This window comes from Dysidea avara, chromosome 1 (assembly GCF_963678975.1).
Source record: "Dysidea avara chromosome 1, odDysAvar1.4, whole genome shotgun sequence".
NCBI classification, from domain to species: Eukaryota; Metazoa; Porifera; class Demospongiae; order Dictyoceratida; family Dysideidae; genus Dysidea; species Dysidea avara.
Genome location: NC_089272.1, coordinates 52,809,610 through 52,918,596, shown reverse-complemented (window position 1 = coordinate 52,918,596; position 108,987 = coordinate 52,809,610). Strand labels below are relative to the sequence as shown.

The window sequence follows — 108,987 nt, the reverse complement described above, 5'->3', positions numbered from 1 at the left end:
GATTCTAGTTTAGCCAGTGTGAATAGTAAGAATTAGACTAGTATCGTTTAGTAGTTAGGTTTTGTTTACTTAAACCGTCTATTTAGCTGCTTTTTTTTGCTCGAGAGAATCACTATGGCGATTAGTCTGGTGCTTAGTCTATATGGCACACTGGCATGCTGAGCACTACATGATGAGAGTGGAACAGCGAATGCAGGTTAGTGATATAACCCATAGCGTACTAGCTTTCAATATCTCAGGTGGCTGCAGTACTGCAGAGGGAACGTCATCGCAACGTCAGGCTTGGTTACCCACAATCGATGTTAGAAACCTGGCCTTTATAAGTGTTACAGCTGTCTTGTGAGACTCTCCCCACCTATTAGGTGAATGGTACATAACAGTTATACAACGTGCACTCGTGCTCTGCCTGTATAAACGCACTTGCCTTCGGGCCTGACGGCCCTCAGGCTCGTGCGTTTATATCAGGCAGAGCACTTGTGGCCGTTGTATAACTATATAATATACTACACTTGTGGTTGAGATTAAAAGCACTGCGCCATGATATATAATTGATATACCACGCTTTGTGGCTATGCTTACCATATATGGTGTAACTTCACACATTTCGCAAAATCCTTATCTAAATGGTAAACAAGTCTCTAATAACAAGCACCTAAAATCAGCCAACACTTATCCACATGAGCAATTTTTGATGAACTTTGTCTCCTTCACTATCTCTTGTCTCCTTCACTAACTCCTGTCTCCTTCAATAATCATGAGTAGATCAATAAGTGTGGCACTGCTATAGAGCCTAAAACATCTGATCCATCAAGGATTTCAAGTCTTTAATACTGACGAGCACCTAGAATCATTCACCTGAGCAAGGAGAATTTTCGATGAACTCTTGTCTCCTTCACTAATCGCGAGTAGATGGGCGTGGCACTGCTAAAGAATCTAAAATGTCTGATCCATCAAGGATGTCTACTCAACAATTGTTGTATAACTATGCCTTGCTATTATAACTATGCCTTACTCAATATCTCTTTGATGACAATTGCTGTATTCTATGCCCTGTTATATTCTACGCCCCAATCGTTTCATCTACTGGGGCGTAGAATATAACAGTTATAACATGATTACTCGGGATATGACAAAAATATACGCACTCCTACCTGCGGCGCTCATGCGCATATTTTTGTCATATCCCTTGTAAGCGTGTTATGACTATAATAATTTATATACTCTTGTGTGTATAGTATTCAAAAGTATTTGACATAAGCAATTAAGACAGTTAGGAGTCATACTTACCAACAGTTCAACTCCAAAATAATTACCTACCATACCAGGAAGTTCTCCTATGTATTTTATCACAGCCTTGACAGTTATTGTAAGGGCATTAGTGTCATTATCAACTACCACAGTGGCTTGGTCACCAACTGTCAATTCCAGAGCTTTATTTAAAATGGCTCTTTTATTCATAAACAGATCAAGTCGTACACTGGGATCAGATATTGCAACAAGAAATGAACTACTTCTGCTTGACATGATTGTAAGATCTCTTTGATGACATGACACATGAACAGAGGGATTTAAGGCCAGACACCATGAAGTGCTGCTGTTGGTGCATCTAACAATTTCTCCTCTAGGAACTGTGAGACCCCTCGATGATGAAAGTAAAACCTTTTGGAAGCAGTCTCTGACGAGCATGAACCAGTGCTACAAGAAACATGTGCACAGCACAATCACTACTTCCTGACTACAAAATTTGTGTGTAAGTAATTAACACATACTGTATGTACAGGTATATCACATTACCTCGAATAGTGGCAAGTATTGAATAAAAGCCTGCAGTTGATCTTGTTTAGTGGCATGAGTAAAAGTTGCCCACATGTTTATTTCACTGAAGTAACCTTTCATCCAGGCCACTAGGTTTGGGTGAAAGTACTCGGAAACAAAAGGCTTGGCCATCATTTGAGGCAATATGGGATATTTATGAAAATATACAAATTAGCCATTGGGTAATTTTTATGCATTGCCAGACACGTACGTCATAGGAGTACTTTTCTATACATATGACTGTATTACTTGGACAAGCTTAACTTACACTGTCAGCAAGTAGTTCCACTATATCATCACGATAACGTTGCACTGCAATATCCCATACTGTGAGCCCTTCCTGTAGTATAGCATACAATATAGAAGAACAAAAACTATTGAGAGGTTTATTGGCTCAGCATGTGGTCTTTAAAATGTGTAATATATAAAATGGCATTAATAAGTACAAAATCTTATACAAAAATGGGCTAGATGCATAGGCACTGGGTGCACGCATATATATCAAGACACACGATAGTGTGTCGTGCGGCCCAAGAAGCCGGCGCGCCACACCGTGAGTATATTGACAGGAAGAAAGAAAACGTCATTTTCACACTTTTGTATCTCGGTGATGGCTTATTCGATTGAAACCAAATTTGCTGCAGAGTTGCCCGCCAGCTAGGGGAGTCTACATTCCAAATTTGAAGGAAATCACTCAAGCCATTTCCGAGATATGAGCGGCCAAAGTTTCGTTTTTTTTCTTCGTTTTTTTTCTTCTTCTTCTTCGTCTTTTCGCACACTTGCAAAAATTGCTATAAAACGCAAGCGCGTACTCCGATCGCCTTGAAATTTGGCACACAGAAAGGGAGTCCAAAGGCGCATCCTAGCATCAAATTTGGTGCAACTCCGATGAATGGTTCAGGAGTTATGACCGATTATTCGCGTAAAACAAGATCGATTTGTTGTCACGCCTACAGGGTAAACCGCTTCATGGAATGAGCTGAAAATTGCTATGTAGATGGAGTAACCATAGTAGGAGTGCCTTTTGGTAGTTTGAAAGGAATCGAGATTAAGACCACGAAGATATGACACAAAACCCAACCTGTGTCACAATTACGCGATCGATTTTTAGTAATAAAAAAGTATTAGTTTTTACGCCTACTAGGCAAACCGCTAAGAGCAATGAGATGAAAATCGGTGTATAGCTGGAATAATCTTCATAGAAATTCCTTTCAGTAGTATAGAAGAATTGGATTACAAACCACTGAGTTATGATTCGAAAGCCAACTCCGTGTAGCAAATGCGAGATCGAGATACTCTAATAGAACAGTCACCCTAATAGAGCATTCAGCTAATTTATTTACTCCATTATAGAATTCTATTACATTACAAGTTATTCTGTAGGGACTTCAGCTGCAAACAGTTAATCTTATAGACAGTTAAGCAAGAAGCAAGTTACCCTGTGGAGAATTAAGCTACAATTATATCACTGTAGAGATTCAGAGCATTACAAGTCACACTAAAGAGAGTTCAGCTATAAACAAGTCATGCACCCTGTAGAGAGTTCACCTACAATTAAATCACTCTCTAGAGAATTCAGCTACACACAAATTACTGTGCAGAGAGTTCAGCTACAAACAAATGATCCTGTAGAGAGATCAGCTACAAACAAAACACTTTCCAGAGAGTTCAGCTACAAACAAATCAATCTTAGAGTGATCAGCAACAAACAAATTAACTTGTAGAGAGATCAGCTAGAAACAAATCAACCTGCAGAGAGATCAGCTACAAACAAATCAGCTTGTAGAGAGATCAGTTACACACAAATCAACCTGTAGAGAGATAAGCTAGAAAAAATCACCCTGTAGAGAGTTCAGCTAAAACAAATCAACCTGCAGAGAGATCAGCTACAAACATATCACCTTATAGACAGTTCAGCTACAAACAAATTACCCTGTAGAGAGATCGACTACAAACAAATCAACTTGCAGAGAGATCAGCTACACACAAATCAACTTGTAGAGAGATCAGCTAGAAACAAATCACCTTGTAGAGAGTTCAGCTACAAACAAATCAATGTGCAGAGAGATCAACTACAAACAAATCACCCTGTAGAGAGATCATCTAGGAATTAGACACAATGTAAGGAGTTCAGCTACAAGCAAATCACCCTTTAGAGAGTTCAGCTACAAACAAATCAACCTGCAGAGAGATCAAATCACCTTATAGAGAGTTTAGCTACAAACAAATTGCCCTGTAGAGAGATCAGTTACAAACAAATCAACCTGCAGAGAGATCAGCTACACACAAATAAACTTGTAGAGAGATCAGCTACAAACAAATCACACTATGGAGATCAGCTAGAAACTAGACACAATGTAAGAAGTTCAGCTACAAGCAAATCACCCTGTAGAGATTTCAGCTGCAAACAAATCACCCTGTAGAGAGATCAGGTAGAAACTAGACACCATGTAAAGAGTTCAGCTATAGAAGAGGTCACCTTATAGAGAGTTCAGCTACAAAGAAACCATCATGTAGAGAGTTCAGCTGCAAACAAATTACTCTGTATAGAGTTCAGCTAGAAAAAGTCACCTTGTAGAGAGTTCAGCTACAAAGAAACTGCCATGTAGACAGTTCAGCATCAAATAAATTACCGTGTAGAGAATTCAACAACAAGCAAATCGCCCTTTAGAGGGATCAGCTAGAAGAAGTTACCTTGTAGAGAGTTCAGTTACAAAGAAACCATCATGTAGAGAGTTCAACTACAAAGAAAGCACCATGTAGAGAGTTTAGCTGCGCACAAATCACCTGTCGAGAGTTCAGCTAGAAACAAATCATGCTGTAGAGAGATCAGCTAGAAGAGGTCACCTTGGAGAGAGTTCAGCTACAAAGAAATCACCACCTAAAGAGTGCAGCTACAAAGAAATCACCCTGTAGAGAGTTCAGCTAGAAGAAGTCACCTTGTAGAGAGTTCAGCTACATAGAAACCATCATGTAGAGAGTTCAGCTACAAAGAAAGCACCATGTAGAGAGTCTAGCAGCAAACAAATCACCTGTAGAGAGTTCAGCTAGAAGAAGTCACCTTGTAGAGAGTTCAGCTACAAAGAAACCATCATGTAGAGAGTTCAGTTACAAAGAAACCACCATGGATGTAGAGAGTTTAGTTGTAAACAAATAACCTGTAGACCGTTCAGTTAGAAACAAATCACCCTGTAGAGAAAACAGCTAGAAGAGGTCACCTTGTAGAGAGTTCAGCTACAAAGAAACCGTTATGTAGAGAGTTCAGCTACAAAGAAAGCACCATGTAGAAAGTTTAGCTACAAACAAATCACCTGTAGAGAGTTCAGCTAGAAGAAGTCACCTTGTAGAGAGTTCAGCTACAAAGAAACCGTCATGTAGAGAGTTCAGCTAGAAACAAATCACCCTGTAGAGAAATCAGCTAGAAGAGGTCACCTTGTAGAGAGTTCAGCTACAAAGAAACCGTTATGTAGAGAGTTCAGCTACAAAGAAAGCACCATGTAGAGAGTTTAGCTACAAACAAATCACCTGTAGAGAGTTCAGCTAGAAGAAGTCACCTTGTAGAGAGTTCAGCTACAAAGAAACCGTCATGTTGAGAGTTTAGCTAGCACCATGTAGAGAGTTTAGCTGCAAACAAATCACCTGTAGAGAGTTGAGCTAGAAACAAATCACCCTGTAGAGAGATCAGCTAGAAGAGGTCACCTTGTAGAGAGTTCAGCTACAAAGAAACCATCAGGTGGAGAGTTCAGCTACAAAGAAATCACCCTATAGAGAGTTCAGCTAGAAGAAGTCACCTTGTAGAGAGTTCAGCTACAAAGAAACCATCATGTAGAGAGTTCAGTCACAAAGAAACCACCATGGATGTAGAGAGTTTAGCTGCAAACAAATAACCTGTAGAGAGTTCAGCTAGAAACAAATCACCCTGTAGAGAAATCAGCTAGAAGAGGTCACCTGTAGAGAGTTCAGCTACAAACAAATCACCTGTAGAGAGTTCAGCTAGAAGAAGTCACCTTGTAGAGAGTTCAGCTACAAAGAAACCGTCATGTAGAGAGTTCAGCTACAAAGAAAGCACCATGTAGAGAGTTTAGCTGCAAACAAATCACCTGTAGAGAGTTCAGCTAGAAACAAATCACCCTGTAGAGAGTTCAGCTAGAAGAAGTCACCTTGTAGAGAGTTCAGCTACAAAGAAACCGTCATGTAGAGAGTTCAGTTACAAAGAAAGCACCATGTAGAGAGTTTAGCTGCAAACAAATTACCTGTAGAGAGTTCAGCTAGAAACAAATCACCCTGTAGAGAGTTCAGCTAGAAGAAGTCACCTTGTAGAGAGTTCAGCTACAAAGAAACCATCATGTAGAGAGTTCAGCTACAAAGAAACCACCATGGATGTAGAAAGTTTAGCTGCAAACAAATTACCTGTAGAGAGTTCAGCTAGAAAAAAATCACCCTGTAGAGAAATCAGCTAGAAGAATTTATCTTGTAGAGAGTTCAGCTACAAAGAAACCATCCTGTATATAGTTCAGCTATATTTTAAGTCACCCAGTAGAGATATCAGCTGCTAAAAAATATACTGTGGGGAATAATGGGCATGTAATAAATATATGTATATAATTTGTATAATTACTAATAAAATCAAAAATAATTGAAGTATTAAAAATCTTCTATAAGTTCTTTTCTTCTTCCTGTGGTAAATAAAAAAAACACATGGGTTAAAAAAGCCCCAAAGCCAGCCATAGGTTGGCTTTGCAGTATACAAATACAAAAAGAAGTGATATCTAATCAAAAACAGCCAAGCTGTAAAAAAGGTGCGGCCCCCAAAAAGGCCATGGTGAAAAAAGATGTGAAATCCAAGGTGGCATCAAATTCACCTCAATTGTCGTTATTAAAATTTTTACCATTAACCTACCATCACAGCCATTTCTTGGCCGCCACCTTGGATTTCACATCTTTTTTCACCATGGCCTTTTTGGGGGCCGCACCTTTTTTTACAGCTTGGCTGTTTTTGATTAGATATATATATATACATGCAGTATTGTACAAACAAAACAACTCTATCCACGTACATTATTTAGTGTGTCTACACATATCAAATTATCACGCAATATGATCTTGATAACTTCAGTTTTCTCCCGGTACACAGCCACGTGCATAATGTTGTTACCACTCTGTAAGAAACCATGACTCAATAAGACAAACCAGTCTAAGATACTACTACAGACTCAACACAGGTAGCAATGTATTTTCCAGAAATGCTTTGAATACTAGCACACACATACATACACACACACACGCACGCACACTACATGTTCACACACAATACAAAATACACATACCAAATTAGTCTGATCTGGTGAAATTGATGTGTTGTTCAATAGCCAAAGCATACATTCAACATTACCAAATTTAGCAGCAGCATGGATTGCTGTCTCTCTGTCCTGACATGAACAAACAAAGTATACAAATTACATCATTAAGTACTGTACGGTAGTACTATTTTAGTAATTAATAGCAGTGATCAAGAAGGTTTACATTTCCTATCAAAATATCAGTCAGCTTCGTGATGAGTAGACAGTAGCATTAGCCTGGTAAATAATCAAGCCAAAAATGCCTTCCAAGCAGACTAAAACATTAATTGTAAACATAACTGTATATGATGAACGCTTTCAGCTAAATATAATTCAACAATGGTTAGGTTTGATGAAAGACATTCCTTGTGTATCAGACATGCCTTTTCACATACCAATAGAGATATAATAATGTATGTTATGGATTAGGGACTCACATATCATCGTAGACCTTCATGTTTCATAGTTTTTCATTGCACCTGCTACAGTATAATCAAAGTTTAATCTTGTCACTAACCTTGCTTGGGACAATTGTATTCTGTGAGCCTCTGCCGCAATCCGTAGCCTCATTTTGTCTCCTGAGATCATCTGGCTCAACCACGATCTGTAGTTGATTGTGGTGAGTTGGTAGGTGTGCAAGGCCTCGACTGCTTTGGGTCAAGACATATTTTTTTTATCTTTTTGATTAAGGCCAACAGTAACATTACGAATTAGGTGACAAATACTTGGGCAGGCAAGAATGTTGGAGCAGGGCCAGCAAAATAACCATCCAATTCTTGCTGCAGAAGCCATCCTATGAATGTGCTTATCAAGCAGTCATCCTAAGTGAGACCTTGCACTATCACACTCCCTTCTACAGGGAATAGAGGTGCTGCATATGCAGCGAATGAAGAACTTTGGTAAGTGCGATGTATTGGTTTGTAAATAAAGCCTTTTGCTTAGGTATTAAGCAGACTTTGTCCTAAATTGGCACTTCTTAGTAGGCATGCCCAAAGTGGGCAGACCTATATTAACCCTAGCAATAGCGGTATGGGTCTTGGATAACCCAACAAATAGCAACCATCTGCATACATATGAGCCAATCTTTGCCTTAGTAGCAGTAACATTGGCTCAGTAACTAAGATTGTGCATGCAATAACAATGAACCAATATTTGCCTTATTGCAGCAGTATCAGCTTGGTTACCAACAGTGCATCTAACAGTAATGGACCAATATTTTCCTTAGTGGCAGCAGTATTGGCCCCGCAATAACAGTGCATACCTGTATAAGGATAAAACGAATGTTGCCTTAGAGGCAGCAGCATTGACAAAGATACCAAACAGTTTGCATGTGTCACATGCATGCTATAAATAGTGTTGTCACGTGAGAAACAATCATGTTGTTAATGAGTTGAATAGCTGGGCTACAAGTGAGAGTGTGTCAAACTGAAGTCACGTAAGCTAGACAAGACGCGGCCGTAACAAGTGGGGGCTTGTCCGGGGAGAAGAAATACCGAGACAGAGCGACGAGACTTCTAGTGAAAAACTTTAATACGGAAGATCGCTCGAAAACATTAGGCCCAATAGAGCCTAAATTAACCACAGGCGTTTCATTCCTTGGTACCGGGTGTTAATAGGCACCAGAAAAGGTTCAGAGATAATCGATTTGAAGTTTTTGTTGTGGTTCGCGTCTTTTTACAGGTGACCAGATTGACACCGTGATTGTTCAGGAAATTCTCTGCTTTATTGTGGGTCTGAAAAATGTCGCAATTTGATTTGGAAGCATTTGTTGCATCGCTGACTGTATCAGAACTTAACAGTCTTACTAAAGCAAACCTACAAACGGTTGCACTACATTATAAGTTAAATGCTGGTGACTTAACGACGAAATCGCAATTAAAGAAACTAGTGTTACAGTATTTACAAGAGGAGAAGATAATCCATGTGGATCGTGAACCATTGGAACCTTCCGCTATGACGGGAGAAGAGTTGCTTACACTGAAACGGCTCGAATTTCAGGAGAAAGAAAAGGAAAGAGAAGCACAGCTTAAGTTAAAGGAGATTGAACTTAAAGAGAAAGAGTTACAAATAAGATTAAAGGAACTGGAGGTGAGGAGTGCATCAAGTCACATAACGGTGGACAAGTCTGAGGGGTCAGTGTTTGACGTTAGTAAACATATCAAGTTTGTGCCAACGTTTAGTGAGTCAGAAGTTGACAAATACTTGCTACATTTTGAAAAAGTCGCCAGTAGTCTAAATGGCCTAAGGAGTCATGGACCCTCCTCTTGTAGATAGGGAAAGCCAGAGAAGTTTACTCTGCTCTCACAATCGAAGAGAGCTTACAGTACAACCTTGTGAAGGCGGCCATACTGAAAGCCTATTAATTAGTCCCCGAGGCATATAGGCAAAGATTTTGTAATGCCATCAAGAGGAATGATCAGACTTTTGTGGAATTTGCCAGGGACAAAGAAACACTATTGAATAGATGGTGTGCTTCTAAGGAGATAGACAATGACTTTAACAAGCTCCGACAACTGCTTTTAATTGAGAAATTTAAGAAATGTTTGCCGGGTGAAGTAAAAACTTACCTGCATGAGAAAAAAAGGCAGAGAGCCTCATTCAAGCTGCTACATTAGCTGATGATTACATACTGACACATAAGAAGGCTTACTCCCGCCTCGATGAACGAGCTGACTCCTTTCAGCCTAGTAGCCAAAAAACAGGATTGCACGGTCGGAGAGGTAATCTTACAAACCTACCCACCCAACTACATCCTCCACGTCTTCAAGGCCTTCCTAGCGGTCAAAAATGTTACCACTGCCACAAGAAGGGACATGTTATGGCAGACTGCTAGTACCTCAAGAGACTTCCCCAGGACTCAACCCCAAAGGGGTCATTAATGACTGTGCAAACTGGTAAAGGTTGCCAGTCAGATTTGAACACTACTCATGGTGCTAGTAACCAGTCCATACCCGCGGAGTACCACCCACTTATCTCTAGTGGACATGTATGCTTACCTGACTCGGACGTGGAAGTTCCAGTTACCATTCTGAGGGACACTGGTGCTAATCAAACACTGATTTTAGATGGTGTACTGCCGTTCTCCAAATACACATTTACAGGAGATAGTATTTTGATTCAAGGCGTTGAGGTGGCCCCGATTAGTGTGCCCCTTCACAGGGTTAAGTTGCTTTCTGATTTTGTGAGTGGAGTGGTGAGAGTTGACGTCAGACCATCCCTACCTGTGGTTGGTGTAACTCTTATACTCGGAAATGATTTGGCAGGGGGGTAAGGTTACTGTCAGTCCATGTGTCACCCACACACCAACAAGTCTGAGGTGGACAGGGAAGATAAGATTTATCCGGCATGTGCGGTTACGAGGGCTATGGCTAGGAAAAGGGCAGAAGATGAAACCAAGGAGTCGATAAGAAGTGAGGGGTCACTTCACACTGATAAACAGATGGATAGTAACAGAAAGGACAGTATAAGTGAAGTTGTTGAGGATCTCCCTTACCCTATGTCAGATACATTCTTGTCACATGATAACGACATTACCGCAGTGTACAATGACCAAAGTAGTGATTCTTCTCTGTCTGATTAAATCAGTGTCAGTGTAAGACAAGAAGACCATGGGACCAAGCTGGTTAGTCTTCAAAAGCAGGATCCCAATCTTGCCAGAATGTGGACAGAAGTGGCCGAAGGAGCAGAGGCCTCACCTTTGTGTTACTATACTCGAAATAATATTCTAATGAGAAAATGGCGACCATTGGATGCTAGACCTGATGAAGACTGGAGAGCAGTTGAACAAATAGTCCTCCCTAAAGAGTACCACAGAGAAATCCTCCACTTGGCACATGATCCACTTTTGGCCGGTAATCTCGGGATTAACAAGACATATCACAGGATACTACAACACTTTTTCTGGCCTGGTTTGAAGAGTGATGTCAAGTCGTTTTGTAAGTCCTGTCATACATGTCAGCTTGTTGGGAAGCCAAACCAGAATACTCCTGTAGCACCTTTGAAGCCGATCCCTGCTGTTGGTGAGCCATTTAGTCAGGTATTAATTGATTGTGTTGGCCCCTTGCCTAAAAGCAAGTCAGGAAACCAGTATTTGTTAACAATTATGTGTGCGTCTACAAGGTTTCCTGAAGCCATACCATTGAGAAACATCAAGGCTAAGACTATAATCAAGCCATTAATCAAGTTTTTTATATTGGTAGGACTCCCGAAAACAGTTCAATCTGACCAAGGGTCAAATTTTATGGCTGGTGTGTTCCAACAAGTGATGCAGCAACTTGGTATTAAGCGAACGTATCCGGTGCTTATCACCCAGAATCTCAGGGAGCACTTGAGAGGTTTCATCAAACTCTCAAAAACATGTTACGTACGTATTGTCTTGAGCAAGAGAAAGAATGGGATGAATGGGTACCAATGGTATTGTTTGCTATCCGAGAGGCGGTACAGGAGTCCCTAGGATATGGCAGGGAAGTTCGTGGCCCATTACATTTGACGAAGGAGTGATGGTTGACAGAGGAGGAGCCGAACAATCTTTTAGATCAAGTGTCTGATCTGCGACAGATTGACAGCGGCAAGAGAAATAGCCAGGAAGAACTTGGAAAAGGCCCAAGACAAGATGAAGGTCTGGTATGATAGAAGGGCAAGAGAGAGGTCATTTGAGACAGGAGATGAGGTCCTTGCTTTAATTCCAATCCCAGGCGATCCATTGCAAGCAAGATTTAGTGGTCCCTATGTAGTGCAGAAGAAATTGAATGATGTTGACTATATTATCAACACTCCTCAACGACGTAAGCAACAACGGTTGTGTCATGTGAACATGTTGAAGCTTTATCACAAAAGAACAGAAACCCCAAAGTCTTGTGCTACAACAACGAAGCTCACTGTAGAAGAAGAGAGTAGTATGGGTGAGGATGGGCTAAAGTTATCTAACTCAGCACTACTTGACAACCTGAAAGTTAAATTAGGCCATCTCTCTGTCGAGGAACAAGTAGAAATGGAACAGTTACTTCTCAGTTTCAGGAAAGTCTTTGGTGACATGCCTAGTCGTATGAATTGTTGCTGTCATGATGTTGAAGTGGGAGAGTCGACTCCTGTCAAACAGCACCCATATAGGATGAACTCTATTAAACTTGAACAGATGAGAAAGGAAAGTGATTACATGCTGCAAAACCACATCATAGAACCAAGCAGTAGTGAGTGGAAGCCCTAGTGTATTGGTGCCTAAACCAGACGGTACACTTCGTTTCTGTACAGACTTCCGCAAGCTAAATTCGCTGATGAAGACTGACTCGTTTCCACTACCAAGGATAGAAGATTGTATCAATAGAATAGGAAGTGTTCAATATGTATCCAAGTTTGATCTCTTGAAGGGGTATTGGCAGATCCCACTAACTAATAGAGCAAAACGACTGTCTGCTTTTGCCACCACAGATGGACTATATCAGTACTGTGTGATGCCCTTCGGTATGAAGAATGCACCTGCCACTTTCCAAAGGATGATCAACAAGCTACTAAGAGGTGTGAAAGGGTGTGAAGTGTACATGGATGATGTGGTAATTCATAGCCACGGTTGGGAGGAACACCTGGCTAGAGTAAGGCAAGTACTCACTAAGTTTGCTCAGGCTAATCTTACTGTTAATTTGACCAAGAGTAAGATTGGGCATGCCCAGGTCACCTTCCTAGGTCATGTAGTTGGAAGTGGAATGGTAAAGCTGTTGAATGCCAAAGTGCAGGCTGTTATTGACTACCCACCACCAATGGCTAAGAAGGAGCTTATGAGGTTTCTTGGCATGGCGGGATATTATCGCTGGTTCTGCTGTAATTTTTCAGTGATAGCAGCACCACTAACTAACTTGCTGAAGGAGGGTCAAGATTATGTTTGGTGTAATACTTGACAAGCTGCATTCACAATTCTGAAGTCTGTGTGGCTGTCCAACCCTGTGCTGCTAGCACCGGAGTTTATGAAGCAGTTCATTCTTATGATTGACGCAAGTGGCATTGGTGATGGAGCAGTTTTGATGCAGAATGATTCTCAGGAAGTGGAACATCCTGTTTGTTATTTTTCACATAAGTTTGGCTCGCATCAAAGGAATTATTCAACCATTGAACAAGAGACCCTTTCCCTAGTATTAAGTCTAAAGCACTTTGATGTATACCTGAATGCAACCTGATATCCAATCCTGGTATATACAGATCAAAACCCTCTTACCTTCATACACAAAATGAAGAATCACAATCAAAGACTGTTAAGATGGGGGCTGTTGTTGCAGGAGTATGATCTGATCATCAAGCATGTAAAAGGGAAAGAAAACGTTGTGGCCGACGCCCTATCTCGTTTACTAGACAATTAACTGTTACTAGTGAAAAGATAACTGACTGATTCATACAGTAAATAGTTATTTTGTTTTTGTACACACTTCATTTAGGCTGAGAGTTGTTTTTGTTTCACAACTCTCCATTGTAGAGAGGGAGTGTCACGTGCGTGCTATAAATAGTGTTGTCACGTGAGAAACAATCATGTTGTTAATGAGTTGAACAGCTGGTATACAAGTGAGAGTGTGTCAAAGTGAAGTCACGTAAGCTAGACAAGACACGGCCGTAACACATGAAAATAATGAACTAATATTTGTCTTAGTGACCATATGAAATATTCAACCAACATCTACCTTAAAGTTACCATATGACAGTAATGAACCAACAACTGTCTTAAAATTACCATGTGAGAATAATGATTCAATACTGAAGCAGCGTCTGCCTTAATCCAGTGGTATTTTGTCTGTGATGCAGAGTGTGGACATTGTGTCTGAAGCATGATTGGGAGGGGTGGGGGTGGGAAGAGCAATTGTCGATTCATTTGATTAGTTGCATGTGTTACTGTGCATGCGTTAGTATTCTAATTATAGCACTGATGCTCTTATTGATGCTCTTCTCTGTGAGCCATTGGATACTAGTGTTTTCTACCTGCGTCACGGTGAGTATTACATCTGTTAGTTTCCAACATTAACTCGTTTTAAATGCTTTAAACTTCATTGAATTGCCGACATTTGCAAGATGTGCATTTGGTTGCACAATTTATGTACCTGGCACCACATTATTCCCTTCAATGTGAGCATCAGGAATAATAAGCTAAGACTACCATATAGAGGGTATCCATTTATGTCAGTAACAGTTACTAGACACCATGTTTTTGAGGCAAAAGTCATTAGACTATGGTATGCATAGTATGCTTTGAAGTTTAGTTGTTAATGAGGTATTTAAAATCCAATAGATACCCGCGGGTAGACATCTAAACTGGTTAGATACCCGTGACAAAATTATTTGTCACTTGCAACATGTGTTTTGCTGGATTCCAGTCACAACAGCCATCAGAAATCATCACTAGAGTGGGAAGAAAACATTGCTGGATAATAGAGATGATTGTATTCATCTAGGAAGCCTACCAGTGAGTTATTTTAAGGTGGCGCTGACCGATTAAGGGCAGCCGCACAAAGTTAATTGTACAGCGTGTTTGTGGTAATGTTTGTGGTAATGCGCTAACAAACGCGGAAATTCATAGGCTACTTTCAGTTGACTAAATAGAACAAGCTCTGTCAGACGACCCAGCTACTTTTGTTGATACAACTAACGTTATTCATGCTTTAAAACTATTAGCTTGTCACAACTCTGGTTAATTCACTGGCGAAATGGCACCAGCTGCCATCGTGTGATTACTGTTATACAGACCGCGCTCTGATTAGCCACACTGTCTCCTTTCTCACTAAATAACTTCACAATTATGTACCATAGACCATCAAAATTTGGTACAGGCATTGGGTAAGCGATACTCTACAATAGTACGCTTCGAATTTTCGCGATTCAGGTTTGATGGAGTTGTTAGCCAATGTTGTAGCCCACGGGTGTGCATTTTCACTACTTTCCATGTTGTTATCAGTGAAAAGGAAAGCCTAGAATTGTTCAACAAGGTGAGAAATGGTTGGAACCGAAGTGGCTTAGCGCTAGGTTGTTCATTGGCCAAGTTATTTTAAAAATCGGGTTAAGACTTCAGAGTTTTATAGGCGAAAAATGAAGGTGTGTTATTTCATGAAACTTTGTATGCTAAACTAAAGCATCACAGGCTATCACAACAGCTTTTATGGGGTAGATTAAGTTGTACACTAGCGAAGTTTTGGGTCACCCTAAAATAGCTCATTAAGCGCGTGGGTTGAAACAAATTGTTTTGTGCAGCTGGACTTAATCGGTTCAGCGTCACCTTAACACTAATTCGATCAGGAAGCCACCATTATTGGCAGTGACCTGAGCTGTACGAGCCATAGTCTAAATTGGTTATCACCCAATCTACGGTATCTTCACTATTTTAGAGACCTTCGGAATGGCACATAATCACCTCGGGCTTCGCCCTCAGTGATTATTGTGCCATTCCAGGTCTCTAAAATAGAGAAGATACCTCGACTTGTGCAGTAACCTATACATAGCTCCCATGCGAGAAAATGTAACCTTTTTAACACTTCCTATAATTGAAGAAAGAATGAGAAAAATTACTTGCTGAGTGAGTTACAGTGGAATCTGTGTATAACGGCAACCTTGAGGCCTGGTCTTTATAATATAGGAGGCTGTTACAGAGAAAAACCATGCATAAGGTGATCTGCAGCATTTTCAGTGGCTATGGCCATTTAAAAGTGTAATTACTAAAAGAGGCTCATGTCAACCGTAATTTTTCATTTTGTAACAATAATTAAGGCTGAGATAAATATTGAATTTACCTTCAAACATTTGCTAATAACATTTGAAGCTTCAATGTTAGCTTTCAAGGTACAGGTTTTCTTGCATTTATGCACATCCTTCTTAAGTTTTATCTTTTCTAATCTCTAATCCTATTTACTAAGTTTGCAATCATTTGGAAAATGCATAGCAGTGGTACTGAATGACGCAATTGATCGATTGCAAATGACTAAAAGGACGTTTTCTGTGCATTATCTATATCTATTACTTTATAAGGTGTTTTAAGGGTACAACTATGGTAGCAAATGAGGTAACCTTTTTATTACCACCTTTTTAACAATTCTTTTTTCTTTACATAGGTTTTAGTGACCACCTTTTAAGCTTTTTGTCACATTTTAAAAACATTTATTGTAGTGTCCATGCTTAAAACCTTTTATGTTCAGAATATCAGTATCTGTACTTACATTAATATCCAATTCAAGAGCAGGTATAAAGAGGACTGGGTTATTTTATGTTACAAACCAATAAGTAGCTGGAGTTTAATGGCCTTGTTTCTTCCAGCTGCAGAGCGATATTACTAAGCAACGAATAACAAGCAACGTCACCAAAGCACTCCTGTGTAAAGCTAGATAGCACTCTGAAAAGTGACTTACATCCGAGTGGAAACACACACAAACACCCACCTTCAAACTCTACGGAGGACCGCAAAAACATTCGTCACAATTACTATTACATTGCAAACATAGTAAACACATGACTTACAACATCTTCAAAATCTGGTGGTATAGAAGAATGGGTCAGTAGCCATTCTACACAATTAGTGCTCCCAGTTCTGCAGACAAAGTGGACTGCAGTTTCTCCCAACTGTAACAAACCATACAATTTAGTAGTATACACACAATACCTTAATCATCAGAACAAGTACTTATATAACAGGATTAGAACTGTAAAATAGTGTGCACAACAACAGAAAGGTTGCAATCAGTGATGCACCAATAATCTTTGGAATCAGGCTGATATTGATCTCTAGTTGATTGATCGGTTAAAAGCTGATGTTAATCTTCAGTGCTGTGCCATGTAGCATAATGATGTGGGTGAGGTTAGACACAAGATCTTTGGCAATTCAATGAAGTTAAGTATTGATGGTTTACAGGTGACCACCAAAGTAAAAAGTGAGGTTTTAGGGTTCTGCGTAGTGTCACCCACTGGGTAGCAGTAGTTGTAAAATGTATTTAAACACTGGTAACACGAGTAAGTAGTATTATATTCAACTGTAAATTTTAGCATAGAATGAGATGCATATCAATGTTTATCACAAATACAGTACAAATTATTTAATAGTAATGATGAGTGTAATTATTACTAGTGTATATTGGATCAGTATCAGCTGATATCATCCACTACATAAATTGGTTATCAGAATAATGCCTAATTTGGATATTGGTGCAACGTTAGTTGCATACAGCAGATATGGTCTGTAATTATGTATTTGCCAACTATAGCTAAAAGGAAGCCGTGGATAAAATGTAGCAATTTGGAGAGTTGTGCAAACACTGAATTCTCCTTTTCTATAACATTGCATTCCATCTTCATACTGTATATACAAAACTTACAGGAGTAAAAACATTGATGTCAACTCCACAATCTTTCAATTTAATTAACTGGTCAAAATCACCAGCACATGCAGCATCTATCACTTTCCACTCTTTATCAAGCTATGAAATACATCACAATATCATCATTATAGTGGATTATGCATTCATCAACAAATTCCCAAAACATATACTGATTTTAAATTTACATACACCTACATGTAGAGAGTCCTATCTCAGCAAAAGCCCACCTTGTTTGCACACACAAGTGAAAAACGGAATTCTAAAAATCATGCATGCTACAAAGAAAAATTATGCTAGTTTGTAACAAGCCATTACTCACAGAAGTAAACTCAAATCAATTAAACCTATATATGTTCACTCCCAATGGTTTTGTACTGGAACAAGCATGTTTTCATGTTGTAAACTTTGCATGACTGACTTGTCCATACTAAATGTATGGGATATTTTAAAAGCCTCGTACCTCACTTGTTCTTGTCCCTATCAAAGCACTTTTTGACTATTAGTTCAAAAGGCTTCACAGTGCTACTAAATGTTTGGGCAGCTGGCCCATGTAACAAGAAACAAGGGCTCAGGTGACTACAAATAGCCTGCTTTTTACAAAATCAGTCACGATATTATATAGAGTTAATCACAGCACTATATTATACTAGATATTATGACTCATACAATAACAATTGGTTAATGGACATGGCTCTACATAAGCCTGCAGACAGATGTGGATACGTGCATACCTACAGACTGATAACTCAACATGGCTACCATATGCCTACAGGCAGTTATTTACATAAGTGAGCATGGCTCACAAAAGAAGTAGGGCTATGCCATGACATGATACTACACATCCACACCCTTACACTAATTAATTTAGCATGTGATCCAATCCAGGTCAGACCCGGATAATCTGTAAAGCGGGTTCTGGATGATCCAACTCGGTTTTAAAGCTGTTACTATATTTATTGACTTGCACATGGCTAGTTCGCCGTGAGTTGCTCTCACTGATCGATATCAACACTTCGTATACCACCAAGCCATGTGTGTTCAGATAGTTTGATGCAACGCTAAACACTAACCATGTGTAGTCAAATAGTTTGATACACCCGTAGATAGAAGCCCTACTGTAGTCTATTAACACTATCAGCAGTAGAACAGAGGACATCGAGAAAATAATCTACAGGCGCTTACATAAACCATCATAACTTACTGATATTAAGGCGCACGGAGTTGAATCTTTTCTCATTGTATTTCACCATGAATTTGTGAATCCACTAAGGTATACTTTTTGCCAAAGGTATTCTTCTGTGATCTAGAAGGAAGGTGAAAACATTGAAGAAAGATCGTTGTAAATTCTTTCATCACCACAACGTAAACAAACATTTGTAACTAAGAAACCACCTGTGTTTGAAGGATTTTTGAACTGGGGAACACGATAACGCCAAGGATTTATCCACCTGAGTGTCAATTCACCGACCAGCAAGGCGATAAAGACAAAAGCTTGCATAAATTATTTTCTGGAACTTGCACGTTTTTACCCATTGTTTTTAAATGTATTAAAGTACTGTTGTGCATTGATCGACGGTTTTCTAAAATTAAGTCACAATTCATGGTGAACATTGTAGACTAATGCAAATGGATGTTATGACTATGAATGTAATTGCTAGTAGTTTACCACCAAACAGTACGCTAATACCATCTAAATAAGGATCATCCTTAAAATGATGCATACCTTGTCAAAAGACAAATCTGTGAATGAAATGGTCACCCTTGTAAACAAAACTCAATGTTAGTCAACAATCTGGAAATACTTTGGTTTTGTACTAGCCAGTAATGGGAGGCCAGCAAACACAGATGGTCCAGTGTACAAGTCATGTGGAACAGTAGCGCACACGAAAACTGGAAACACGTCTAATTAACTTTATGTTCTCATATTCAACAAAAGCATCCAGGGCCTGGGGTCAAAGTACTGTATAAACCAGCAAAGAAAGAGGGAAAAAGATGAAGCAAACCACCACGGATAACATGAAGCCACTCACAGAACATTTTAAAGCCCGAACCAAGCTACCTGTGAGTAGCAGTTCTCACAAGCACAAAGAACTAACTAAAAGTGTTACACACGTCTTAGCAAAGGATATGGTTCCTCCGTACAGTGTCGCAAAAAAACGGGTTTAAGAAGATGACTGCCAAATTTAATCTTAAATCCAAAACTGCCAAGCTATAAAAAAAAGGTGCAGCCCCCAGAAAGGCCATGGTGAAAACAAGTTTAAGGAAAAATTAGGAATCTTAAGTTCAATTAGAGATCACAGAAAAAAAGTAGGGAAATAAGGGAGGTCGCCTACACCTGCAGATACACTAGCGAACATTTAATCCCTAATTCAGTCTTTACCAAGACCAAGACTAAATTAGGGATTAACCATTTATTACCGAATGGCCAAAAAATGCGTGCTACGGGTGCCCTTTATAAAAGGACCCATAACTCCTTCATCCTAAGGGCTACAAAGTTGAAATAACCACCAATTTGTTGAGTAGGCCCAGACGTTTCTAATAAAGTTTAACACGAAGTAATAAGAATGAGTATGGGAAACTATCAACACTTATTAACACACAAAAACGCATCAAAAACAATTGTATCTGTTTAAATTTCGATAACTTTCGCTCTGAGTATCATGGTGTGTTCTACTAAGAATAAAACTGTTTCTCACGTGATAAGGATTCTAAAAATATACAGTATGATGCAACCTGGGGTTATAACAAGATGGCAGTGCCCATCTTTCGCTACTATGGTGAAGAATAACAACGCGCCTTTCTTCACTTCCAAGCGTGTTAGTTATGTGTTTTCCTGTAATGTTTTTAGATGTTTGGGTAGAAGGGAAAGATGGCTTTCATATGGTATATAATGTTCCGTGTTAATTAATGGGTGGGGTCGTCACGTATCACGCAAAGATCACACAAGCCATAAAAGTTCATTTCATGAGGTTTTTCTGTGGTTTTACGAAATAACTTTAGTAAGAAAGGATTAAATGCTCACTAGTATATCTGCAGGTGTAGGTGACCTCCCTTGTCTCACTACTTTTGTTTTTCTATGATCCCTAATCGAACTTAAGATTCCTAATTTTTCCTTAACTTGTTTGTTTACTTTTTTGTAACCCACACATACCGCATCAAAAGAAAGGATGGTCCCAGAATTAATTTTTTTTCATTTGAATGTGTGCCCCAGCTATCAGGGAGGTCGCCTACACATGCATATATACTAGTGAACATTTAATCCCTAATTCAGTCTTTACCAAGACCAAGACTAAATAATTAGGGATTCACTAGCATATCTGCAGGTGTAAGCGACCTCCCTTGTTTCCCTACTTTTTTTTCTATGATCCCTAATTGAACTTAAAATTCCTAATTTTTCCTTAATAAAAATAAAACTTAGACAAAAAGGGTTCTCAAATGAAAAAAAACACAAAACCCTTAATTGGGAATCAAACCCAGGACCTCCAGTGCATTAGCCCATGGTCTCAGCCATTGTGCTATGTGGCTCCCAGCTACCCAAACGCAACTCCCTTAGTTTCTACCTTATATGTCTCAGAGTGGAGTAACTTCTATATACAGTACATTGAAGACAAAGGTGAAAAAGAAACCAAAGCTGAACCCTACTCTAACACTACTTTTGTCCCCTAAAGTTGAATGCTTGGGGCAACCTACTATATAGACGCGTGCCCTAAAGTTTAATGCTCGGGAGCAACCTACTAGACTCATGCCCTAAAGTCGAATACTCGGGGCAACCTACTAGATGCATGCCCTAAAGTTGAATACTTGGGGCATAGCATACAACTAGTGTGCTTGATAGTGTGGGAAATCTAGTAGACTGCCAGAACAATAGCCCTGACAAAATATTTCCAGTTGCTGGAAAAATAGCATCTTCGTAAAAAGAAACTGAAATTTGAGCCAATCACGTAGCATAAAGTAAGTACGTAACCAGTTAGAATGTGAATTTCAACAAGCATATTTCCCTATACATGAGTGTTAACAGACAGCATATCAACTGTATTTAACGTGACTTAAAGTATTTCTGGCTGCCCACCCGCTATAGTACGTTCGCGTTGAGCTGAATCCTCAAAAACAATTAATAACTTATGATAGCTACATCGCATGGACCTCCTGTATTGCTCGATATGTAGCGCTTCTCAATCCGCTAAAAATATATTAAAAGTGCTTCATTCGAATGTAAGACACTCCAGTTATGACACCGTAAAGTTTTGCCATACATTTTCAATGGGGAAGCCTCTAAAGTGCGGCCCTTTGATGTTCATGTTGACACATGTTTGTGGCGAAGCCAGACATCACACACCCGCCCTCAACACGCATGATTTCACCATCTTTTAAGTAAGAGGTTCACCCGCCCTCAACAAGCATGATTCACCATCGGTTATGTTAGAGGCTGCAATACACTTTTACAAGAAAAATAAAAGTTTTTGTGTGTGTAAAACAGAGTTGCATAAGTAGAAGAGCTGGGACTACTGTCGCACTGTATTTAGAAGATAAGTGGCCTGCTTATATTTAGGGAAAATACTTCAGCCTCAAAAGGGAAAAAACCAAATTATAACAGCTCAAAACCTCTATGCAGCACTGGTGTTCCTGCAAGTGAGCCAAACAACATGTATTTTACTTCACATTCACCACACAGCTGCCTATTGTCTTCTGTTCCAATTTAGTCAATTTGTCATTTTAATCCTTTTCTCATCACTTCGCCACACATATACACAGTTTTTCCAGCCAGCATTTTGTTTTTGAAGTTACATTCCTGTGATGGTGTGCTGTATTGTTAATAAGAAGCGCACGCCCCAGAGTGGGGTAGGGCATTAACTAGAACGCTGAGTGAAGTGAAATGTGCACCGGCCGTAACAAGTTGGGGGGTTGTCCGGGAGCGAGACGGCAGAGGTGAAACAGTCAAAGAAGCAAGCAGAAGAGTAGCAGCAATCATCCGAGCAGTTGTGAACGCGTGTGCGTACTGGAAGGCAGATCATCCGAAGGATTAAGCAAGCCGCCATTTTGTTTTTTAACCTCAGGCTCAAATTCCTTGGTACCGGGTTAAGGGTGCCTGAAAAGGCACGCGTAAGGTTGTGTTACTGTATTTCTAGCTTCGTTTGTTAGTAGGAATTGACTGTCATTGTCGTTTATCGCCGTACTCTGGCCAGCTGCACTGTTTTAGTTTTTCTGCCCTCGTGAAGAGAATCTGACAGTGGTTAATGCTTCATTATCGTTTTTGTTTAATATTCAAACAATGGAGCCTTTCAATATTGAAGCTTTTGTGGAGGAACCGACCCTGAGAGTTGTCAAGTCGTTAAAGAAGGCCGAGTTAGTATCGGTAGCCCAACATTACAAGCTGGAGGTTGGTAGTACAATGAAGAAGAGCCAAATCAAACAGTTAGTTATTGATTATTTAGTGGAAGAGGAGATAGTGTCAGAGGAGGAGGTCGAACCACCAACGGTGTCTGGCACTGATCAAAACAGTTTAGAATTGGGGAGACTTGAACTCCAGGATAAGGAAAGGGAAAGAGAGAGCCAGCTAAAGCTTAAAGAATTGGAAATTCGTTAGAAAGAACTATTTATCCAACTACGAATGAAAGAATTAGAAGCTCCTCCTGCTACCACCCCACGACCTACCAATCCTTCCCAGTTTCATATCAGTAAGCACATAATATTTGTCCCTCCATTCCAGGAAAAGGAGGTAGATAAATATTTCTTACATTATGAGAAGATTGCTACCAGCCTGGAATGGCCACGAGAGACATGGATACTTCTACTCCAGAGTGTTTTAACAGGGAAAGCCCATGAGGTTTATTCCGCAATGTCGGTTGAGCAGAGCTCCCGATATGACTCAGTCAAGAGTGCAATACTCAAGGCTTATGAACTAGTTCCAGAAGCTTACAGACAGCAGTTCCGAAACAGCCGCAAGGAGGACTCACAAACTTTTACAGAGTTTGCTAGGGAAAAGGAGGTGCAATTTGATTGGTGGTGTGCATCCAATCATGACTTCAACAAACTTCGTCAATTTATTTTACTTGAGGAATTCAAATCCTGTGTATCCGCCCACATAAAAACTTATCTTGATGAACGGAATGCAGAAAGGCTTCACCAAGCTGCTGTCTTGGCAGAGGAGTATTGACTGACTCATAAGGGTACCTTTTCAAAAGATGCCCAAAGTGGTGCTGGATCCAGGGGTAATCACAGTGGTGGAGCATCAAGCTCTGCCGTTGGTAAGTCTTCTAATGATACACGTCAGCTTGATGGATTGAGGTCCAGTAAGTACAATGTGCCAGTGTGCTTTTACTGCAAGAAGAAGGGCCACGTTATGGCTGAATGTTGGAAACGAGAGAAGAAGACTGCTCGGCCCAACTCGTTGGCTGTACCTCATCATGTACAACCAAAGTCTGACAGCAGACTTGTGCCATTGTCTCTACATGAGCAATTTAACCTCTTTGTGTCCAGGGGCTCTGTTTCACTGCCAAAGGAAGGAGTACAAGTGCCAATTACAATCTTAAGAGACACAGGGGCAACTCAGAGTCTCATTGTGGAAGGTACCTTGCCCTTATCCAAGGAAACAGCAACTGGAGCTGCCATGTTCATTCAAGGGGTGGGACTTGCTCCTGTTAGCGTGCCGCTCCACACTGTGTTTCTTTGTTGTGATTTGGTTACTGGACCAGTTGTAGTGGGGACAAGGCCTAGTCTTCCAGTCCAGGGGATCTCCCTACTTTTAGGAAATGATTTAGCAGGCAGTAGAGTGACACCTGATTTGTCAGTGACCAGCGACCCTGAGTTGACTACAGATGTGGACAGGTCAACACCCACTATTCCAGGGCTTTTCCCGGCATGTGCAGTTACTAGGGCTGCAGCAAGATGAGCAGCTCTGCAACCCAGTGACACAGCACAATCTGATGTTTCAGGCCGTGTGATGTCGAGTGATACTGGTGATGGTGAGAACACTGTGTGTGCTAATGATGACCTTGTAAGTGCTGAAACTACTATGTGTAGTAGGGAGCGGCTGATTGTAGCCCAGGAGGATGATGTTGAATTGCGTCCGTTAATAAATGATGCTGTTGGTGAGGAAGAAATGTATAAAAATGCCAATTGTTTTTATAGGAAGTCAGGGGTACTAATGCAGAAGTGGAGACCCCCAGACGTACCAGCTAATGAGGAGTGGCAGAGTTTACATCAGATCATCCTCCCTCAGAAGTTTCGAGGGGAGGTTCTGTCTCTGGCCCATGCATCTCCCATGGCTGAACACCTAGGTGTCAACAAGACATATCGCAAGATACTTGCTCATTTCTACTGGCCAAAGCTGAAACATGATGTGGCTCAGTTTTGCAGGACCTGTCATGTTTGTCAAGTGGTGGGCAAACCGAATCAACTAATTCCAGTGGTTCCATTGAGGCCAGTCCCTGCGTGTGGTGAGCCATTCAGTGATATCCTTATTGATTGTGTTGGGCCCCTCCCAAAGACAAAGTTGGGGAACAAATTTTTGTTTACAATAATGTGTTAGTCCACACGCTTTCCAGAAGCCATACCCCTCTGCAACATTAAGGCTCCCAAAATTATTGATGCTTTGGTGAGGTTCTTCACCTTTGTTGGCTTGCCGAAGTCAATTCAGTCAGACCAAAGCTCAAACTTTATGTCTGGCATTATGCAGCAAGTAATGTGTCAATTAAGTATTAAGCAATACAGGTCATCTGCCTACCACCCTGAGTCCCAAGGAGCGTTAGAACGCTTTCATCAAACCTTGAAAAATATGATCAGGGCATACTGTACGCAGTATCAGAGTGAGTGGGACCAAGGTATACACTTATTGCTATTTGCAGCCAGGGAAGCGGTACAAGAATCGTTAGGGTTTAGCCCATTTGAGCTTGTTTTTGGTCGCACAGTGCGAAGCCCACTGAAGTTGTTGAAAGAGATGTGGCTTGCTGATGATCCTCCTGATAGTTTGTTAGACCAAGTCTCCAGTCTTCGTTACTGACTGATAAGTGCAACTCACTTGGCACAACAGAATCTGAACCATTCCCAGTGCAAAATGAAGACATGGTACGACAAGAAAGCGAAGAGCAGAAGTTTCAAGGTGAGAGAGAAAGTCTTAGCCTTACTTCCGATTCCCAAGCACCCCTTACAGGCAAGGTACTGTGGCCCTTATGTAGTTACAAGGAACGTTAGCAATTTGGATTATGTCATTGACACACCTGATCGACGTAAGGCTCAGTGACTATGCCATATAAATATGTTAAAGAAATACCATGGCAAGGAGACAGAGAGTGTTGGTGCTGCAGCTTGTGTAGTGCAGGAAGTAAGTAAGACTGAGCAAGAGATGGTGTCTGATGAGTTGGTTGATGGTAGCCTAAGGTTTAGTAATTCAGAGACGATGTGTAACATGGATAATAACTTAAAGCATTTACCCACAGCACAGAGAGAGGAGATGGTGGCACTCATCACAGAATTTTCTGACCTTTTCTCAGATGTCCCAGGGAGAACAAACTGTGTTCACCATCATGTTGACATAGGGAATGCTGCCCCTATCAAGCAGAATCCATACCGAGTTAACCCTCGGAAGTTGAGTTTTCTCAAGAAAGAGTTGGACTACATGCTGAAGAATGACATCATCGAGCCAAGTCAGAGTAACTGGAGTTCGCCATGCCTGCTAGTGCCAAAGAGTGATAGGACATACTGCTTCTGCACTGATTATCGTAAAGTAAATGCTATTACAAAATCTGACTCTTATCCTATTCCGAGAGTGGAGGACTGCATCGACAGGATTGGCTCTGCCCATTAAGTGAGTAAGATTGATCTGAAAGGATACAGGCAGGTGCCACTGACTCCTATGGCCAAAGAGATATCTGCTTTTGTAACACTGGAGGGATTCTACCAGTATAAAGTGATGCCCTTTGGCATGAAAAATGCCCCCGCAACATTTCAGCGGATGATCAACCAGATAGTAGAGAATTTTGAGGGGTGTGAGGCATATATTGACGATGTCATAGTATTTGGCAGTACATGGGAGCAGCACCTCCAACGAGTGAGAGAGCTTTTTTGTCGAGTGAAGCTAGCCAATCTAACAGTGAATTTAGTGAAGAGCAAATTTGGACATGCTCATGTGACATACCTTGGACACGTTGTTGGAGAAGGTCAAGTGAAACCTGTAAATGCCAAAGTGGAAGCTATTCTAAAATATACTGTCCCGACCAGTAAGGAAGAGCTCATGAGGTTTTTAGGAATGGCTGGCTATTACAGAAAGTTTTGTAGAAATTTTGCCAGTGTTTGTGAGCCTTTGACTAACCTCCTCAGAAAGAATAGTGTTTTCGTGTGGAGTAAGAGTTGCCAGAGTGCCTTTGAGACCATCAAGAGCCTGCTTGTGTCAGCCCCTGTCTTGGCTACACCTGATTTTGACAAACTGTTTGTACTCACTGTTGATGCCAGTGATGTTGGTGCAGGAGCAGTGCTTTTACAAGAGGATTCCAAGGGAATAGATCATCCTATTAGCTATGTTTCACACAAGTTCAATGCAAGTCAAAGAAATTATTCGACAAGTGAGAAGGAGGCTTTGGCTCTCGTCTTTGCATTACAACACTTTGACTTTTATGTTAACCCTGCTCAATTCCCCATACAAGTTTACACAGACCACAACCCATTGGTGTTCGTTAACAAAGTGAGGAACAAAAACCAGCATCTGTGGCGATGGAGCTTAGCTTTGCAATCCTATGACCTGGACATTCATCACATTGCTGGCAGAGACAATGTTTTGGCTGATGCCCTGTTAAGGGAATGAACACCTGAACTTGTGGACTCTAATTAGGTTTGATTTCTGTTTTGTTGTACATATTTATCTGGGTTTTAGGCTATACCTGTAATGTTAACTTTGTTGTTTTTGTAGAGATTATGCTGTATGTGTGACAGCCTTTCTTTATGGGGGGGTGTGTGATGGTGTGCTGTATTGTTAATAAGAAGCGCACGCCCCAGAGTGGGGTAGGGCATTAACTAGAATGCTGAGTGAAGTGAAACGTGCACCGGCCGTAACATTCCCAAAAAACTCTAAAAGTTTCAACAAATGAAATAATACTGTTTGTATGAATTTGGGCTGTAGTGACTTCCAAACACTCCTGCACTGATTAAACAGACAAGGGATGGTATGTTCAACTTCTGCTAGCACAATAAAGCAATGATATTTTTTATTAAAGTGCACATACTTACACTTCATCTGTATTTTCATGTACTTCACAGAGTTTAATCCCAGCTACCTGATGACTCCTGGGGAACAAAATCAAGTTGTAACACCAATGCTGCAAATATCAAACAATCTAACATCAGATGAAGTAAGCCCAGAAGAAGACTTGGACCCATTGCTGCCAGTGGAAGATTCATTAATACCACCATTGCCATCTTCACTATCACTGCTGATTTGGATGAGGAATTGCTCTAGAAGCTTTTCATTACCTAAGTCTCATCCAAATACACAACCGGTCTTCCTTCAGTTCTGTTGCACCTCATTCGTCTTTAATATTTATGATGCTGATGGACTATGCAGGGCTGCTCATAGCATCCCTGCATATACATGTAGTGACATTAAAGTACAAACAGTTTCAATGTTAACCTCTTGTCATTGTACTTATCACTCAACACTCTTTAAAGCTATGTTCTACCCCCTGAGAAAACACTATCATTCTTAAGTTTGGCCTAAGACAGAGTACGTGACAAAGTTCCAGGATTCAAAATTTAACTTACCAAAATCTTTGAGAGCGATAGATTTCCTTCCTTCCGCAAAATGAATGGATCTTGTCTGATGGCATCTTGGTCAAAACTGTCTGCATCAACATGGACTCGTGAACATTTGTACCTGATGATTACAATTGAGCAGGCTTGCGCCAAGTGTTTTTGTACCTTTTTCTTGGCATAGATAAACTGCCTTTCTAGCGGTGCTCCATTCTAACTCTTACAATGGATGTCCTTGAAATCCCTGCGTGGCGTAATGTATGCCAAAACCCAGCAAAGAAGGCATTACGTACAATACCGGTGGCCTTCGAGATTCTCTCTGTGATGTTGATAGAAATTACATTTCTTCACTTCTTGCTTAAAGTACTCCCATAGTTTCATAAGTAGATACTTTGTTTGGCTGTTTAACTTCTTTCCAAGAGGATTTCGCTCCGCACTCGCTGACGGTGCACTGGACGCCATATTCTCAACAATTAAGTGCGTGCCCGTAACATGGGCTTACGAATAAATACGTCACGAACATTGTTTAAATACTTTGATCTTGTATGGCTTCTTAATCAACAACCCAGGATTCAGCTCAATGCGAACGTACTATAATAGAGAGTGGTTATCCTAGTTTACCATGCACAAGTAACTACAAATGAAGCTTTCGCTTCCCATCTCACTTAGCTGCTACTACTGTACACTTTCTTTTTATCGTTCAGCGGTGTATGTGGTAATGTACACCTAATTAATGAGGCTATAGAGGACTTGTACGCGTGAAACAACGGTTGCTAGGCAGACATGTTTCGGGACAACTTTCTATGGCACATATTGGGTCAGAACGGAGGTAACGAGATTTATTCACTAAGGCCATACCTATTGGATCTTATGTTGCGCGGGCCCGACCGACTGTCTTTTTTCATAACCTAAAATGATAATGATAATCATGTGATTTTTGATCACGTGTTCTAATATGGCTTCTAACTCGTGCGCGTGGTTAAGCGTGATTGTAAAAGAAGGGCTGAAGCTTGTACAGCGTTCAAAAATAATCAGTTGTAATTGGGAAAACTCTTTTGGTGATTTACTTTTGAAGTCGTACAGCACAGAAAGAAGAGTTGTAAAAGTGGAGATCTCCCAGACTGATCAATTTTTGTCTACCCACGAGGTTTGCTTATATAGCTATATAGCTAGGGCTATATTACTATTATTATTGAATTATGTATGTATGTGAATGTTATACAGTAGAATACAGTTATTAAAAGGTATTTAATATTTATAAAGCATATAGCTACTCACTGTGTTATGCCATGCGAACTTCATTTCCTGTGCCTTTCATAAAAGGTCAACATTGATGCCCCAGTGTTTCTCTGTAATCAGTTTCATTGCAAGTTTGTATGCTTTACATTGGAAGATAATAGAAGTGTGAGCACTTCTTTGTCCTGTGCACACAGTGGAGACAAACCTAACGCCTTCCAGGTTATGATGTCTGCAGCTCACAAGACAGTGTTACCCCGACCATATGATGAACAGCCATTGAGAGGTGATCATGCCATTTACAATAAATTACTTGAACTGTTGAACAGCAGAAACTTAGGATGGAGTCCAGATATTGTCGAAACCACAGGTATAAAGTTTTTGAAGGCCCTTACAGATTGCTTGTGGATGCTGGATCCACATCATGATCAATTTTCCTCACGAGCTTGCATAATCCCAGACGTTTTTTCTGGGTTTACAGGATTCAATAATTGGGCAAAGAAAAGACATAAAAAGCCACAGCTTTTGCAAGAAGTGTTTGAAAAGCACATTTCCTCACTCTCTGATTATTTAATGCATCCATGGCTTTCAACATCGAAATGGCAGAGTTTTCGGTCCTCCGTTGAAAAGCTTGTTGAATCCCTACACAAATATAAAACTTACCTTAAAAGCCACAGTGAGAATGTGAAGGAAACACATGAGAGGGTTACTCCCAAACCAGTGGAGGAGTCCTTTAGTGTTACGCCGATATCAGCTTCGCCTAATCCAACCAGAAAAGAGTATGTTAAGATTGAAGAAACTTTGAATGCTAAAGAAAAATATGACCCAGTCTTTTTAAATGATTTTGCCCCAGATGACAGATATACACGTCGTCATTGGATTGATGCACTATCATTGCGGTTTCCGGTGATGCTGTACAAATTTGCTCATGGATCACAGATAGGTACACTCTCTTTTGTTTGGAAAATTCAACAGGATGCTTATGATGCCAATAAAACAAGCCACCTTGTTGCCAGACTTACCCGCGACCAACCTAAGTATTCTTCCAGGGCCATCAGGAAAGATTTTCTGGATAAATATAATCGTTTGTCTAAAACACCAAAGTATGTGTTGCATAATATTTATAAATCCTTGGTAGGAGATGCTTCTTCCAGCAATTGTGTGGTTGAGAAGGAGATAGATGAGCGTGTTTCTAAAGCACTGATTGATCTTGATGATCCAAATATTGTCTTAGATTTACGAGAAATGAATGGAAATCCTAAATCCAATGCATTTGAAGCCTTCTGGAATGAGATGAGTGAATATTTGGAAGAAACCACAACAGCTGTTGATGAAAAATGACAAGGTGATGTTATGCACATGCCTCTTGCCATATCCATCCGCCATCTACGGGATATTATAACTGAGCATCTACAGAAGAAACATACAGATAATATGCCAGCAGTTCCTTCAATTGAATGGATAAGATTGCAATTCTGGCCATCTAATCCCTACAGTAGTGCAGCACTACGTTACACTGGGCAGTTTAAGGTAAAGCACGGCATACAGGTACGGCAGTTAAGAAAAGATCATCCTGATGCCAGATATGTGGGGAATATTTTAAAGTATGTGAAAGGCTTCTCAGTTCAACACAAATCCCTTGTTCGAATGATATCTGTGGATGATAAGGCTATCATACCTGTAGGAGAGCCAAGTTGCCCTGTGTCAACAGGTGTTAGGGGGCATAACAGGTCACTGATTCCTGTAGATGGACCACAGAATTGTGCCCTTGACCATGACTTTCATGTGCATGGTATTGTCCCATCAGTGTCCTTTATAGTTGACATACCCATATCTGCAAAAGATTCTTTCTTTCAGGGAAAGGCATGTGTCACTCTCAAGGACAAAGTTTCCCAACCCTCTAGTGCACTAAGGCACACATCTGAACTAAGGCATGTTTTAGAAAAGGAGGATTATAAGCCTATTTTAGTCACTGTTAGTGATGGTGGTCCTGATCATATAATCACTTTTCCATCTGTGAAGCTAAGTCTTATTGCCTTGTTTCGTGCACTTGATTTGGATATGCTAATCTCTGTACGTACTTGTCCCTATCAGAGCTGGACAAATCTTGCAGAAAGAGTAATGTCTATTCTTAATTTGGCTTTGCAGCATGTGGCATTAGCTAGAAGGTCTATGGAACCAGACCTAGAGGAAATAATAAAAGGTAAGAACACTCTTGGTGAAGTGAGCAAGATGTTAGTTGAGAATCCTGGCTTAGAAGATGCACTAAGAGATTGGATGCAAGGTCCAATTACGACTCTAGCTGACCGGTTCAAGGCAATGAAAATTAAGGAGCAGGGTGTTGGTGTTGCTTTTGCAGCAAGTGAAGATGAAATCAAACATGCATTAAATTTTATACAGTTTTTAGAACCATCCATAGATAGTGAAAAGAAAATGACCTCCAAAATAATGAAAGAGTCTGTGCCTCTTCAGGATTTCATTACAGGGCACTGCAACATGTCTAACTATGTTTTTCAAATTAAAAAATGTCAAAACAATAGTTGCCTCCACTGTGCCCATCACCCAGTGCACATGACAGCTGAAGAATTTGAAGCACTTAGTTACTTGCCTCTACCTCTGCTTGATTCTCATAAGGATTCGTATCTTCCATTTGACAAAGTTTATGGGCAGCTACCATCAGACAAAGATCAACCTTCAAAGGGATCTTACAGCTTCCAGGAAGCGAAAGAACTTGATGCCAAAAGAAAGTCCCTTTTTACTAACAGCAAACTTCGTAGAACTATTATATGCCGAGAATGCTTCAAGCCTAGGTGTATTTATGCTGCACGAAAGCTGACCAAAGAAGAATGTACACTTCTAGAAGAGATTGATTACTCAAAGCTGTATACCTGTGGTTCTGAATTATTTCCGCCAACTTCATGCCGCTATGACTTGATAGTTACACGTGTAGCTCTGATATGCAGTGATTCCATTGAAGTACAATATTACAGTGCAACGCTTGTATCGTTTCCTCTAATCTGTTACTTTTGTGGCTTACCAGATGGACTGGTCAATGATGATTCCATCAAAGAGTTACGCAAGCAATATGCTGTTGTACGGCCAATCTGTTTTTTTTTGTGTAGATCTAGTGGCAAAAGGCCTGCCACTAGACAACCTTATAATATGAAGAAGCAAAAGAAAAACTAAAACCATACGTATAGTTACATAGGTTCATTTTTGGTAACAAATGCTTTCGTATTTGTATTGATGTACCATGCTTTATGTAGTTTGAATTTTAAAGTTTAGTAGCCATGTACTGTGATACTTTTTATGTTTACATTAAATAATAGTATTGAAAAAACTATCATTATCATTATCAAATCGACCTACCTACCCATATTTTTCAAGGTTTCGCCCGTGCAACATAAGATCCAATAGGTATGGCCTAAGCGCTGGGTGTAATGGCACTGGGAAGCAGGGCTGGTTTCGAAATAGAAGACCTTATCATTAGCTTCGTGAAATAGGTGGCTAATTAAATTTCGATGCATTACTCAACAATTCTAACTTCGTCGCCTTTTTTAACGCGCTGGCTGGTATTTACAACACAACTCAACTCTGATTCGGTTCATTACAGCCTGTACTAAATACTGAGAAAGCGATTTTCAGCCAAAATACTGTCCCGAAACATGGCCGACAGCTACGGTTGCTTAGCAATTACGATGATTAACGTCACGCTGCAAGTCCTCTATGAACGGAGCACTGTCTGCCTGCCAAAAAAACAAAACAAAAAAAAAAGAACTGCCAGTAGTTTCGCGCAGCCAGGCGACTGCTTTGTCTTCTTTTGTATTAGGTCTCTTTTTCTTTCCGACCCAAAGTGGTCCTGGAGACTATACTGCCACATGACTTGGAACTGGCAGGCTTCAAATCAAAACTGAACCGTGTACGCTGAGTCACGACTAAAGATCGAGTGGCCTGGGAGAGGCCAGCAAGAGTTAGTTTTAGCGGTAGTAGCAACTAAGTGCTTGATATCTCATAATCTCAGTTAGCATACAGTGAACTAACTTTGGAAATTTGCTTCAATCCTCGCCTCTTTAGGCTCGGCTTTAGAGCAGACGCAGACTTCGCAGTCTCGGACTGAGAAGATAAACTTAAGTCATTGTTTACTGGATACACAACTACATCATCGGTGGTCTCCGCCATTTATACTACGTACCCGGGATTGGAAACGCCGGTTTTTATCCAAACTATCCGCGTTGGAGCGCACCCTTATGACAGCGAAGCGCCTAGCCAGGCGAGTAGTTGATTCTTTTCATTTTCTTGTGAGTTCATAGCTAGCTAATAGAAATATAAAGGCTACTTAACTCAACATTTCGTATTTCGTAGGTTTACTAAATGAAGGCATTATTTGGAGTTAGCTGACCACCAGGTGAACTCAACAGGGGAACGGGCGGTCAGCGGCGAGGTTACCGGTTCATTGAATTCGAGATTGAATTACTCAGACCATGCTCAGACACAATGGTACTTACGTTATTGTTACAGCACACGTGATATGGCTAGGGAAATTACAAAACAAATTAAATGTTATGCAATTACAAAATTAAAGTGCATTTCTAGATGGAAAGTAGCCCTTAGAGTAAAAATTTTACTAGTGTGAATAGGTAGATGAGTTTGGGAGAATGAAACAATGACATTGATGGTATAGCCTGGTGGATCTTTCCATTGTAATGAAATAGTTGAACCATCCAGTTGGTGTCTAAAGTTGTATCGGAATCTACCAATGATTGAAGTCTTCTGGTTATAGTTGTTTTATCATAATGTAATGTAATTTAAACACGCGGGGTCACTAATACTGCATGCTTGTGATGTAACCTCATGACATGTCAAGACATTTAGGAGATTTGAACAGACCATTTCTCTCCCTACCCGGCGACAAAGAGAAAAAAGTGGTCTGGCCTAACGGTATGGGTACCGCTCTTAAAACAACTGCAGCATGTTCCATTGACGAGTTAACAGTAACTGTAGCTATGGTTGCAAGGCCTATCTTATGTACCATAGCAGTGGCAAGAATAGTGGTGATAAACGTACATGGCATCTCTGCTTAGCACAGTGCAGTATATGATTACTGTGATTTCCATCTCTTTTGACTGTTTCATTGTGAATGCATAACATCAATGTGTTTGATGTACAGTGGAACCTGTCATAAGCCGGTCACCTTCAGGCCAACATTTCTTGACGTTTGCTTTATAAAATTTGGTTAGTGTATAGCTGCCTCACTAAAGGAATTAAAGTTGGCCAATTTCAAGAGGTTACCTTTCTGTACAGGACAGGTTCCACTGTACATTGTACAATGTTAGTGTTGCATTTGCTAATGTAGCTCAGCCTTTATATGTGACCGAATTTTGGAAAACCATCGATATACGCACAACAGTACTTTTGTAATAAAACGCATTTAAAAGCTATGGGGTAAAAAACGCAAGTTCCAGAAAAAAATTATGTAAGTTTTTATTGCCTTGCTGGTGGGCGAATTAAGCCACCATTGGATAAATCCTGGGCATCATTGTGTTCGCCTGTCCATAGGGAGTACAAAAATCTTTGTTTCATCTCCATACACGAAAAGATTCCAAAGTTACAGACGTTTGTTTACGTTGCGGTGACGAAAGAATTTACCGACGATCATTTTTCAGTGAATTTGCCTTCCTTCTCGAACAAAGAAGCATGCCTGGGGAAAAAGACTATACCTTGGTGAATGCACAAATTCATGGCGAACACAATGAGTCAAGATTCAATTCCGTATGTCGTTGTATCAGTAAGTTATGACAGTTTATGTAATCGCCTGTAGTTTCTTTTCTCTATAGCTTCTTTATATATCAAATTATTTGCTCGTCCGGCTGTCTAGTACTGTATTTCCAACACTGCTTAACTTAGGAAGCTGACACTTGGCTAGTCCATTCCTCTGTCCATGTAGAAAACAAAGAACAAATAAAATGCATTTTGAAAATTGTGTGGATATCAATGGTTTTCTAAAATTAGGTCACATATGTAGACTGTTTTTGTAGGTCAACAAAATTCTTCCTGTGCTGTGTCTTTCTACCACTTGTCAAGGGATACAGTGACAGTGTTTGTTGCTGTGAAAGATTCATCTCACATTGAAACTGATAGGATTTTTGTAGTGGACAAGTTGACTATAGAAAAATTATATAATTTCTATGCTGTACCAAGCTCAGGCTGTTCTTAGTAATAAATTAACAACATGACGGTATGGCACAACAGTGCATGTTGCAACATATTGCTAGAGGGATGGTTGTATGTATCCAGTAATGGAGTCAGGTATGACATGTCACTTATCTAGACTCTGTAGTTACTGTGAATACATGTAGCTAAAACAGTCACTGAAGTGAAATTGAGTATGGTGGTAGGATGTAACATATTCTATTACAACATTCATCATGTACACTCAATTGACTTTCTGTTCCAACGCAGAAACACTGTACACTTGTCTCAATCAGTTCTCCATGTGACTATCAAATGTTAAAACTGTGTAGGTATTAGTAGGTCTTCTTTGGATAAATATTTTGACTAGCTGAAGTACTATTCAAGTTTGAGAGCTGTACAGTACCACTCTATACAGAATTGACTATCATTTTAACTTCTGAAATTGTCCGGTTTACAAATGATTGAGACCAGAAGCACTTAAGAGTTTTACCATATTCTTGTAGAGGCTACAGTCCTGGGGTAGGAACAAAACAGCTAAGAAAGGGACATAATTACTTAGCTAGTACCACTTGGATAACTAAATGTTAACCTTGTATACATTTTTTGTGGGTTGGAAATGTTCCCACTACACTGCACACTCCTGATAACTTTTTTGAGTTCATCGGCTAAATGGTTTAGACGTGACAGAACAGCGAATTCGCTAGCACAGCAAGAACAGTGGCAGTTTCCAAAAGGTTTTAACTTTGTACACTTCATCTGTACAAATGCAGTTTACAAAGATTGAGGAACCCCGAGTGTCCTAAGTTGCAAATTCTGTGTACACAACCACAAATGACATTAAAGCTCACCAACTCATGTATTAGCAGTTTCCAAATGTGGAAACTCTGAGCAGTTAGCATGCTTCTTACCACAAACAATTTCCAAATGTGGAAACTCAGTCAGCTAACTTTTCAACCACAAAACCATGCAAATCCTTATGAATGCACAGTATGATGCAATCTTTAAATTACCAATTTTGTATACATCAAGTCACTCTACATAAATTAAATTTAATAGTGTTCACTATCCATGTGATTTTATATTGACAATGTTACAAAATCTATAAAATAGGTGCCATTACAGTGTCACAAAATACATGCAGGTTAAATGCCGCAGTATTATTATCATTATATATCATAGACAACTATTCAATCAGTTTTTCATTAGATATACAGCTCTCTAATTATAATGTGTATCACCTCCTGATGTAGTCATTCTAGATACAATGCTATTGTGTTAACTGTAGTACTTAACAATACAGCATAGTTTGCATTAGAGCTAGGATTAAGTTTACAATAAGTAAACAGTGTGTTAGCATATCAAGGAACATTGCATTCCAAGGAATGTTGTGTTCAATAAAGGCTAATATGTGACCGGATCTGTGAAAAGGAGTTTATAGCCTTTCGTACTGTACTTGGCAATCCACAACATGACTTGTGAATAAGGTACCAGCCTGAAATTTGGTAGCCCTATATCAATGACTTTATCTGACGGAGACGTTATCTGCAGGTGACATTACTCTTGTAGAGAGGACTATGTGCACAAAAAATATAATACTCTAAATATAATAAAGAGCACTTACAGCAGGAAGATGCAAGTTTGCAGACTGCAGTAGCCACTGTGAATGGCAAAATTGCTGGGTCTTCTGTCACAAAAATCCTACAATATCCTCTTTGGCCATTAACACAAGATCCCACACATTTACGCTGGTTTTATCCATGGTTACTTACATGAAATTGTTGCCAAGTAGTTGGCTTCTTTCACTTCACAAGTGACAGGAACTACATCTGTCCACATCATGAGTCTTGCCCCTTATGTTAGCACTGACATAACAGGCAACACTACAAACTATCATGCAAACAGCTGAGATAAACCATATGTATAAATTATTGTCAATAAAAGGCAATCCACAATTCTCTAGCACAACTCAAGCAACCATGCAAGTTTTTGGTAGCAGCAGTGTAGTAGTAGTAATAGTAACAGCAGTATTTTTATCTTTGAACATCGGATCCCACATCAGATGAAATCCACATAATTATTAGTTCAATTTTAGTAGCCGATGCTGGCACATTCATTCACAGATCTAAACATCAGGAACAGAGAGAGAGAGAGTCAGCAAGTATGTACAAACAATATGAATTCTTTTTACCTATGCGGTAGTGTCACTACACATTGCAGTTCCCAACCTCTTGTACAATGACCTATAAGAAAAGCATAAGGAACTACAGACCAAAAGCTATAAAAGTGTATACTGTACCTTTGACTTATGGTTCTGATGGGTATTGTAGTCTTCAATAAACTAGCTCTCTCCAATAGACAGTTAATATCAAACAATTCTATTATAAACATAGCATGCAGAACAATGAGAATACGTACAGATACAGCCACAAGCCACAAAAATCCCACACCACCTATTAACAAAAGATCCCACATATTTACACTGGTTTTATCACGGTTACTTACATGAAACTGTTGACAAGTAGTTAGTTTCTTTCACAAATATATTGACAAGTGGCACAAACTGCATCTGTCCACATCATGAGTTGAATTGTAATCACCTTTATCAATAACTTCCATCTGCCAGCAGTATTGCTGTCATGGAGACATAGCTACAGAGACTCAGATGTAGGAGTAATAGGACTCTGCGTATGCGTAAATGATTATTTATTATATCAATGAAACATACTTACAGGAGCACCCAGATGTAAAGGAGGCTGCGTTAACCCATAATAGCTCTATCTCTCCTGCATAAGTCCCCTTGGGGAGGTTAATCACTACCACATGATGGTGAGGTCTTAAAGATCCTTGATGTAACATGGCTATGACACAACAGGCTACACTGACGCTCATCACCAAATAGCGGCTGCGTAGTTTCACTCTCAATTGAGAGGCAAGCTAGTTTAGCTAGCTACCTACAAAACACTGCTCTCGCGGACTGTATAAGTTTTGTCAGAATAGTAGTTTTTCTGCGACAGCTTCGGCATGACCTGACCTATCTTTGCAAGCGCTAAGTTTTCCATAGTAGCAGCAGCCTCGGTAGCAGCTCTTCTCTTTAAACGTCAGATTTATCATCCCGAGCATCATCCCTAGTTCATTGCGGTTTAACGCGCTATGATGGTGCGCGTTCATTCTAGTTCATGATGCCAGAGATGATGATAATTATCGTTTGAATGGCGAGCTCCCTCAAGTAGATCTCTTAGTGAGCTAGAACAAGCCTGTATTTAAAGTAGATTACTTAACCTTGACGTGGGAGAACTGCAAACTTCCACTGGACCTGACCGGCCGGCAGAGACTGAGTAGTGCGAAGAGGTTAGTGTATGGTGCTGTTTGATAAACCTAAACTATAATTACGGCACTTCATAGCTATACACTCTGCACAACTGATCATGAGTCCGACTCAAGTTAACCGTAATACTAAGCATAGATATACTAGAGCAGCTATGATAAAAGCTATAGCTAGCTACTTTGCATGGTTAGTCAGGTTTGTATCAGGACTATTTGATGATATACAGAGCTATATGGCTATAAGGTCTATTACCATGTCTGACTTAGACATGCAATACAATTCAGTATAGCTCATGCTAACGTACATAGCTAGCTAATCATTTGACTTTTGTACAACGTTCAACATCCAATGTAGCTAATTGCAAAGGTCTATATAGAGGTAGTTTATAACTTGTTGAAACGATTACCTCTACCATAACATTCCATGCATTTACTCCAGCAACCAGCAATTTTACAAACATTTTGTCACTAAATGTGCACCAACCGGCTGTAATATAGTAGCTGATTCTTAATTGTTATGGTACTATCCAAAAAGTAGTACCATGTGTTATAGTACATTGTTCTTTAACAGACAGCAAAGCTTTGAACTATACATAAGATATGGACTCAACATTACTATATAACTCTTCGTCTATATGCTGACTTAAATTAAAGCAAGAGGCAAAGCGATTGACTTTTTTTATTAATTGTAAATATTATAATTATTGTGTGTATCTGTTATCAACATTATTACACTGTATATTATGTACATCATTATGTAAATGTGGCATACATGTTGGAGAATGATAAATAATATTCATTTTGGTGTTCTTCAAATGAAGCATTGTTGGCACCGCTGACCAACTTTCTTCCATATCTAATGTTACAATGACAGTCCCTGAATTGTGCGCATCTCACTGGTGAGAATCACAGCCAAATAATTTGACCAACTTCAGTAACACAAAATAACCTGTTAAAGTAACAAGTATCATGCTAAACTAGCACAAAGGCTGATGCTAAAGTAACATAGGTAGCTTAAATTAACCACCATTTAGTAATATTAGCACTCCCATAGTGACAATAGCATTGCAAGCAAGTTGTTAAATCAACTCAATGAGTGCTAAAATAACTACCCAGTGTTATGACACATCAAACTTTGAAATTTGTAAAGGCTATAAGACGCCTTTTGCAGATGAGATTACATGATATGGTGATAACATATAGTGGAAGGTGAACATACAGTAAAAGGTAGGTTTTGGTGCATGCACAAAATTGCTACTGGGTCAATGGGTCACAAACCTCAATGGCTGTGTTATCCATGTTCTGCCAGAGATATAGACCCATACAGTACATTGTGTGGTTTGACCAATACCACTGAAATTGAGCCAAAACATATACAATGTTTTACATTAGGCACATCCGCAATGGTATTGCTCAACCCATTCTATTAGTGAGTAAGAAGGGACAGACAGACAGACAGACAGACACATGCATGCACGCAAGCACTCACACAGGACACAGACACACACATGCACACAGATACACCTGTAAGGAACACTGTGCACACATTTCATAGCCACACATGTACATTATACTTAAACTTTCAAAGTAAGTCTTCAAGCAGATGATGAATAATGCATGCACATGAACTCATTAACAGCTATACTGAGAATGTGTGGCTATACACAATAATGCATTAGCAGGTTTTACAGTAAGTGTGGTTGGATTGAGATTCCAGTGCTGCCAGAATATTGCCTTTATGTAATGGTTTCCAAAACAATCTACTGAACACATAAAAATTTGAGGGATGTAAGTTTTGTATATTTTGCAGTTATTCGGAAATTTTCACTATGGATTATCAGGACTGGCTCTGTAACCTGTGTAACAAGTGAGTGGCACTCAAAATAAAACTAAATCCTAAAATTTGTTAATCCACTAAGTTACATGCCTTAAAATTCTTGTACGTACATAACAGTATCTTAAGCTGGAATGAACAATTACAGACAGAAACACGACCAAACACATACACTTATTCACTAACATACCACTCAATCATGTGCCAGCTTGGAGATTACATGTACAGCTGTGTGAAAATCAATTATACAATCAATTAATTGCAATAATAATTTGAATCAATCACAGAAGTAAACACACAATCAATACATAAACTATATTGTATGCATAATGATGACACTTATAGAAGGTACACACTTAGCCAGGGGATATTGGATAACCCAATTAAACACTTCAAATATGAGCTGAAGAGTGGATGTGCCATAGACAATGACAACTGCAGAATCCTATAACACAGTTAAAAATGAACAGTGGATTTTTCTCTAGATAATTAGCATTTCAGTCAACCAGATGATTAAAGGTGACTGGAAAGGTGCCGAGCCCAGTAACATGACTGCAGTCTTAGGCACATGGTAAATAAAGGCCTCAAGATCCAAAACTTTCTCTACATTTAGCCTAGCATTGTTGCTGTGCAGAATACAGTGTAACTGTGGCCTACACAAGTGAAACAGGTAGTGTGTATGATATGTGTATGCATGTATACATGTATATACAAGTGTAGTTAGTATGTATTTGTAGTGTATCTGTGCATATGTGCTCAAGTGTGTGTGTGTGTAGAGTAGAGACTATAATGAACATGTATGCATTGAACTGAACCCCTAAATACATTTAATAACTCATGGGAGTAATTACGCACGGTCCTGACATTTTGCTTATTTATAGCACTGTTTGACCCATATTTGTACATATATTTGTTCAAATGCCTGACACGTTTACGATCAACCTAAATTTTACTGTGCATTTTTTCTGCAAGCCATAAAACTGCCTTGTCCTTTCCTCTTCTGAACTTGTAAACTACACACCTAGTCTCCTTTACCTACAAATACTCTGACACCCTGAATTTAATCTTCTGGCAAACCACAGCTGGTTGCTGGTGATATTTCCCTGGCAGCTAGCAAGATCAGTTGACTGACTGTATGTATTTTCATTTAATTATATTGCTTTCTTTAACTTTCTCACAGTCCCTATTATAGTGAGCAACGTGCACACATACAGTACAAAGCAAAACACCATACACAATGACTACAAACACGTCACGTGATGCACTTTACTCTGTATGTTGACAATATACTTCCCTGTGGTAGTTGCCTCAGTCATTACCCATCTAATCTCATCACTACTGATGCTCCATCGTGCGTGCGTGCTAGTCTCGCGTGCCAGACGGTTTGTGTGGGGGCGGTAAATAAACCGTCTGGTCACTGTTGCACACATTCCGGGACCACTGCCGGAATGTTGGCAGAACCAATCAGATCGCTTCGCGCACTCTGTGACGAAACAACCACTAATAATTCAAATTCTTAGTGTAATAAAGAACTAAATCTCGGCTACAGATCACTTTTTCGAAAGTTTAACAACGCCATGGGCTTAGGATCTTTGTTTCCCTAGTACAGGGCTCTTAAAAGCGTTCGTATAAGAACGATCGTGGTTCGCTACGGATTTGTGAAACGACAGAATTGTCGAGGAAGACGTTCAGCAATGTTTCGAATACGTCACCAGGACATTACCAGTACAATTATTGTCTTAGTCTGCTCAAAGAGGTGATTAGAACGATTATTGCATCATCCTTGGCGCAAAACAATGTCGTGATGTAATCTAATTGCATTCCAGTGAGTTCACGGAAAGTGTGCAACAGTGACCAGACTGTTTATTTGCCGCCCCCACACAAACCGTCTGGCACGCGAGACTACGTGCGTGCGTGCGTGCCTCGGATGCCTCACCTAACGATTCTCACGTGAAGAAAGTAGTGTCCGTGCACGTGATCAAGACTGGCGGTAATCAGCTCGTCTTCATTTCTCTGTGTAATGGCAGTACGTATAGCGGCTGTTTGGAAACAGAAGATTGATGGCGCAATCAAAGGCGCAACGTTAGCGCCTTAAAGTAAACCAATCTTACAGGCCGCTGCTTGCGTCTAAAACAACCGGTCGAAGGAAGAAACTGAGACGGAGAGACTAAATTCTTATATCCGCCACGGAAAATGCTGATTCCAATGGTCTTTTTTGCTATGTACATAGCCTATGAGTTAGTTTAATGGTTTGATGAACATTTAATCTCTATCGTGTTTGTTGGAGTGCCAGTTTCGAGGCAACCGGTTTCGCATGACTGAGCTGAAATGAAATAGCAGTCATTGAATGACACCCAGCTGGTGTATCAAGTGAGCACTTTAAATTTCTTGGTAAGGTCAACATTTGTACATATATCATAACCACAGGTGGTGAAGAGTATGCACATTCCACAGAGTTGATTTGAAAGATCATAAAAGAATGGACCAATAGCTAGTAAGTACGAATTCTGCATAACCTTTCATCATTTTTTTGCTCATTGTAGGTGTAACATTTAAACTGATTTGTGTTGAGATATTAGTCTGGCGCCGCCCGCCCCTTCGCAAAAAGTAAGAGTCTGGTGAAATACAAATACCTAATCATTTCAAAAGGAATTCAATTAGACAGCGCACGTAATGCTTGTTACGTCAGATAATTGCACATCAATTCGAACAAAAGCATTGTGTTGCCAAGGCGATTTCTGTGTGAACGTCATTGGCATGCACTAATTGGCTAGCGCCGAATCTGGGCGCTAGAAATGATTTAGTATCTGTATTTCACCAGACCCTTACTTTATGCGAAGGGGCGGGCGGCGCCAGACTATTGAGATATATGGTGGCATCTCTGAATACTGTATGTGGCGCACACGTGTATAATAAAGTTAGGATGACACTGATAAAGTGAGTGATATTATACATGTACATGCAGTAAATGGTTATTTGTAAGAAGGTGTCTTGGATTCTTGTACGATGACGATGTCGTCCATTTGTATAAGCCTATAACAAGACATGTTCAGAAACACAGAATGAGGTATGATAATGGATACATGGCATGCATAGAATTGAATGCATATGTTTTAATAGGTCATGATGTAAAGAACTTAAATATCCGAACTATCTGATAATCAACTGGGATCTGCTAGGACTATTCATGAAGTACGTACATTACTATATATTGTGTTTTACCACATTGTCTTGCAGATGATTGCAATGATTGCCAACCTTGCAGAGAAGGCTAGTGTACAGATGATCATCAACCATGCAGTGAAGGTTGTGACAATAACATTGTTAACATTTTTTGCATAATGTATGATAGTTTGAGATTTAATATTCATTGTAGCCAAGTGACAAAAGGAATTTAATTACTGCTAACGCACTGGAATTTCATTATGGGGCTGTGAATACATTTGTAAGTGCATGAAAAGGTTTCACTTAATTTGTGTGGTTTGTGGCTGGTGAATGACAGGTTTCCAAAGTAGTGCACACATTGAAAATGCCTAATGTGCAAGTTTGGAAACTTCTTTGGAAATTGAGTTCATTTCCAAACAATTTCCAAACTGAAACTGGCAATGTGCAAATGTTTAAACCCTTGTGTTTATGTATATGCACAAAACAGTTTCCAATGTGCACACTGAGGCTGTTCTTGCTGTGTAGGTACGAATCTCTGGCCCCGGTAGGCGCTTAAGTAATTGACCTACCAGTATTAGTGGCTTTAGGCGTATCTCAACCTGGATATTAAGCCTTCTCCTTCATCTTCTACCATTCAAACGCTTTGAAAATGTGCGGTTATTTGGAGGGTGCGCTCCAACGCGGATTGCTTTTAGCAAATGTACACGAGTAATTGGATCACGTGTCTCCGTTTCCAATCCCGGGTACGTAGTATATGTAATCTATGGAGTAGCCCCATAGGAGGTTGGACACGATATAAGGACCCTATTCGGTGATTATTAATTTCTCATCCAGCCTTTCTAATTATTATGATGCGGGCGGGAGGGTATTACCATTATGCCATTATTTTATAATATTAACACACTGATGTACAGACCTTGTCCAAATTGTCTTTCTTTCTTACTACAAACAATTCCTTCACCAGCTGATTCTACTTTTCGTGATCGCCAACTGTTTTTCGACAGTCAACTGAAAGCCTGCTTTGATGAAGTCGATAAAGCACGATTGCAACTGGCACTGCAGTAATTTGCTAAGGAAAACAACAGTTCTCCTGGTGATATATAGCGCATTGTAGCGTTCATCAGCAAAAATTATAACAGTTTGGTATCACGTGTTCTTCTGAGCATGCGCAGAGTAAATAATGGCTTACCATGCGGTAGCTTAAGAAGGATGCGGGCGGTGGATGAGAAACTAATAATCACCAAATAGGGGCCTAAGTGCTACTAAAAACTATTACCGTTATCTATGATTGCATATTTCCAATACCTGTAACCAAGACGAAGATAAAGAAATTAGCAACAGACATATACACTAGTCTCGCGTAACCATACCCTATTTCTCCGCACGGCGCTTATCGATTGGAAATTATAAGCGCCTGCTCCGAAAGCGCTTATAATTTCCAATCGATAAGCGCCGTGCGGAGAAATAGGGTCTGGCTACGCGAGACTAGACATACACGGTTTTTGTGACGTACAACAGAATTCTTATTGAAACACTAGTGCTCAGGTTTCCCGTTCTCTAATCAATTCTCCGTGAGGCCAAGCTGGCGGCGTCCGTTTCTTTTTTCAGTTTACTTTTTGGAGCGATTCAGCATGCATCCATATTACTTTCTTCAATGTTTATTCGGCTCGACTACAAGCACATAAAGTGTCCTTATAGTTCTACCCATCGATTTATCCATAGATAACTGACGAAACTTGCAACACACGTAACCCCTTAAGATTTCTACAGCGATTTAAGGGCTTGGAATAGTGGGGTTGAATGGGGTAGATTGCCCTAAAATACTAAACTTGAAGTTCACTTTTGAATGGTGCTTGTTAAACTTTGCTGAAAGCTTGGTTATACTTTCAATACCAGGGGCGTGGCCAGGATTATTTTGAAGGGGGTTCGGATTTAAAGTGACTGGAATGTCTTAGGGGGAAGGCCTGGGTGCTTCCCCTAGACCACGTTTGAACGAAAATGATGCATACACAAAATGTGCCCTTAGGCAGTAACATTAAAAAGGTGTTTGTGCATCTAAAACCTACATACTGCTGTTTATTCAGCTAATAGAAACTATAACGTATAGAAACTATAAACCTATTGTAAAACTACCTAATCTTCACTTCCAGACAGCATACTGACAGCCAACTTCAATTTCCTAGCACAAGGAAGCCCTCCATACTCGAGTCACTTAGTCAGCAATACTTCTTTCCAGCTATACATTATTCTCGGCCGGTCCTCCTGTTGATGGACTTCAGACTTGGCTTGTACTCCAATATGTTCGAGACATCACGTGACCACAACATGTAATAAATAAACAAACAATTCATCAGGTAAATAGACCAACAATTCACAATTCGCGCTAACCTGACACATGTATAACACGACCACTCAAGTTTAGCAGCTGCTGCCTTAAGCTTGTAATATGTCTCAACCAATCACTGAACAGTCCTTCGCCATTTCACCCGCGCCATTCGTCACGTGCGCAAGTGATCACGTGATGCAATAGATATGATTTGCAGGGTTCAGCATTAATATGATGCGACCCTCAAGAGTAGTACAGAGGAGCGCCAGTTGGAAAGTAGCTACCGGAGAGCTCCAGGGCTGTAAGATTTGGTGATTTTTAAGTTTAAAAAAAATCTGCTTTTGAAAGGGGGGTTCGTCCGAACCATCTGAATCCCCCTGCCTACGCCCTTGAATACACATATATTCGCTCACATGTGCCGTGTCCAGCCTCCTCTGGGGGAGTAGCCGTAGTCACGCTCATAGGGGGCGTTGTTAAAGGTGTGTCCGTTATCTCATGTGAAATCGGTCACGCCTTTGCCCACGTACATTACGTATGCAGCTGCAAGTTACCGTAGAGAGAAAACCATCAGTTTTATTGACGAAAACACAGTAACAGTATAATTATATCCTCGGACACATGCTACCACAAATAGGGCAATATAAGCTCCACAAGTGGGCATGGCAAGGGTAACAAAAAAAACAAAAACAATAGTACATATACACTCAATTAAAGACAAATTAATTATAGTATACAAATACAACGTTCAAGTCTCCACACACCATTCCTGACAGTCCTTCGCCATAAATATCCTCCTAGAGGAAGAGATTGATATCGCTGCCACTGAGTCAAAGATCCTTTTACTTCTAGATTTACTATAGTAAAGTTACCGTATACTGTAGTACCAAGAGTAGTAGCTACTGAGGATTTTCAAATCTTTGCAGCGCCTACTGAAGCGAAATGCGTTCACGTGCACGTCTCTAAACCTTTTTCAGGTGAGCTGCTGCCATAGCAACATCCGCCATCTTGGAGTACAACCCAAATTTATTTCCCGTATTGTTGCTGCACTGGCAAAATCGAGTTAAATTATGGATTTACAGGAACTATATCATCTCTTCACTGCGATTCCATTTGTGTGTAGATGCAGTTTCAAGCTGGACTATTTCAAGGTTAGAGTTCATTGCTACTCGTTTCCTCAACTGAGAAATGGCTTAGCTAAGTATATGGGTTTCGTTGTGTACAGACATCCTACGGATCACGTGATCACTATATCAACCACAAAATCATGTAATACCGGAAACTATATTGTGGCAAGTGTACAGGATACCGCTCTTCGTGCTTGACGTTGTTAATAGGACAGTTCCAGCTACTTAGCCTCCCCAGCTCAGATGTAAATATTGTTAAAACACGTACGTGACTGTACTGGTGTAGCGGGGTTATGACAACATAGTCGGCGTACCTGTCACAGCACCAAAAATGTCGTTGGTAGAATTACAGTACGCCGAGGTTCCACTAACGATTGGCGGAATAGGGGAGGATTCAAGACTACTCACGAAACAAGCCCCTCGTGTTAATACCACAATCGAACCAGTTCTTATCACGTGTACAGACATGCGCACACAACATAATAGTGTTACGTACTAATAGGTGTGTGTGTTCTACAGTTCACATCCTCGGGGGGCAGAAAGAGATCTGATCCACTCTTTAACTGGGTCTGTAGCTTTCCTTGCGGACACTCGTTGTGGGCGGCTGTACTCATCCCTGGAATCATCTGGATCAGTCGTCTGCTCATCCCTGGCATCATCTGGATCAGTGATAGTAAGGTCTGGATCAGCAACAGTGGGACTCTTCTCCACTCCAAGTTTCTTCTCATCTGTTTCATTCAGTTCCATGGGATACAACTTAGTGATTGGTCTGGTTGTAGTTCCATTTGCGGTCCGTATGGTAGCTGCTCGCACAAGACTGTCTTTACCAACAGTCAAGTCTTCGACTACGGCCATTTTCCAGGTTGCTCGTGGGGTGTCATCATGGACGATGACCACATCACCCTTCTTCACACGTCGCTGGTTGTTCCCTGATGCTTTATGGTACTCCCGTAGTGAAGTGAGATATTCATGACACCATCTCTTCTTAAAGCCACCAAGTATGGCTGCCTGCAGTCTAGCTCTCTTGCGTATCTGGCTTGCCTCTCTGTAAGTTGGGTCTACAAGTTCATCAATGTCTGGTGTGGGAGGCATGTAATTCTACATCCATGCAGGAGATGTGAAGGTGTCAAGGGCTCTGGGTCACCTAGATCAGATGAGACAAACGTCAGTGGGCGATCGTTGAGTATTGCCTCAATCTCCACAGTGATGGTCTCTAATGTTGGTAATGAGACGTGGCGTCTTCCCAGCACCTTCTTGATGGCAGCCTTGGTGAGCCCAATTAAGCGTTCCCAGAAAACCCCCATACCTGGGGGTTCTCTTGGGTATAAATCTCCATGAAACTCCCTTCTTGCTTAGCTCTTCCTTGACTTCTGGTAATTGCATTAAGGAGTGTAACTCTTCTGCTGCTGACAAGTAGGTTGAACCATTGTCAGAGATCATTATGCTTGGGAGGGATCGCCGTGCTGCAAACTTGCAAAATGCTAATAGGAAGGTTTGAGCAGACAGGTCCTGCACTATCTCCAGATGGATCGTACGAGTAGTAGCACAAGTGAAGAGACAAGGTACACTTTCACCTCTTGATTGCCTTGCTGTACATACAGGGTGCCTGTGAAATCAACTCCTGTGAACGTGAATGGGTACACATCCTGTGTTCGTAATCAAGGTAGGGGAGGAGGATCTGGAGCAGCATAGGGTTTCCCGGATACCTTGAGACAGATAACACAATGGCGCAGAATTGATTTAATGTATTGTCACGCAGTTGGGATCCAGTAATACTGTCATAGAGCGGTCAATGTTGCAGTGGTGCCTGAATGACAAAGTCTGACATGTATGTCCACAATAACCAACTTGGATAGTGAATGTCTTGGTGGTAGTAAGTATGGGAACTTGGTCACCTCACTTACTGGAGCATTGTGAATGCATCCACCGCAGCTCAGCATGCCATCTGAGTCTAGGAAGAGTCGGAGTTGTCTAACAAGTAACATCCTAGAAGTTCTGGGTTACTTCATTAACAGCTGTAAATTGTTGACTTCCTTCCAGTATATTGTGTGTTGTATATCCTTTACCCACTTGAGGTTCACCTTGTGAAGTTCGTCAGCAGTGATGGGACCAAATTGTCTTTGCTGGGGCTGCACCTTGAGATTGTCTACAAAATGAACAACATATGCACTGACAGACAACATCTTGTTAAGTGAGCTGTATCGGTCGATGGAAATAACACAGTGTATGCCTAAATCTGTTGGTGTCTGTTCCATGGGAACAAATTCTGTTGCTACTGCTGCTGCCAAAACAAGTGGTGGTAAGGGTGGTGGCTGGAATGATGGCCACTGACTTGGGGTAGTGAGCCACTTGGGCCCATGTTGCCATAGGGACGAGGACAATAGAGATTTGGTGGTGGTACCCCTTGAAAGCAGGTCAGCTGGGTTATCAGCGGTAGGACAATAGTTCCAAGTGGCCTGTGGCAATAAAGTATTCATCTAAGTGATTTGGTTTCTTATGAATGTTGGAAGTGGCTTCTGGCTCTTGAGCCAGTGGAGCACTATCTGGCTATCAGACCACATAAAAACTGACAGGTTAAGGTCAGGGACCGCCTTCATCACAAAACATGTTAAAAGAGTGGCCACCAATGCTGCCATGAGCTCTAGTCGTGGAATCGTGAGTGCCTTCAGAGGTGCTACATGGGTCTTTGCTGTAACAAATGACACTAAATTTCCTTCAGTGAGGAACACTACGGCTCCATATGCATGTTGGCTTGCATCAGCAAAACAATGAACTGGGTATGTCATACATGTATCAAAATAACACTGACTTACAGAAAATCGTGCTGTGCTCTTAAGGTCATTGGCAATATCTCTCCATTGAGTTTGCAAATCCTCATCTAAAGGCTCATCCCACGTGATCTTGCATTGCCACAGCTTCTGCATCAACATCTTAGCTCGTACAACTACAGGTGCAACAAATTCCAGTGGATCGAACATCTTTGACAGGTTTTGTAGAACTTCTCTCTTGGTTACAAGATGATCATGAGTAAGGATGGATGGTTTTGCAGCCAGATAAAGCTTGTCTGACCCGGGAGTCCAGTGAAGTCCCAAAACATTGACTGACAGTGCATTCTCGGCTGTGTTGTCCTTGACAGCTGCAGCAGTGAGTTCAGTGCTGTTAGAGGACCAGCTACGCAAGTTGAGTCTTGCATCACCCATAATAGCTCTACCTTGTCGGTAATAGTCCAGTGACACTTGCTCTGAATCACAGCCGGTTATAATGTTGTCCACATAAAGGTTGGAAAGCATATCATGTGAGACCATCGACTTGTACTGCTCAAGGTGATAACACAATACAGCATTAAGCATGACCGGCGAGCTAGTGGCTCCGAAGGGTACAATCTTAAAACGGTACACACAAAACTCACTTGAAGGGTCTGTTGGATCGGACAACCAGAAAAATCGGGTGTAGTTCCTGTCCTCAGGGTGTAGCCATATGTGAAGGAAAGCCTTCTCAATGTCCGTGGATATTCTAAAGCAGTGTGATCTGAAACGGACAAGAACAGCACATAAGTCATTATCACATGGTGAGCCTATGAGTAGACAATCATTAAGACAAGGACTGTGAGACGATTGTCGGCAACTGCAGTCAAAGACGATCCGTAGTGGTGTTGTTGTAGAATCTTTCTCTACACCATGATGTGGGATGTAATGGACACCTGGTTGTGGGCCGGACTGATCATCAACATGCTCGATAAAGCCCCTAGCTTCCTGTTCACTGATGATCTGGTGATAGATTCTCAGCAGATCAGGGGTTTTGGACAGACACTTGACTAGTTGATGTGTTCTCTGTTTAGCTATGGTAAAGTTACTTGGTAGGTCAGGATGGTCTGATTTCCAAGGGAATCTAGCCACGTATGCTCCGTCCAGATCTCTAGTAACACAAAATGATGTGTACTGGTCTAGCACGTTGTCACTCAAGTTGTCGTCAACAGGGGTCACTCCCACAGATTCTAGGTCCCAGAAACGTTCTAGGTTGAACTCACGTTGTGTAAGAACCAGCATCATGACACTTTTAGTGCTGATTAGGAATTGACCAGTTGTTGTTGGTCCTGAGAGTAGGTAACCTACTTTGGATTCCACTGCTGTTGGTCCATCACCTCGTACAATAGCATCACCAACAATGTCCCAATAGTGGTCCGCACCCACAAGGAGGGAAACATCAACTCCTTGTCTGCACTGAGTGGGTGGGCTAGGGGGAGGTTCTGAAGGTGTGGGAGGTGGGCAACATTAAATGTCACTGTGTTCTGTAATGGTGTGGCAATCCGGGGTACTACAAGTACAGTTAGTGGTATGGATTGACCGGTCATAGTAACTAGATTTACCACAGCAACATTTGCCTGACGATTCAACTGACACTGTGCCCCAAAGGATGATACTGTGATGCCTTCCTTGCAATAGGACTGTACAGCTAAGATGTTAGCAAGTTCTTCAGTAATGAATGATCTCTGGGAACCTTCATCGAATAACACATTAGCTTTCGTAGAGATTGTACCATTTCTGACAGTTGTGATCGCAGTTTTGAGAAGACAAACAGTGTTTTGTGGCATTGGAACAGTTACTGAAAGAGAGACAGTGTCAGTTGAATTGGAGGTTGTGGGGATAGTAGGTTGACCATGTACTGGGTTGGCTGGCTGTCCAGTGTTAGTGGAACGGACAGATGTCTCAGAAGTGCTGTCACTGTGCTGTCCATTAGTACATAGGCTGGCGTGATGCTTTCGTTGGCAGGTATGGCAGCGATGTCTCGAGTTACATTGAGACACCTTGTGGTGCCCTAAACAATTGAAACAGAGTTTATTCTGATGTACAATCTCACACTGCTGTCGTGGATCCTGAACTGATTCACACATGGAGGGAAAGTGACAACCTGTACAAAATGGACATCGTGGTTTGCTCTTGCCTGCTGTTATAGATTTCTTAGTCCTGGTAAGAAATAGAGCAGTTGGTGGGATCGCGGAGGTACGTGATTCTGTTGATGATCCCATTTCCAGAATATGGATTTCGTTGAGAACAGCAGCTTACAATTCTGTGATAGTCCATTTCTTGTTGCCATGGGCTCTGACTATGTTCTGCTTGGTCTTGGCTGGCAGCTTTCCAAGAAGGATCATTACAAGTAGACTGCCATAGGAATCCTCTGGTTCACCCAGTGATGCTAAGCTGCAAATGTGCCCTTCAGTGGTGTCATAGAATTGTCGCAAACTGGAGAGTTACTCGGGTTGGGAAAATCAATAAAGGCTTGCATGTGTGCTTCAACTTGTTTGTACACCTGTCCAAATCTGTCCTTCAGCAGAGTGACGGAATGTCCGTAGTTGTCATTAGTTAACTGGAAACCAGCAATAACTCGGGCAGCATCACCATGGAGCTGTGCTTGAAGATAACTGAGCTTTTGCACGCCTGTCATTGAAGTGTTACTGTGGACTGCTGCCTCAAAACAGTCCCAAAAAGTCTGCCAGACTAGGGGGTCGCCATTGAACTGCGGTAATTCTAGTTTGGGGAGGCGAGTTACTTGTGGTAGAACAGCAGATGGAGGTGATGTGTGATCACGCGACGCGCGGACTTCTGTAGTTGGTAGATATTGTAGATCTAAGGCGTTGAGTAATTTTCGCCTTGGCTGTAGATGTGGAAGAGTTTATTTCTTCCGTCTGTAGTACCTCTGCTTCGATCTCCTCCTCGGCTTTTGTAGCCTCCAGTATCTTCGCATCTAACCCTGAGATTAATTCTTGTCTTCGCTGGAGTTGCTCGTGGAGATCCTTCAAGGTTGCGACATTATCGTCAGTAAGCTCCTGTGCATAAATTAGAATCTCAGGTAAACTCTGCAGTAGCTTTGTGAGATGCACTCTGAATCCTCGTCTAGATGAAACCATTCTCTTGAGTTCCGCCATTCAGACCACAGCACCAAAAATGTAGCGGGGTTATGACAATATAGTCGGCGTACCTGTCACAGCACCAAAAATGTCGTTTTTTTTTTTTTTTTTTTTTAGCTTTATAGTGCAATGTTACAGGTGTACATGGTTGTACAACAACAGAAGTGAGTTTGTATACAATTGCACTAAAGGTAATCTGGTAAGTACCAGATCCCATAACTTAAATTAAGTACTTATCATTACTTATATAATTACAATTAGCTGCTAAATGAATCAAAGTTAGGTGGCTTGGGATGTTTGGAGCAGATGCTACAAGGACATGTAAAATGGAAACTATGCTGGTTGTCTGGATTTAAGTTTCTTGTAAAATGCTGCCATAGGATTTTAGTTAGTTGAAATTTAATGGTAACAAAGGGTTGAGTTAGGTCAATTACTGGCAAGCTGTTGAAGGTTCGAGGAAGTCTGTTGAAGTAGAAGTTTGTTTGTTGATTAGATGATGTAAAAACATGTTCAAGTTTGTTACTGGAAGAAGACCTAGTAGAATGATGACAGAATTTGATGAAGGTCTGGATGTTGAAATGATCAGATGGATTTTGAATTGATTTTATGAAAAACAGAATGTCACACTGGTCATAAATATACATTAATGATAGTAGGTTGAGCTTGATAAGGCGAGTTTTATAATCAGAAACATAATCGTTGAGGATGTATTTGGTAGCTCGGCGCTGTATTCTTTCAAGAGCAGAGATATCTTGGATAAGGTAGGGATGCCACAATGGGGAACAATACAGAAGCTGAGACCTTATTAGTGCTATGTACAGAGTTCTTTTAGTTGTAGTGTTAATAGAATGGCTGAATGTACGTCTAAGCAATCCTAGGGTTCGATAAGCTTTGGATGAAATGTGGTGATAGTGGTTTCTCCAGGACAGGTCAGTAGATAGAATGATACCAAGGTCACGATGGGTGTTACTAGATACGTTGGTAGAATTACAGTACGCCGAGGTTCCACTGACGATTGGCGGAATAGGGGAGGATTCAAGACTACTCACGAAGCAAGCCCCTCGTGTTAATACCACAATCGAACCAGTTCTTATCACGTGTACAGACATGCGCACACAACATAATAGTGTTACGTACATAATAGGTGTGTGTGTGTGTGTGTTCTACAGTTCATCCTCCGCGACAACTGGCGGAGATCATCAAGGTGAGATTTCACACCAGTACCTGAATCAATGTACCATAATCTCTCTGCACCTTACACTGTGCCACAATCAAAATACACCAGCGACAGAAAATCAGATAGTTGGTTGTCAATGTTTCCTGGGGATCAGGCACCTAGCCTCCATGGATTGTGCTTACACACCTTAATGTAGTAGGGATCAAACAAATACCACAACAAGGGGTAGTCACATCTATACTGTCAGTTGAATACAAAATTTGATCAAGGAACTGTTGTACAGTGAATCAAGCAATCAAGATGTCCGGGAAAATGGCAACCAAGCACCTTTGAAAGTAACTTTATTTGGCAACATGAGAATGTACTAGGCTTTTATGGTTGACGAATGCTCTTATAGGGATATATCAAGGAAAAAAATTTCAACTAACTCAAAAAAATGCCAACCTGCTAGATGGTACGCTATTCACATATGTAGTGTGTGTGTGCTTGCACACACGTGTAAAACAGATATCGATGATCCTAGCTTGCTCACTATAATGCCAGGAGCTGGAGCTTACTATTGGATATAACCTGTGTTACTATTAATGGCTACCCCTATAGTAATGTTATATGGTTATCCTCTTTTTCTAACTCTAGGTGACATTTGACTTTAGCTTAGTGTTCACTTTAACTGGTGTCAGAGTTCTTGGCTGTAATGGTGGGGTGGTATAGTCACCAGTTATCACTTGGTGATCATGAGAGCAACAAATGATGGGGAAATTTACCATTGAAACAGGAGAAAGTTTGAATGGGCCTTGGCAAGATGTTCAGAAATACAGAGTCGATATTGTTGGACCTGAGGAACCAAGTAAGCTAGGTAGAGTATCCTTGTTTAAAGTATATATGTGCTGTGTTATCACACTCATTATAGGAGAGGTGCAAGACTTAGAGCCTCTATGCCTCATCTAGAGTAAGTGATGACATCATCGTTATGTCATTGTGATTACATTTGTGGCTTCAGTTTTGGCGTATTGTGAAACTGATAACTATGGGGCAGAAATTACAAGTTTTTATGGACTGCAATTCTACAGAGTTGGTAAGAGTTGTGATCATCACTGGATATATAGATCCTCTGTTAGGTAGGAATTGGGCCATGCAACTACAGTCCCAAGTGTGTTATCAGGTCACTGTATAGTAAGATCACTTGGCCATCACATAACCACACACTGACCTGCTTAGTCCAGCTACCTGTGTCATAAAGCTAAGAAATTTTGACTTGATTTCATAGTAATACACTTAAATGTACATATAGAAAATGTCTATGTGCTTGGCTTCATGTTAGCTAGATAATTGCTTTTACTGTGTTTTATTAGAATATGAAGTGCTGAGCTAGTTTGAAGGGTTTATTTTGGTAAAGTATTGTTGACTATTTGTAGAAAAGATAAGGGGCTATACATTTCTAATATTTCTCTCTGATCGAGTTAACGTTAGTAGGTCATGTGCACTCAACTATTTAATTTCTCATCCTCACTATAGGTAGTGGCTATACATTTTAAAGAAATTGTGAAATCTTACTTGTATACTGCATTGCCATATGACCAGACCACGTCAGTATACATATGATAGGAAATTTTGTTCTTAATTTGCCAAACTTTCTTGTTGTATGTAGTGACCGTGTCAAGCAGGTCCCATACAAGCAATTGGCTCCCTAAAAATAAGGCTTCACTGTAGCTCAGCACGTGTCTGATTCAATTTTATGTTTAATACAAAATATAATACGGTGGAACCTCAATTATCCAAACCCCACTTATCCGGATTCTTAGTTAACCGAACTACAATAATGACTGCTCTATGAGAGTAGTACTATTAGGGTAGTCAATAATACTAAAATGTTCAATGTACAGTTTCAGAGATATGGATTTGTCAGACTTACAAACCACCCCTAGTCCCTAGGGGTTTGGATAACTGAGGTTCCACCGTCCCTCTAAATATTAATTTCAGTGTGAGTAGCTGAGAAACTGATACTGATAACTAACATGTCCTAACCGAACAGTAATCATACTGATAACATGATATCATCACTGAAGTGGCAAGTATACCTCCTGTAAACAACTTACCTGTAAATCAAATCACAGCAAAGAAGCCAGTAAGTTATTAATACTATTAGTCACCAAGTTGCAATGTGTAATTAACTACCAGATTTCTCTGTGCTTGGTGACCCACTGTCTGGAGGTAAAGTATATACAATATTCAGCTGAGGTTATTGGGAACCCAACATCTCAAGTTGGTGTCTTTTGGACCTGAAAATCCATCTAGGGCATCCTTCAAAAACACAGTGTTAGGGTAGTTGTTTTTTAAAAGTAGCTCATTACTTATTAATTACAGTTACATACTATAATAATTATATTACTTTGTGTGCATGGCCTTAAGCTGTCGTGTGCACAACTACCACCTTCTTGTGGGCTTCATTACTTTTGTTGTGGCTAGACATTACTCAGTGGAGTAGTAAGAGATTTAATAACTTTGTAATAAAATTATGAGTCGTTATGGTAACTTCATTACTTAGGTAATGCATTACATTTATATGAAAAGTAACTTGAGTTATATTACTAGCTTTTATAGCATATTTCACTAAGTTTACAAAGGGTAATAACATTGCATAACACATTGCATAAGTAATGCATTACCCCCAACACTGGCTCTAGATCTATATAAAACCTCACGAGTACATTGTGTGTAGTATTGTGGTTAGTTTGGTGTGGTTTTCATGACAGTTGGCAAGTAGTAAGGAGTACCCTCATTCAGTCATAGTTCCTTAGAGCATCACTTTCGGTAGGTATCACGTTACAACTGTGTCTTGTCTGCAGTCACATGTGTGTGTCTCTTGGCAGGCAAGGTGAATCATGACATAAGCAATTCTTAGTTTTACAACACATTTTACTCATTAAATGATTTATGTACGCAAAATATCAACATAAATATTGGTGACATTTTAACAACTGTGGAATTAACAACACTGCTCATACTTATTCATATTTTACTCCTACCATCCAGTATTTATTACATTATAATGAATGAAAAATTGTGAATTATTCAGATATATTTATGTCACAACATAAAAAAACCTGTCATATATGTCATCATATCATGGAACTTTATGTCACGACATGTCGTATGTCACGACTATCACCCTATATTGAAATGGCATTACAATGGGAGGATTTTCACCTTCACTTCTGAATTTTGTCAGCTTCTCCATTGTAATGCTTATCATTTGGTACTAGTATTCAGTTCCTTTGTTATAATGAATAAGTAAAAAAAGAAGTATAGCGCACTCATAGTTTATAACAATTCTGTGTAGTGCCATATATACCAACGTGCTGAAAGTGAAACTAGTATACCTTTGGACCAAACAATGGTATTCTGTGTCCTGATGTAATGCACTAATACAAATGGGACCATGAAGAAGTGTCCTGATTATCAAGATGTCCTGTATTGGTGAGGCGCCCTGATTTCAGGGGTCTTAATGTGTGTATACTGTACACTAAGACAAATGGAACAATGGACTGATTATCAAGGAGTTGTTTATGGTATGAAAATTATTAAAATATTAATGGTAATGGAAGATAGAGTTTACTAAAAGGTAAGTAAAGTACACTTGTGCTGTGGCAAGATATTTTGTTTGAAAAGACATTTAGACAGTTATTGCAATAAAACACTTCCCACAAAATCTAAAGCCATAGGAAATTTTTCACAGGACCACACTGAAGATTGCACATGGTCTATAATATGATGTAGATGAAAACATCTTTACTAATGGCAAACACTTCAAGACACAATAGAGGAGTGATATATGTATAGCTAGATGTCTGCGGACGGACAAATACAGTTTGATAGCTATGTCAACCACAGTAGAGTACAATAGAGGTTTGAAGAACACAAGGGTGCACCTGTGACAATTTTAAAGTCTTTTAAACAGCATTTAAACCCTGCTAAAAGTGTCACAATCAAAATTAGTGCATAAACAAATGTACTGTATCCGTTCAATGGTTCAAAGGGTGCATTATTTGAATGACAAGCAAAGTTAGAATTTTGCACATGCGCAACCTGCTTATATTAGCAAGCAGAAGACTACAAGAATCTGACTGCTCATCATCCCATGAACAGTTTTCGCCGTGGGCAGTTACACATGAGACACTAGAAAGTAATGGAAGGTGGAAGCCATTAGGTGTCTGACAAGCCAATTAGCTCATGCCCCACGAGTGACCACACCTACTGATAATCACGAAGTACAGTTGGGACAAGCTGTAGTGGAAGGACATTCATGAGTTGTGTATTGCTTGCTGTAAGGTTTCTAAACAGCAGCTACATCTTATTGTGTTCTGCCATATCTAATTAAACAGACACACAATAGTGTCGATGTGAGAAATTAACAACGACTATTGTTTAATGAATTAAGCTACAATACACTCAAAATTATGCCACCTGCATAATATCTAGCTAACTGTAGCTATAGCTACATACAATGCTCACCAAATTAAAGTTTCGAATGTTGCACTCAAACCAATCAACATTCGGCGTTTATGCACTAATCAAAATACAGCAGCCTACCAGGCTGAAACCGGCAATGTAAATCATTACTATCAAAGTTTCTAAGGGCCGGGCTATCTTTACAGCAACAGTTCTAAAGATCCTAATCTTACTTGAAGTTAGCTCATAACCGGATGAAATACTTAATTATCCATAATTACAAGGGATAACCACTAAAAATTACAACTAATTAAACAAAGAAATAATTGAGGTGGAACTATACTTGTCTCAAGTACATATAACATGATAATGCGCTTATCAATTGTAACCCCCAGTACGGGATCCATAGGGGGATTATAGGGTATTTATACGGGGGTTCACCTACAAAGTTACCCCCAGTAGTGGGGCTTTTGATACAAGCATTTTTTATAACAATTGAATTGTGTAGCTATATTTAGTTAAATCACATGACGTTGATCCGTAGCCAAACCTTAATGTGTATTTCAAACCTTAACCTTAACGTGATCATGGAGTAGGGGAATACCTCGGGAATATAGGGGGTAGGTAGGGGATTAGACAAACACTTAGGCCCCAATAGTGGGGTTATTGTTCTTGCAGGGTGTCAAATCCCCAACTTGTCCCCACATGGCCCGTACACTGTTAAAAATGGCTTGTTACATTAACACCAAAGATGGTTATATTTGGTACTGTGCCACAAAAATTTACAGGAATTAACAAGTTTGGGTACCAATTATAACCACTCAGAGTGTTAATTTAACAAAGCCACTAGGGACCCGCCGATTATGCTTATAATTTTACCTATTATGCTATGCTGCACTGCTCAAAAATTCACCTATTATGCTTAAATTAATGTTCAATATTTACCTATTATGCTTGATTATGCTCAATGTTCATACCTTAGTTCAAATGCTTTGCTACTAGTTTAACACTGTATATAGAAAAAAAATTAGTGGCTGGAGCATAAATAATAAATTCCTGCTGCATATGTAAGAGAAAAGATCGATATACTCGTCAGTTTGATGATTGTTCTATTAGAGTTACTGACTGCTCTATTAGAGTATATCGATCTTATTTTGCAATTGTCATTTTCCAGCAAGAATTTATACTATCGTACAAATATTTAACCTATTATGCTGGCATTATGCTCAATGCTTTCAGGTACCTATTATGCTCAAAGTTATGCCAGCATAATCGGCGGGTCCCTACAAGCCTTCCTCGAGATCCAACAAATTCTGTGACCTGCTGTTTCAACTTAATCTCACCCAGACAGTAAATGAACCCACACATAACCTTGGAAACATACTTGACTTGATAATTACCAACAATGAAGATATCATCGATAATTTGAATGTTCACCCTCAACATTACAAACCTATACCAACTGACCATTTTGTCATTTCATTCACTATTATGTTTCCAATGGAACATATCAACTTTTCTAACACTTCACAAATCATTTTTGATTACTCCAAAGCTAATTACCCTGGACTTATTAACTTTTTGTCACACATTGATTTCTCTATTTGTGAACACTTACCAGACATTGATTCCATATGGCATTTTATTACAAACAGTATCATTAGAGGAATGCATATATTTGTGCCGAAATTCAAATTAAAGTCCTCACAATCTCCTAAATGGTTTACATCCAACATACGGCACCAGATTAAGTGTCTTCGCACTTTAAGAAAGAAGTACAAGTCTCGTCCTACTGAACACAATCTGCTCCGTATCAAAACAGCTGAAGAAACCCTTCAGGCTAGCATCCAACAAGCTAAGGCCAACTTTGAAGCAAAACTGGTGAGCAATTTTGCTTTTAGCAATGACTCTAAAATATTCCAGTATGTGAGAAACCTTACCAAATCTGCTTCCATCCCTTCCACAATATTTTATGACAATACTTCTGCCTCTCAAGACTTTGACAAAGCTAATTTATTTAACAAATACTTCTACTCAGTGTTCTCTCGAAGTACTTATTCCCTTCCTGATTTTGAAAATATGCCCCAAGCAAGTATGTCCCTTGACTCAATTTACATCTCTGAAGAAGACGTTTACGATGTATTATTATCTCTGGATCCTCACAAGGCAACTGGTATCGATGGAATCAGTCCAGCAATTCTAAAACACTGTACATCTGTTCTAGTCAAACCTCTGCACTATTTGTTTTCATATGCTATCCACTACTACTCACTACCTTCTGAATGGCAAATTCACTGTATTACTCCTATCTTTAAATCTGGTGACAAAAACAGTGCCACCAACTACAGACCTATATCTTTGCTTTGTGTTGCATCAAAAGTACTTGAACGATTAATATACAACAAAGTTATAGCCTCCATTTCCAATGTCATCTCTATGTGTCAATTCGGATTTATGAAAGGCTGTTCAACTTTACAACAACTTCTCATATTTTTAAACAGTATTCATGAACACTGTAAAACTCAAACAGATGTAATATACTCAGACTTTGCAAAAGCATTTGACAGAGTTCCCCACAATGAATTACTTTTAAAACTCTGGAAAATCGGTATCACTGGCAATCTTTGGTGGTGGTTTAGATCTTACCTCAACAACAGACAGCAATGCGTTCGCCTTAATGGTTCATATTCCACCTTCTTACCAGTCCTATCAGGTGTGCCTCAAGGGAGTATTCTAGGACCACTTTTATTTCTTATCTACATCAATGACTTATTTTTATCTGTCCGTTCCTCTAATGCTCTCTCCTTTGCAGATGACACAAAATGCTATAAACAAATTCTTGAACATCTAGACTCCATACAACTTCAACAAGACCTTGATTCAATGGCAAACTGGTCTAGATATTGGAACCAATTTTTTGATACCAGCAAGTTTATACATCTATCATTTAATACAAAATTCCCCACATCCTATTTCATAGACGACACTATAATCAAAACTAGTAGTACTCACCGTGACCTCGGTGTCATTTTATCAACTGATTTATCTTGGAAAAATCATTATAACCATATATCAGCTAAAGCCTATAGAACCCTTGGACTACTGAGACGTACCTTCAGCCACTCAGTTGACATTCCAACCAAGAAAACTTTGTATTTAGCATTAGTTCGATCACAATTACTTTACTGTTCTCCTTTATGGCACCCCTACCTTATTTGCGACATCTCTGCTTTAGAAAGAATCCAACGCCGGGCAACCAAATTTATTCTAAATGACTATGTAACCGATTACAAAACATGTCTTATCAAACTTAACATACTACCACTGATGTACACCTATGATCTTTACGACATACTTTTCTTCGTAAAATCAATCCAGCATCCATCTAATCATTTCAATATCAGTAACTATGTCAACTTTTACCGCAATCCTACCAGATCCTCCACCAGTAACAAGCTTCAACACAATTTTACATCATCCAACAAACAAAGTAACTTCTACTTTAACAGATTACCAAGAACCTACAACAGTCTACCAGTACTTGACTTAAATCAACCTTTTTCCACCATTAAATCACAGTTACTCAAGATCTTTTGGCAGCATTTTACAAACAATTTTAACTCTGACAATCCTCATAGTATGCACTTTGTTTGCCCTTGTAGTACCTGCTCCAAGTCTCCTCGCCCACCAAACTTCAGCAGTAATTAATTTTTTTTTTCTTCTCGCTCTCTCTTAAAATAAGTACTTAGCTATATAAGTAAGTTTATTATTAAATACACATGTAAGTTTTAAAATTATAGGATAGTTCAACTACACTGTATATACCAAATGTAAATGTATGTAATAACCTTAGCCAGCTAACTTAATTTCATTGTAATTTTATACATTCAATTGTAAATGTAAGTTGTACGTATACTTTTTCTGGCTGTGGGCACCAGTTGCCCACAGACCATTAATGCAGGCCTTGCCTGCATTAAAAAGCAGTTAAAATAAAAATAAAAATAAAAAAGTCACTTTTAACAGTGTACTGGGGGGGGGTCTAACATTGATAGGTACACAAGTATCAAGACCAAGATTCAGGTGGTACATTCATAAACATGGTTGATGATTTAAAAGAAAAATGGTGAGCTCAAGGAGAGATTTAATGTATCTTAGGTTCCCTGGGCTAGTGGTAAGTACCTCGTACAGGTTCTGCCTTCTGTGCACCTCCAGTATCCAACTGGCAGCTAGACTTCCAGGTGTAAACGTATTAAAGTAACTTGATTCAGGCACTGATACAGTGTGTGCGTGAAATCTCACCTTCATCATTTTCGTCGTTAATCACCATGTACCAGTTACCGCCAAACAACAGAACAAGAAGGAGAGTATTGTTCACGTGGCACAAGTACGCATCAGTGAAGTTTCCAGTGTTGCATAATTTTGTGGTTACAATATTAATCACGTGATCCCGTAGGATGTCTGTACATAACGAAACCCATAAAATACTACCCAGGAGTTTGTTGTCCCAGTATTATTCATGTATCGCAGGGAGGCAAAGCTCAGTCTGTTATTTATTTATTTATTGATTAGAAAACACCCGACAGGGTTTTTACGCTAACGTACGCATAAGTGCCTAGTTTAAGTTACAATAACATAAGTGCCTATAGTTTAAGTTACAATAATGATTAGTACTAAGTTACAATAAGTGCTAAGTTCAGGGGCGTAGGGAGGGGGGGTTCAGGAACCCCCCTGTAAAATTTAGACTTCTGCAAGCAGGATCCTAACACACCATTTAGTGTGGCAGGACAAAATGAGTGAGCAATATAGTGTAATGGCACAGCACAACAATTGATAAAACTTACATTCATCTCTCAGGGAAGGATTTACAGAGGTAACATGAGCCCTCTTCAAAACTTGTTAAAAAGATCGATATACTCTAATAGAACAGTCAGGTATATACTCTAATAGAGCAGTCAGGTATACTCTAATAGAACATGCATTTAAATATCCATGTCCATATGAAGTTTTTCAGACATTCCAACATTAAATGCAAAACTTAGCATGACCTTATACTGCTATAGCTTTGGTGTGCAGTGTTTAAAGATATAGAGCTCCAGTAATTTATCACTTGTGTTATGCAAAATGAATTCATGCTATGCATATTTGTATAGTTATATTGTTTTGATTGTCATTTGTATCAGTGGATTCATGGCTCCTATACCACAGTGAGATATAACCATCACTTACAGATTACTATATGTGTCTCTATGTGTTATGCTGTCTGTTTCCACTAGGTGACTTTATCTAGAACTACCTTCATCCCAGGGGCACTTAATGCATCATAATTAATGTACTTTTTGCATGAAATATAGCAATTTGCTGAGTTTTGATTTATTAAAATATTGAAAGTCTCTCAGCGGCTTCTAGTAACTCAATGCTGGTGCTGGAACCCCCCTTCAAAAAATCCTGGCTACGCCCCTGAAGTTACAGGTTACAATTAGTGCTAAATTACAGTAAGTTGTAAGTTACAATAAGTGCTAGAATTACAATGAGTACTAAATTACAGTGAGTGCTAAGTTACAATAAATACAATAAGTGCTAAGTTATAGTTATAAAGTAGGAGTAGTTGATTGTTTAAATGTTTCAAGATCAATGGTAGATAGATTTGGGATACATAGATCGTTCCAATGGGGAATAGTTCTGGGTAGGAATGAATAGAGATACGTGTTTACTGAAGATTGTATATGATTCAATTTCTGATCATGATGGGCTCTGGTAGCAGTTTGATTTAATGATGGCAGACAGCAATTTGGGACCAGTAATAAATGATTAACTATCTTGTACAATAGGATGAGGCGTGCTTGCTTTCTGCGTTCTTGTAAAGATGGCCAATTTAGTTCATTTAACAGTCTGTGATACTGTCACGGTGGTGTCTGTTCCAAGGCTTATTTAAGACGAAACGAGCAGCTCGATGTTGAATCATTTCAAGTTTAGAAATGTCATTTTGGTGGTGTGGGTCCCAGATGGCACAACAATATTCGATAGATGGTAGCAGAAATTGTTTGTAGGCATATTCTTCGAAGTGTTTATGACAGGAATGTAAATTTTGCTTTAGGAAACCAAGTGATCGATTTACTTTGTTGCATATGTAGTCAATGTGATCGTGCCATGAAAGTTTATTGTTCAAGTAAACTCCAAGATATTTAATCTTTTCTACTGATTTCAAAGGCACTCCATTCATTTGATATGTAAATGTTTTGGTGGTATGGTGTGTGGTAACTTGTAAGATGTTGCATTTAGACACATTAAAGTCCATCTGCCATTCATTTGCCCATTTTATAAGAGTAGTTAAGTCATCCTGCAGAATCTTCTGATCACTTGGTGAGTGTATAGGCCTATAAATTAAAATGTCATCTACAAACAGTCGCAACTCACTATGTATGTTTGTAGTTATGTCATTGATATATATTATAGGAAAAGGGCAGGTCCAAGAACTGAGCCTTGGGGGACACCAGATGTTATGTCACAATATATGGAATAATGGCCTTCTATTACTACTTGCTGTGTTCTGTTGTGTAGAAATGATTCAAATCATTCCAGCAAACTTCCTCTCACTCCATAATACTCCAGTTTGTTTAGAAGTCGAGCATGTGCAACCTTGTCAAAGGCCTAGCCTTGGAGAAGTCTAGTACTGCCAAATCTACCTGTAGTTAATTGTTGCTTTGTATGGCTATATCATTGACAGTCACAAGCAGTTGTGATTCACAGTAGTGATGTTCTCTGAAGCCGAATTGATTTTCTGTTAAGATGTTGGTTGACTCTAGATGTTTCATTAATTGGCTGACAATGATGTGCTCCATGGTTTTGCAGATTACTGAAGTTAGTGATATTGGACGGTAGTTTTTGGGATCTGATTTGTCTCCTTTTTAATAAACTGGTGTGACATATGCATGCTTCCATTGAGTTGGTAATCTACTGTAGCTCAGAGACTGTTGGAAGATATGGGTAAGCATAGGTGATATCTCTGCTGCTGTGGCTTTTAGGGCATAAGGGTGTAACTTATCAGGACCTGGAGATTTGTTTGAATTACCTTCATTTAGTATATTGTAAACTCCTTGTGTGGTAATCTCAAAATGTGGCATAGATGGATACAGAGAATTGGACTTAGAAGGAAAGTTATCAAATTGTTCTGTGTTAAATGTAGATTTAAAATGTTCATTTACGATATTTGCTTTATCTATTGACTCTGTTATAGCTTCACCATCAGGACCTTTTAAGGTAGTAATTCCTATAGTATCTTGTTGTTTAGCTTTAATATATCTCCAGAACAATTTGTTATCGTTTGAGGATGAAATAATGTTAGTAATATAAGCCCTGTGCTTATGTTTTAACATTTGACGTACTTTACGTTGTAAATCTTTGCATTCTGACCAATCTGAGTCTCGCTTGTGAAGTTTAGCCCTCCTATACACTCGTTTCTTTTTTCTTATTAGGTGTGTGAGTTCAGCTGTCATCCAGGGGAGACGAGTATTTTTACGTAGTGTTTTAAAAGGGACATGATCATCTATAATGTTCTGAAAGTTTTCTTGAAAAAAGGACCAGTTTTCATCGACAGTTCTGACTGAGGTGCTGTTTAAATTAAAATATTCATGTGACAGATCAGATAGTCTACTTCGTATTATGTCCCAATTTGCTTTTTTGTAAAGAGGTACTCTGCGTGGCTCTTGCTTTTGTTGATAAAATGAGACAGATAGACTGACCAATATGGCGTCGTGGTCACTAAAGCCAGGTATGGAGTTACAAGTGGAGATGATATTAGGGTGAGATGTAAAACACAGGTCTAGGATGTTTATGCCACGGGTTGGAAAGTTGACAATCTGGTTGAGATGAAAGTCTTGTGAAAATGTTAGAAGTTTTTCTCGGAGTAATCTAGATGTGTATGACTCTGTTGATAAGAAACCATGTTCCCAGTCTATGCCAGGACAATTGAAATCACCTCCAATAATAATCTTGGTGTGAGGATGTTTCTCCTTGATTTCACTAAAATTTTGCACTAAGTCATCAAATACTGTTGGTGGAGAGTTTGGTGGATAGTAAAACGATCCAATTATAAGGTCATCATAGCTTTTAATATGCACTTTGATCCAAACAATTTCCAAAGGCGACTCTATAGTTATTTCTGAAGTTGAAAAAGTGTCTCTGATCAAGATAAATACACCACTACCATGCCTATTTCTATCCTTTCTGTATATATTATAAGAATTTGGAAATATTCACTATTTAGTATGGTGTTTTCAAGATGAGATTCTGATCCAAGCAGTATGTCAATATTATGTGTTGATAGGAAGGCTTCCAGTTCTGCCTGCTTATTGTAAACATTACAAAAGTTTGCGATCACTAGAGATATTTCATTATGATTTGAATGTTCTTGATTTGTTGCATTACGGTTGTGGTTAAGGTTAGTAGGTGTAGGATAATGATTTGGATTTGCTAGTCATGAGGTTGTTCCAGTTTGATCCATTTCAGTTTCAACAGAAATGGATGATGCTGAGCTATTTTCAGTAGTGTTGACCTGTGGTCCATATCTTACAAAGTTTTGGTCGATGACTTTTCCATGAAGTAGTTTTCCCACAAAGATTTCATTTTTTCGGATAGTAATATATTTGCGATTTGTGCCTTGTTGTATATTTATTTATAAGTCTCCAGCGTTCCTGTAAAAGTATGGATTCGATCTTTCTCTCATCCTTAGACATATCAGCTTTGATGATGACAGGTTTTTTTAACTAGGTTTCTGTTTGATAAAATAGTACTGACATCAATCCTGCAAAGAAACTTCACTAAAATGGGTCTTGGTCGAGTTTGGCTTGGGTCAAATTTCCCCAGTCGATATAGATCTTTAATTGATGCATTCTGGATAGAAGAATCCACAGAATTTAGTACAGGAAGTAAGTTGAGTAGGTCATTTTTGGTTCTATCAGGCTTAGCGGTTTTAGGGGGAGATTCATTGATACCATACACAACAATATTCATGCTTCTGTCATCTGCAGTTCTCTTTACTGGTATGTTAGTAGCTAGTGGCATCTGCTTCCTGAACAGATGTAGGAGTATATTTTGTGACAGAAGACTTTAATGATGTTATGGTTTCTGTCAGTGAAATGATGGCAGAGTTGAGATCCTTTATTATATTTGCGAGTTTGGATATTCCATTGTTCTGGCTTACCATCATACAGTACGAACATAAGTATTGTGTGTTTGGCTCACCCAATTTCTCGAAGGCGGGACGAGTCAATCCAACACATTTTCTGTGTAACCAGCCCTGACAATTTCCTTCACAGAACACAGCATCGTCACCCACACAGTGTTCGCCAGCTTCCAAAATCGGCTCTTCGCAGATTAGACAATCAGCTTCGCCGCCTTTAGTCTTCCTTTTGTGTGGAGATGTCCCTTGAAGCTTCCTTTTAGCCCTTAGGCCCATATTCGCCGTGACGGTCTACGATAAGGAGTGTCTTAGCGTCTAAAAGGAGCCTCAAAGATGAAAAGTCTCAGAGGAGTTAACAACAACCATTCCCACAATCGAATTCTATATATATGTTGTCCTGTGTTAGTGCTAGTTCTGACCCTCGGCTTCAGGAATTAGGCCTACGCCTTAGAAATGGTGTTCTACAAAAATCCGTTATAACTAGCCTGGTGCTGCCGATCCTTTTAAGTCGCTCGCTTTTTGATTGGTTGGGCGGCGCTCGCTGTAAAAGGGTCTGGTCACAACGCGCATACTAAACTTGTGCAGCTGGAATTAATTAACGTCTGAATCACGCGGGTTTTGTCACGGTTACGCTATAGAATTGTGGCTTCGAGTTTGACAGCACTGTCAGAGGCGTAGAGTAAATTATCTATTCTCGGACACCATGTATACTCGGACACTCGTTCTCGTAAACTGGTGGACGGAATCCTACGAAAATTGGTGTGGACATATCTTGCATATAGCCTAACTATACCTCAAAGTTTGAGCCAAACCTCTTGTTTGATTGTTGTGTTAGACTACATCAAAGTCGTTGCTCAAAATCATATATATTCTCGGACAAAATTCAAGTATTGTCGGACACCGGTCAGTAATCCTACATCAAATACTTTGAAGACTTACCACCAACACCATCTGTTAGGGCTGTTCATTAGCTATCAGCAGAGCCATAGTTTATTTCTTTCTATCTCATTTGCAGGAAGCTGTGATAGGAAATGTGCGAGCATGTCATCACCTCTATTCTCGGACACGAGCTATCAGCCGGTTCTATTACGCGGTTATACCAAATCGTACGAAAATTATTGTGGACATACTTTGCACATAACCTATCTGAACCTCCAAGTTTGAGCTAAAAAACTTTTATGGTTAGCTAACTAGAGTTTTTTATATTTTAATATTATTATTTTTTATTCCGGCCCTAATGGCACTCCCATCCTCCCCGATCTCTAGCTAGAAGTTAATCCTAATTTAATTTATAAATGACAAAAAGCAGAAAAAAGAAAAGGCAGCTAAACCTACAGAGTATAAAAAGGTAGTTCACTGGAATTGTATGCTATTTAGTAGTTTAAGTCAATGAAAAGTAAAAAATTTTCACCAGAAATAGCTGGAGCCAAGATTCAATCGGACAGTACAGAAACAACGTGTCCGAGAATAGAGGTAATTGCATACTCGCATATCTCCGATCATAACTATCCATAAAGATAATGGAAAGAATTAAACTATGGTAGGGTCCGCAACGCGAAAAATCGATATCCGCCAATCAACTACCTAACTATTGTCATGTGCTAGGCTAAGTGTAACTTGAATAACACCAGCGTGGCAGCCAGGTTTGTCACTTTCTTCTGGTAGAAAACGATAGAAATATCTTAAAATCACGTGATTTTTCGTTGCAGCAGTTCGTAGGGTTCTTCGTATGCCACGATATTAACTCTCAACATTGTTCAAGTAGTCTATCATCAACTCAAAGTATTGGTGGTTTGATTTTAGTGGTCAGTTTCTGGTGGCAGCACGATCTGTGCGGATTTTTGTCGACAAACAAAATGTTTCTTCCTCTGGAGTACACTGTTAAAATATGGACGTTGTACTAGCACCTGTAAGGGTGCTCAGTTGCATGTTTAAATATAGCACCCTGAGGTGCTATGTAAAGGTGTTATGGGTACACCCCTAGAGTGTCAGGCAGCACTGCTGGAGAGCTATGGGTGCATCCCTAGAGTGTCAGGCAAGCACTGCTAGAGAGCTATGGGTACACCCCTAGAGCACTCCAAATGTGCTACGGGCACTCCTAGAGTGTCAGGCAGCACTGCTGGAGAGCTATGGGTACGTCCCTAGAGTGTCAGGCAGCACTGCTAGAGAGCTATGGGTACACCCCTAGAGTGTTAGATGTAAAGTTATGGGGTGTTACAATAACACTAGGCACTTGTCTATTAATTTCCGAAGCCTTGTTGGGGGTGGAGCTCTTTTCATCTTGGTCCACATGTTATGCATGGTTAATTGGGAAATACATGTAACCTTTGAAATACAATAATCAAACAAGAATACAGATAGGCTTCTTGCTTTTCTCTATACAATTTATGTAAGTAGCAATTTGTACTTACAACGTAACCACCAAAAAAACTTTTAATTGTGGGATTTTATTCACAGAATGACACCCTGGGTGTTCTCACCATGCCCCATCAGAGTTAAAGTGCAGTACTTAATATGCTATCCCAAACAAGCTAGCTTTAACCAATCAAGAGCAAACAATGCCAAGTTTACTCAACATTAAATATATAATCACCCTTGCAAGTGTTTATCTTGCATAATAGTGACTAATACATTTTAGCTACAAATCAGCGTAATGGATGTTTTTATGATTGCTGTTGAATTTTGGAAATAGGAGAGTTTAGAACTACAAAGAGGGTGCTTAAACATATCATTACGAGGCTTATAGATTAGGCAACACAAGATATAACAGATTACCATGAGTAGTGTCTTCATGACACCCTGACACAGAGGTGTCAAAGGATGTTCACACACATTCTTTTGGGGTGTTATACATTAGAGACACCCAACAGGTGTAGTTGTAGCACCTTTACACTATTTGTGAGTACTATCACAACACTACTATACAAACATAGTAAATTAGGGGTGTCACACCAACACCTGAATTTTAACAGTGTACAGGACAAGCAGAGCAGCAACTGCATCGTGGGTCAGCAATGACCACTACTAGATAAAGTACCAGTGCATGCGGAGTATGGTTATAATTGAAGCTTGTTAGCCATCTGGCTGAGCCATCTATATGTTGAAATTCGGCCAAAACGACGCGATTTTTGCGAACAAATACCAGAATAGTTGATACATCAGTGAGATGGTCTCCAACAGCAAGGATACGAAGCTTATAAACACCTAACAATACGGCTATCTCGCCCAGTAAACGCATAGGGCAATCCAATGCATGAAATAGGTACTCACGTGATCAAGATTTAAATTACGGAAAATACAACCATAATCTGTTCCAATGACCTTAAAACCGCTTGAAATCAAATGACAATCAGTTTGTTTGCATTAGGTTCAGCATCTCGATTAGCCCAGCAGTCTAAGTCTCTCCCTATAATGTCATCACTCACCTGCACTAGCCTAGACCACGCCTGAGTGAACAATTAACACAAATCTTTACAAAAGGAGCTCACTGCATGGTTCCTGTTCAGAAATGAAAGCAATTTCATGGGTATTTCCGCGATTTGAATTTCGATCACGTGAGTGCCTATTTCATGCATTGGATTGCTCTATGCGTTTACTGGGCAAGATAGCCGTATTGTTAGGTGTTTATAAGCTTCGTATCCTTGCTGTTGGAGACCGTCTCACTGATGTATCAATCATTCTGGTATTTGGTTGCAAAAATCGCGTCGTTTTGGCCGAATTTCAGCATATAGATGACTCAGCCAGATGGCTAACAAGCTTCAATTATAACCATACTCCGCATGCAGGTACTTTACCTAGTAGTGGTCATTGCTGACCCACGGCGCAGTTGCTGCTCTGCTTGTCCTGTGCTCCAGAGGAAGAAACATTTTGTTTGTCGCCAAAAAGCCGCACAGATCGTGCTGCCACCAGAAACTGACCAATAAAATCAAACCACCAATACTTTGAGTTGATGATAGACTACTTGAACAATGCTGAGAGTTAATATCGTGGCATACGAAGAACCCTACGAACTGCTGCAACGAAAAATCACGTGATTTTAAGACATTTGTATCGTTTTCTACCAGAAGAAAGTGACAAACTTGGCTGCCACGCTGGTATTATTCAAGTTACACTTAGCCTAACACGTGACAATAGTTAGGTAGTTGATTGGAGGATATCGATTTTTCGCGTTGCGGACCCTAACTATGGCTCTGCTGATAGCCAATGAATATAGCTCTATCAGATGGTGGTAGGAAGTGACTAAATTATTTGATGAAGGAAGCAATAGCTATTATCCGAGAAAAATGAGAATATTAATATTCTCGTGGAAATTTTAATCCGCTCTGGTTAGCTAACCATAAAAGCCTTTTAGCTCAAACTTGGAGGTTCAGATATAGGTTATGTGTAAAGTATGTCCACAATAATTTTCGTACGATTTGGTATAACCGCGTACGAGAACCGGCTGATAGCTCGTGTCCGAGAATAGAGGTGGTGACATGCTCGCACATTTCCTATCACAGCTTCCTGCAAATGTGATAGAAATAAATAAACTATGGCTCTTCTGATAGCTAATGAACAGCCCTAACAGATGGTGTTGGTGGTAAGTCTTCAAAGTATTTGATGTAGGATTACTGACCGGTGTCCGACAATATTTGAGTTTTGTCCGAGAATATATGACTTTGAGCATCGACTTTGATGTGGTCTAACACAACAATCAAACAAGATTTTTAGCTCAAACTTGGCGGTATAGTTAGGCTATATGCAAGGTATGCCCACACCAATTTTCGTATGATTCTGTCCAGCCAGAGGCGTAGCTAAGGGGGGGCATTTGCCCCCCCATCACTAAATGATTTTTTTTAAACCTTCGTCACAAGTTTACCAGTATTAAACTGACACGCAATTGCAAATGACTGTAAATTATGTACACTACTACGCGGTATCACCAGGGGTTGCTAGTGAATGCGCACACACAACATTCAACTCGTTCGTGAATCCATCGAACGAAAATATTAGAGACATAGACTACTTCTATATTTAGCCTAGATTACTCGCGTGATAGAACATTTTTGGATCTAAAAAGAGTGACCCGCTTCTCCGCGGCAGGAGTCACAAGTGACAAAGGAGACCAGATGACGCTACGAACCTACTGCCTACGAGGTGATAAAGTGTTAGCTAAATAAATGTACCAGGTTTATTTTATCGAGTCGATCACACTGGACCTTTGTACGTACGGCAGTGCAGTCTGTTTTTACTTTGTCAGTCAGTCAGTCAGTCAGTCAGTCAGTCAGTCAGTCAGGTGGATCAGTCAAGCTTACAAGTTCTGCTAGCAAGACAGGTGGGATTTCGTGTAATACATGGCATTTCAATTTCGCCGAGTGAAGTGAGTGAATACGTCATCCTGTCAGCAGTGTGCTAGGACTGCAGCACAGGCTGTGGCTAACGTAAAGTAACCTGTATTTGCACTAAAGTAATAGCTCTACCGGACTGTGGATGAATTTGTTGGAGTACAGTTGTGGCACGTGCGATGATGCTCGACGAATATAGCTACCTCGATTGGAAGCAGTCAGCGGTACTGAAATAGTTACGTAGCTAGTTCTTTAAGCTGTAATACTACAACACCGTATGTTGGCTAGCCCACCATTGGGTCATTGGCCTTTTTTGCAATCATGAATGATTTTGAGTGTTTCGTGGGGTATGCCTGCCCCTCCATCACCTTCTGGCTAGCTACGCCCCTGTGTCCAGCAGTTTACGAGAACGAGTGTCCGAGTATACATAGTGTCCGAGAATAGATAATTTACTCTACCTCATGTAGCCAACTTTTGTATACAGATGATAACAGCGTACTCCGTCCTCTTCCAAGTAAGACCATGCATAGTTACCGAAGATACGATACCCTTCCGGCATAGATATACTACCCCAGGTACCTGGGGTTAGTATATCTATGCTTCCGGGCAATGGTATCCATGGTTCCGCTCTTTACGCGCTGAATGTTCAGTCTAATTACAAATGCTGCGATTTGATTGGTGCTGCCACTATAGTGGCAGCGTATACAAGTTTAGTATGCGGTTGTGACCAGACCCTTTTACAGCGAGCGCCGCCCAACTAATCAAAAAGCGAGCGGCGTAAAAGGGTCGGTAGCGTCAGGCTACATTATAACTATGACACCAAAAGGTACAAAAAACAACAACAAAAAATACTTGTCACAACGGGCACTCGAACCACAGACCTCCAGCCTAAAGAGCAGTGTTCCTAACCACTGTACCACCGGTGCTAGCTGCCAACTCTTATTTTTGCCATATTTAAATGTCAAAAGTGTAAATCACTATTATAGCTATCTAACCCATACCCTAACCTAATATTTTAAAACGTTGTCCTAATCCTACTCGTGCTTCTTCCTAGTAATTACCTGGAATGTCCCAAAGCCCATGCAAGGTTGACAGACTTACCATCCACCACAACATATATTGCCATCATGTCTACAGAGAAATGGTGATCGTTTCAAGGCCTGTATTTTACAGTGACAACAATAGTATTACTTACCGTCTAGGACAATTCTCTCCAGGAAATGAATTTGTAGTATAAATGATCAATAATTTAAAACAGGTTTTACCAACAGCTCTGTAAATGCACAACACAGATGTCATTGTATTGCTACCATGCAACATCTACCACCAAATAGCTAACATGATATTAGACAGACACTAAAGAAGCAGGCTTGGGAAATCCTGAGCTGTATAATTCAAATATTAATTGTAGTGTCATAATAGGAACCAGTAGTGCTGTGACTCTGGTCTCATGTATCAGAAGTCAGTGCAAGGTCAAGCAATGTTTAGTAAGATTTGTGGGAAACTTTTATATCTCAGTACAATGTTAGCTGTATGTGACCCAGTCTGAGAAAACCGGTCTTATCGCCCATGTCAACAGATTCAATTTTTCACCCAGGACACAAAGCTACATGAATAAACTATCTAATTCCACAATCAAAATCAGTTCAGTAGACTTGAGTGGTCAGGTTTTGTTGGCTGCTTTTCCCAAGCCCAGTGGCGATCCATACGTGCAGTGTAGGGCCTTAATGGAGCTCTGGTCAACCTGGGGATGACTGTATGTGGCTGTACAGCTTTGTGGTATTGAATAAGTACCTCTGCTTGAATTTCCTTTCATTTTTCCCAATTTTGATACCTGAATGGCCCAAAACTTGGTTTAATTCATCCCTACGCTTTCCTTTTCAATTTTTGAACTCCATCTTGCCTGCCTTCCAGGCCCCCCACGTCCCACCCCTTTTGGAGCTTGTCTAGTCAACCTCAGTTTAAAAACTATTTAAAATGGCGAGAAACTTAGTTGTTGGCTACTTGCACAATGGATGCTGTGGAAGGTAAGGAATTGGTGTAAAAGATGTAAAAAGTTGGTACACATAGCTTCAACCATTGGCGAGCTACAACAGGCACTAAATACTTAAAACTGGCACTTCTCGATACTTTTAATTAAGACCGGTTTTCCCAGACTGGGTCACATATGTTACAATGAAAATGAAAGCACTATTGAAATGCAAAATTAATACTCTCCCACTATTTGCAGTGTAGCTACAATAAGTGTTTCAACTGAAATGAATTGACTAGTCATACTTTTGAGCATTACAGGATTGCGAAAATCATTAGCAATGTACCAACATGATAGGTTCAAGGATGTTATCTATTATCAGCAATGCATGTATCCAAAAAAAACAAATAGTGATCATACTACACATTATTACAGCATCATCTCTTGCTCTTTTTTGTTTGGTATGTAAACCACATGGTACCAGAATGTAACACATTAACTCTTAACAGGTCTAGTCATTGCGATATTATATTTATACACCATATTTAATCGATTTGTGCCCCAGGGGTACTATTATTGTTTTGCCCAAAAATAAGGATAAAACCTTCAAATAGTGCCGCACTGCGATATTATTCGAGGGTGCACAACTAATATTTACTACTGTACAGTAGCTATTCCACATTATAATTTTATAAAACAATTTTTTTTCACCTGGGCTAGATGGACTGCCCTTGTCTACCACCCCCAGCACTGGCTGTCAAGTGTTGGACAGCTGGACGTTACCAATTACTGAAACAATTCAATCAAGTGTGCTGTGTGCCAGACTCAAAGTGACCCTCAGAATAGGCCAGATCAACCACAGATGATATCAGATGACCGATGACCCCGTATGCACATCACAGCAGACCTTAACAAAGAAAAACACCGACATTGAACCCAGAATAAACAACAACTGTAATTCATGTTCCACTTCTCAACCAACATAGAGGCAAGTTTCCAAAAGACAGTAGTTGCAGTAGGTCCCATGCCTCCAGTGGCTGCAAAAACTAAAGGGGGAAAAAAGCTCTCTCTGCTTCCCAAATCTGTTCATCATATGCTCAATGTTTCTCCTGTTCATAACTTGTTTCATAAAGCAGTTGCAACACGTTGCTACCTACTTCTTCTACACAAGACCTTTCTTTGTTCAAGTTTTACCAGGACAATACCTTCCTTAAATCAAGATGGAGATTAATACTAAATGTATGAGAGTACTAGTAAAGAGTATTTACAAAAGTATAGTGTGGTACTATTCAAGAGTGTGGTACTATACGAGGGTGTAGTACAATTAACACTATTTTCAGAAACAAGGATAAAGACCTTTGAATAGTACCACGCTGCAGTACTATTCAAGGGTGCAGCACAAATCAAGTAAATACAGTATATATATATATTCACAAGTATTCCCTTTAATATCCAAGTTTAATAATCAAAACGTTTTGATAAATGAAGCCCATGCACTTATCTACAGAGCTTTGTACAAGAACATTCGCTGTAAATACATACTCCAATTGAAACAATCATTTTTGTCTTTCAGATTACAGAATGTTGTTAATCTATGACTGGATAATTATTGATCTGGGGAAGAATGTGTTACTGTACTGATTGGTCCTTGCATAGATATGATGGCCGTGTCCTCTGGTTTTAGAAGTGACAGGGATTAAATCAACAGGAGATATATCAAAAAGATTATGATTTCAGCAGCATAACCAACATGTTCATTGACCTTAACATTCCCAGTTTAGAACACCACAGACAAGTATCCAGCATCGCCTTCCTCTACAAAATTGTTCGATTGCCTCTGTACTCATTCAAGCTTATCAATGTCTCTTCTGATGTGAGGGGACCAAACAGGGTTGGCGTATTCTAAAATTGGTCTTATTATGGCATTATAACATTTTAATTTAATTTGAGTTGGGCAGGACTTGAAAAGATTTCTCTGTAGGAATGCTTTGATTGATAGAGCCTTGGATGTGATGTTAATAATGTGTGTGGATCATGACAAATCATTGGTGATTGTAACTCCTAAATATTTAGTAGATGAAACTTCTTTGATGGAGATGTCATTAATAGTGTAGTTGTAGGTAATCAGATTGTGTTTATGGGTGATTCTCATGAATATAGCTTTATCAGGATTTTTTTTTTAAATACTGGATCTAGTGCCCATTGTGATAAGGAGTTTAGATTGTTTTGCAGTGATACACAGTTGGATGTAGAGTGAATGATGGTGTAAAGTGTGGTATCATCAGCATATATACACACCAATGTTGGCATTGATTGATAATGGTAGGTCATTAATATAACATAAAAATAATAGAGAGGCTAAAATTGTTCCTTGGGGGATACCAGAGTTAATTGCATGTGACTCACTGGTTGAACCATCAAGAATTACTTGTTGATGCCTACCGATGAGGAAGTTTCGTAGCCATGTTAGCAGTTCCCCTCTAATACCATAGTAGGATAATTTGTTACATACATGGTGATGGAGGATTTTATCAAAGCCTTAGATAGATCTAAAAAGATGATATCAGTTTGAAAGCCAGAGTCAAGAGATTTAGAATGTTATTTACGGTAGTAAAGTTGTGATTTGCATGATCTTCTAGGTCAGAAGCCATGTTGTTGGTCTCAGAGAATATTAAATTTTATTGATTCTAGGTGGGAGAAGAGATGAGTGTGAAATAGATGCTCCATGATCTTGCAGCTGATACTGGTTAGCAATATTGGTCTGTATTTGGATGCAAGTGTTTTGTCTCCTTTTTGAATATAGGTAGAATATTAGCAAGTTTCCAGTCCATGGGAAGATGAAGTGATGAATTGAAGATCAGAGTTAGTACTGGAGCAATTTCATGAGAGGCTAATTGAAGTAAGTGTGATGGAATTTTGTCTGGTCCTAGTGCTTTATGAACTTCCTAAGTTGTTAGGAGCTGGGAGACGTCAGCACATGTAATGGAAATAGGCTGTATATCAGGATAAAGGCTTTCATCTGGTGTGAGAGTAGACTGGGTGTCTTTGGTGGTAAACGCTGAGCTAAAGTAATCGCTGAGGATATTAGTTTTGTGGGCAGAATCAGTAAGGTCTGCTCTATTCCACAGGTAAATTTTTCTTCTCAGTTGATTTTACACAAAGATGCTAATGTTGGATTCAGTCAGCACAGCTTCGTGGTCAGAAATCCCAGCTATAGGTGTACAATAATTAATTAAAGAGGGTCTATTGGTTAAAAAGATATCTAATGCGTTGCTTAATCTGGTTGGAAAGTCAACAATCTGAGTGAGTTCAAAAGTATTCACAAAGTCCAGAAATGTGCTATTTAGTGATAGAGGGTAGTTGGTGCCAATTATATTAGAATCAGTCTAGTTTATATCAGGGAGTTGCCAGCAATTCATTCGGAGAGGATAAGATAATGCTTTCAAGTGTACTGCATGTAGCTTCTATATAGTCAATCGATTTTGAGGCATATAGCAAGCATTTAGTGATTGCGTGTTAGATAACTTTATTTTACAGGCGATTACTTCTTGGGTGCCAGTGTAAGGAATTTCGTGTGAAACTGTGGTGTTATGATAGGTTATGAATACCCCACCATGACCATCCTCTCTATTGCATTAATGAAATTGGGAGGGAATACTTTAGCATTGCGTACAGCAGGAAATAGCCATGATTCACAGCCAAAAATTAAGTCAGGATGAATTTGATTTACAAGGACAGCAAATAGATCTTTCTTGGGGTAAATGCTTTGACAATTAATTGTGAGACACTTCAGGGAATTAGCCTTATGATTACGTGATGCTGTTTGATCATGTATTCATTGAGAGGAAGACTGGTGCTCCATAGAATCAGGAGCAGCACTACTGGTAGAGGTGCTTGTAGCAACGTTGAAACCGGGTCACTACTGCTGACCCGGATGACCCACTGACCCGGATAGCAATCCGGGTCAGACCCGGATTTGACCCGGATGTGACCCGGATTGACTCGGATTAATTAAAGCCGAGACGTGTTTCGGCTAGTCTCGAGTGAGCGAACGAGTCTACATTTTGAGCGTTCGATTCGTGTTGAGTAAATATTGCAACTTCAGCCTAGCCGTAGGTTGAAGACCAAAAAAAAAAAAAAAAAAAAAAAGTTCTTCACCTACTGACAATAGCTACCCTTCACCATAGATACCCTCAATTTCGTGCTACATACTACACTTACTAACAAATGAGCGTGGCTGAGCGTATGTTGGTAATGCGATAAGTGGGCGTGGCTCACGAAAGAGCTACGCGATAGCATTTATAAGTTCCACGTCGTCAAACGAACAATTTCGTTTCTCACGTGATCCAATCCGGGTCAGACCCGGATAAATTGTAAACCGGGTCAGACCCGGATGACCCGGAGAAAATGTGACCCGGATGACCCGACCCGGTTTCAACGCTGGCTTGTAGGTGGGTTGCTGGAGGATTGAATGTGTTTGAAATCAATAACTTTACCATGTAGGAGCTTGTTGACGAAGATTTGATTGTAGATCACAAATTTTTATGACCTTGCAATCTACTCCCTGTTGGATCAGATTCCAGCGTTAGTGCAGCAATATTGCTTCAGTCTTCCTTTCTTCTGGTTTCTAAAGTTTGCCAGTTCAGTTGGTTTAACATTGTTGTGACACTAACTGCTCTGTTGAAGTTGTTTTGCACAAATCTCGCAGAGCAACGTTGCAATTCTGTTTATATAAATATCTCCAACTTAGTGGGGGGACCAGACAGTTGAAGCATACTCAAGCATAGGGCGGATGTAAGTTGTGTAACAGGCTGATTTGATGGATGACTGACACTGATTAAGATTCCTTTGCTAGAAAGCTCTGGTGTAATTGACTTTGTTGGTTATCTTGTTGATGTGTTCAGATCATGATAAATTGCTTGTGATAGTAACTCCAAGGTATTTGGCACTGGTGGTTTGTTGAATAACTGAGTCACAGATTGAGTAATGTGATGGTAAAGGATTTGTCTTGTGGGTGATAGTAGATGCATACATTTAGAAGGATTAAAACTTATTAGCCTTTTTTTGCCCATTCAGATAGGGTGTTCAAGTCTCTTTGTAATATTGCTATTATATCTTCAGGTGTGTGGATGATTCTGTATATTAAAGTGTCATCTGCACACAGCTTAACATGGGATGAGATGGTGTATAGAAGGGAGATCGTTGATATACAGCAAGAACAAAAGAGGTCCTAGGACAGAGCCCTTGGGCACATTTGACAATACATTAACTGAACTACTAGTAATATTAATTAATACAACTTGCTGTGTTATGTTAGTGAGGAAATCTTTAATCCATTCAAGTATTGGGCCTTGAATTCCGTAATGTGCAAGATTCAAAAACAGGCGCTGATGTGGTACTTTATCAAAAGCTTTGGAGAAATCCAATGATATAACATTGATTTGTGCCCCAGTGTCGACGTGCCGGTGAGAAATCTTCAAATGTGGTGAGGAGTTGACTATCACCCGAGTGATGTTTTCTGAACCCATGTTGGTCACTGCAAAGTATGTTATGGGGTTGAAAGATGCTTGAATATGTGGCTATAATTATGTTCAAAAATCTTACAAGGGATGCAAGTCAATGAGATAGGACAGTAGTTAGATGGACATGTGCAGGTACCTTTCCTACCAGAGCAAACCAGCATCTTTTTCCAATCTAAAGGAACTTTGTGCTGTTTCAAGGAAACTTAGTACAATATTGTGAGCATAGGAGCAAAATTATGAGCAGTTTCTTTTAGTAGTCTTTTGGTAGATTCCATCTGGGCCACAGGCTTTATGTACATTTAGACACCACATTGTAAGGAGGCAATTTCATTTACTGTGACAATTACAGGTTCTATAGAGGGGTATGGAGAGCTGTCTAAGTTTGGTAAATTATCAGTGTTCTCCTTAGTGGAAAGGTGATTGTTTAAAATATTTGCCCTTGATTCATATGAATTATATGTTCCATTGTTATCCTTCAGAGTTGGTATGTCAAAATGCTTGTCTTTTACTTTTGATGTAAGACCATGCATAGTTGCTTGTGGTTGGTGTCATGATCAGGATTGATGAGTTGCTGGAGATATTGGTTGTGTGCTTTGCGACATTCTTTCTGGGATAGTTTTTAAGGGAACGGAACAGTAGGCTGACCAGACAGATGGTAATCCCATAGTACGTACTTTGTTTTATACTCTCTTTCTCCTGTTAGAAAAAAAGTTTGATGTAATTTAAGCATTGACCCTGGGGCTTTAAAGTGGTTCTTGGGAGGAAGCGTGCTAGGGATAAAATTCAGACATTCAGAGCATATATTCTTAAAAGCTGTCCATAATACTTCAGCTGGGGTGTCTAATGAATAGGTTGACAAAATTTCTGAAGAGTACTGCATCATGATGTGGTTTACTTGGTGAAAATCAGTCTTATTCCATAAAAATAATATATTAGTAGAGTGGCATAGTGCAATAGTTGTGCACTTTTTGATACAATTATGAAACTTTCCATATAAGTTGTACTCCTTGTGTTATATATTTTTTTGATATAGAGCCATTGTATATTTGACCTTTGGTAACCTTTACAGCCATTTTTGTATTAAAAATTCATTTTGTCTTTATCTCCCTGAGACATCATTTTGCATAGTTTCAAATTAAAGGTGCTGTTCAATCAAACTACTCGGCTTTTATGGGGGGGGGGGGGGGGGGGGGGGGGTATTTGAAGTCAATAGGTGATTGCATTCCAAAGTTATGATCATCTATATTAGCCATGCAATTCTATGAATTTACTTGCACGCTAGTAATTTACACCCCAAGGGCAAAGAATTTATAAAAATGACCATAACTTTGTAGTGGAATGAGATACTAACTCCAAACAAAAGTCAATATAGTTCTTAGATGAACACCTTTAATTTGATACCATGTTTTAATGGTGTAAAATAATGCCTCAGGGAGGTAAAGACAAAAATGATTAATTTTCAATGAAAAATGGCTGTAAAGGTCACCAAAGGTCAAATCTGTGATGGCTCTATATCACAAAAACATATGTCATGAGGAGCACAATTTGTGTGGACAGTTTCGTAATTGTATATATCACAAAGTGCATGAAATGCTCATTTTTGGTGCTATGCTGTTCTACTATATGCTTAGATGTTTCAGGAGTCATTATTATAAGTTGAGTTTCAACATATATATGCATGTACTGTGTAATGGCCACTTATACTGGGGATTACTTTGCATTTTGCAATAGAGGATCATGGTCTATTTGTGGCAAAAATATCAAGTGTGTTGTTATTTCTTGTTGGGGAGTCTACAAGTTGGCAAAAACCATGAGTAACAAACCTTGTAACAAATATGTCAAGTCTATAAAGAGGTTTCACAGTGCAAGTGAGTAGTTGCTGTCATTGACTGTCCAGTTCTTCCAGCAGACATTAGGTAGATTCTAATCACCAACTATCCATATAGCACTATTAGGGTGGTCAGGGGTAGCCAGCACTCATGCAAAAACCCAACACGGTGTATAAGAGTCCCAATATTTTAAGTATTTCAAACATATTTATTTAAAAGATATTTGTAAATACAATATAACTCTAATTTTGATTTTTATCGTGACCTGGAGTTTTTGCTAATACTTGTGCAGAAGACAACTAAGAGAGTGGCTGAGGAGATCAGAGGAACTTCAGAAGAGACACAGGTGTACTTTGCACTGTAGATTTGAATCGTCGTACTGAGCAGCAGCCGTAATTGAACTCATGATCATGAATGGATGAAAATGAGAATAACCTATTTTGTACATGGTTCTGGATTTGGGATTTCTAAATATTTAATGGGTTTCTCAGATAGCGTACAAGAGTCCCAAAATGTTGGCTACCCCTCAAGGTGGTCAAGGACTACTCTTTCTATAATTTCACTAAGAGTTTCTGAGTAGTGAGTACAAAAGATTATAGTTGGGAGTGCATATAGCAAGTAAATGCTTGCATGCATGCAAACAGCATTTGTTTACACTGAGGGGTAGCCAACGTCTTGGGACTCTCGTACACTATCTGACAAATCCATTAAACATTTAGAAATCCCAAATTCAGAACCACATACAAAATACTATTAGGTTATTCTTCTTTTCGTCCGTTCATGAATTCAATTACGGCTGCCGATCTTTACAACGATTCAAATCTGCAGTGCAAAGTACACCTGTGTCTCTTCTGAAGTTCCTCTGATCCCCTCAGCCACTCTCTTAGTTGTCTCCTGCAAAAACTCCAGGTCACGATAAAAATTGAAAGAGTTATATTGTATTTACAAGTATCTTTCTCGCACTCTGAGGATGATTGGTTGCAGGGTTGTTCGGTGGAGGAGGATGGGCATTTGCCCCAAGATGTTGTTGAGGGAGATGATCGACAGTCAGCCCTGTGCCAATGTGAGTGAACAAAGTTGGACAGAAGTATCATCTGGCCTCTGCAGGGACAACACAGTGTCTTTCCTTCTGCGTTTCCTGTCACCAATAGGTTTTCATTGCTCTCTGTTGAATATGCTTCATTGGACCCTGAAGATGCGGTTCCTCAAGATGTTGGTATTGAAGATTCACACATTCAGTTCACTTTTACGTCATCTCAAGGAGCTGTTACGACTGAAAAAATTGGGCCAACTGATTTTGAATTGCTTGAGGAGGCCATTGCTGCTGTTGCAGAGCAGAAGACTTCACATTTGGTATATAACTTCAGCACCCCCATGGCCAGATACTGTGAACTCTCCTTTAGTTGTTGCTGATGGAATTGCTTCTGAAACTCTGTGTGATGGGCAACCACATGATTTGAGGCACTCTAGTTATCGAGCTCACTACCCGTTAGAATTGCCCCTTTATCATCTGCCCACAGTTAGTAGTAGACCTTTAGCACTTTCCAGACCAGATCTATCTGTTTATGAACTGACTTCTGACTTTAATGCTACACACTATCCCAATGATTATCATCCATTCATCTCTTCATTTAATCCACTAGTACCCACTTTTCCCCCTTTACCCTGTATTCATCCTTCCCCACTATGCCCATCCAACTTGACTGCATAATTAGTATAATAATCATTTTAGCTCACATGCGTATGTTGTAATTAGCACCTTTTATATATTGATTCAATCCTTTAATTCACAAATTACAAACCAAATGAAATGAAAAAAATCTTTATAAATAGAAATATTTTTAGAATACTTAAATATTAGGACTCTCATACACCGTGTTGGGTTTTTGTGTGGGTGCTGGCTACCCCCGGTTTACACTATAGCACAGGTAGCTGTAGGCCTTGTGTGTATACACTTTTTATATTTTTCTTTGATAATGTCTCAAATAAAAGTGAGCGTGTTTCTTGTGTGTGTAGTTAAGTTAATGTTATGCCCAACCATCACAAGCTCTGCCCTTGCTGTGTAAGCTGAGTTTTAGCTTTTAAATACAGGGAACCAGCAGATGGTAAAACAGATAGCTGCTTCCATGTGTTGGCTAAGATGGAGTATAAATTGTCGTTAATCTGCAAATTAAACAAACTAGCCATTATGTACAGTGTGTTACCATTTCGGTTCTTATCGTAATTTTGCATAATTTTGCTCTTACTCTCGCTCTTACTGTGTTCCTAGGATTAATAAAAGCACCCCTTGGGCTAGAAAATGCCCCTAGGATTAGGAACAGTGCCCTTGGGATTAGGAAAAGCGCCCTTATAGGGTTCATTGTAACATTTTGTTCTCCTTGCAGCTTGGGAAGGTAATGACAGACTTCGAACACTTGCCTACCCACAAACAGTAAATTCTTCTGTGTCATTCAATAGATACATGTTAATGGAAAAATTTGTAGGACGTATTCTTATTATGTTTTTCACTGGTTGATCCAGACTCATACAAGAACATCAAAACACTAGTATGTGTGTTGTGATCATGTTAGTGTACAGCACTGTGATTTTTTTCAACAGTGGTACCCACAAATTAGTTATCACTGCCCTAATACTCCACTGGTCTTGGTAGAGACCAAACTTGACTTGAGAGATGACAAAGAAACTATTGAAAAACTAAAGGAAAATAGGGTGGCACCCATATCATATTCACAGGGATTAGAAATGATGAACAAGATTGGAGTGGTCAAATATTTAGAATGCTCAGCTCTTACACAGCAGGTACGTATTTTATTGTGAAAAGTATAGAGTGTTATTATTTATTTTATGTATTCAGTGTTGATCATAAAATAATGCACCAAATTTAAACCTCTGTAATGAGGTGTTTACATTAAATTATATTATTATACATACACAACATAGTTATGTTGGTATGTTGTCACTTGTTTTCTTGTAGGGTTTGGGAAAAGTTTTTGATGATGCTGTTAGAGCAGTATTTACCTCAACCACACCCCCAAGAACAAGGGCTATTATAAATGTTGCATTATCTAAATCAGCATTAAATTAAATTTAAATGAGTTTGGTATATTTTTTAAAAGTGCATGTCAGTATTATTTACATATTGTTGCTATGGTTATGATGCAGTAGCATAATAAATGCACACACAGCTATTAAAAAGGTGTGGCCTGGGTGAAAAACATAATGTTGCAAAATCAAGGATTGCAATGAATAACACACACAGCCATCATTAAAATTTCATTACCACTAACATCATTGCAGAGAATGCAGCCATTTCTTAGCCGCCTCCTTTGATTTCACAACTTTCCACCCAGCTTTTGAAAACCACACTTGAGCAGAATATTTACATCTGCTTGCTGATTTGGACCATCTGAACATCTCTTACTACTGCACAACTGGAACAGCTTGAATTCATTTCATGAGGCACTTCAGTGAACACTGAATAATTTTGATCGTGTGAAATTAGCTACATTTTAAGACTATTAAATAGCTATATAGCTAAACTTATTGTTGTTGCACATTATTAGTGTTTCACGCTTGAATAGGTTTTGCTAAATAAATTAATGCTTAGTCTTACCACTTCAGCAATACAGTGGATTCTTTATTGATTATCACGTGATCAAAGTTGTTGACCCTAGTGGCTAGCGATAGAGAGAAGCATCGTAGTTTGTGAAGTGAATTGTCACAATGCAGGGGAGGAATCAGGAGGATCCGGATGGGATTAACATCAAGCTAGTCGTAGTTGGCGATGGGTGAGTATGAATGGCAGGCCGCATTCCGCTGTCGATACTGAATGGCAGTGTTTGATGGCACTAAAACCTTTGTGCCTGAGTGTTAACTCATTGTAGTTAGCTACTGTGTTATTAACGAGTTAATTAACTAACAGTCTTGTCACACTGGCCGAGTTCGGTAATGGTGTGTTCTTACCTTCCGCGTCACTGTCTCGTTGCTTTAATAAGTTTGACCTCGCCCATAATCATATCACATTTTACGGAGTCGAAGACCAGGAAACCATCTCGTGCACCACAAAAATTTCAAAATAGGAAATGCAAGGGGGTGACACAGGCACTCAGTGTAGGTAGATCTGCGACCGTGGTGGTCAAAGTCTTGACCCACCAAAATTTCACTTTGACCTGGGATTAAGAGCCTTTTTCAATCTTTGACTGATGACCTAGCAATGATATTTCAGTACTGTTCGATTGTGGATTGGAAATTTTGACCGCTGACTTGGCACGAATTTGGTGGCCTTGACCTTTGACTTTGACCGTGGTCACAGATCTACCTACAGTGAGTACCTATGCCGCCTATGTGTCACCCCCTTGAAATGGATTGAGAAATGATACCATATTGAATTTATTTCATTAATAATGAATACATTAATATTGAAATGGACACAACCCCAAAATACATAAAATAGTGTAAAACACACTGATTTTTGTGTATTTTCGAAGTTCCCACAACATTACGTAGTGGTACCCACAAAAACGGTCTGCTAATTACTCACATACCTCTAAGATATACTCCACCTTATTTTCATGGCTGTAGCTGCAGTGGATATGTGTGCTCAACGCAATTTCTGAACTCAGGTTGTCATTTTGCCCTATGCCATAATGTATTGTGGGATTCACCCATTACCAAGACTATGGGAATTCAACTTAAACTAATTAGGCTAAACACAAAATGATCTGGAAAATTGTGTACATGAATGATACTTTAGTAATTTGAGGGAATTGCATGAAGAGTTGTTGCCCTAGAGTGGGCCATTCAGTTTAAAGACAAAAGTTAAGGAAAGCCGCTTCGAGAATGGTGCTGTGTGAGTACCTTAGTTTAGAATGGCTTTGTTCTAGTTTCTATAGACCTATATAAACAGACACCATGTTTTATAAGCAAACTTTTAGTGGTTTTCTCGTACGTTATTGACCTTACCATGTTGGTAGGTATGTAGAATCCCACTAAAATCAGTAAATTTTATTAGGTGCACAGTCCCAATGGCTAATTTCAATATGCAGAAATGATGGTATGGATGATCAAACTACTGTGCATGTCAATCTAGGTGTATCTCACTGAGAAGGTGTCAACTGTGACAAGCTAGAATGGAGACAACGATTAGTGGCAACAGCTCTGAATTCGACCTAGATTAAAGTACCAATATTTTGCAGAAGTTGTTGATTAATACTAATAGTAATAGCCAAGCTCTCCCAACAGCCTGAACTCCACGTAACTTCCAACAGCCAGTCAACCCGTTTATTCTTAAATTTAAAACTCATTCATGTCTGCCAGTCTTGTCATCAATGCTAGTGTTCAACTAGTTGTTGCATGAGCAGAGCGCTGTTTAGTACAGAACATGGCAACAGGAATAGACGTTTTAGGATGAGAGTTTAATTCACACTATCATGCTCATCTTTCTTATCTGAAACTGGCTTGTCCTTCTTTTTCAGGATTACAGCTAATTGTCCCTCCTGACTAAAAGCAAAACTGACACCAGAACAAGCTAAGTCCATTGAACAAGATCTAGAGTTACTCATTAAACTTTGATTGTATAACTAACAGGGTATAGCTACAGTATTTGATCATGACTGAAACTCTGTAGTATCTTCAGTAAATTTACACTTTGTGGTGTGAATTTAAATGTGTATGTACCATATAAAAGTCGGATTGCTTATAGTAGCACCATGGGTAGTGGATGAAAATAAATGGTTTGATCTACTAGGTTGCCATGGTAGCACAGCACAAGCCATAGACTAGTAGCTATTATTTGAACACAGGGTAACAGTTTAGGTACAGTGATATGGCTATGAAAGTATAGTTAGCCGAGTGTAATACTAACATGTACATGACTCCCAGCAACATCCAGCTGGCATGGCTAGCAGCCACTTACTGCTGCCCACTGTGATGAAGTGGCCTGTTGTGCTCACAAATCTTTCATTTGTACTCATTTCCTATTTCTCCGTTCCTGGTTTTACCACTACCCATTTTTCACGACCTGGAATAATAATAGTCACATGATACACAGTAGGATCATTGGTCTCACATGGTCAGTGCAAACAGTGTGCTTGTATGTGTATATGCAAAACACTTACCATGTTGACTTCAGTATGAAACGCAATTGTCCTTTACTGTATTACTTAAGAATTGGTATTGGCTGCCAGCCCATAACATAGTACTGAAATCTTTGTACTCCAGGTGCTTTGCAAGAAATACTGAAGGCAAAATGAAGCATTGGTCACTACGAGAGGGAGAAAGATATAAACTAGTAAGACAAAATTATACTGAAATCAACTTATAAATCAATGACCGAGAGGCCACTTGACCCTCAGCTATGTAGTGCAAAGTCAAATGCTCTTAGTGAAAGTGGACAGTGATCTACGGTGTATACTTAAATGCAGTGGCAGACAAAATAGTTTGGCTAACAAGAGTATATAATCTCTGGCAGCACGGGGTCTGGGAGGTTGTGCCCCCCAAAAGCTCTTACTAGCCATTTTAGCTTTCACAATGTTTCATAGTTTACTAGAATTATTTATAGAATTTGAAGCATTTCAACCAAAACACCAGGTCTTTTAGTCAAAAGAATTTAAAACATGCTAACTGCAATAAACTGTTTTGACTACAGTGATTCAATTCCCACTGTAGGCATTTTTTTTTTCATTTTTAGATTACTTTTAGGAACAGATTTTATAATGGACTTTGAATGCTCTATTAGGGTATTTGAGTGTTCTATTAGAGTATATTAATCTTTTCATGGTTTTCAGCCCTACTTCAAGAAGGGTAGTTTCATTGAGATGGTCATTACGAGTGGGGCTCAACACCCTAGTTATCTTCTTGTGTGTACACAGCTATGCATTTACCTCAACATATAGCTCCCTCTATCGTAAGGTGTTCATGTGATCTATAATCCAAGAACTAAAATTTGGTGTCGCTACTTAAAATTTGATATGGTCATGACAGGAAACAAGGAGTAAAGTAATGATAGTCTAAGTACAAAAACTGGTCATCTTCTGCATATCTAGCATTAGTTAGAAATGTGGATACATAATTGTGACTGGGCTGCTAAAACAGGGCATTTAGGCACATGATTTTTGCCTACTTTTTCAAAATTCATAACGTTTTATACCATTATGCTATGGCAATGAAACGTTTAGCTCATAGCAAACATTTGATTGGTACAAGTTACAGAATGCAGATAGTCTGTTCCGGTATTGAGATATGATCTGTAGTGTGACAGGGTGTAGTTTGTGCTCACATGCCCTGTTTTCGCAGGCCCGGTCCCAATTACATATTAGTCTGGTGTTGCCAATCCTTTTTTGTGAGCAAGGGTCTGGTGACTCTAGCATACAAACAATTTGAATGTAAGTGTCTGACTGTCTGTAGTCACAGTTTAAGGTTGACAAGACTACCTGGGATCCACTACAATGCCAACATATCTAACTGCAACACTTGAAGCAGTAAGTTGATAACCTATATTATAAGAATCCATACAAAAAAAAACAGGCAGGGTGTATAAAGAGTAGAAAGCCGTTGTATTTATCATCATTAACATCATTGCAGCCATTTCATGGCAGCCATGTTTGATTTCATAACTTTTTTCACCCATGCTATTTTAAGGCCGCACCCTTTTATACAGCTTGGTATGTTAAAGCCAACCGTAAACTGGCTTTGAGGCTATATACACAAATCATTGTTGCTTTCTTATCTATAGATACAATGATGATCATATTAAAAAATGCAGTGCTCTGCCACTACAGAAAAATACCTACCAATCTGATACCAATTCCTAAGGATCTATGCAATAGCTAACCAATGGTTATACTGATATTTGCTCTATAACATGGTCATGCCCGAAACAATTAGAATTTTTGAAGCTAGCATGGTGCTGTTAATAGTAGAAAAAACTTTTCAACTATTTCTAAAATAGAAATTCAAGATAGCTATACCCTTAAATGGGTAGTGGAATGAAATATTTAATGTATCAAATGCACTCATAAGGGCGATTTTCCAAAATTTAGTCAATACAGTGCCTGTATTATTTGCACTAGTGTGTTATAACAAAGTAAATTCCTTCCAAGATAGGTAGGTAGACATGATGGGAAAACAGCTTTAAAAAGCTTCATGAGCTGCATGAGTGCTGAGAAAATGGCTAAAAAAGAAAAGCAGCTATTTTTCTCAAGAGAAATGACATACATTTCAGGTGATCAGATGATTGGTGGTGTCAGTAAAGTTGTAGAGTGCAGATATGTGAGGTTTGGATCCATTACTATTCTGGAAAGAGTCATAACAGACTACGCTTTGGATTCCCCATAGGTGAAACTTTTGAATGAAAAGATTTTAAAATAATTATTTTTAGTGGGTCAAGCAGTACTACAAGTGAACCAAATTTCAAGGTCTTGTGTAATTCCAAACATGCATGAGTTATTTTATTTTAATGTTTTTGAGGTCTCAGCTTATCATATGCATACTATAGTCACAAATGTACATTGGTGATAGCAATACAGTGACATCTGTGTTGTGCATTATTTTACAGAGCTGTTGGTAAAACTTGTTTAGTCATCAGTTATGCTACCAATGCATTTCCTGAGCAATATATTCCTACAGTGTAAGTGATAATGTTGTTTAGTGTTGCACCAATAATTGGTTCAATAATTGGTATCCCGCGATATTGGTTACTAGTTAATTAATCAGTAAAGCTGATGTTAATCCCCACTGCGCTGTGTAGTATAATGATGTGGGGGATAAGTTATTTGGAATTTTAATCAAGTTATGTGTTGATGGTTTAGGCCTGCCCAACAGTAAACTGAGGTTTTAGGTTTCTATGTAGTACCAGCCACTTATCTCAGTTGTAAAGTGTACTTAAAACCTGTTTACCATGAGTAACTGTTACTTGTGATATACATCTAGCTTTACATTGTAGCCTACAATAAGCTGTATATCAATGGTTATGTCACTGAGTTGCAACGATACAATGTGTAGACGTATTGATATATTGCCTCTGGTGTATCACAATACAACGATACGACGGTATATTTTGCAATACAAAGTGGAATCTCAGCAATGGTCTATGTTGTTTTTTTAATGTTTTTTTTGTTTGTTTTTTAAGAGAAATAAGTAAGCTAATTTTTCTTTAAGGAGCATTTCATGCAATCCAGTTTAACCACAATGTGCAATAATTTGATTGTCAGCCATGATAACAAGCTGTGATATGTCGATATATCATGATACGCAATATATCGATATAGTTTGACTTTGTATCAATACAGCGATATTGTCTTAAAACGATATGATACGCAACATATCGATATATTGTTGCATCTCTATTATGTCACTAATATGAATGATGAGGATGAATGTTAGTGTTATTAGTGTATATTAGATCGGTTATCAGTATTGACTAATTCTGTTGCTTAATATCGGTTGTCAGAATAATCGGCTAATGTAGATATTGGTGCAGCACTACTATTGTTATCACTGTATAATGGTCTTTGAGATTATTTCTCCATAGATTTGATAACTGTTGTGTCAATATAACAATAGAGGACAAGTCTATCAACCTTGGACTTTTTGATACTGTAGGTAATTCAATTATCATCTTGCAATACATTTTGCATTGCTTGTTCGCTGCACTCTTTGATATTGTGTTTGTTCTCCTTGCAGGTCAAGAGGATTATGACAGGCTTCGACCACTTTCCTACCCACAAACAGTAAACTCTTCAGTGTAATTCAATAGATACATGTTAATGCAACATTTGTAGGATGTGTTCTTAATGTGTTTTTCGCTGATTGACCCAGACACATATGAGAACATCAAAGCAATGGTATGTGTGCTGTGATCATGTTAGTGTACTGTCATTCATATATTCTTTCAAAGTGGCACCCAGAAATTAGCCATCACTGTCCTAATACTCCAGTGATCTTGGTAGGGACCAAACTTGACTTGAGAGATGACAAGGAAACTATTGAAAAACTAAAGCAAAGGAGGGTGGCACCTATCTCATATTCACAGGGATTAGAAATGATGAACGAGATTGGAGCAGTCAAGTATTTAGAATGCTCAGCTCTTACACAGCAGGTATTTTATGGTGAAGAATCTGTTTCAACTTTTTAGGTCTGGTGATGTTAAGTGCTTAGCAGTAAGAAGATTGTTGCTATATTTGTGGCACTGGCCAGTGGCTGAACTATTATATTTGTTTTACTTATTCAGTATTGACACATTCTTTACATGAAAATAATGTACCAAACCTCTTTCAATGAGGTTTTTCCAATTATGTTTATTGCACGTATACATTGAACATGTAGATATGTTTGTCACTTGTTTTCTTGTAGGGTTTGGGTAAAGTATTTGATGATGCTGTCATAACAGCATTAGCCTTCACCAAGGTTCCAAAGAACAAAGGCTACTATAAATGCTGCATTATCTAAATAAAGATGTTATATTGAAATGACAGTGTGTTAGTGTTGTTTGCAATTGTATTTTAAACCATTTAAGATTAATTAGTGTGCAAGTCATGATGTAATTACAGAAAAACAGCTAAGCTTTCAGGGTGCACCCTTCAAACGCCAGGCTGAAAAAAGTTGTGAAATCAAAGGTTGCAGCCAAGAAATGGTTAAAATGAAGCACTCGGCCATCAGTAGAATTTAACATAATAGCAACCATTCTAAGCTGCCCCTTTCATTTCACAACTTTTCCTTTTACCCCAGCTTTTGAAGGCCACACAACCTTTTCCCAGCTTAGCTGATTTTGTGTGGATTTCAGGTATCTTAGATACCCCATGCCGGCTATAAACTGGCTTTGAGATTTTTCTTTTGTCCATTTTACGTCTATCAGTAGACACATTAAAATGATGCACATAATAATTTACCTCATGTGTATTATAATATGCATGGAGTTTTTTTGTTGAAATTATGTACATTGCATGTACAGGTGGTGAATTGACTGTGGTCTGTGGTGGACTGAATGGGATGGGCAATTATAACATGTTGAAATTGGCTTTATGTCAGTGAGCACTGAGAACTTTAATGAATTGAGTCAACTGGCCCATGGCACTGTACAGGAATGTCATTCAAGGGCAGATCCACACATTTTAAAAGCGGAGTTCCATAGTAATTGCAACTTCAGTGTACCTGTAACAATAATATTTCATAGCAAACAATTTACTCTCCGGGAAAGTTTCACTGTTAAATCTTACCACCATTTTGGCCTTTAGAAATGTAACTGAAGTCTTTAGAAGTAACTGCAATGTAACCTAAAAACATAAAAATCAATTAATTTTAGAGGCAGCTCAAAAACTTGGTAGCAGCTTATCAAGTAATATTCAAGCTCTTCGAAAACGAGGGTTCCATGGAACCTTTTAAGCCCCCCCCCCCCCCCCCGGATTTGCCCCTGTCAGTCACCGAGCTATCACAGGACTTAATTGCTGACACTTATTATGATCCTGCATGTCAATTTTGAAAAAAAAACTTAGTAATTATTAACACACAATATTCACACTGTTTGTGTACTGAGATGTTTCACCACACACTAAATTATACTTTGCTTATATTATAATATTTTCTAGTTTGACCAGTGTGTTAAGGTAATTCATGGAGCTAATGCAATATGTACATCAGTATGGCAGCCACTTTCCATTACATAAATTTAACATTGAATTGGCTTCACAATACAAATTACGGAATGCAATAATGCAAATATTTCATTCCAATAACCCTTTGTGTGATGACATGTAGTTTGTGCCAATATGTCTTATTTTCATAGACCAGCTGCAGGTCATGAAAGATATACATAACTTTGATTTTATATAAAACCACTGTCCTGTGGTCCTGGTTTCAATTTTTACAACTATTATACATGTATCTACAATTCGCAAGTCACTTACAGCTACAGTCACAGTGGCGATTCTACTACAGTGGGGCCAAGTAGGGAACAGTATATATAACTATTGTTGTTTGGCTGTAATATAAAGTAGAATTTGAAAACAGCCTAAAATTAATTTTTGTTAAAAACATACAAAATGCTAAAAATAGCAATGCCAACCTATACTGCAACTTTAATTTTCCCCAAGATTTTAAAAATGTTATTGGGCCTCCCCCTTAGAGTTGCCTATGGCTACAGAGATTAAGGCCACAACTAACCTGTTTTAGTACAGCATATTTTTAAGTGCTGCAGAATGGAGTGGTTGGTGGGTTTAGGGGTGCAACCTCCAAAACCAAAGCAGCATGTTTATAATTATAATTTGTCTGTAAAAATGAAACTGCAGCAACTGAATCTAGTTGTAGTGCATATTCAGGTGCTTTCAAAGGTTTTTCAATTGATTTTCACCATGAAGGGATTCATGTTGAAATCCAGTGGAAAGAATTGTCCTAGACAATCTGCAACCCAGTGGCAGATCTTTGGTATGTAGTTTTGTCATCATAATATTATATGGCTCAAACCTTTTTGTGGTTTAAAATAAATCACACTAACAAGGAGAAATCCAACTTGGAGTAAAATCTCAAGGTCAACGTAGTTAAGATACCAAGAATTAATTGCCAAGCATCTTAGTGAGAGGCAAGTAATCTTACAGTTTTGAACATCCTGTATAATTATTTGAGCTGTATATGTGTTTGTCTGCAATGGAAAGTGCATGGTGTAAGGTGTTGTGAAATGAAGTGATGATTTAATGCGGTAAAAGTTGTGTAATTCAATACACAAGGAACCATTATACCTTGTCTAAATAACCACTGTGGCACATCACAGCTAGAGAACAGGATTACCAAAGGCAGTGGTATTAATTTTGTTGATGCTTTTGGTGACAAGATTAACCCTTTTGAGGTTGAACACCAGCCTACTTCTGCTTGTCAACTAGGACCAGTAGAAGGTACCTTTAACTTGTGGCATGGGATGTATGCACTTAGCTTAAAGCACCAGTCTTGGATCTGCTGTACTTGATCAGAATTAAAATTAGTGTGTACGTTGTACGTACATTATATATTATGATATGTTACACCACTTTTGCTACTTGCTCCATGGTGCATGGGTCCAGCTATATAGAGATCATGCAGGCAAAGTATATTATTGTAATACTCACCTGTAGTGAAGTATCCAAGTACACAATACAGTGTGAACTTTGTATGTCATTGTTTTGCATTGCATGCAATAGCTAAGTTGTGTGAAGATGTGTTTTGCAAAATAGATACGCAGGTTGATAATTAAGTATTCTCTGGTTCGGTGCCAGCTGCATTGACAGAGGTGGTTATTACTTATAGTGCCATGGGCACTATAACTCATAACCACCTCAGTATAAAGTAACCACCTCAACTGCTCTAAAGTATAATTACTATAGAGCATATAACTATTTGTACAATCTGCAAAAGATAAGTTTTGCATATTTCGTTATTCCGTATTCCGCGTTTTACTAATTCCCGTCAAAAAGCTAGTTGTACATGACTTTTGGCTAGTTGTGAATTGTGATTTGGCTAGTTGTAAACTTATACAAAAATAGCTAGCTGTACCACAGAAAAGTATTAACATGTACTTACATGTTGACAATGTACATCTTAACTCTACTCCGATTTACTGCAGGGATTTGACAAAAGTTCCAATCTTGAGATAGTCATTTTCAAAAATTTTCCATTTTGTGGTTTATCCCTTGATTAAAGATTGCTTTACTCTTTCTTACAGTGCACTATGTAATAAAGTTGTTTAAAAATCCAATAAAACAAAGCTTAATTACATGTACACAGTTCTTATACGTATTTCTTATTTTTAAAATTTGTCCCTTCAGCTTGCTAATTACTTCTAGATCTCAATCATTTCTCTAAAATTACTTCCTCTTGGCACAATTACATTTCAAAAATTTCCCTATAGTGGACTATATGCTCCAGATCCCATTAGTTAGTCAGAAATCCCTACAGTTTTCCTTTTTACTGACACTTTGTCACACAAGCCCTCTTAGACTAGCTCTCTTTATTTTAACTGTTTAGACATCATGGCAATATATAGCACAAAAAGTGCTTACTTCAAATACTATGTGTACCCCACCTGGTCTCAGATCATGCTACTGTTTTGTCGGAACATTTCTTACTTTTACTTCATCATTAAAGTATCTCAATCTTTTCAAAGAGCTGAAGAGTGAATAATCAGACAAGAAACGCAGTAATAATGTGTAGTATATTTGTTAACTGTTTGAGCATACACATTGCCGATGATAAATAAAATTCTTGAAAATCATCCCTATTATTACCAATGATTTTTCCATCCTGTAATGCTCAAAAGGATGACTACCACAACCCTAACAGTATCACCCGCTAATGTAGTCTGACCTCAATTTCATTGAGCCACATATTGTAATCGTCAAATGGCAGTCAATCCATTCGAGTTGAAGTAAACACTACCTACAGTATGTAGCTACATTGCAAACAGTGGGAGAGTATATGCACTTCAAAAGTGCTTTCGTTTTCATTGTAACATAACATTGTACTGAGATATAAAACTTTCACACAAATCTTACTAAAACATTGCTTGACCTTGCACTGACTTCTGATGCATGAGTTACAGCACTACTGCATATGGCTCCTATTATGGTGTCACATTACAATTAAATATAACATTAATAATATTTGAATTTCATAGCTCAGAATTGTTTTTACTGTATTATCTACCAATCACTGAATTTGTATTGTATATTCAGTAGTAATACAATGACACCCGTATTGTGTATTTACAGAGATGTTGGTAAAACTTGTTTATTGATCAGTTACACCACAAATTCTTTTCCAAGTCCTGAAGACTACATTCCTAAAATGTAAGTTATACTACAGTATGTTATCACTGTACAACTGGTCTTGACATACTGAATCACCATTTCTCCATAGAATTGATGACTATAGAGGCAATGTTATGGTAGATGGAAAGTCTATCAACCTTGGGATTTGGGACACTCCAGGTAATTCATAAATTTTGTATACATACTTCGATATATATTTGTTCTCCTTGCAGGTCATGAGCGTTTTTGACAGTCTTCGACCAGTTGCCTACCCGGAAACGGTAAGCTATTTGGTGTCCTTCAATAGATACATGTTAATCCTAATTTTGTAGGATGTGTTCTTAATGTGTTTTTCGCTGGTTGACCCAAATTCATATGAGAACATCAAAGAACTAGTATGTGCACTGTAATCATGTTAGTGTACAATCATTCACATTTTCTTTCTACAGTGGCATCCAGAAATTAGACATTTCTGCCCTAATAGTACTCCATTGGTCTTGGTGGGGACCAAACTTGACTTGAGAGATGACAAGGAAACTATTGAAAAACTAAAGGAAAAAATCTGGCACCTATCTCGTATTCACAGGGATTAGAAATGATCACAAGTGTTCAGATAAGTAAATTAGTAAAATTAATGGATCCTACTCATTTATATAGAGCCATGTTTAACTACTCTAATAGAACATAGCTACACCTGTTGACAAAATACTCTAATAGAACAGTTACCGCTATTATTCAATAAGTTTGGATAGTTGAGGTCCTACTGTATATATTTATTTTTATTTATTTAGTATTGATGCAATCTTTGCACATTTGTATTGAAAATAATGAACCAAACCTCTTTCAATGAGGTGTTTCCACCTACATGATTATTACATGTATACACCAAGTATAGGTTAGCATGTTGTCACTTGTCTTTTTGTAGGGTTTGGTTCCACCAAGATTCCAAAGAACGAGGGCTATTATAAATGCTGCATTATCTAAAGTAGCATTAATTTTGAAATGAAGATATTTGTTACACAGTATATAAACGACAATGTGTCAGTATTATAATACTTGTACTTTATAATATTGTAACACCATTTAAAGTATGATGTAAAATTACTAATGATATCTATGCAAAAAAGCTGTTGCAAAAGGGTATGGCCCTCAAAAATCAAAGGTGGTGGCCAATAAAATTAATGTTGATAAGCATGCATACTATGCATTATTAAATTTATTACCATTAACATTAATTGCAGTCATTTCTTGATTTTATTTCACACCTTTTCACCCAAGGCTGCATCCTTTTTTACAGCTTAGCTAGCTGTTTTGTGTGGATTACACTTCTTTTTGTTTTTTAGATATCCCAAAGCCGCTACCTTTGGGATTTGCTTTTACCCAATTTCTTATCCACAAATACAATGATGATTGTGGAAGATAGCAGTTACAAATTATCGTATTTCAGATTTCATTTGACTATTTGTTAAAAACTTTATAATAAAGTAAAGTGCACTTTTTGAGGGCTTTTGATAGAACACAAATAGAATGTTCTTTAATTATGAACAATATTATTTTAACTAGAGGTTTCATTCATAAAGTGAACTGATCAGCTGACAGCATTGGTTCAATAGTGGAAATGGATATGGAGGTCCCTGGTTCAAACCCTGGACAAACATATTAATTTTGTACAATGACGTCAATGGGCTGTCCATTGGGTCAAGTGTTAGTCTAATAATCTGAGTACAAAAACAGCAGTGTTTCATCATCCATGCATTAGCAGATTTACAATGGCCTTCTTTCCAATACAATCAGACAATACTGTATGTGGCCATGTTTGAAGTGTAGATCAAGTCACCACTGGGTATGGAGTTTTTTCTGCATTCTTCATGTTTTAGATACATGTTCTGATTCCCTGTATTGTATTCACAGTTTTAAGCTTTCTATAGTAAGATAGCTTTATAAACTTACAACAATTAAGGCCATGATGATTATGATTACTAAACACTGATATGCATGTGTATAATAAATCATTTAGGATAATATGTGACTGAATCTACGAAAATGTCTTTCTAAATTTCAATGTTTGATGAATCATAAGTCATCATGCTTTCAACCTATCACTTTAGAATTACACCAAGCAATAAAGTGGTATGTTGGGGGTATGTAATGTGACTAAATTTCAAGTCAGTGCCTAATTCACAAGTCAAGTTATGGGTTGTAGAGCTTATGGTGATGTACGTGAAAGGCTATATGACCACTTGCAGATCTGGTCACACGTGACTGGAAATACTGTTAGCTATATAAAAAATGCTTGACTGTTGTAATGGGTTTCATGGAACCCTTTGAATCTGCCCTGTGCCATCCTACATACAATCTTAAGTATTGTGAGCACTTAAACAATTAGGTTATATCATTATTAATTTTATTACCAAATTCAACTGCCGAGAAACTAAATTTGCTAAATTTTTCTGCAAGGGAATACCCAATACTGCAGTACACACTCGGAGCATGAGAGCATGCTGAGTGTGCTTTACACACTGTAGGCTGTACTATAGTGTTATTAACCAGCTGCAGCTGCCACTTTTCTTGGCTAATGACTCTAGATCTTTTAGCACCTTCCTTGTGAAATCCTAGGTCTGCCCCAGCTACGATGCTATGGTCATGCAATTGTTGAGACCTTACCAGCTACAGAACATGGATATTCTATTAAGATATTTTGGTGTCACCTGTTCTGTGAAGAAGTGAAGTTTATGCATAGCTACATGCCAAGCTTTTATACATGTAGGCTTGGTCACATATCTAGCCAGAAATTGTGTATAAGACGAATAAGGCCATAGATAATAATTTTATGCATAATGAACAAATCTGTGGGAGGAAATACTGTAGGCAGACAATCATACATTTGAAACATTATTACCATAAATAGATCAGATGCATGATCTACATGTTATTCACTACCTCGAGTTAAACAGACTTCTACTTGTCCTTTAATGTGTAAGGGAAAACCTGTAACCCAAACAGATTATTAATTTTGGTGATTATTAATTTCAGATAGAGACCTCCTAACACAGCATAATTCATACACAAATACTGACTGTATTCCGTCTATGTTTAGGTGTTGGAACTAGTAGTCCAATAAGTCTACCTTGGCTCAAACAAAAACAGACCACAGCCCCCAATAGTGAATAACATTAGAATCATTGATAGATTTGAGGTTTGTTTTGTCTTGCTATAGGGAGTTTTAATAAATAGTTGTTCCAATACTGAATTAAGACGGCGTTAGAATAGGTAATATTGGAACACTATTTTTGCTGTGTAATAGGCACACTTACATACATAATTATAAAGTTGAGGTGTGTGCACACTACAGTATGCAAATACCACAAGCAGCTTCAGAAATACAGAAAGAGTCAGGCATTAATACTTGCTTATTCACAAAAGTAGAGACAAGTAGCTATTGGCTATTAACTGGAAATGTGTTGTGAATGCATTCAAATATTATGGAGGATTGGTGAAATTGATCATAATTATAAAACTATACTGCAGTATTGTACATTTAATTTTAAAATGAAGCAGAGACCCAAATGACTAAAAATAATGAAACACGATTATTACTACACAGTTCAGTGGATTGGCAATTTGGCATGTTATCAGCAGTGCCATGGTAGGGTTTTCCCACCTAGCAAAGTTGCAATACCATCATTCAAATGATCTTGTTTCACTACTTGTAACAGTTGATTCCAACTTCTGTCAGTCATACGGTATTATTATAAAAGCACATCTCTTTCCAGAAAGTGCTTATAGTTTTACACTGAAAAAAAATGCAGTTATTAATGCACGTGATATTGATGTGGTTTGCATATCACAACGCTGAACATAATATTTTTCTCATGCACTACTTTAAAATTATTTTCTATGGTGAATTTCTACTGAATATTACGTTATAAATACTTCCTTTTATATAAACAATACCAATACACTGTTCATTTAATTACAAAAATACATATTTTAAACTGCTTTAGAGAATGACACATTTTCTCCTCTTCTTTTGGGTTGTAGCAGGTGCCAATACTACATTAACAGCCTCATCAAAAACGTTTCCCAAGCCCTATAGAAAATATAAGTGATTATAATAACATACTACAGGTACGTAACATCATACAAAATGTGACCAGGCCTGTGTAAACAGGGCACGTGGGCATAAACTACACCCTGTCACACTACAGGTCACATCTCAGTATTGGAACAGAATATTTGCAATCTGTAATGTGCATCATAAAGTCAATTAAATGCTGACTAAGAGCTAAAAATTGCATTGCCATATGATTAAAGTTTGAAAAAGTAAGCAAAAATTATGTGCCCACATTCTCTTTTTTCTCAGGCCCAGTCACAAATATTGGAATCACTTTAATAAAAAGTTTTGGTTAATTTCAATATGTATAGTAAGGAATGCAGCAAGATGGTGAAGAAGACTTTCAATAAATCCACAAGCCAGTATGAGCAACAACTTTCTTACCACTTCCTAACAATACTTTAAATTATTAGGCAATAAGCAAAAGCAAATATATACCGTCTGGGTAAGAGCTGAGCATTCTAAATATTTAACCGCTCCAATCGTCTTCATCATATCTAATCCCTGTGAATGTATGATAGGTTCCAGATTTTTTTTCTTTAGTTCATCAATAGTTTCTTTGTCTTCTCTCAAGTCAAGTTTGGTCCCTACCAAGATGATTGGAGCAGTAGGGCAGTGATGGTCGACTTCTGGATACCACTGTGGAAAGAAAAGATGAATGACAAAACTGTATGCAAAATAAATGTAGCTGCATACTTTTGCTCTGATGTTTTGAAATGAACCTGGGTTGACCAGTGAGAAACATATTAAGAACACATCCTAGAAAATGTAGCATTAAAGGATTTATTGAATTTCAACTGAAGAACTTACTGTTTGTGGGTAAGAAAGGGGTCGCAGTCTGTCATAATCCTCTTGACCTGCAAGCAAAACAAACAATTGATTTAGACATGGAAACACAAAATGAACAAGTAAAGCAAAGGGTTTCTATTGACTTACGTACCTGCAGTGTCAAAAAGTCCAAGAACAATAGGCTTGTCATCTATTGTAAGATGAATACTATAGTTTTCAAATCTATGGAAATGGAAAAATGGCATTATGGTCCATTGTGCAGTGATATAAAAATGTGTAACTTACACTGTAGGAATGTACTCTGCAGGAAATGAATTTGTAGTATAACTGATCAATAAACAAGTTTTACCAACAGCTCTGTAAATACACAACACCTCTCATTACTTTTATTGCAACTGATAATTATACTGCATGCCAATACTAAAGTACTTATAGGGTCAATGTAGTTGAAAATTAATTTGGAATTGGACTCTAATTTATTATGTAACATAACCAGGACTTCATTTATCCAGACCCCACTTATCTGGATTCTTTGTTAACTGAACTATGGAAATGACTGCTCTATTAGAGTAGTGACTGTTATATTCAGGTAATTGAAAACACTGTTATTACTTTAAGAATTTATGCTTATTTATACACAGTTTCAGAGACCACCCCTGTTCCCAAGGGGTTAGGATAACTGAGGTTTCACTGTATATTAACTCATGTATCAGATCAGCGCAAATTAATGTCAAGCAATACAATCAAACGGAGTCATTGTATTGGAAAATATAGGCATACAATCAAACCTCATTAATAGAGCCACATACAGGGTAGGGACCAAACACTTGCCCTTAAAAAGGTTAGTGGTTACTCCCTCTCAAGGCAATCATGGGAGCAGCAAAACAATTTGTGGCTCTTGAGCAGGTCTTTCAACAGTGAGGACAGTGTTCACATAAGCTCCGACAACTTTAAGATGCATTATACAGTAAATGGGCATACAGATGACATAATTGTAAGAGGCATCAGTTGATCCCTTGATGGCCATAGTAACACTCTTAACACAATGTTTGACATGACATTTGACCATCGTACAGACCCATCTCATTGCAAAATGACCCAATGGATTTAAGTCCACTGGAGTGAAGAGCTAAATCGATTGACCCAATAGGAGATATACGATTGTTTTAAAATTTGGGTCCTAGACCTGCAGAAGTTTCAAGTAATACTTTGTATGAATATTCTCTTGCTGGGGTTTTACCAGCACCATGAACAATCAAACTTTGTTCAGCGGAGTTTAAATCAGAGTACACTTGGGAAAGATTTTGTATAGCAGATCAGTAGTATCTGTCTTTAGGTTGATATGGTTATAGCTACATACTGAATTTCTTGCATGCTGTATTACCTAATTCCTCCACATAGATGTATCTACATGTTTGGTGTTTTTCATAGCATGAAAGGCATACACAATGGGTTCTGAAATGTGCTATTTGTCCAAATGAGTTCTGTGCCAAATCCAAACAATAAAATGTCTGCTGATATTTAAATTAGCCGTTTGTGCCTAAGGATTGTATGTTGTCAATACTATATGAGCCATTGTAAGTTTTGCTTAAAGGCTTTATCCTGGTTCGGTCCCCTGAATTAAGCTTTGTTGGTGGGATCCAGGATTCTCTCCACATTCAATCTGAAACTCAAAGCAACAGGTTTGGATCCGCTGTACTTCCCTATTCTAGGAAAGTACAGTGGATCAAAACGTAAAATTTCTGAGCACTGCGGCTATCTGAATATGCCAGAAACAACTGTTCAATCGGAATATTTAATTACTAGTCTGCATTCTGTTGAAAGCTTTCATCTTATTCTAGGAACAAAGGTGTTCAGATAACTGAGGATAAACAGATGCTTAGTTCAGTTAATTAACCATCCATGTTGACTGCAGCAGCTTTAAAAATTAACTTTGTATTTCGTGTGGAGCACAAAGGTTAGAAATTATTAATATGCCATGTGATTGGAAATGAATAAGTAGTCAGGTTGTGTAACTCCTCAGGTACTTGCCAAGCTGTCACTGGGTCAAAGTCACCACCTAGTTAGGATTTTCTCTGCATTCAACAGTGTTTTAACATCATGTTACTGACTTTCTGCCACACAGGTTGTCAATAGCCTTCTTTACTAGTACCCAAAAGATATAGTTAATACAGTCCGTTCACAGTCACATGAGCCCTCCTTTCTTGTTAATAACTCTGGGCCAGCTGCGCAAACATTTAGTAGCACTGTGAAGCCCTTTAAAAGCTGGAACTGTTCATCAAAAAGTGCTTTGGTATAGGCAAAAAAGCAAGTGAGTTCTTTAAAAATCCCATACATTTAGTATGAATGATTTAGATGTGCAAACATGTTTACAGCATAAAAACATGTTCCAGTACACACTGTCAACCATTGGGAGTGAAAAAATGTTCACCTCTTTGATATTACTGAGCTGTACATGTATCCCAAATACTGTTATCTGACCACTATCAAGTTAGTTGCCAGGCTCATTCAGTACTCAGTGGTGTAGATATTGTGCAAGGCACAGTGACAGAGAAAAGGTTGTATGGCCATATATTATTATGTACCGGAGGTTTTGAAAATAAACATTCTATACTGAAAACTGCCGAGCTGTGAAAAAAGATGCCACATCATTAAAACAATTGATATATTAGCTTAATTGCAGACATTGCTTGGCTGCCACCTTTGATTTCACAACTTTTCACCTGGCTTTTTGGGGCCACACCCAGTTATCAATCCACTTACATTCCGATTTTCAGTTCATTGATTTCAAATTGATTGATTTTTTGTTTAAACTCATGACATTCGGCATAGCCGTGCTTCCACGTCAGAGTACACAGAGACACATACAATACAAAAGTACAAAACTGAAAAACGGACAAGACATGACAAATACAAAGCAATACAATTAAATAATACACTTATTGACTATTATTAGTGAACAGATATGGTGAGTCTTCATTGAAGTAACAAATTCTTCATGCTTGTGGGGCACTTCAAATAGTAACTTATTCCACCAGCAAGTGGCACTATGTCGAAAATATTGCTGTGTTCTAGCCAGATGATGGTAAATGCTGTTAGCAAAATAGGCCTTACACCGAGTGTAAGGCTTATTCATTCCTTCAGCAGTTCATCTGGTAGGAGTACCAGCATTCTTGTTCTAAAACTATATAGCTCATGCGCCTGTTACATATGGTTGGCATGTTGATATGACTCCATGACAATTATCTTGATTGTACTACATGTACAATGGGTACTTTATGCACAAACCGATTTTCAAGCTATTCTGTCAAGCAGAGTACCCTGTAGACATGACAATAAAAATGAAAAAAATGTGCATAACTCAGTTGCTCTTCATCTTATCTGTATGAAAATTAGTCTGTAAATGTGCTACATTATGTCTCAAGTACATGGACCAAAGCATATGCAAGTTATTACAATTTTTCTAAAGTGTGCTAATTAAAGAAACGAAGGCGAAGACAATAAGACGAACTTTGTGCGTACGGTATCTCTGCGATGGCATAGGTCCTGTAAAATACACACTTGTCTGTTGCACACCCACTGCATGTACTTGACTGCACAACACACTATTGTATGTCTTGATTCCTAGAAAAGTTGGATCCCTGTGGGCCGGGTCATCGGATTCTTGGTTCTTGGTCCTTATCAGAAAAATGATGTGCATAGATGAAACACAAAGCTATCCACATTAAGTAAGCTCTAGCGAATAGTTTCCATGTACATTTTCAAAGTCTTCTTTATACACTACGATTCCAAAAATGATTTGACATAATATGCATACTAAAATTATTTAATTGAGATTTCCACTAAGTATCAACAGATCCCACACCAAATTTAAAGTTCAGGTAATACACAAAAACAGCCAAGCTGTGAAAAGGGTGCAGCATAAAGCCTGGGTGAAAAAGTTGTGAAATCAAAGGTGATGGCCAACAAATGGCTGTTAATGCTAATAAACAATGCACACAGCCATTATTAAAATTTATTAGCATTAACATTATTGCAGCCATTTTTTGGCTGCAATGTACCTATGATTTCACAGCTTTTTTCACCCAGGCATTTTAAGGCTGCATCTTTTTCACAGATTGGCTTTTTTTTTGTGCGAATATCACTTCTTTTTGTAATTGCAAGTTCCAAATCCCTTGGCCTTGATACTTCCTTTCTAACCTTTTTCCTTAATCGTCGAAGACTGTGTGGCTATTAATGAAGAACTGAAACAAGACAAATTTTGAAGGTGCATATATCCCAAGCAGATTCAACTCAAAATTGGGAATGGGAGATGCCCTACCCTGAGAAATGCTAAGGTTCAGCTATGGATACACGAGTGGATACACGAAAACGGTGTTTCCTGGTTCTGTAAAACGAGTATGTCGCCCACCTGCACCGGCCGTACCTGGCTGCATGACACAGCTATTTTCATAACTTTTGTATTGTGCATTACATGTTTTGTGTAGTATTGTAACCTTTTAAGGTCTTGTAATGTGAAAAGAATACTTTGAAACTTTAAAAAAAAACACGCTGTCGGACAGAAGGCATACACTAGTGCTTGTTGTAAAGCGCATAGTTACTTTGCTCGGGTTAGTGATTTTCAGCTGCACAACAATTTTCTGATGGTTGCATCACCAACTCAGAAGTACAGCTGTATATTCCACTTCAAAGTCGGCAAACAATGTCATATTTGAAACCATAATACCACCTTACGTTCGGTATTGTTGCATCATTGTGACACCTCCACTTTAGTTGTTTACCTTTATAAGGTTGTTACCTTTATAAGTTGTTAACTTTTTAATTAGCCACTTACCTATGGGTATACACCATTGTATTGACAAGTGTCAGTAGGTGAAACATATTTGCTCACCACAGAACATACAAAGATCGCTGAGATCCAATAAACCATGAAGTTACTCTCATTACATGTACAAACTTGCAGCTAGAAGCAACTGCAGTTTCAATTCAAGACAGTCCAGATTGCTAGACGGCTTCCTAATCCAATCATGCAATTTTTACTTTTTAAATGTATGGGGCAGAAAAATGTACAGTTTTAAAGCAATGTGCATGCCAAAGTAGCCAATTCCAACCCAACAAACTATAGCTATACCGATTTCTGAGATCGGAAATCAATTTATTATTGAGCATATAAATAAGTACCCCCTGGAATGCCTATTATAAGTACCTGCTAGTGAGGAGACACGTAGCAGCGTGTTTCATCAATGTTTTTTTAATTTTTTTAGAGGTACATGAGATATTTACAAGCTATACAACCACAAAGATAATAATATAAAACACTTAAACAGTGGGCAGAGAGGCAAACTCTGCCCAGTCCTGGGATGATGGAATTATTGCCATTACAGAAGCAGCATTGCCACGTTGAACATCAATGGCAACCTTCTGAATCAAAAATTGGGTGGCCCTATTATCACCAGACTGTTCCATTACCCGGGAACCTATCCGCAATTATGACCACACCCTTAAATTACGCCCTGCGAGGGTTTGGCTACCCCACACTATTTTATACTCACCCATCGCCAACCACGACACACTTTATGTTTCTCGCCTGCATTGTGATTGGTTTCAATGTACAACTCCTTTTCTCTACTGCTAGTACAACTCCACCCCTCAAGGTATTTTGAACTATTACTTTTAGTACCAATTACGTAATGCTCTATTTTTAGTAACACGGTAGTAATAGGCGCAATCAACTTTAAGCGCATGGCGCATTTATTTATTTATTTATTATCTAATTCATCCAAATAGGAAGGGGTAGCACCAAAAGGCTAGGCCTGCACGAGGGTGCTTCCCCAAACAGCATAATGTTGACCGGAAGATTCGACGCACAAATACTTCGTTAGTCACTTCCAAATGAAGCATGGTAGTCTGGTGCGGCCGCCTCTTTGATTAGAGCAGAGATGCCAACCTCTCAACAATTTTAGGAGTGAGACCTCAAACACTACCAGCAATGTGGACTAGACTCAAGTGCAGCTCTAGGATTTTTGGTAGTGAAGACCAAAAAAAAAAGGGCTGTCCAATTTTAAGCACAGGACTAATTATGAAGAAGCAGATCAGGCGTGAAAACTTAGCTGAAAGACATAGGGATAGGCGTGAGAGCGTGAGATTACTAGCCAAAGATGAGACTCGCGCATAATGCGTGAGAGTTGGCATGTCTGTTAGAGATTATTGGCGCGGGCCTCGCCAGTACTCACATACTTCACGCCATTCCATCAAAGCAATGGCCACGCAATGTCCCCAAACATTCAATGGTGGCTATCAAAGGGTCTGATAAGCTTTTGCAGAATTTGAAATTGACTCTTCAGTTCTATAGGAATACAAATGGAGTAAGTAGTCATTACGACTGGAATCAGAGGTTCAATGTAGACTCAGTCTCCATGGACCCTGGCTCCTTCCATTCAAATCACTTCTAAATGAAGGAGAACATGTACACAAATGGCGAGCTCTCTGAAGCTTCCCAGCTCACACAAAATGGTGCCAAACCTCCACTAATGTGTA

General features: G+C 39.0%; 8 protein-coding genes and 5 long non-coding RNA genes across 16 annotated transcripts; 5 read left to right on the top strand and 8 right to left on the bottom strand.

Annotated features, from left to right (window-relative positions):
• Positions 1 to 729: 729 nt before the first annotated feature.
• Positions 730 to 33,656, bottom strand: LOC136247457 (ankyrin-3-like). Its single transcript, XM_066039175.1, has 8 exons — positions 33,500 to 33,656; positions 17,483 to 17,584; positions 16,632 to 16,733; positions 7,143 to 7,244; positions 6,873 to 6,974; positions 2,084 to 2,155; positions 1,284 to 1,695; positions 730 to 743 (listed from the first exon to the last, which is right to left on the bottom strand). The coding sequence occupies exons 1-8, from the start codon at positions 33,635 to 33,637 to the stop codon at positions 730 to 732; spliced, it is 1,044 nt and encodes a 347-aa protein (XP_065895247.1). The 5' UTR covers positions 33,638 to 33,656.
• On the bottom strand, positions 27,590 to 29,067 carry LOC136268773 (uncharacterized). Of its 2 annotated transcripts, XR_010707125.1 has the most exons (4): positions 28,235 to 29,067; positions 27,816 to 28,186; positions 27,706 to 27,760; positions 27,590 to 27,617 (listed from the first exon to the last, which is right to left on the bottom strand). It is a non-coding gene; the product is annotated as an uncharacterized lncRNA (long non-coding RNA). The 2 variants fall into 2 exon arrangements; XR_010707124.1 differs by having other exon boundaries at positions 27,816 to 29,067.
• A 2,996-nt stretch (positions 33,657 to 36,652) lies between the features above and the next one.
• LOC136268697 (uncharacterized) lies at positions 36,653 to 38,862 on the bottom strand. Of its 2 annotated transcripts, XR_010707094.1 has the most exons (6): positions 38,380 to 38,861; positions 38,153 to 38,331; positions 37,947 to 38,025; positions 37,839 to 37,890; positions 37,272 to 37,772; positions 36,654 to 37,222 (listed from the first exon to the last, which is right to left on the bottom strand). It is a non-coding gene; the product is annotated as an uncharacterized lncRNA (long non-coding RNA). The 2 variants fall into 2 exon arrangements; XR_010707093.1 differs by having other exon boundaries at positions 36,653 to 37,222; positions 38,153 to 38,862.
• A 3,869-nt stretch (positions 38,863 to 42,731) lies between these two features.
• On the top strand, positions 42,732 to 43,390 carry LOC136251029 (uncharacterized). Its single transcript, XR_010698882.1, has 3 exons — positions 42,732 to 43,178; positions 43,236 to 43,302; positions 43,352 to 43,390. It is a non-coding gene; the product is annotated as an uncharacterized lncRNA (long non-coding RNA).
• A 19-nt stretch (positions 43,391 to 43,409) lies between these two features.
• On the top strand, positions 43,410 to 44,201 carry LOC136251023 (uncharacterized). Its single transcript, XR_010698881.1, has 4 exons — positions 43,410 to 43,745; positions 43,795 to 43,875; positions 43,929 to 44,000; positions 44,046 to 44,201. It is a non-coding gene; the product is annotated as an uncharacterized lncRNA (long non-coding RNA).
• A 3,735-nt stretch (positions 44,202 to 47,936) lies between these two features.
• LOC136247447 (uncharacterized) lies at positions 47,937 to 48,727 on the bottom strand. The gene is made up of 2 exons (XM_066039166.1): positions 48,568 to 48,727; positions 47,937 to 48,499 (listed from the first exon to the last, which is right to left on the bottom strand). The coding sequence occupies exons 1-2, from the start codon at positions 48,725 to 48,727 to the stop codon at positions 47,937 to 47,939; spliced, it is 723 nt and encodes a 240-aa protein (XP_065895238.1).
• Positions 48,728 to 49,900: 1,173 nt separating this feature from the next.
• LOC136247442 (uncharacterized) lies at positions 49,901 to 51,469 on the bottom strand. The gene has a single exon (XM_066039164.1). It carries the CDS (start codon positions 51,467 to 51,469, stop codon positions 49,901 to 49,903), a length of 1,569 nt encoding a protein of 522 aa, XP_065895236.1.
• A 1,147-nt stretch (positions 51,470 to 52,616) lies between these two features.
• On the bottom strand, positions 52,617 to 53,346 carry LOC136247435 (uncharacterized). The gene is made up of 2 exons (XM_066039156.1): positions 53,116 to 53,346; positions 52,617 to 53,075 (listed from the first exon to the last, which is right to left on the bottom strand). The coding sequence occupies exons 1-2, from the start codon at positions 53,344 to 53,346 to the stop codon at positions 52,617 to 52,619; spliced, it is 690 nt and encodes a 229-aa protein (XP_065895228.1).
• Positions 53,347 to 54,899: 1,553 nt separating this feature from the next.
• Positions 54,900 to 56,841, top strand: LOC136268696 (uncharacterized). Its single transcript, XR_010707092.1, has 6 exons — positions 54,900 to 55,352; positions 55,416 to 55,454; positions 55,506 to 55,580; positions 56,389 to 56,486; positions 56,538 to 56,630; positions 56,684 to 56,841. It is a non-coding gene; the product is annotated as an uncharacterized lncRNA (long non-coding RNA).
• A 9,018-nt stretch (positions 56,842 to 65,859) lies between these two features.
• On the bottom strand, positions 65,860 to 68,408 carry LOC136247429 (uncharacterized). The gene is made up of 2 exons (XM_066039149.1): positions 68,195 to 68,408; positions 65,860 to 67,112 (listed from the first exon to the last, which is right to left on the bottom strand). The coding sequence occupies exons 1-2, from the start codon at positions 68,406 to 68,408 to the stop codon at positions 65,860 to 65,862; spliced, it is 1,467 nt and encodes a 488-aa protein (XP_065895221.1).
• An 18,012-nt stretch (positions 68,409 to 86,420) lies between these two features.
• Positions 86,421 to 93,308, top strand: LOC136268687 (ras-related protein Rac1-like). 2 transcript variants are annotated; one of them, XM_066064098.1, is made up of 7 exons: positions 86,421 to 86,567; positions 91,334 to 91,405; positions 92,309 to 92,379; positions 92,461 to 92,507; positions 92,559 to 92,621; positions 92,675 to 92,875; positions 93,130 to 93,308. In XM_066064098.1, the coding sequence occupies exons 1-7, from the start codon at positions 86,503 to 86,505 to the stop codon at positions 93,223 to 93,225; spliced, it is 615 nt and encodes a 204-aa protein (XP_065920170.1). In that variant the 5' UTR covers positions 86,421 to 86,502; the 3' UTR covers positions 93,226 to 93,308. The 2 variants fall into 2 exon arrangements, with proteins under 2 accessions (XP_065920170.1, XP_065920180.1); XM_066064108.1 differs by lacking the exon at positions 91,334 to 91,405.
• Positions 93,309 to 97,514: 4,206 nt separating this feature from the next.
• LOC136268695 (ras-related C3 botulinum toxin substrate 1-like) lies at positions 97,515 to 98,579 on the top strand. The gene is made up of 6 exons (XM_066064120.1): positions 97,515 to 97,586; positions 97,657 to 97,727; positions 97,781 to 97,828; positions 97,880 to 97,942; positions 97,997 to 98,164; positions 98,473 to 98,579. Exons 2-5 carry the CDS (start codon positions 97,689 to 97,691, stop codon positions 98,138 to 98,140), a joined length of 294 nt encoding a protein of 97 aa, XP_065920192.1. The 5' UTR covers positions 97,515 to 97,586; positions 97,657 to 97,688; the 3' UTR covers positions 98,141 to 98,164; positions 98,473 to 98,579.
• Positions 98,580 to 101,465: 2,886 nt separating this feature from the next.
• On the bottom strand, positions 101,466 to 108,139 carry LOC136268682 (ras-related C3 botulinum toxin substrate 1-like). Its single transcript, XM_066064084.1, has 7 exons — positions 108,003 to 108,139; positions 102,736 to 102,807; positions 102,602 to 102,672; positions 102,472 to 102,518; positions 102,358 to 102,420; positions 102,100 to 102,300; positions 101,466 to 101,637 (listed from the first exon to the last, which is right to left on the bottom strand). The coding sequence occupies exons 1-7, from the start codon at positions 108,041 to 108,043 to the stop codon at positions 101,548 to 101,550; spliced, it is 585 nt and encodes a 194-aa protein (XP_065920156.1). The 5' UTR covers positions 108,044 to 108,139; the 3' UTR covers positions 101,466 to 101,547.
• Positions 108,140 to 108,987: the final 848 nt, after the last annotated feature.

Excerpts from the sequence above, each read along its gene's own strand:
- LOC136247457 (XM_066039175.1), bottom strand. The coding sequence starts at position 33,637 with ATGGCGGAGACCACCGATGATGTAGTTGTGTATCCAGTAAACAATGAC. Across the intron at positions 7,245-16,631 it reads CACCAGATTTTGAAGATGTT|GACAGAGAGACAGCAATCCA; the intron begins GTAAGTCATGTG and ends TGTTCATGTCAG. Across the intron at positions 6,975-7,142 it reads CACCAGATCAGACTAATTTG|AGTGGTAACAACATTATGCA; the intron begins GTATGTGTATTT and ends GGTTTCTTACAG.
- LOC136247447 (XM_066039166.1), bottom strand. The coding sequence starts at position 48,727 with ATGGGGGTTTTCTGGGAACGCTTAATTGGGCTCACCAAGGCTGCCATC. Across the intron at positions 48,500-48,567 it reads GTTTGTCTCATCTGATCTAG|ACATTGATGAACTTGTAGAC; the intron begins GTGACCCAGAGC and ends CTCCCACACCAG.
- LOC136247442 (XM_066039164.1), bottom strand. The coding sequence starts at position 51,469 with ATGCTGGTTCTTACACAACGTGAGTTCAACCTAGAACGTTTCTGGGAC.
- LOC136247435 (XM_066039156.1), bottom strand. The coding sequence starts at position 53,346 with ATGGCGGAACTCAAGAGAATGGTTTCATCTAGACGAGGATTCAGAGTG. Across the intron at positions 53,076-53,115 it reads AGGAGGAGATCGAAGCAGAG|CCAAGGCGAAAATTACTCAA; the intron begins GTACTACAGACG and ends CCACATCTACAG.
- LOC136247429 (XM_066039149.1), bottom strand. The coding sequence starts at position 68,408 with ATGGGCCTAAGGGCTAAAAGGAAGCTTCAAGGGACATCTCCACACAAA. Across the intron at positions 67,113-68,194 it reads TCCCGCCTTCGAGAAATTGG|AAATAACTATAGAGTCGCCT; the intron begins GTGAGCCAAACA and ends TTTCAACTTCAG.
- LOC136268687 (XM_066064098.1), top strand. The coding sequence starts at position 86,503 with ATGCAGGGGAGGAATCAGGAGGATCCGGATGGGATTAACATCAAGCTA. Across the intron at positions 92,380-92,460 it reads TGGACTTTTTGATACTGTAG|GTCAAGAGGATTATGACAGG; the intron begins GTAATTCAATTA and ends TTCTCCTTGCAG. Across the intron at positions 92,622-92,674 it reads ATGAGAACATCAAAGCAATG|TGGCACCCAGAAATTAGCCA; the intron begins GTATGTGTGCTG and ends ATTCTTTCAAAG.
- LOC136268695 (XM_066064120.1), top strand. The coding sequence starts at position 97,689 with ATGGAAAGTCTATCAACCTTGGGATTTGGGACACTCCAG. Across the intron at positions 97,829-97,879 it reads CAGTTGCCTACCCGGAAACG|GATGTGTTCTTAATGTGTTT; the intron begins GTAAGCTATTTG and ends CTAATTTTGTAG. Across the intron at positions 97,943-97,996 it reads ATGAGAACATCAAAGAACTA|TGGCATCCAGAAATTAGACA; the intron begins GTATGTGCACTG and ends TTCTTTCTACAG.
- LOC136268682 (XM_066064084.1), bottom strand. The coding sequence starts at position 108,043 with ATGCAGGCGAGAAACATAAAGTGTGTCGTGGTTGGCGATGG. Across the intron at positions 102,808-108,002 it reads TGTGTCGTGGTTGGCGATGG|AGCTGTTGGTAAAACTTGTT; the intron begins GTGAGTATAAAA and ends GTGTATTTACAG. Across the intron at positions 102,301-102,357 it reads TTCAAAACATCAGAGCAAAA|TGGTATCCAGAAGTCGACCA; the intron begins GTATGCAGCTAC and ends TTCTTTCCACAG.